This window comes from Melopsittacus undulatus, chromosome 3 (assembly GCF_012275295.1).
Source record: "Melopsittacus undulatus isolate bMelUnd1 chromosome 3, bMelUnd1.mat.Z, whole genome shotgun sequence".
NCBI classification, from domain to species: Eukaryota; Metazoa; Chordata; class Aves; order Psittaciformes; family Psittaculidae; genus Melopsittacus; species Melopsittacus undulatus.
This window is the reverse complement of record NC_047529.1, coordinates 71,927,756-72,069,853: the sequence shown is the minus strand read 5'-3', so window position 1 is coordinate 72,069,853 and position 142,098 is coordinate 71,927,756. Positions and strand designations below refer to the sequence as shown.

At 38.3% G+C, this 142,098-nt stretch overlaps 2 protein-coding genes across 4 annotated transcripts; both read left to right on the top strand.

Annotated features, from left to right (window-relative positions):
• Positions 1 to 45,320: 45,320 nt before the first annotated feature.
• HBS1L (HBS1 like translational GTPase) lies at positions 45,321 to 101,778 on the top strand. Of its 3 annotated transcripts, XM_013130476.3 has the most exons (18): positions 45,322 to 45,671; positions 48,907 to 48,972; positions 50,855 to 50,989; positions 52,402 to 52,596; positions 77,856 to 77,964; positions 84,355 to 84,608; positions 85,060 to 85,225; positions 86,714 to 86,831; positions 89,483 to 89,629; positions 90,271 to 90,345; positions 91,100 to 91,217; positions 91,418 to 91,486; positions 94,641 to 94,745; positions 96,492 to 96,582; positions 98,231 to 98,339; positions 98,949 to 99,049; positions 99,923 to 100,067; positions 101,106 to 101,778. In XM_013130476.3, the coding sequence occupies exons 1-18, from the start codon at positions 45,629 to 45,631 to the stop codon at positions 101,115 to 101,117; spliced, it is 2,058 nt and encodes a 685-aa protein (XP_012985930.3). In that variant the 5' UTR covers positions 45,322 to 45,628; the 3' UTR covers positions 101,118 to 101,778. The 3 variants fall into 3 exon arrangements, with proteins under 3 accessions (XP_030909820.2, XP_012985930.3, XP_030909821.2); XM_031053960.2 differs by lacking the exon at positions 91,418 to 91,486 and having other exon boundaries at positions 45,321 to 45,671; XM_031053961.2 differs by lacking the exons at positions 45,322 to 45,671; positions 48,907 to 48,972; positions 50,855 to 50,989; positions 52,402 to 52,596 and adding an exon at positions 76,684 to 76,830.
• Positions 101,779 to 105,139: 3,361 nt separating this feature from the next.
• On the top strand, positions 105,140 to 114,844 carry ALDH8A1 (aldehyde dehydrogenase 8 family member A1). Its single transcript, XM_005154752.3, has 7 exons — positions 105,140 to 105,277; positions 109,345 to 109,492; positions 109,880 to 110,035; positions 111,634 to 111,783; positions 112,268 to 112,524; positions 112,802 to 112,963; positions 114,382 to 114,844. Exons 1-7 carry the CDS (start codon positions 105,140 to 105,142, stop codon positions 114,832 to 114,834), a joined length of 1,464 nt encoding a protein of 487 aa, XP_005154809.3. The 3' UTR covers positions 114,835 to 114,844.
• The last annotated feature ends 27,254 nt before the right edge of the window (positions 114,845 to 142,098 follow it).

Below are 142,098 nucleotides of genomic sequence, written 5' to 3'. Positions count from 1 at the left end.
TCAAAAGCTGATAATAATCCACAAGAACATATATTTTTTCGGGGGGGGTGGGGGTGTTGTAAGATTACTATGACAGGAACAATACTTATATAGCTCTGTCAGAATGTAATCAGTTATTTAAAAATAAGAAAGACTTCGGAGTGCTGCTGTGCCAGCAAGCATTGCTTATGTGTGTGGGAGGCCTGAACTGGGGCCTGTAGTCAATGCAGCTGTAAGGTTTCGACAGTACTCACTGGATCTGCTGATAAGTACTGTAAGTACAGTACTACTTACCCTGCAACAGAAAATATACCTTCCACTGACATGGTGTGGTCATGTTGCCTATAGTTTTTCCACAGAGGTACAAAAAAACCTGCAAGGTTATCCCCTTGCTTCTGCAGGAAGCCTTTTTCCTTGTTGATTTTTTTTTGCCTATATTTCAGTGTTAACTGAGACAAATCCAACATCTTCCCAATTTGGATGTAAATTTTCTGAATAAATGCAAAGAATGTCTATTATTGCTCTCAGGAGAACTGTTAATATGCACTGAATATGCACTGTTAATTTTCTTCTGAAGGTTTTTTGTGAGACTACATTTCTTCTCCAGTGACTGAATAAATACATCTTTTCTTCCCAGATTGGGAAAAAAAATCCATATTTGGTTTATAATCATTCTTAATATTGCAAATAAAACATATATTTACTGTGTTCAAACCAAATAGAGAAATGACAACTCCAATCCAGGTTTAAAGACCAGTGTTGCCCAACTCTGCATATGTAGACCCCACTAAAACCTGTAAGGTGTGTGCATGGACTCCACCAGTGTTCCTTCATTTGTAATGTCCAAAATGCAGCTAAAACTGAGCCACAACACCACTATTTTGTTTTCTTTCCTGAGCATCTGTAGCCTGAAGCAATTTGGGCTGTGGGGGTTCTTTATAACACATCCGTGCCAAAGCCCTAAAGAAATCACCCTTCTATGCCTGAGCTTAAGAGATCATATGCCCTAGATGTGCAGTAGCAGACTTCTTACATTACCCTTCCAACTTCATTAATTAGTGATGTCTCTCAGCCTATTTATAGTAATTGCATCAACTGCCAGAACAATTGTAAACAGTGTAACTGCATGTTCTGGTGATCTTTTACTTACACAAATTATGTAAGTAAGGTAATAAAAAGTAATTATATAAATGGTAAATACAGGTGGAATTACTTGATTTCCCACACCTCCACTACAAACACAACCTCAAAAATGGAGTTAAAAGCCTGTGGAGAAAGTCTTAAGAATCCTAGTTAAACATCAAATCCAAGACCTACTGTCTTCATCCTTAATGTTTTCCTGTTGTGATCTGCTGCTTAGCTGGCATGACTTGGGCTGAGCATTGCCAACAGTAGTTAACTAGGCATAACCAAATAGAAAAGGAATTGTGAAGAAAATCTAGCTGGGAGAATAAGAGTAAGCCTGAACACCAGGATTTTCTAAATGGATAGGGGATATAAGTTCTTTATAGGCTTTGGAAAAATCCCAGCAGCAGTCTCTACCTTTGTGTTATTCCTAATTCTGAATTGTTACAGAATATGCAAGAAATACTGTGAAATCTGTGTCTAACTACTTACCTGATCACACACACTTTTTTTTTCTATCAATCACAAGTGTTACAAATCATCAACCTGCTTTCCCTCTGGACCAAAGGCATCTTAGAATGTGAGAAGCTTTTTTGCTAAATGCATGTTAATATGTGATTTTTTTTGTTTACTTTCTGCATTTCTTTCAGCTAGTGCAGCAAAAAAAAATGCAACTTTCACTTTTTTAGTTTCACTTTTATACTATAGATAAAGTTTCAAATGCAGTTGTAGTATTTTTATCATTGTAAATCAGATTTTTTTTAAATATATTTTTGCCAGAAATATTTTCAATACTTTGGTGTAGACTTCCTAACCTAAGTTCTTCATAAAAGTTGATAAGAAGGTTGATTAGAAACTCTGGGGAGAGAGGCCACAGACTGGTGTTTAATGCTCCTAGTATCAGATACCAAGCCACTTACAGTCACATATTCAGCCACATTCCCCTACCAGCAAATATAAATTGCGCTACTTCTACACCATCGTACCCATGTTTTCTTGTATGTGGCTGAAAAGCCAAAGGAAGGGTAAGTGAGCTGGTAGGAAACTGTTTCAGTGGCTGGAAACAAGTTCCCCCCTAAGGCTATGCATCCATGTGCTTAGAGAAATGAGGAAGTGCCCTGCTGGCTCCTAGTCCACCTGTATAGATGGCATAGCCTAAATCTTCAGGTCTGCACATCTGGTTTCAGCACATGCAGTTTTAGACCCCACTAGACCACTGTTACCCAGTGATTATACCAGAGCACCTACACTGAAAATCCGCAGTGTGTTCAGGTATAGAACTGGAATAAAACAGCAACAATTCAGACTTACCAGTTGACTGAATTATTTATTTTTGTTTATTTATTATTAAAGTATAGTTGGGCTTGGCCCAGGTCAGATAGCAATAAGAATTCAGTGATAAGCTTAGATTGAATCAATTGAAATTTTATGTGAAAGTGTTTGCTAATGGGATAAGAGATTTATTTCCTTTCTGGTGTAACATCTAGATTTTTCTGATACAAAGTCCTGGATGATCATGATGGTTTGGAAGACAGGGAAAAATCAAGAGAGACCTGTGCTGCTGCTGGGGGAAAACTTTCAGTTATACCTATGTAATGCAGAATGAAAAGAAGTGTACAACTTGATAGAGTAAGGATCTTGAGTGAGGGAGCAGAGGTAAACCTTATACTCTTCAGCAGAGGCTCTTTTCTGTGGTAAACCCTCTTTGTTTGTGTATGGATTGGAAGGAGAGTAATGCCTGAGGCCTTCCAACTGCAAAAATAGTGTAGTATAGGAACTGAACATATGTTGTACAAAAGCTGTTATTTCGTTTGTTCTGAAATAGCATGGTATAGTAGGTGCAAAATGAGTAGCAAGTGTCACCAGTTCCTTCAACACCAGTAGAACCTCACAGCAAGTCTGCTGCCCCAGACCCTTTCTGTGTAAAAACTTCTATCATCACACAGAATGATTTAATTTTTTTTTCTTTTTTTAAAGCACAATACTAACAACAAGAAGCATTTGCTGTATATGCAGCTCCATCTTTTTAATCTGTAGCAGAGCACTGACATTCAAAGCAATAGAAAATTGGCAGTATGCTGGGGTATTGATATTGTATGTTATCAGCATATCTGAAGCAATACATCCTTTGCACCTACTCTCATCACGTCAGACACTATGTAATTTCTTGCTTTTATTCTGTTGCTGGCAGCAAGCATTTCAAAGGCAATTGTGGTGTTTATTCATTTATTTAGAATGCTGTGTGATAAAAATATTAGACAAATTCGATTAATAGCAGTGGAGAGGACAAATGAATGTAAAGTGATTTGTTTAAGCATACTAATATGTCAAGAAATAGCACTATGCCTTTCAAAATGATAAAGTAAACCCTATTCACAAAAGAAATTATTTGCTCTACGTGCATGTTTATCCAGAAGGGTGTGGTTACTATGATGGATGCCCAGCAGAGAGGCTTTTGTTCTGTAGCTGCTTTTAAAAGTGTCCTCTGAGAGAGGTGCACCTTTGCGCTGGTTTAACAGAGAAGCCAGCTGTCTGCTTCTCTCCCATTTTCGCTCTTGTAAACGCAAAGCAACTCCAGTAATGTTTCTTGAGCTACTACTATAGATACATGTGGCTATACATGAAGGCAGAGCTTAATCTATAAATCATAGTAGTGTAGTTGAAGGTAAACATGGATAAATTAGTTTAGCCAGTTTCTTGTGTGGTGTGGAACATAGCAATGCCTGACAGACACTAGCTGCTTATGTTTACTCTTTTTTCATTGTCACACCAATGGGGAGGCCTGGTTAGCCCTTACAGAAGTCTTTCCCCCCTCTTGTTCTACTGACTTGGTACACTGGAAAGAAATACATTTATTTACACTAGTTTAAACAAAAGGATGGGCAGTCTCTCCTTTTGTCAAGCCCATTGTCTGTAAAATTCAGTAATTTCTCTTTGTACTGGAAGATATGTAAAGGAGATGTGTCTCCTTCTGTGGTTCTAACTCACTGGTTGCAATCTTTTCTTGTATGTTTCCTGTTACAGGTTAACTTGATATTAATTCCATAATGTAGATTTGTCATGGACACTTACATTTCACATACAAATCCCTATTCCCCATGTAGTTCATTATCATCTTATTAAGATCTTTCCCTCTCTCAAACCTCCTCCCAGCTTTAAACTAACTGAATATAGTGAAGTGGAATCAATCTCTCCCTTCTTTTTCCACTATCTTTCACAACGTGGTAACCTAATGTAGGCTAGACGGTAAAGCTTTTCATTTCTCACTATATTTGTTTTACATCCTCGGGCGCTATGTCACTCCTTTCTGTATTAGTCAGTAGGAGGTGCCAAACGATTGGCAAGAAAAGTAATTTTTTCAGGCCAAGGCAGAACTAATCACCTCCAGTCTTATACCTTGCAACCCTTGTTCCCTACTGCTGTTCAAGAGCTACTCAGATTATGTTTGCAGTAATGCTGTGTATAGAAACAAGACAGTGCAGACAGTGCTCCTTCCTGTCTTTGTGCCCGTAACTGCTGCCATTTAATTCAATTAAGCTGCTCCTACATCACACCATTAGTTTTGCTTACAAGGATGCTGGAGAGGGACTCTTCATCAGTTACTGTAGTGATAGGACAAGGGATACTGAGTTCAAAATTAAACAGGGGAAGTTCAGATTAGATATAAGGAAGAAGTTCTTTACTGTGAGGGTTGTGAGGCACTGGAACAGACTGCCTAAAGAAGTTGCAAATGCGCCATCCCTGGCAGTGTTCAAGGCCAGGCTGGACAGAGCTTTGGGAGACATGGTCTAGGTTAAGGTGTCCCTGTCCATGGCAGGGGGGTTGAAACTAGATGATCTTAAGGTCCTTTCCAACCCTAACTATTCTGTGATTCTGTGAAAGAAGTTTGCTGGGTCCTAACTAGAAGCAAGACTAAGTGGTTAACTAGATGATGGCTATCACACAACTCTGAAGCAATCACTATGTTATTACTGAGTAAATGTGTCCAAAAAACTTCAGGGATCCTGTTTGAAATGTATTCATCAAGTTGTTTTTTAGCAATAACTTTTTAAATTGCATGCAACATTGTATTCATTTATATACCCTGGTTTTCCAGGGTTGGGAATATATCAGAAACTTGCAAAAATACTTCCAGAGATACCTTGTAAATGTCAATTAACAGCATTTGGGCACTTGTGGTTTGAGAGCTCAATCAGATAGGAAAAGGATAGTCAAAAGCATTGAAAAGGCTTATGCTGAGTTTCCTGAGCAGTGGGCACCTTAGCAGTGGCTGAGTGCTCAGTTTTCTTCAGGGATTCAAGTCTGTATTGGTTTTATATGCCAAGGTCAGCCTGAAAACTAACCTTGGGGGCTAATTATAAAAAGGAGTTGGTCCAGTGGGCTGGTGACCTGAGTGAGCAGAGAACCAGGTCTGCAGCCAGCGTGGCTTCCTGACAGTGCTTGGCTTTGGGAGCCGTGCTGCGCAGGAACTACAAAGCTGCATTGTGAAAATGAAAACAGTTTTAAGAGACAGGTGTCAAAGTGGAATTTTTTGTGCTTTCCTTTACTTCTCCCTTTAGTGAAGGCTGGTGAGTTATATAGAAAATGATACTTGAAGGACTCTTTCATACATTTCTTATTTAGATACCCTGGTCTTTTGCCGTGTACTCTCTCACATGTGTAAAAGAAGCCATTAACTTTTGCACTCACACTACTAGTGCTTTCATTGTCTTCATTACTAATGATTGCACTTTCTGGACATGCTGGTGTTTGTATCCTTATTCTTTAATGTTTTATTACTTCTGTTTTGTGCTTCCCATATGTTTCCGGAGAGAATTCCCTTCTTTCTTTTACTCGTCTTGTTTCTGCTTGCTCTTTCTGTGTATGCCAATTAATAATGAAGGCGATGCCTGTGCTTCCCCTCCCTATGGCACAATGTGGTTTTCTCTAGCTCTCACTTTATGTGAAAAGTAGGCCATCTACTGTTGCTTTCTAGTATGGATTAAAGATTGCCCAGCAAATGGCCATATTATGCATATAGATTCAAAGGTGGACTTCACAGGTGCCTACCCTCCTGTTAACAGGCATTTAGTGTTTTGCAGGCATATTGTGATGCAAAAGTCTCCATAGCAAACTGATTTTTTTTTTCCTTCTTTTGAATAGAAACCAGCATATTTGGGCCATGTGTTCAGCTGCCATAAACTTACAGTTTTTAGTTTTGCAAAACAGATAACATTCCACTTTGTTAATCTAAGAGTTTTCCCCACATTGATGTTTTTCATAGTTGTACATCACCTTTCCCCTCTCCCATCCTCACTGAAGTTAGAGGGCAGGAGATGACCAGCTAATGATTTAAACAACTATTAGTGACAGCCTTTGTCAGTTTAACACATTTTTGTTGTATGGTGGTTGCTGGTTTGTTCTTTGGCTTTTTTTTTAATTTTATTTTTTTATTTTGCAGTGTGGTTAAGAACAGAAAAGTGACCTCAAATATTGAATCTTCATAGCACACATCTAGTCTCCATATGTCTTCTGAGTCATATCTGGATAGCATACTGATGAAAACAAGCTCTAGTACTGTCAGCACCGTAAAACACAAAGATCTGTGAAAAGGGAGCTAGCCCATCATCTGTCTGTTGTGCCACCAGGTCAGCAGCTGGGTTCTGATTCCTCAGTTATTTTTGGAGATGATACAGAAACTGAGCACTGAGAGTGCCTAACTTCTTGTTGGTGGTGAACTTGCTCTAGGGGCAATTGTTTGGACTTTGGTTTGATAGGGATACTTTTGTTAGATTAGAATCAGAGGCAGCCCAAGACAGCTTTTCTGGTCTGTACTTTTAGATAAAAGTTGGATATTCTTCCTCTCCTTCCTGTGAAAACTGGCTGAAGGACTTGTCATGCAACATCATTACTGGAAAAAAAGTTTCCTTCACTTGATCATTTATTAGTTTTGGGTCCCTAATAAAATATTTACTACTTGGTTCATGAAGAATAATGCATGGATATAATGATTTTATTATGCTCTGTCCTTTTGTTTGTTTGTTTACTTGCAATCATTTATACAATTGTGTTATTTCTTAGTACCCTGTCTCTCTTTGTATTTTCACATGGAACTTTTTTTTTTATTATTATTCCAGTTTTAGGTAAATTGCAATTTTCAGGGATCTCAATTAGAAATACAGAAGTTCCTCTAGGAAGTGATTTTTTTTTTTTAAAATACACCTATTTTACACAAGCAAAATCATAGAACAGTTCCATCTTCTTGAGTATCAGAGTCTTTAAATGGGTCAGTATTGATGAGGCATCATTAAATGATGCAGTCTTGCAATGGGTGTGATGGTTGTGGAAAATAATAGGAAAAAGAACGTAGGTAAAGGTACCTTTAGCAGCTCTGGGAATGATAAAATGAGGTGTATCCTTAGTGCTTTGTGGGTAGAAATATAAGACAAGTAGAGGCAACTCACTTTTCTTAAACAGGACAATTAGGGAACCAGCTAAATTGCTGGGGGGTGCTTATGAATAAGTAAAGCATCCATCCTTACTGATCTATCACTTGTCAGATGTTGTTTTAATTTGATGAGGAGGCCAATATCTGCTTATACCTCCACTCTCTGCCCAAATGTAACTGGAGAGCAGGATTCAGCTCTTAGGGTGAGGTACTAGAAGTCAACAGGGGTGATTACACCAGCTAAGTGCCATTATGGAGCTGTGACAAATGACTTCTTGACAGACATGTAGGAGTTATCTGATTACACTGGAAGGGGTATTAAAATTAACCTCAGATGCCCTAAATCTCAATGGAGTAAGCTCACACACACACAAACATACACACACAAACATACGAACAAATTCTCTCTGCTGAGGTGCCAGTGCCTTCTAGAGGTCAGGAATGAAGCTGAAGGCATTTACTCTGTGTTAGAAGAAAAGTAATTCTGGAGGAGTTTGGACAGAACTGAAACTTTTTAATGTTTTTAACATAAATGATGAAGTAGTCAATGGTAATGTCTAAATGGTCCATCTCTATTTTTCAGACTTACCCAAATGAATGCCATGAGCTGATTAGAGGAGCTCCTTCTTCAAGCCACTTTAAACACAGGTATAAATCCTGAAACAGTTCATACTGCACAAGTTCCTTTGACTATGCCACTGCAGGAGATAAAAACATTCAGCTGAAGCAAATATGTATTAAACCTATTTTCACACTACCAGAAGTTGCATTTGTGGCAAACCATGTGGTTTTTTAACTTCGGATACTTCTACTTCTCAGCTTTGCAAGCAATAGTGACAACGTTGCTGTTTCTTTTTAGATGCACAGTTTTAGGTACTCCTGCTGATACTTCAGCGTTTTTCATAGAAAAGTGCTCACATGATTTTGCTGAGACAAATTTTCCTGTGATTTTGCAGTGTTCACTTTCACTCCTCACTTAAATTCACATCTAAATCTAAACGCTTTGGATACAACTGGGCATTGTTATAATATAGTCTGTACACCTCTGCCTTCTGTAAATAGATAAGTAGATAGGTAGATAGAGTTTTTCTAGCATCAGTCGCTGAGATGGCAAGTGCTTCTCTGTGAAGCCTGTTTTATTAAGTTGACATAACAGGAGCTGATCTGTATGTAACTGTGCCCAGGAAGGATCATCTTGCCTGCACATTTCTCCCAGTCTCTGCCTTTGCTTGAGGATACTGAGAGCTGATGATAATGTGAAAAAAATTATATCTTGCCAAAAAAGCTTTGAAACCTTGCCCTATAAACCATGGTCCATTTTTACCCCCCTCCCCAGTAATAGTTCCTCTGGAATTCCCCAGTAAGAAAACATATTCTTAACCTTCCCAGTGACATATTAGTTGTACTTGGCAACCACACAGTTTATAAGTATTTTGGCTAATATTCTAACACAGCTGGCTATTTCTCTCCCTCTAGTGCGCAAAGATTGATATCCACTCTTCTAGTCTTCCTCAGACAAAGCTTGTATTATCAGAAAATCACCCCCTTTTTTTTACGGCCTTACTAAAGTGTCAGAATTCAGAGATTCTCTGTCTTTTACATGCTGTAGGCTACTCCAGAAATAGTGAGGGTTTTTTTAAGCAGTTTTTAAAAGCCTTAGGGCCATCCTGTCTTCTATTTTCAGCTTCCTCTACAGGTTTTAGGGATTACACTAAACCTACAAAAGAATATGCTTTATTTTGCTTGTAGCTAGTGATTCACTATTGTTTGAGAAGGCAGGGGATATTTTGTGACTATTTACTCTGTAAGGCTCTGGTCAGGCAAATGTAGTTTTGCTGGTTTTAACTGTGGCAAAGAGTAGTGACCTGTAGGTTTCTATAACCCTGTGGTGTCTGGGCTTTCTTCCACTGGATAAATATATTAGGATTTTTGCTTCTGCAGCTACACGACAGGTTGGGATATCCACTGCTATCAAAACTTTCTGTAGGACAGTCATTCCTGGCTTTGGAGTAATTTACCCCATTACTGTATTAACAGAAATCTTGTGTAAGAAACTAGTCTTAAAAGCTTCTTGGGTTTTTTTTTGTATCAGAAGAAAGAAAGAGGACTGTTTTATGTTTACAAGGAAAGCTGCAATACCAAGAGTATTCTTCATTTTACAAGAAACATGTTTAGACAATTTGGCACCCTACAGTTTTTTTTATGGGTGTTGGAAAGGCCCTGTCATTCTGTGTTATTTTCTTTTCTGATACAGATAAGCTGACTGCAGAGAATAACTTCAGTGCTACTGTAGACAACAGGGAAACTCACAAAAGATTCATTTGTAGAATAAGTGTCTTCCACTGGTGTAATTTCATAGGAGAACAGCACAAAACACACTATTTACTTCCCTTTGCATGAAGAAGATGCCCTCCACTAGCAGTTATCTATCTCCTGTGTTCTCTGAATTAGTGATGGTGATGTAGGCCCTGATTCAGGGAAACGCTTGTACACTTATGAACCTTAAGGAAATACTCAAACCTTCTTGTCCTTCTTTTTGATTGAGCATTCTGAATACACAACTATGAAAGGCTCAAGCCTTCCTCAATTAGCCCCCGGCATTGGAAGGGGAGAAATATTGCCAGTAGCAAAAGATTAATTTTAAAATTAAAAGCTTTGGCCAAATGGAGAAATCTGAAAATAAGCACTGTTTGCAAAAAGGAAGCTCTGGCCAAGTCCAAGTGAAATACCATATCTTGTGGAAACATACCTGCCTGCCTGATAGCTCTGAGAGAGCAGTTACCAAAACACATTGTTGTCCTACCAAGATTTTGTTGGTTTGGTTTCGGTCTAGACATGTGCTGTGTCTTGTCCTGCAGGATCTGTTACTGGGGCACTTGCATAGCTTGGCCAGATCTCCCAGACCTTGTTGAGAAACTGGATCTGATGCTCTGCATCACTGCTACAAGGGAATTGCCCCTCCAGCTTTTCATCCTTGCCTCACATTTCAAGAGACCCACATTCTTCAGATGCTCCCTTTGAACTCCTCTATCAGCTGCACGGGTATGACACTACAGCTCAGCAGACTGCTAACCTATACCCTTTCTGTATGATGAGTCTTGACAAAGAGCCACAATGTTTTGTCTCCTCTGTAAACTGCCCTTTTAAGTCCAGTTCTCCCACTGGGCTACCAAGGGCAACACCAGTTTTAGTTTGGATTGGTAATGAAGATTGTTGTATACTAGCTCTGACAACAGAAACACCGGGCCTGTTTTAAAGTGAGTGTGCTTACCATGAAGTAGGAAATCCACTTTCCAGGGTTCATCAGACTTACCGACACAAGTAATAGAGCCTGAGAAGAATGGCTCCGTATGCTCCTCCTTGGGTGCCTTTTGTTCAGCACATGACTGAAAAATGACCCTTCCTCTGGCATTTCCTACATTTTGCATTTCTAGCACATCTGTGATCAAGATCAGTCTGTAAACCCATCTACTGTTTTGATTGCTTATGCTTGATATGCTTTTCTTGTCCTCTTATTAGCTGGAAATACTTTCATAATATCTGTCTCAAATACTTTGTTAGATGGCTGACTTTTTATTTCTTAGGGTCATCTTGGTGTTCTTTAGAGAGCCAGTGGTATAGGACTAGAAAACCATTCATCAATCCTTTTCAGAAATAGTAACTACCAGGTTGTCTCAAAATTAATTATTCTCATAGAGTTAAATCTTGGCAAGTACTCTTCAGTCTCCCTTTGGCAGTATTACCAGCGTTATTGGGACATTAAATTATAGTTAAGTTTCCCGAGGCTTTCAAGGCTTTATTTTTTTTTTTTCCTCCTTGATTAGGAAAGCTGTGATTAGGAAACCAATGTTTACCCTATTGGCAATTGAGGGACCTCTCCTCTACCTTTAGGTGTCTTTGCACTAAAACTCTGTAGCTACCCGTGAGAATTCCTTGCATTCTGGCTGTTCTATGACTTTGTCAGCATTTTAGTGTTTCCGAGTATTAAGGCCAGACTTAAGCTTTTGTGTTTACCCAAGTTAAAGTTGTTTAGCTTGAAATCCCACTGGAAAGCAAGTTAGTGCAAAACAGTGCAAAACGTGGTATAAATGATATTATTTTGTTCAGCCTGACTCAATTTAGCTTTACCTATCATCTGGGATAAAATATATATGAAACACACATCTGAATTTATTTTGTTACATGTGATTAACCAAAAGTATAATTTTAAAAGTATATGACTTTTAATACAGACAAACCTCACTGGTGGTATATAAATACTTTTTGTATTCACTTAAACTCCCTAGTTATATACACTTCTCAATGTACTGAGCTAGTAAAACCTACAAGGCAAAGCACTTGGAGAAGTCACTAGATGCTTCTTAGAGGTAAGAAGTGTCTGTCTAAAGGGTTGATTGATTAGTTGCTTCTTTCCTGTATTGAGGTTTGGGCATGAAAACTACAATTTTAAAACCTCTCTTACACTTTAGAGTGGCAGTGATTGTGGGTGAGGGTATGTAACAAATCAGGGAGAACAGGTAAAAAAGTGGTGTAAGAAACAGATTGTTAGATACTGACGGAAAAAGGTGTGTACGTATGTGTATATGTAAGTATATGTTAGTTTAGACCCAGTTCAGACTCAGGTGCATCCCTGAATTTAGTTGTTAGCTTTTGAACAGGCTCCTTGGATGATGTTGTGTACCTGCTTCTATTTATAGCATAGCCAAAATGATTTTCTATCTACCTAAATGAGGGTAAGACAAAGTCCAGAACATAACACACGAAGCTCAGTCCTGGATGTGGCCAAGAGCAACAGCCAACAGCAAATCATGCAGGTACAGCTTTCTCAAGTGCTCAAGTGTGATCTTGGAGTAGCTGAGCTCACTTGTCAGACTAAGAGCTTTAGAGAAGAGGGCTGTCTGCTGCCATTTATCTGTTGCATGGCCCAGAGCATATCATCTAGCTATAACAGCTTAAGGATTGTTACAAGTGATAATAGTATTTCTGTTCCTTAGAGGACATTGCAAAAGTTAATCCAGTTCATAAGAGTCACTGAAACTATCATGATATAAATCAGAAGGAAAGTTATTGAAGCAAAAATCTCTCTGAGAGATTTTTTTTTTTTTAGAACAGTTTCTCCTGCTCCACTTCCTTCTTTCCACACAGTATAGGTCGAGAGGGGCAGAGACAGCCCTATTGATTTTTCTGATCTCTACAGACTTTTACTACATACTATTTAGGCAATTTTATAAAAAGGGAGCTGTATTTATGCTTTTTGTTAAGCCTTCAACATCTCCAGCTGAGCAAGTTCAGCTTGGGTTTTCGTATCAGATATTTGTGTCTCTTTCTTCCTGGAACACAATGCAACATGAAGGACAATGGTTATCAGTGTCACCTATACAAATGAGCCCCGATTAAATAAGGTGGGACTTTTTCTTTCATCTGAATTATTCCAAAGTCCTTTTTCTTTAAAACTTAATCACCGGAAATGCGTAAACTATTTGTGAGAAGAACTTCCTTGTTGATTTTTAATACTCTTATCTTTCTGTTGAGGCTTGAGAGACCTCAAAATGCATGGAGACCTCTAACAAGGGAACATCTGATACATAAGAGCAGCAAAGAAAACAAAGCAAGCAAAATTTTTCATGAAATTGGTGCTCTCTAAAACAGCAGAGAGAAACATGCCATCCCCTATTTGTTTCCTGTTACAAAACATACTATGCAGCAATGCTCAAAGCCTCCGTTACAAATGATAATGGTAATAATATTAATGCAGGTCCTTATCTGAGACCTGCTGAAGTCAGTTAAAGGCCTTCCATTGATTGCAGGGGATATTAGATCAGACCCTTTCAGAACGTATTTTGGTCAGCTCTTGTCCAACCGTTATTTCTTATAGGAGAAATGGGGTTTATCTCACTTCTGCACTCTGGGCTTCTATCAGCAGAATGACATCCAAGTGAGTGATCCAAACATGAGAAAAGCCCAGGCTGTCCCAGTGGTAGAGTACAGAGGGTGTGCCAGTTTTTTAAGAGCCTCAACACAATAACACATAAGAGAGAAAGATGGAGAGAGGGAAAACAAATCATAGAGCAAGACTAGAAGGTAAAGACACAGAGAGGTATAAAGGCAGTTCTTTAGTTTTTCTAAACCAAAAATAGTCTGGTCATGTTAAGACGTGAGCAGGTGGGAAAGTACAGCTTCACAGCTTTGAAACTGTATGTTGTTTTTCAGCTGTAACACAAAAGAGAGATTGAAAAAAGTGAAAAGCGTTCCAGCAGGTTTCAGAGCAGGAAGGAGGCTATGCCAAATTATTGCTGATGTTCAGCCTTTACAGGTGTGCTTTCTCCTTCACCTTGATGGGAAATCCCCTCATTTAATCCCATAAAATGTAGCAGAATGATTGTAAGCAACTTCCTACTCGGTGTCCTTTTCTTCTGCTTGTCAAGCCACAGTGAGGCAATGGGAATTCAGTCCCTGCAGGTCGTGGCACATGGATGAAACTATCAGCTTGCACAGCATCACTGGCAGTGGGTTTCTGAAGGGACACCAGCAGCCCTGTGTGAGGAAACATTTAGGAGAGTAGGGGCCAGCTTAAGCTGGTTGTCGTGGCTTGGTCTTCCTCTGAATACTTTCGCCCATACTTCTCAAGATAACTTGATTTACTCTTAAAGTAAGAACCATGTCACATGGTACCATGTACCATGTTACAGTAGGGAAGTGCTGACTGTAAGTCAGATGGGCACTTGTTTTATTTTACAATAAACATGATTCACAGCGAAAAAGGTCTTTCAAATCACTTCCTATCATATCCTGTCTCCATTACCCTAAAAGAACTAATACTAATTATCTAATTAATACTAATATCCCAGTTGTATATTTTATTGTCCAAAACGCAAAAAAAAAAAAACAACAAAAGACAAACACAACCCAAATGTTAATTTCCTTACAATTGTCATTATCAGATTCTTTCAAAATATTGGAAAATTATCAGGAAATATTACTCTGCAGTCAAAATACAAATATTATACAATATTTTACTTATTTTCTAAATAGTTTGAATATTACTGGCAACATCAGCTTGTATATGTTATTTCAGCTTTCTTGTGCTATCTAATTTTTATTTGATTCATATTTTCATTTTTTTTTAAATCTTTGCATTAGTGCTAATATGATGTCTGTATTCTGTTTAATGTTAGAAAGGAAACTAACACTTTGTATTGCAAAACTGACATTCCAATATTTGGTGTTTCGATATAGTTTTCGTGTTTCCCCAGAAACCTTTTGGAATTAATTTTATAAAGCAAATCTAAATATTTTTACTCTTTACCCCAAATTTGGGAATCCAATTTCTTCTTAACCTAGCATGAAGCTGATAATCAGCACCATTCTCTTCTCAGTTTTCATGAGGTGCATATGAGATCAGACATTCTTCTTGTCTCATTTTCATTCTTCTTACCCTGCTATTCTCATAAACCAGCACTAGTCTTCTTCCCTGTACACTCATCCAACCACCTGGACTAGGGCTGAGACATTTTTCCACTCCTCTAAGAGCTCAGATCCTTGGAGCCTGACAAAAAACCCTAGAAAAATCCTAATTGGGAAAAAAATAGGACCATATCTTATTCCATATAATTTTTGTAAGATACTTTTTTTCACCCATGATTTATTAGTATATAGGACAGAATGGGAGATGAATAATTCAATAAGATCTTGTATTAATTTTGCAAACATACCACAAGAAAATGTATACATTAGAATATTTGGTAGCAATTCACATATATATTGCTACTTCTGCATGTGTATTGAAAAGAGACAGCATATGCCTTTGACACCCCTGTGAATTGTTGAAGAGCTTACTATGAATATAGAGAGAAATGTTCCATTAATTTTAATGTATTTCTAATCATTATTGTTTTTCACTGTTTTTTATACCCAATAAATAATTACAAGTAAAATATTTTACCAAAGTGAACTAAAGTTAGAACAAGCTTTGAGAAAAAATCTATTGATCATATTTGATTAATTTCCATCTCTTTAGATTTTTACTGTGATGAAAGACATAATTATAGATTTTCTCACCAAAGGCCTGATCCAAAGATTGTGAACAGTAATAAGTGCTGTTGCAGTTTCATTAAAACTAATTGGCAAGGCTCCTCCATCAGGAGGAGCGAGATTTTGAGCATGGTAACTTGCCTGTATTTTGAAAAGTCAAGCTTTATGTTTTGAGATTAAAATTTCTATTCATGCAAATACTTTAAAAAGTGGAAATCTTGAAGTGATTGTTCAATTAAATAAAAAAAAATAGAAATCACAGAATTATTTGGGTTGGAAGGGATCTTAAAGATCATCTAGATCCAACCCACCTGCCGTGGGAAGGGACACCTTCCACTAGACAAGGTCACTCAAGGCCCCATCAAAGGAGGATAGTTTTCACATGCAAAGAATCATATGAATGTACTGATTTTTGTAATACTTTTGCAAGAAATTACCAAAATAGTCTATCATGTCAAATTTTGTATGCTATATATTGATGCACTAAATATGCAGGACATTCTATACTTATTACTGTCGCTTTTTCTAACACAGCATTAACTAAAACATCAAGGCCTAATATGGATGTTGTGACTTAATCAAAACAAATACAGCATATTTCCATTTGAAAAATAAGAAATCTTTAAAAGTTGAATTTTCCTGCTGGTTTGGGATAAGACAAGATGTTGGCATCTCAGAGTCTCACAGGGAGTGGCGGTTGTACATCAGTGGCACACCACTTTCTTTAGCGTGACTTGTCAGCCACTTTCTTTAGCATGACTTGTCTTGCTGAAGTCAGTGGCAATTTTGCTGTTGAGTGAAACAGGATGATAGCTAAGAACTTTATTTTCTTCAGAATAAATACGTATCTTTCTTAGCTTTTCCTTTTACCTCATCACCTACTTTCCTCTTGCATCTCCACAACTATCTCTCATTTCATGCTGCCACAGCCATTTCATACTTGATAGACCACTGTTGGCTCTGTGCAGCTTGTTACATACCACATGGACTTCTCTTTTGTAATCAAGTGTTTCCCTTCCATAAAGAGCTGTCTTATTGCAATGCCTCCCAAGGCTCTATCTCTCTGTGATCTGAATATGTTCCTGTTCTGTGAACTTAAGCTGATTCTGACCAATCAGGAGGAAGGAGAAAAGAGGAAGGACACTGTTGTGGTTATGGTGTTAGCCAGAGTCTCTGGGGATGAAGGTGCTTTTCCCTGCTCTGCCACAAATGGCTGTGGTGGCTTCAGGCAAATTACTTAAAGTGCTATACAAGTCAGTAAAATGTTATTTAGGCAGCAAAATAATACTTTAAAAAACACAGTCCTGGAGCCACTGCTGTTCATAGCCTGAAATTCATCAGGCCCCTAAGCCTTTCTGTCTCTCTGTGTAAGAAATGCTTCAGTGTGGACACAACTGAACAGCTCAGTGCCTGAGTTTGCCTGGCCAAAAACCCTTTGGCATTTCTCCACCTGCCTGCTGCCAGGGATGAGACCTGGCCAGCAGGCTCAGCTGCTGCCAGCCCACCCAGCCAGGTCCCAGGTGAGGGGGTGATCAGTGTGTTCACTGTAGATTATGGTCTCACCTTTGAAGTGAACCCCCTGATCATTCTGCCCCACTTGTTCTGCTCCAGTTGGTGTTGGAAGGTAGCTGGGTAGTGCACAGAATGGATTCTCTCTGTCATGGAAGTAAGATGGGAATGCATGGCAAGAACACACTTGGTGCCCTCCTGTGCTAATCAGCTTTCAGCACTTGGTGCCAGGCCACAGCTACTCACAATTAAAACCTCCTGAAACGCCTAGCAGGAGGATACAGGGTCCTCAACATCAACAGTATCATGCAGTGAATCCATGCCTGTTGAGCTGGTCTACTTGCTAATGTAGAAACAGAGTGGGAATTCAGCAAGGAGATGCTCAACTGTGTCCCTTTTGTACCTAATCTTCAATTGCTCTGTAGCTCTGGTCCCCACCCAGAAACAAGGATGTCAATGTTCTTCTACCCATCCTATGTGTAGTTACTGGATTTCACCCTGTGGTTTTTAAGTCAGCTATTATCTTGCTTAAGTAAAAATTTCATTAAAAAAAAATAAATAAAGGAAAATTCTCTCTTACAAAGATAAATGTTAGACCAAAACTGTCTTGTTTTTTCCAACAAGATAGCTGGGGAGCAACAGAAGCTCAACAATATCTTTTCAGTGTCTTACAGATGCTCATCTTTCCCTGTTATTTAAGTGAACTCTTCTCGACACCTACTTTCTCACAGGTGTATTTAACTCATTTAACTACATTTGACTTTCTTTCTCACCTCTGTCTGAATTCTGCCACTGTCATGTGGTTAGTCTAACTTCTCCAAATCTCTCTTTCTGTCTCTATTATTAAAATCTTTTCTTTTTATATCCTGATTCTCCTGGTGATAACTTAAAAAAAGAAAGAAACAAACAACAAACCCAAAACAAACACAACCTTTCTTTTATTAAGAAAAGGGATGCATTTCAAGCCATATTAATTAATCTTAGATAAAATCTTGAGGAACATGAGACAACTGGAGTTTTTGTCTTATTAGCCAGTGAGGGGGAGCTAAGGGTTATAACAGAGCTGTAAACATAAAAAAGTTAAGATGTTTTGAGTTTTTTAATCTTGTGCAATAAGTGTTTGAGCATGATGAAAACTGAGGTAGAATTAGAATACCTGAATGGCTGGTATCCAAGTGACACTGATTTTTCAGATTTGTTTTTAGCTTCAGAAAATCCAAGAAGAATCCAAAAAGTTAGGTACGCTTTCTAAATATGAGTCAAAATTATTATCATAGGTTCCTTGGGCACTCTTTGAATAGCTGAGAAAGATTAAAGATTGTTTTATTCTGGTTTTCATGAATGAACTGGATTAAACACATATTTTTTTTCCCCTTCTCTTTTTTAGAGAACACAAGGCCTATATAGCAAGTATCTAGCCAGGTGCATAGAAAAGCAATATATAGTTTCAATATGAAAATGACCACCTCTCTGCCTCAGAACCTGTAACGTATGCATCATGCTACACAATCTAGTGTATGTTGTGATTGCCATTTCCAAAGACATGAGAGTCATACAAGTCGAGTGTGTCCTTCAGTTAATTTTTGATCAGGCCCTTGCTTGCTGTTTCTGAATTGAGCATTGGGACATTCAAAATCCTTGAACAAGGCACTTCGGAAATCTTTTCTAAAAAGTCCCACATATTTTGGGTTTTTCTTTTTATAGACAGCCTAATTTAGACACCTGCTGGTAAGTGTTTAAAGCCAGACAACCGTAAACAGAGGCATGCAAAGTCAGTGAATACTTTTGAGCCTTTTTAGCCTCACCTCTGTATGGCTGATTAAGTTCTGGTGTGATTTGCGAGGCCCAGATGAGTTAAATCAAGGCTAAATTGTGAAATATAAGTTTTGTCTATAACATTTGTTAAGGTTGTTTTGTTCTGCTTTGGTTTGGTTTGTAATTTGTTTTGTGGGTTTGTTTTGGTTTTGGTTTTCTTGTTTGGTTGGGTTTTTTGTTGTTGGTTTGTTGTTGTTTTTTTTTTTTTTTTTTTCCAGAGAAACTGATCAAGATATTCATACTGTAAGGACTAAAGGTTAGTCCTTAATCTACTTGTTTATCTGTCCATTAAATACAGCTTGCTTTGATGATGTTTTGTATCTCCTGACCAAAGATGAAAATGATGCGTATTTTTCAGCTTCCATAACTTTAGGCACTTAAGACTGACCTGAACTGCTCACTTCAAAGAAATTCTGAATTGAAACTTAGTTCAAAAATACTAAGGAAGACAGGATGAGAAGAAAGCACATTTGGTGGTCACCTTTTTATTACTAAGCTTACCACTGTCACAGGGAATTAAAAGCAAAATCAAGGAACAAAACATTGAAAACAAATCCACAAGAAAAAATGAATCTGACTCATGAAAGCGATGCCCTTACTTTCCCTGTTGGTAAAAATGAATCACTTCTGTGTGTGAGAGCTAAGTGAAAAAAGATCAACTGTAAATACTGCTTTCTTTTTCCTGCTTTTATCCTGTTCTTGCACCTACAGGCTGTGGTTGTTATGAAAAAAACCTGACATTTTATGAAGTGGTGTACACAGAGGCAGAGTCCTTACAATACCCAGCCAGCTAACCTGAAGGTTAATCTAGGTTCCCTTATTTTGTTCAGTTGTCCAGGCTTTAGGCCAAACAACGTGATTCAGTTGATCTGCCCTTGTACTTGAAGCCAGTATCCTGCTGTTTAGGAACCCCTTGTATTCAGCTTAGAGGTTTTGAGGTTTTGCCTGAGCAGGCTTTTGAGTCTTTGATACTGAAACTCTGTGCTTGCCATTTTAGTTCTCTATGTTTGATCAAACCTTCTTGTGCCTTGGTGCCTGTGAATAAGCCCTAGTCCTTCCTCTATGTCTGTGACAGCAAAATAAAGAGATTGAGAAGTAAAGGTGACTTGACTCTGAAGCTAACAAAAAGCACAGTGTCTAAAGGAAGTCCTGCTCTAAGCTTGACTTCAGTGGTTGTTGCCCTATGGTATCAAAGGCCTAAGTATGTGATGTGTACCAATGTTTGGTAAAAAGGTAAAACAAAAATAAACACAATTCTAGATTAATAATTGTAGGGTTTTGGGTTTTTCTATTATTTTTGGCTTGTTGTTTTGGGGGCTTGGGGTTTTTCTTTTGGTGTTTTTTTCTTTTTAATGAAAAATGCCACATAAACCAGAAATGTATATATATTTTTCTTTTTTTTTAAGAGTGCTAAAAAACTCAGAAATACTCCCAAATAAAACAGGATCAATTCATTCACATAATACAGACTGATATACTAACATTTGAATGACTGGGGACAGATTTACAACCTTATATGTATACCAGGAAAATTTACTTTTTCCAAGCAGAGCTATAGCCAGTTTTCCCTCACTGAGCATCTGGACTACTGTTTTTAAATTACTTGAGTGTCAATTAATGACAGAAGTGTGAAACCATCCCCAAAAGACTATCACCACTAAAGTAGCAACAAATATAATCGTCAGATTATTGTCCAACTTCTTCTTTAAATACTTCAGTCACTCTGCTATGGAAGTGAGTAAAGACTTCTAGAATCTGACTTTACCGCCCATCTGCATACCATTATCACTTGTATTAACTGAATCAGTCTTTCAGTCAGATCCATAGATCCATTTATTGACTTCACTGTACAATACACCTCTTTAAAATTCAACAGCACAAGCAATATCCTTCAACCTCTTATTTAACAGGAGAACCAGGATGGCTTCCAGGGTTTGCAAGAGGGTTGAGAAGCAGAATACAACTAGTATGCATTATGGTTGTGACTAAGATACTTTTGGGGGCCCATAGTATCGGCACAGACAGGGAGGCCACCATCACATCCACTTGAGATACTTTGTTGGGTGGGGAATCACTGGTAAGTAGATTTGAAACCGTTTTTTTCAACCAACCTTACCTACCTGATGGTGAATATATCAAGATTCTGTTTCCTTCTGAAAACTCCATGTGGACAATGACAAAGCTTTACTGCAGTTACATACTTACCTTCTGCTTCTTCCTTCTGTGCAACTTCTATTACCTATCAAAGAAATAAATTAGTTTGAAGTGAGCTGCTCTTGACACACCCTTGTTGCTTGCTTTTATCACTTTATTATCTTATAGGCACTTGACATGGATTGTTCAGTAATTTGTTCCAGAATTTTTTATAGACTGATTAGTTTATGACGCTCGGCATCTTTACATCTTCCTTTCTCATTCTTTGTAAGGCTTCCGCCTTTTCTTGTTTTTTGAAGCCTCCTTTGTCCTCCCTAGGTTCCCACAGGCTATCACTAATATTTGGGAAAATATCTTGGTTCCTTCCAAAAATCAGCTAGTTTGGCTCTTTCTAAATTTTGCTAGTTTTGTCTAGAGTAATTTTCATCTAGCTCTGTTGGCTAGACATCACTCACTTAGCTAAATATATTATTTAACAAGACTTTTCTGTGCTTTATCTGGTACTCTTCTATCCTTGTTAAAATATATTTTCTTCCAAGTGGCTGACTACAATTTATCTTTCATGTTTGTGTGTGTGTAGCCATGCTTGCTTGTTTCCTTCACTATGCAATAGATCTATAAATGGTTTTCCTCTTCTTCCTAATACATTCATAGCTACTTTTTTCTCACCTTTTATGCCTCATGATAATTTATATCTATTTTCCACCTGAGGTTTTCTGATTTTTCACCATTTGGTCATGCTTGAAAATAATGTTTATAAAATAATATGCCTTTCAAGAGTGCTTGCTGTAGCAGTGGAAATCCTAACCTAAAGGGCAGGAAATACAAGTTTAAGCACTACGTAACTTACTTACAAAATAAAGTTTCAAAAGAAGTGAGGATTAAAGTGAATGGAAATCAACTGCAATCACTGTTCAAAAATAAAGTGACCTCTTCATCTCACTCAAAGCTGAAAACCAGTAGCTGTATATGTCATTATAAACTAACTCAGAGATAAAATACTCCTATTTTTAGCCTTTGCATTTTAACATAAGGAAATCATAGAAAAAAATATTGACTGATGTTATTAGGAAAATCGTGTTAAGATTACAATATTAAAACGTCTTATTTTTTCTATAGAAAAGCTACTTTTTCTATGTATTATTTTTTTCTGCATATAATTACATATAAAATAGAATAGAAAGCTTTTTCTATTCCTATGTCAAACCTACCCATATTGTAGGTTTGACACAGGAATACTGGAGCTGTATCATGATGTGGGTTGTGCTGATCACATAACTGACCTGAAATGTTTGAAAAGTATCATGTGTACTTCACAAATTGCTTCTGTGAATACTTATTGCCCCTTTTATGATCATGCATCTTTCTGTTTTCTGTTTAGAAGTCTAGGCTTTTCTAAAGAGGCTGTGTTTTCTTTTAAAAGCTGCTGTGATATGCCTTTGAGCATATTTCATTTGCTGTTTTGACTAGCTTGACTTCTCACTTCAACAATGCAGCTGTATTACACGTCTTACATTAATTTTAACTCATCCTTTTGATAATAATAGTAATAATAAAGAAGTCAGTCTTATCAGGGGTGAGGATCAAGGAGGATTAAGAAGCTGCAGCATGTGAGATAAAACAGCGTATGAATCAGGTCTGTCAGATGGAAAATGAAAAGATGAAGGAAGAAGACTAAGGGGTGGTCATGAAATAGAGGAAGAGGATGAAATTAGGGAGCAAGGTGTTACTGTGGAACTTCAGGCTTTGTAGGAATTCAAGAGCTATCAGACTTGTCTTCAATCATCCCAGCCTTTTCTTAAAGGCACTATGAGTATATGTAGTGTAGTTCTGGTATTGATTACAATAGAGAAAGGTGGCTAATGTCATTACTGTACTGCATGAAATTAGGAGCAGTCACATGTGGCTGCTATGGCGAGATCACATGCTAGGGGGCTGTGCTGGGGTTTGAATTGCTAAGTACTCCATGATGCCTAGAGAAAAAAGGAGAGGAGGTTCTGATGTGGGCTGTCTCATGAGCTAGCTCCAAGTGCTTTCCTGCCCATTTCATGGGACAGTAGTGGGACAGCTGGAAGTACAAATACTTCACCTCCCACCTGTCTCCACATACTCCCCCAGGATACCTCTGCCTGTTCTCTGGACATAGGTACTGAGCTTCTTGCCCTTGGCCACATGCAGATTATTTTACATAGCCTGAAGGAGCAGGACAATTGATTGTAATAGACAGGTATCATACAAGAAGGGTCAAAGTCTAGTTATGAATTTCTGGATGCTGATGTGGCCACACTAACTCGAAATAGTGTTATTAGCATTTTACTATTCATGAGGGAATTTTCAAAACACTGAAGGGCAGTTAGTGCCTAGTCTCTAGTGAATGTCAGTGAGGACTAGATACCTGACTCTAGCTAGACCTGAGCTAGAAAATATAACTGGGGAAGAGGAAGACTAAGGAGTATTGCAGGGGTGAGTAGGAATAGAAAGGGGCAGGAGAGGAACAGCAAAGCTTACCCACATCTTGGGTTTAAAGGAGTAGGGATTGATAGTCAGCAATGGAAAGTATGTGAGACAGGAAAACACTTCTGCTTGCATCTGTGGATAAAAGTAATTTTTTAAACAAAAGAGTATTCCATGAAATTGCAGATTTCATGTTAAAATCAATTGTTGCTTCATTAGAGCATTGAATCATAGAAACATAGAATAGTTAGGGTTGGAAAGGACCTTAAGATCATCTAGTTCCAACCCCCTGCCATGGGCAGGGACACCTCACACTAAAGCATGCTACACAAAGCTTTGTCCAACCTGGCCTTGAACACTGCCAGGGATGGAGCATTCACAACTTCCCTGGGCAACCCATTCCAGTGCCTCACCACCCTCACAGTAAAGACTTTCTTCCTTATATCCAATGTAAACTTCCCCTGTTTAAGTTTTAATCCATTACCCCTTGTCCTGTGCAGCATGTGCAGTGTGACTGGTCAATTTGTATATATATATAGATATCCTCTGGAGCTTTTCTCAAACTTCAAGTGTTATGTTTGAAATAGAACAATGGCTGTTACTGTAACACAGCTTTATCATGTGCACCATTTAAAGCTGCCAAAATAAATGGGGATGTAAAGGAAAGAGAGGGACGGTGGCTGACTGAGTAATGTTCAAACTGTCAAATTCCTTACGAACAAATTAGCTGATCCTAATCTAGTTGACATTGGGAAACCATCCAGTTTTGTTTTTTTTTTTGTTTTGTTTTTATATAAGATGACTTTTTATTGGAACTGAGACAACTGCTTCCTTGGCTCTGATTACATCCTTCCTCACCACAGACTGCTTGGTATGGCTAGCAGAGAGAAGTCTGATTCCTTGACTTAGGAATCCTGCCTGTGCACCAATACAAAGGGTTTGGGGAAGAAGGTAAGGAAAATTTCTTCGTTGAAGGCAGCCTGGAGAGGAAAGCCTAGAGCAGACTGATGTAGATGTGAGAATGTTAAAGCATTGCTAGAAGGCTAAGCTAGGGCTGGGCTATTCCACCATGCAACATCAGGCAGGGTTTTGTCACAAATTTTTCTGAAATTGGGCCTTTCCTTTCTCATCTACTTGAAAAAATTATGTTCTTATATTCTGTCCTATTGAACCTGTTGGAATCAAACCTCTGGCAGAAAATACACAGAAGATAACTTCTGCTCTAAAAGGCTTCTGTTATTGAGTTATGTGGGTGAGCTGTGCCAGTTTTCAGTCGTCATGGGAAATCTCTTAGTGTGCGTATGATATGCTTAAATGTAGTGATTAGGAGAGCTCTTCAGAAGTCTGTTCTTCAAGTTTTATTCCAGTTCCAGCAAGCTGGTCCACCAGATCAGCTTTCTGAAGAATGAACAATTTGTTACTTCAGATACCTTTGGGTTATGGATTAAAAGTGAGGTTTGGCTAAGTATCAGTGGATGGTTTCTGGATGCTGGGGAACTAAAAGGCCACAACCAGAGGGAAGAGAAGAAATCTCACATCTTCTGTTCAGAAACAAAGACAGAAAAAAAAATAAAACCCTTGAAAGGGGAAAATTAAGAGTTACAGCAACCACATATTAGAGCTAATTGCCCGGACACTTTATGAAATTTGATTTCAGTGTGGGGGGAACTTAATTTGCTCTTGGCAACAGGGTAGAATGCATAATTCAACTTAACAAAAATACATTTTTAAAAGGGGAAACACGAGTGACAGAATTTTGGCATGTCAACAAAAGACAAGAATACAAAAAGAAAAGGATTAGTGAAAATGAAGATCAAAAAAGGATCAAAAATACATTGGCTATAGTCCAGGAAACATTTGTTACATTTTATAAGCAATGCTATTCTTCCCAAGTGTGTAGAACAGAGGAACTAGCTGATCTTTACCTAAAGCAATATTGGCCACCCTGTGTGCTAATGAACAGATGTCCCCATAGGAATCAGAAGAGCGTTGATCTGCGTACTATAACTGAAATGGCATAAACTGACATGTTTACATGCATTAAAAACAAATGGAAAATTCAGTAAGGACTTGCAGAGTTACATTGATTTATAAGTCAACAACTCCTAATGCATTAAATAGGACATAATAAACTAGTTCTACATTTAGTAAAAGCTTTTCTTGTCTTCTGCTTCTTACAGTATAATGACTTGAGTCACTCCATAACATGACTAGATGGCGGGCTTAAGAGGAGGAGAATGTTTTTTCCATGTGATGCCGAAGTTTAGTGTGGCAAAATACTAAGGATAATACTAAGATCAAAATATAGATTAATTAAAAGAGATAATTCAAACCAACATAGGAAAGATCTATTAGGACATTTCAGATTGAGAGACCCCCTAAACTGCTGATACATACCAGTGTCACTCGGCACCTGGCCTTGTTCTTTATGTCTGTGCCTTAGCATTTTTGCTAGTGGCCAGTGCAGATATCAAATACTGAGCTAGATCAGTCTTAAGCCTCACCCAATATGAATATTTTTACAGTCTACTCCTGCATTTGTATGGCCTGTTTGTATTTATGACACATTTTTCTAACAAATAACTTCAGAAAAATTTACTCTTAGCTGTGATTCCCAGCTGAGACTTGGTAACAAAATATCATAGAATCATAGAATTAACTAGGTTGGAAATGACTCTTAGGATCATCAAGCCCAACAGTTATCCCAGCACTGCCAAGTCCACCACTAAACCATATCACTAAGGGCCTCATCTACACATCCTTTAAACACTTCCAGGGACAGTGATGCCACCACTTCTCTGTGCAGCCTGTTCCAATGCCTGCTTTTGATGAAAAAAAAATTCCTAATATCCAGTCTAAGCCTCCCCTGGTGCAGTTTGAGGCATTTCCTCTTGTCCTGTCACTCACTGCTTGGGAGAAGAGACCAACCACCTCCTTGTTCTGTCCTCCTTTCAGGTAGTTGTAGAAAGCAATAAGGTCCCCCCTGAGCCTTCTCTTCTCCAGGCTAAACAATCCTTCTCTGGGCCCACTCCATCAACTCAGTATCTCTCTTGTAGTGAGGGGCCCAGAACTGAATATGGTATTCAAGGTGCAGCCTCATCAGTGCTGAGTACAGGTGGATGATCACTTCTCTGGTCCTGCTCGCCACACTATTTATGATACAGGACAGGATGCTCTTGGCCTTCTTGGCTTCCCTTTTTGAAGTCAAATGGATTAGCTCAAACCAGGCTCAGAATAGTTTAGTTAGTAGTTAGTCTTTTCGATATTGCACTGAAAATGAACTAGGAATGTACTCAGCATCTACAATGATACAAGTAACAAATAACCCAAGACCAATTGTTTGGGTTTTTTTTTCCATGTGGTTGCAATCACTGATGTATGCCTTGGAGTAGAATACAGATTCAGAGCAGAATTACTGAAGAATTATCTGGCTATTGGTGTTTCCCATCCAAAATTTTCATATTACCTATGTGTAATAAGATGCAGAATGAACAGACTGAAGAAATTCTTCCTGTGGTCTAAACTAGGAAGTGTATAATTTATTTTATTCAAATAATTTATCTGCAAAGCAGATTAAACTTGAATGACTTTCCAAAACTATTTAAAGCTTTTCTAAAACTGTATAACATCAGTTTTCAAAGGTGCTTCTGCAAAATTTGTTTGGATACCTTGAGACTGCTGGGACATTTTTTTACTATGCCTAAATTCAGAAGAAGTGAGGAAAGAAAAGGCTTAGGACAAAAGACTCTGGGAACTGTCAAGAGGACTAGTAATTATAGAGCTAGGTCTTACACTGCTAAACTCTGTCCACATGGGCACTGCTGAATGTGTCAAATTACTTCGATTTAGTTAGACTCAAATAACCCACAACTGTCTCTTTCTTATACGGAAAAAAAAAACAAAACATTTTTTTTTTCAGTTTACATTGTCATTTGGAAAGGGATTCATGCTTGACTGGGAGGAACGTTCTCATACTTGACAGAATGTCCCCTGAACTATTTTTATCTGAGCAATGATACTGGTATAATCATTCCTGCATAATGGCAAGAGGCAAGAGTCACTACTCAGAGGCCATGTTAGTAACCAAGAGATGTGGCATTCCAGTGGTCTACTAGCATGAGCTCTATTCTCTTTGTCCAGTTCCTGGGAGATGACCACCACCAGAATTACAAGTAATTTACAGTCTGAGAACGAGCAGTCAAGATCTTGATGCTCTGCATTAGAAATGGCCTTCCTAGATGTGAGGAGCAAGAAATGTGAGCAATCTTAACCTACTACAGCCCACTAATACAGCTGTTTAGAGGATTAGAAAGAAACTAGATTGCAGGCTTTTGATATGAAAAGTTGCCCAAGTTATTTGTTTGCCAAAAAAAAGGCAAAAAAACAAAGTTTTTGGAAACAACTAGAAATTGTTATCACAGGTTTAAAAAATGGCAGTGAATCATCTGAACTCACTTGCAGTGACTCATACTGTGGTCAGAGTTTTCATACATCAAGCAAGTATTTTTCTCAAAGAATACCTTATGTTTTTTTTTATTATTTTCTGTTATTCAGGATATTACTTTGTATTCAGTCTTTTACAGCAGTCCATACTATAAGTACATACTGTTCAGCCTATCGGACTAGCTAACCATGCAACACTATGTTCCATACCCCTATCAGTTCAGCCATTACACACTTTGATTAGGTAAAACAGAGCTGAACTCACCTTTGAATTACAGTGTTCTGAAAGAGAAATCTATATGTAGGTACACAAGAAGCGCTCTCTGGCTGATTGCTATAGGATGGGTTGTGCAGGCTTCTTCGCTTCCCAGGCCCTGAGTGCAGCTTCTCTGCCTCATGCAATCTGGATGTAATCCAGTGCCCACTGAAGGCCACTCACATTTGATTTCACTGAGCTTTATATCTGGGTTCTCATGTAGAGTGCAGCAGCAATATTATTTGTGGGTATTACCACCTGTAACATTGCTAGGATGGTTTTGGCTGTTTGCTGGAGCAATGCTAAAATTCTTTTAAGTAGAAGGATGCAGTTGTGCTCCAGACTTCCTTCTTAGCTTCTCCTTATTAACCACACTGCAGTGGCAGTTCTTAGAGGTTCAACAGCAGCTAGGTGGGTAGGATTTCATTTTCCTGTAATGCATGATTTAGCGTGGTACCATGCTACTTCCTTCAGGATATAAGCCTAAAAGCACTCCACCCCATTTTCAGTAACACCTGTTAATTATTTGGTAGATATTTTTATTTTGACTGTACTCAGTATCTGGGGAAGAGTCTCGCTGCTGATTTTAAAGATGATTTTCGGTTTGGTTTTTAATCTTCTCCTTTTGTGTATTGTACATGACATGCTTATCTTTGGAATTTTTCATTATTTTAACTATTAGTGAAGAATTGCACCTTATAAATGTGCTCTGCCAATGCTATTCCTTGTACCTGAAGTCACATCTGGAAGATGTGAACATACATAATAAAAGGGACAGAGAGTTTCTTTGAACATTTTTCCAGAAATTAAAATATATTAAAAGAGCATTTTTTTTAAAGTTGCTGTAGGTATTTTTAAAACAATTAATTACTGGCTAGTTTTAAGGTAATGACAAGTGGTGGAATCACTGTCCCTGGGAATGTTCAAAAACTGTGTAGATGAGGCCTTCAGTGATATGGTTTAGTGACAGATTTGGAAGTCCTGGAGTAATGGTTGGACTTGATGATCTTAAAGGTCTTTTCCAACCGAGTTGATTCTGTGATTCTATGATTTTAGAGTAATTAATTGCTGATTTGTTGATCTGAGGAGACATATTCACCACCAGTACAATATGGTCTTTGATGCAGAGGGCCTGATCCTTTATGCAGGTTCAATGTAAAATCAGTGAGATTAAAGCTGTAATGCAGTTTTACATTACAGTGCCCCCACACTTCACCCTCCTTCCATTCTTGAAGTGAAATCCAAGATTTGCTGTAGGTGGAATAAGTACGTCTTGTGGAACAGCTCCTGGGGCACTACAATGTCTCTGCTGGGTAGAGCATCCAGGAGTAGGGGCTAATCTGCAGTAGTGACCAAGTTGACTCCGCACTGCCCTTGTTAATACTAATCTCATTTACAGATACTTTCACCCTTCTGTGTGACTCACCAAGGCCTGCACAGAGTGGCATGTGGCTGGACATGAGGAAGCAGTCATTTTGATTCTCCTCTTCTGACATATAAGAATCAAGCTGTGGAGGCATGTATGAAACTGTGTGGTCGATGGATGTGTTATCTCTTTTCTGTTGTTTGACAGACTTTTGATGCTGCTGACTCATACAAAAAAGAGTTGGCAGAGAAGCCACAATGGACCATGTGCCCCACTGGTGATAGCAATGAAAAAACAATGTCTTGGACAGAAAGTTTGTTTCAGCCTTTGCTTCAGAAGATACCCTTCATTATCAGTCTTTGCTTTGAAACATATATTCTTACAATTAATTATGTTCAATTTTGGTCTTGAACTAACTTTGAAAGTCTTACTTTAGTAAATACATATACATACATACAATATATTAAAATATTTCTAAGACATTCTTTTCTAATTGGACTTGAGATTTTTGTCAGTAGTCTGGAGAAAATTGATAATGCTAATCAAACCAAAATGATAATTGAATTTTCTGGGTGCTTACATTACAAGTCCTCTAATTGTACATTGCATTTGTATATGCAAGTAAGTATTTGAATGTTTAGAATTGATTCATAAACATATCAACGTATTCCTTAGCTATTTTTGTACACATAATTAATTGCATTTAAAAATGTATTTGGGGTACTTCTTCATGCATATGCTTATTGAATAGCCTACTGCACGCTGAATATTTCTGATTGCAGAGAGCTTTTGTATGTATAATGAACAGGTGCTTCCATAAGCACAAGAATTGCTGGCTTTCTACAGATTTGAATCCTTTGTCTCTCAGCCATTTCCATCAAAATAGCCCTTGCTCAACAATAATTCCTTCAACATTTTTAGTGTGAAGGTGTTGATAACATGGTTGACCTGGAGATCTTGATGTGCTTGATGGCCAGCTGCTATGTGCAGGTTCACTGGCCAAAAAATCATGTATGTTTTCTAACTCCTTCCTTTTTCTATACTACAGTATTAATGTGGGATGGTATTCCACCCAGGAGCTGAATTCCAACAAACACAATCATGATTATCATTGAGCTACTTGCCACACTTTGAAATCTATACAAACTTGTCAGTGAAATCAGAAGGCATGGGGCAGGAGACACAGAAGAGAAGAGACAGACAGACCTCTGGACAGATAGCTCAATCAAATCCTCCTTTCCTTAGGAAATCAAAGTAAAAAATAAAGAGAAAATTTATGACATTTGACATATGACTTAAACCACGACACTTATCTACCCTAACTTTTCAACAACTCTAGGACTGAGTTTGCCACAGACCCTATGGTTGCCCTGGAACCCATGTCTTGAAGCTAAGTTTTCACTGAGAAAGCAACAACTCATACAACAAAGTGCTGCATGGCTTGCAAGGCAAACAGAGAATTCCAAGTAAATAGCAGTAAATAAATGTTTTTTCAACTTAGACCAAGAAAATGTCTGATGTACTAGAGCAGGGAAATCTTACAAACACATGAAGATATGGGATATAAATACAACATTCTTGCATAGAGTTTCCTCTGGTCTAGCCAGAATGACCTGTAATTCTGTTGGCTTGGGTTCTTTTTTCTTTTAAAATAATTTTGAAAACTTTGGGTGCTTTTGTACTTCCTTGGCCTAACTTTAGTGTTTCTTTTTTTTTTCTTTTTTCTTGCTTCTAGTATTGAAGGTTTTTTCGCACCTGCTGACTGTCTCATTTCCCACACTTTGTGTCATCATGTGATAATACCAGCTGAAGGGCTTCTTCTAAAACAACAACCACAAAGGCAGACTGTGGTTTTGAGAAAGGCACATCTTGCAGAGGGTGACTATCATGATACCACCTGCATCTATGTTTGAAGTAGTCTCAAACATAACGTGAATCATGTCTGACTTTGTGTGAGTGTCAGAGGTCCAGTGTAGCACCTTGAAAAGTATCTGACTTTGAGGAAGCTAGTTGCTAGCTAGCAAAAAGGAATACATTTTAAGCACTGAAGTCAACTACCTGCATTAAGGTAATGTGAGGTCCTAGACATATCCCTACATGCCAAAGACTACAGCCCCAAATTCTTCACCACATTCCCATCCTACTGTGGGATCCCTGCAGCAGCTGTATCCACAGAAGGTTATCTTGCTTGGAGCTGCCCCTCATTCAGCTACTGTGAATAGCTTCTTTCCTAAGATTTCATTCCTGCCTTCAGAGTGATTGAGCAAAGAAAGCAACATCTCTTGCCTACCTAAGAATAAAGCTCACCACTATCATGATAGAATTACAGTTGGGCAGCAACAGTCAGGAACTCCTTCTGTTAAAAAAAATGGATAGTATCAGTAAAACTAGGATGGTATCAGAAGGTGTCTCTCAATGTTCAAATACCTCAGCTTGAATGGTTAGAACTTCTCACATCACTGCTTTTTACTAGAGGATATGCTTTTTGAAAGAAAGGTACTGCCCAAAAAGACCCTAAACCATGAGAAATATTGAGAAAAATTAAAAGAAGCTTCGACAGCAAAATAAATACTTCAACATTTTCTAATATGCCCCCAGGATGAATGAGAATGGTGGATGGTGCCCTCTGCCCACCTGAACCTGTGGAGAAAATTCAGTGTCATAAAAGTTTACACTATACTCAAGTTCATACTAAAAGGCCATCTTCATAGTAAATCTTGATTTCCTCCCCTCAAAGTTCACAAATAAGTTTTATTTAAAGGCAGCTTCAGAAGACAACTATAGAATTGTGACCAGTTTGTCTCCTTGAGAATCATTCACCTTCCTGTAAATGCTCAGGATTTTCAATTCTCAAAATGCTACTTTGTCATATTATTACATTTTCCACAATCTCACAATTGTAGGCACCAAAGCTGTGACTCTTCCCTCACACATTGTTTTAATTTGGAGTAAAACAACCCTACTGTCAATCAGGGTGGACAACACCTGTCCATTCTCTCACCACATACTATCAGCTCAGCTAGCTGTAGGATAGCTACCACATCACATATTTGGGGAAACAAATGGGACAGAAACCATGTGAGAACTGGGATGCAGATTGAAACCGCAAGACCACGCATCTCGGAGATCCTGAGGGCCCCAGACTACACTACGGTGTACTAGATAAGTTTATTAGACACACAGTAGACAAATAGAAGGAGTGGAGTATGTACACAGGCAGTGCTGCATAAATTACATGGAAGTAAATTGCAGATGGAGAAACCTAACAGAATGACTGCAAGCATAGATAAAGGTCACTGAGCTTTTCTTACACTTGCAAATAAAACAGGGTCAGAGCTCATACTCACGCACCCTTCTGCAGATGCTGATACTTCTATGGTTTTAGCACACTTACAAGCATCACTTTGGTTCTTGCCAATTAGTACTACTACCCTAGAAAATATGTCATGGTCAGCATGTTACATAAAACTTTGCCATTAGGAGATCTGGATAAAATTAATCTATTTGGGATGGGAGGTGGGGACATTTTGACCTAGCTTCAAGCCCTGTCGTGTTTTCTGGGCCAAAGCACAGTCTCCAGTCTGTTTTACTTCAGAGTATAAATGTAGTTCAAAAGACCTCTTGCAGAAAGGGAGGCAGAACAGAGTGGTCAGCAATTTTTGGATGCAGATCTCAACTTTTTTTCATTTCTGGCTTTGAAGCATTCACCCATGAGATCACGATAAAGCAATATATCTAAAAACCATGCGACAATTCAAATGGGAACCAATTCAAATAGCTTATGCAGGAGGCCCGATTATGTGGTAACATTAACCTCTTTATGATTTATAATCTGTAAAATGATAGTATTCCTGGACAAGACAGAAAAGAAAATTTGCAGAAAGGAACAGTAAACTTGAGAAGGAACCATGCACAGGAAAGTTTAATTTGTGTGAAGATGATAGCTGCCTCAAGGTTAAAGGTACTTCCATTAATTCCCAGTGTGGGAGCTAAGTAGAAAATCAGCAGGAACCTGTGTGTGGGTCACAAATGAACCCAAAGTATTGTCTTCCAGCTCTCATTGGCATTACCAGGAAAAGCCTCACAGTCTTCACTGGCTGTTGAATAAAGCATAATGAAGCGTAGCATTTTTAGTTAAACAAATCACACATATTCTTGGTAGATTACCTTTTGTCTTTTGCACACAGACCAGAATTTACATTAATATTTTTGTAGCTGTTTTCCTGCTTTTGTGGAGATCACTGTTTTACATTTTGTGATTTTTTTTTGAGGACACATATTTTGATTTTTCAGAATTAGGTGGGTTGTGAGAGCAGAGATGAAATACTGAAATAATCTCATTTTTGTTTCTTAGTGGGAGGCCCCATAGGAAAGAGCAAAAACAAGTTTCCTCAGCCCAGACAAGTTTAGTGAGATAGTCTGAGGTGAGGGCTGAAACATATTATCTGATCATCTACAGGCCATGTATTTGATGAGCACAGAGCCCTTATTGTTGATGATGTACAAATCCCCCAGGAATTGTCACACTAAAATTACACAATCAACCACTGGGTGCTCAGTAGAACAAATTCACATTAATGAATGGGGACACTCTTTGAGAAATATTGCTATGTGAATTCTCATGTCCATGAATCAAACAAGAAAAAAAAGTGTTCTTGCATATAGCTGATTTGTTTTTTTTTTTTGATTGATGGTGGCTTAGCTATAATCCTTTACCAGAATAGACTGTCGTAAGTCATGATTGCACCATTAAGATGATGGTGCCTGTCGATCATCCGCATTTGTTTCCCCTGCTGTTCACATCTGTCCCCCCACTCACAGACACCTGAAGGCCAGCATCTGACCTTTGCTTCTTCCCTCATTCCAACCTAACTCTTCTGCCAGTGAGTCACAACAACACTGTCATTCTACCTCCAACCACCTTACCACTTGAAAGGCTATGTGCTGGCTTTACTTCCTGGTTTTCTGAGCTAAGTTTAGTTCATGAGAGGCTGCTGAACGACAAACAGGTAACATGGAGCTTGGGCTCACCACAGTTGCTAAGGCTGAAGCCGAGGTCACTGATGAACAGGAAATCATCAGATGAAGGCACAAACTCTGTTAATAGGCGAGTTTTGCAACATTTGAGAATGTACCTGTAGCTTACAGATAACAGATGCATGGATGGATGTACAAGTTCCCCAGAAGGGGCATGGCAGTCAGACTTCCCTTGAAGCTCATGCCTTTCCAGCCCCGGAGGAGGACCCCTAACTGCTACCAGCAGAAAGCCTAATAAAGGGGAATTATAAGCTTATCACTTTGATGACTGAGATCTACATTTTGAAGCACACACTCTTCTCCAGTCATCCACTGAGCTGTGGTTATACAAGTCTCTCTGTACTTCGTTTTTCATTGGACATTTATCCCTCAAGTTAAGAAGGGAAATGGTAAATAGTAAACAGCTACATATGTACTGCATCAAACTGATAGAAGTGATTGATTTTTAAGTAATGATTTAATCGGTTGGCTTTTAAAAGGCAATTATTTAAAGATTTGGAATCTTCATTATTACAAATGTCCCTTTTCCTTGAAGATTCATTCAGTCATGGGGAAAACAGGTATAGAAGAATCCATTATTCCCTCCTTCCCTGGGGCTGCAATTATAATGTTAGGCCAGATAGTACCTATTACCTGCCTGCTTCCTGTTATTTTTGGAATGATCTTAAACAGGGTGAAAGTGCTTATTCAGGGTGTGGGAATAGGAAAGTTTTATTTCACCTCTCCAAATAAAAACTGTATTGAGCCAGTATTTTACATGACAAGCTAAGGACAAAACCCATTGAATTTTATGTGAATCTACAATAATGTCAAACAAATTTGGAAGAGGCCCTGAAATAACAAGAATACACATCCTGTGGGGATCTGGAGGAGATGTTGCATTATCATTCTCAGCAAATGCTGCACACCATGTGACAGTGCAAACAGCACTTTTTTCACTTTTTTACCCTCACAAAGTATTTACTGTTCACATGCTTCAGTGTGTTAGGTTTGTATTACCGTCAAATTACAAATAATCACATTGCTTATAACTTGAACAGATTGTTTGTTTGATCATTCTTATGGAATAAAACTTGTTACATCAAAGGAACATTCATCCATTCAGCAGATAAAAGAGTGTAAGTTTCTCCTCAATGCTGTTCATGCAGAGAGATCACATTTAAACTATACTGAAAGTCTGTCTTACTTTTTGATACTGATATAAAGCATTGTAAGAGAAAACTTTAGCTTCCAATCAGAGAGACAGGATAGCATAAAGATTATTAATCTGTTTGGGTAAAACTGAATGTAGTTTTACAGATTTTGCTCTTACTAAATGAAATATATGAACCATTTTGACTTCCCTTAATTATTATTTTTCCTTCTTCATGTATACATCTTCCTCATGGCTACTTTTTTCCCCTCCATTTTCATTTGTTTGATTTTTCCCTCGATATTTTCAATAGAAAAACATCCCTAAAAGATTTCAAGAGCTCATTTTGTGCCTTGGAAGCAGTGTGACTAATAGCTGCTTCTTTAATGTCCATTGAAAATACAGTTTTCTACTGTTTAGCACGTACCTTGGGATTCTTCTTAGAATGGGTGCAAGATGGAGGTCAGTTCCTCTGGGTCTATACCCAACAGAATTTTCTTTAAAAAGATATGGTAGATGCATCCAGGTTATGAAGTGGAAGTGTTAAATCCACATTAAAGATGTCTGCAGATTCAAGAAATTATTCTGATTTGAACAATGCTAATTTATTCCAGAAGCCTACAGAAGTCATATAACTCACACAAATGCGAAACTGATGTAATATTACAACTGGACTTTCAATACATTGACAATGTTTGGTTGGACATAAATATGAATGTGTTTATGTCCCTCTTTGAGATACCACTGTTTTACTGCTATTACTCTTTGTGTCTGTCCTGGAGAAGAACCATCCTGTACTCAGTAGGGTAAAAATGCAGAAAAAGAATAAAAATAATCCTTTTTCCAAAGACCTTATAACCTGAATTGAGAGTTAGTTGTTTTTTTTTTGTTTGTTTTGTTTTTTCTGATTGAGGAATATTTACTTTTCAACATACAAGAAGTTTTCTTAAAAAATTCAAATCAATGGATCACAAAAAAATTCTTTTTCCTCTTCTTTTGAAAGGTGATCATTTGTCTTGATAGGCACTCAAAGATAATATGTCAAGTCTGCTTTAAAATACTGGAAAGTGTCACGTCTTTATTCCAAGGTGAAGGAAGTCTTATACAAGCACACACTATTTGCTAAGCCCCTATATTCTTGTAAACTGGCAGGCTCCCTCACCGACCAGGGAAAAAAAAATCCGGTACCACACCCAAGCCTCTTTAAGGCCTTTCCCTCAGGCACAGTTTATTATCTGAAATGCAAACTATACCAAGCAACACAACACAGGGTTATTTCCCCTGACTAAAGCTAACTCCAAGGGCCCCTACAACCAGGAATCAACATATCCAGCTGTGTTTCTTGGTGCTTAGCACAAGTCACTTGATGCTTTCTCTTTTGGCCAAATAATGGCTCAGACCAGATGGTTCCAGTGCTTCTCTCCCAACTCCTCAGGCTCAAAGGGGCAGCCTTGGTTATTTTTCTCCACTTTGCTATGTTTTACTTTTTTTTTTTTTTATTTTACTCAATCTTGTGTTTTCACAGATAACATCCATTGACATTTTCTCAGTGCCTGAGAACACAGATAAGAAATTTTCCATACCTATTATTATCTTTTGCTGCTCAGCTCATGGTTCCTCCAGCAGTAATAGGATGTCTCTCTAAAACAATTTACGCTCTGGAACCTATTGTACAATTTTGCTGTTTTGTTCTATCAAAATCCTCTCCTTCATATGTCTTGTTGGTCTGGTTAGCGTCAAATTCATTCATTAAAGCAAATGCAAATGTCTATTTACTTTCATAAGGGTTGGACCAGAACCAAATGAACTTCCATGAAAAGAGGACCAGAATCTTTCAGTTGGAGAGTAACAGTAGATTTCTGCTGTAGCATTGACAGGGAATGAAATGTGGATTTCCATATGAGCACAGCTGAATTAAAATGAAATAGGAATATTTTTTATTCTATTTCAAATAATGCTTTTACTGATCCTGCTTGTACCATTTCAAATCATTCTAAACTTTCTTTTAACAAATTTAAGTGACCAATACAGAGTGCTGGCATTGCACCATAGCTGTAAATTATGATCTCAAAATTTATGAAATCCAGTATAGCGCTGATACATCTGTCTAATGTTCCATCAAAATAAAGTTTCTGAATGGCATGTAGATACTAAAATGTATTGCTATGGGATTAAATTAATTCCTGATTAAATTTCATTGAAGTCACTTTTATGTGCCTTGTCAAATAAATTATACTGACTTAATTCATCCACTTTAAATACTGCTGAGTATTAGATATTAAATGCTGAATATAAGTAATTTTATTAACTCCTGAATATCCTACCATCAGCTTCAGTAATGTGGACAGACCGACTATTTCTATTAAATACTTCAAACTCCAGAAAAAGTTTCCGCTAAATAAACAGCAAAGAGATGAAAGCCAGATTATTCTGCACTGTATCTGTTGTCCCTCAACTACCTTTCATGGCAGTAACCAGAGCTGTCTCTTTATCTTTGTGACACCATCATCAGGCCCATACTATGGCTAATATGAAACTGCATATATGCAGAAGATGTAACAGTTAAATTTTAGACAGATGAAAGTTCTCCAATCAGCAATAAAATCACATAAACCAGTCATAATTTTAAGTATATTAAGCAAAATTTTATGAAGGTAACCTGTCCTCAGAGATAGTCTAGAAAGTGAGACAATAATCTTTTCAGAAGGGGGTATCTTAGAGGTAGCACAAGGTTTATATAGAACAGCTACATCAGTTAAACTTTTGATACCAGTATTAAGATACTGTTTCATAAGGCCTAAGCCATGTTTGTTTTTATAAGCAGTGAAGACATGACAATTGCATACATGAGTAAGATACCTCCAGTTAAACTGAAATCCTGCCATCACCCACAAGGTAGATGCTGCAACACCCTAAGACCAAAAGTCATATAAGTCCATAAGACCAAAAGTCATGACTTTCCTTTGTGTAATACACAGTGTACAGACTAGGAACTTCGGATAGGAACTAGGTTTTTTTAATTGGTGTTTCTCCTTTACACTTTGTGGCTAATGTTTTCCTATTATCAAGGCTTCGCATATTTTCAGCACCCACCCAACTCTGTGGTATTACATGTAATTTTTAAAGGTCTGAGTGACAAGTACATTGATATAAGTGAATCATCATTTTGCAGGCATAAAATTTTATCAGATTGGTTTTTGAGTAGATCTATACATTTAAGACAGCGCATCTGCCATACAAGATTAGCTCATGGAAGATAGGACATTTTTTCTAATAGCGAGTGATAGAATTTTATACTTAAAACATGTGAAGCAAACTAGACAGTAAATTAGCATCTTGTTATGTAGTTCCTGGTTACCAGATAAAGTAAGTAAAACCAAACTAAAGGCATATTATTGTGCAAGATTAGGCCAAGTTTCCATTCCCTGCTAGTGTCAGTGCTTTATGCTGCAGAACTACATTCTACTGTAGGATACACAAAACATAACCAGATGACAAAGCAAGAAAAGTGAAATAAAAGAACATCTGAAGTGTGTTATCTCATCTCTTGCTATGGGATTCTTCAGCCTGCAGTACCTGAGGATTGAGAGAAAAACAGGGATTTGATAGTTTCATAAAGAATTACCCCTTTAAAGTGAAAATTTTCTGGGAAAGAAAACAAAGACTTTAGTCTAAGACAAAAGCATAGTATCAGACTGAATTAAGCCACATTTCTTATACTTCTTATGATGTTCCCTTGCCACACTTAATAATACCATATATCTCTTTCAGCCTGACATATCCTGGTTTTACAGATTCAGTTCTGAGTCTCCTGTGCAAAGGAATGTGATTCAGGAAAACCCTTCAGGTAGCAGATTTCTAAGAAAAGTATAGGGGGTTTCCCTGACTCAGTGGCCATGCTATACCTACCATTAGGATGCCTGTAGTTTCCAGTTCCTGCACCAAAAAGGTAACCAAATCTCAGACTGCCTACAGACCCCAGGCAGCTACAGAGACTTGCAATGTAGACTATGGCAATGCTCCACACTCCATGGCACAGAGGGCAGCACACTCTGCACACCACCTGTACTACAAATGAGCCTAACATCCTAATGTGGATGCCTCATCCATGGCAGTGTCCAAGGCCAGGTTGGATGGAGCTTTGAGCAACATGGTCTAGTAGAAAGTGTCCCTGCTCACGGCAGAAGGGTTGGAACTAGGTAATCTTTAAGGTCCCCTCCAAACCAAACCATTCTGTCCTTCTGTAATTGTAACAAACACCGCCACCTGAGATTTTACTTTCAGGATAACCCATGACTTACCCAGACCCCATGTGTGGGTCTGCACTTCAAATAAAATGGATACATATTCACTGATTTTGCTATAGGCTCAATTAATGTATGAATATCAAATGGTAGTTCTTCTGGATGTCTTCTGGAAGCCTGAACTTACTCTTCTGCTGGAAGCCTTTGTTATGTTTTCCACATGTCAGGCAATTCCCCCCCTGACTCCTCTAGGACAGGGGGCAAAAAATACGCCTCTAAGAGACCAGTCTATGGAGTTTTCTTGACTACATATTCAGTGTGTTCTGCCCAGCATAGAGATGGGTTTGGCAAAGGCAGATCATAACATTTTAAAAGCGCAGAACACAGAAGACAAAATCAGAGTTATTCTAAGATAATGCCTGGAGATTAACAAGCTCCCTTCCCAACAAACCAGCTATAATTATGCCTCCCACAAGCACACGTGTCACTATTTGTTTTTAACTTAAGGTCTATGAAGAGATCAGTAGTGGAAGGTCCCAGTCAGGTTTATATCACAGATTACTTTATCCAGAAAAGTGAGGGACTTTTCAAACTATATTTGCCCTGCTTTGATTTGCACCTGTGGATGCTTGTGTAATGTTTCCTAAAAGATACCTTCCAGAATCTAAGTTCTTTTTTTCTACTGAGGCAACAGAAAAAGATCCCACTGCTGTTACTGGAAGCTTGGCTGCATTCCTATGTTTCATAAATGTACCACACCCCAGAAGTACTAATAAAGACAGTTTATGGTAGCAGCCAGGATCCATGACAAACTTTTTAAGTACTTCCTAAATTAAGGTGTATGATCACATGCTGCCACTATATATATGTGAGTCAGTATAATCTGCTTTAGTGCAGACACATGCACCATATTCTGCCAAGTCATACTGAGAGCCTTTGGTTTTGTCTCTTCCTTATGTCTGCAGCTCCCATTAATTTATCCTGTTAGTCACCTGTAACAATTAAAAGTAGACTGAATCACTAAAATGAAGATTTCCATTACTTTGCAGAACTTTTATATAAACTTGAAACATGTACTGTGATCATGTTTAAGTGTTCTTGTCATCTATTCAAGTATCTAAACTGTTTGAATCCTGCTAAATTTTTTTTGCTGTGAACATTTCTTCTGGCAGCAAATCTTGCAGTCTAATTCTGTGCAGAATGAAAATAGTTTATCTGTTTAAAATTTGCCTTCTTTCAATCTCAAGGAATTTTCTCTTTTACTATGAAAAAAACCTCAATGTCTGTTTCTGAGCCATTCCTTACTATATACTTTGGTCATGTCCCATTTTATACATCTCCTCTGTAAGACACATTCCTAATCTTTTTAGTCTTTCTTCATGTAAGCAATTTCCCATGCCCCTGGTGATTCTCATGACTTACTTCACTGTATCAACAATGTACTTCACAGAGCAACTAAAGTGAATGCCATACTGCTGTAATCGTACCTTATTTTTTGTGTTCAGTGCTAAAAACAATTGAGCAGGGATTTTCAGTGAGTGCTTCACAGTGGCTACAGTACCATGCTCTTGGCAATCACACTTGAATTTGAAGTCATGGTCTCACAGCCATGTGGTTCAATGCTACCCCCTCCTTGCAGAGACTGAACTTCCCTTTCTGGGCTGACTTCTGGGTCAACTGCAGATCAGGAGCAGTCTGAGAGCCAGTAGGGGTGCAGCAGGATGACAGAGGAATTGGGGATTGAGCCCAATGTGTTTTGGGAAGTAGGGACATAGCTAAAGTCACTGAAATATTTTATTCTTTATTGTAACAGTAAGTTTAAATACTTGTGAGGAGCACAAATGTAGTGGACTTGGCAGTGCTAGGTTTATGGTTGGACTCGATAATCTTAAAAGTCTTTTCCAGCCCAAAGGATTCTATAATTCTATGTTAAACCATCCACATTGGCAACATTTCCAGATCCACTTGCCATTATGTTACCATTTGCCATCAGCTGATATATAACTTAGATGCTCTTGAAATTTCATAAGGTGTTGACTAACATAAATCACAAACTTGCATGTGAAACTTGTCAAATATACTTACTATTTCTTTGAGAATGGATCAGTCTGCAGAACAAGCTCATTCATACTGTGGAAAATTGGAGACACTTGCTATTTACCATGTGTACAAAATGATCATTTATTAATGCTCTTTGTTTTCTGACTCCTAAATCAGCTTCTGTTCTAGATGGTGTAATTTTTAAAAAAACAGACATTTATTGGTTACAGTTCTTTTGATCTAGTGAGATAATATATCAGCTGGAGGAGTGCTTAGTGACATTGATGATATCTGTATTTTAAAACCCACACCACATAGTGTGGTATAACATCTGGAATTACATTGTTTTTTTCTTCCCAGAGCACGTCTTGCTTAACTTTGGTTTTAAAGGAAGCAATAGTGAAATAGACTGAATGATATTTAACTAAGGACTTTAGAACTATAAAAAGATAGGTAATTTTAAGAAGAAATAACATAATTCAAAAGACTTTCTGCTTAGCTAGAATAAATTATTAAATATTTTATTAATTTTTACTGTTAAAAAAATTATTAGTAGCCCTGGGGCTGGGAGTGCCCAGGAGACTGCTGAAAAAACCCATGACTACCAGTAATGCTGCCTCCTGGATTGAGACTGGTGGTCTTATTTCTCTTCTTTATGCACACACCTTAAAGTAATATATAATCTCAGTGTGCAGGAAGGAAATGAACACTTGCAGTGTTTACCTGAAGTGACCTGGTTAGTCATTCCCTGGTCAGAAATGCAGAAACCAGATGGACAAGGTTCTCTAATGGTGCTTTAATTGCTGCTGAAGAAATAATGTTTAGTTATAGACTGTTTTGCTATCAGATGAATATCTTTCCTGAGCCTTGCATTCACTTACAAATAGCACTACCTAGGCATAGCTAGGACTTAAGGACTAAGGCTTACTGTTTCTTGCATACCTTTCCCTAAAACATTTACACAGGTCTAAAGAGTTAAGGAGAGGCATGGAATGATCACAGTGTATTTGTGACTCTTTGAAGATACTGCTGTAATATGAAATAATTGTGCTTCTGCAGGAAAATGTTGTTCTTGTGTTTTGTTGTTTGTTTTTTTTTTCTTTCCTCAGGTCTTCATGTGATATAACCTAATAAACTTTAAATGAAGAAAAACAGCAGCCTTCCAAGTTCCCTGTTAATGCTATGGAAAGACTACATAGTGTATCATCTCCTACACTGGCCTTAGATCATCTTCATATTTTTACAACTATTGTGTATTTTATTGTTTTTGAAATCTTTAAAACAATGTTAAATTTTACTATCAAGCAAATAAAATGTGAGCCATATCTGTGGAGGCCACACTCACTGAAAATCTAGAGCAATTACAATAAAAGTGAACATAAAATTCAAGCATGAAAAAATTATTTGTTAAGCAGCTACTGATTTGTGTAAAAAGCACGAATAGGAAAGATAAAAGAAACATCTTTGCAATAGGATGGTCAGGTGTGAAATAAATGACACTACTTGAAGAAAAAAAAGAGTTAAATGTACATGATTGAAGGTTTACTGGAGTTTTTAACATCTGAAAAATGGGATGTAAGTCATTTTGGAAGCTGGAAAGAGTGCTATTTCCAAAGTAAAGCTGCTGTAGGCAGACTGGCAGGAGGGTTGTAGTGCTACGGTCTTAAGTTACTTCATTAAAGGCTCAGGTAGCATGTTCAGAATCAGGTTTTGAATTTAGAAGTGTGTCACACTGGCCATATAATATTAAATCATAATGTATGACAGCAATTCTTCACTTTTGTATCTTTGACCCATATCAAGAGACTGGGACAGATACAGATCAACATGACTTCTGTCAAACCTCTGCTGCAGAGAACATTTGTGTCACTAAAAGTCAGCAGGACACCAATTCTGTATCAATCTTAGCACCATATGAAAGATATTATATAGATCTTGAGTTTGTGCAGCTGCATCTGTTGTTCTGTACAAGTTAGTCAGAAATATGCAAATAACATAAGGAAACAATCTGCACATTTGCATATAATTTGTATATTAATACAACCTTTGGCTTATGTTTAACATACCCTGTCTCTGGTGGTGGCCAGGAAGGATGTGGAGTTACAGATAGTGACAGTTATGGCATGTGGGCTAGGATGAGACAATAGTTAGGTGGCAATCACAAGCCCAGGGTATGTGTGTTTGTAGGGATGTGTGGCTATGTGGTGGGTTATCAGAGGACACCTGGTGCATGCAGGTGGCTAGAGAAGGCCATCAAGACTGGGTAAAAAGATGGTAAATTAAGTATTAAAGGTCTTGAAGATGGAGACATCTGACTTGAGAAATACTGAGTGAGTCTGCCTGTTAGCTCCTGAGAATAAGCTGAATGCAGGTATCTGAGGAACAACTGGGCTGGATGGTGCAGAGGCAGCTGAGTCTGTCAGCAGGGAGCACTGGTAGAGCCTGTGAACTGGGATCTCTCTCCCATCTCTCTCTGCCACCAAAGCTTACAGCCTTCTCTGCTTGACCTTCCCTCCTGACCCAGCAAGAGGAGTGGCTGCAGGGATGTTCCTTGATTACCTGATCCCTTGGCACTGCAACAGCGCTTGTAGGCTGAAACTGTTTTAGATAGTGCCTGCAGTAATGTGCTGATGAAGTCAAATGAAGATCTCCATGAAGCCCACTGGTTTGATGTTTTGCTGATTAACATTGTCAATGGCAATGCCAGTTATTTGTATAGTTTGCATTCATCTACAACCAGCTCATTTAATCCTGGCTACTAGTCAAGTCACTGGATTGTTATGGCTAGTGATCACCAACAAACCACATTGATCTGAGCTGTTTCAGCTCCAGAGTTGAAAAAAAAAAAAACAACAAAACACATCTTTAATTCTAAAGCCTTTCAGACTGCTCCTGCAGTGGTACACAGATACAGAAACAGTATTCTCAGAGTGTCTTTCAACAAGCATATCCTCAGTGAACTTTGGGCCAACCTGGAATGCTGTGCTGACGACATCAACAGTGCAACTGTTTTGAATAATTTTAAATACACCTGCTTACGTATGTGCACATACAGTTGCAGCGGGTCATCACATTTTAAGTTTGACGTGTGAATAATGATGTCGCAATGAAGGCTACACTTTGAATCTCAAGCCTACATCCGACTGCAGGATCAGACCCGCGGCAGGTTTGGTACACGGGTAACCAGGCGCGTCGGCTTCAGCACTGCGAGGGCGGGGCTGTTTCCCTGCCAGGGGGCAGGTGACCCATGCAAGCCTTAAACTGGGCCGGGCCTGAGCACGACGCTACCGGAGGCTGCGCCGCGGCTGCCCTTCCCTCGCGGTATGAGCGGACGCCGCAGGCAGGATACCTGGGCCGCGGTGAGGGACCCATACGCGTCCACCGCCCACCGCTGACGTGAAACCTGCCCAAAGCAGGGACAGACTGCGAACAACCCAAAACAACCGCGCCTCCGGACGATTAGAAGCGGCAGGCACCGCGCATGCGCAAAAGCGCGACGATGTGTTCTGCGCGCCTGCGCAGAGGTGTTCCTCCGGGGCCGGACAACGCGGACATGGCGCCCTAAGTCTGTCGTGCCATCGCCTCCGCGGGCGAGTGAGGTGCTGCTGCAGCTATCATGTCCCGGCACAGGAACGTCCGAGGTTATAACTACGACGAAGGTAGTGGCGAACAAGAGCCGGTGGCAGAGCTGTGGGGGACAGCCCTAGCCGCCGGCCCCTTCGCGCTCCCCCTGTTTCTTTGCCTGCACTCGCTTCTCTAGCGGGCCTTTCCGCCCCACCGGGTGTATGGTACTGCCTGTGGGTGTGGTGGGACCCACACGAATGGAGGGGGAGGGCGCGGGGGGCTGTTAAGGGCGGTGGGAGGGGAGAGGCATCTCCTCCGCGGGGGTTGGATGAGGCCCCGTGCGAGGCCTCGCCCCATCTTTTCTCCCTCCACCCACCATCCCCCCGTCCGGGCCCGTTTCCCGCCTGAGCGGAGCGCTTCCGCTGCCCTTCGGGCCGCATCGTGCTGCCGTGGCTCCAGGAGCTGCCGGGCGGGGAAAGCGCACAGACCGTGCCACGGTGGGGGTTACCTGCGCTGCCTCAAGCTGACGAAGTTGGCCCCTTTTATAGCCGTCAATGTAATTGAACCCACCCTTTTTCAGTCTTGTGAAACTTAAAAGTTTGTATTACCAGTCTAAGAGCAGCAAATTGTTACTGGTGGTCAGCCATAATAATAGATCAGAAGTGGCAGCTGTTACTTGTAGAATAAATGTAGTTGTGAAAAATGGGGTTGAGCATCTCGAGATGAACCTGTTTTTCAGACACTTTAATGCCATTTTATCCTAACTTGCATGGAATGAATGTGGTCTTACGTAAAATCTTGGCTCATACCAGCAGTACTGCAGCTTTCTCTGTGTCTTCTCCATTAACTTCAGCAGACTGTAAACGGCATCCCTTTTTCTCAAAGGTTTTATTTGTGTTGGCTTGGGCTGTGGAAAAATGGACACACTTCCAGTTGATACTGGTATTTTAAAGTACTCTGGTATGGGAGCAGCTGTTTTGTTGCCTCACTTTGTCAGATTATATTAAAAATTGTGATAAACACTTGTGCCTGCCTTTGGTCTATTGCTGTTGAGTGAACAGTTGTAGGTAGCACAAATTGGGTTTTGCATCATGATCGTGGAGTCTTTTGCGAAGTCATGTAAATCCATGTGAGCCATGAGATCTGTGTGGCCTACCTTGCAGGTTTTACTAGTGCAATGTTACCTAATACAGGCAAAATCTTAGACGAGATTGGAGATGTTACTGCTTGATTCTTTCATCCTTTAGATCTTGTTTTAATCACAAATTGGTGAAAATTTTTATTTCAACTGAATCTGTGTCATCTGTGAAGTTGCATGCCCAGTCATTAGAACCTTTTTTAATGAGGTTGCTGAGATACACAGTAATTTGCTGTAGTCAAATGAGGCTTAAGTTGCTATTTGAAAACTTTACTGTTGCATTACATATCAGGTTTAATTGGAAGTGTGTTATAGGTGTGGTCTTTATACATAGACATTATAATACTTTTGTAGTCACATATGATCACTTCTGTCCCAAATGAAGTACACTTTTTTTCTCATCTTTTTTTTAATTTAATATAATGCCTTAAGTTCTTCTTATGCCTCTTACAATTTTGTAATATTTCTTCTGGCCCAATTATTTACCTGCTTTTGAAAATAAATATTTGCAGTATTTTTTTGTCTTCTTTCATAGGAAGCCTTTTAAGGCCTAAGACCTTGTGGCCTTTATTTGACTGTATTCTATTTCTGCCCTCTCCTTTTGAAGTATTGTGATCAGAACTTGAATGTTGATATTCCAGTTGAGAGTATGCTGCGATACAGCTGTTGATACTGTGGAATGCTTCTGCAGCTTCTGGTCTGTTTTCTGTAACTTCTGTCATTTTTTTCGTAATTATTTTTATGATCAGTGCAAGCCAACCCATTTTCATGGAGGTGTGTCTTTTTCTTAGTCTAGAAGTTAAACCAATGTGGGATATACAAATGATGAGATAATACACACTGACAAGACTTCCCTTGATTACACTTACTACTAACTGTGAATGTTAGCCATTCACACAAGTCATCTTGGAATTCCCCTTAACATTCTCCAAGTATTCACCAATCTATAAAAAGTGCTCTTACCTTGAAAAAAATGTATAGCTCTTCTCTAGACTTTATAGATTAATTAGCCCTAGCTTGGAACCAGGAGACAATTGTGTCCTTTTACACATGATTAAAAGATAACAACACTCTTCTTTTTAAGACAATCAAAACAAGCCTTTAATATGTTTTCTTTATCCTGTGATACTTAATTTCCAGAGTAGCTTCCTGTGTCTTTCACCAAACTTTCATACACTTGTGCCAGCCTTTTTAGCTACTGCCTTTGGTTGGCATTTTTTTTGAAAATTAGTTAATTATGGAGTTAAGTTCATTTTGAGATGAATTAATCTTTAATGCCCAAAATGCCAAACCTCTTATAGATGGATATACAGTGTTTGTAATATCCCGGATTTGTAAGTTGGTATGCAGATAATTTTTCTTAGCTGGTAGCTGTTTTTTTTTGTCTGACTTTATTAAACGAACAAGCCATGCATGTTATTTGTGAAACTGGCAAGTGTATACAATAACCTCTTTAAAAATAGTTAATTACTTTTTTCATATATTTTGTTATTACTTGATGGAAATTATAAGTTTCTTGTCGAGATTTATGGAATACTATGATTGTTTGGGGGGGATAGCTTGCTTTTTCTTTGTGTTTCCTGATAACTGATTTCTGATATTTTTTTTTTAATAGAGTATACTAAGTAACTGTATAAAAATCTTGCTTATTAGCTGAAATGGTTTTGCATTATCAAAGGGAATTGTGAATTGCATTTTTGTTTTGCTGAACTTGAGTTGTAAGGTAGATAGCTGCGATTATAGACCAGAGAAGAAAGCTGAGAGTAGAAATGCTGATCTTGAGTTGTTAAAGTAGACTGTAATTGAGTTATATGTGATTCAGACTAACTTGACGGCTTGAGAGGTCAAGCAAAAATGTCAAGAGAAGTGCCATGGGTAAACATGTGTGGAAGTGTAGAAACTTGTTTGAACTGTAAGGGCAGCCTCCCAAGGGAGATGCTGCAGGAGGAGGTGTGAAGTATGGCACCTCTTGAAAATTTTCAGTTTTCCTAATGCATAAAATGTTGAATGTTAAAATTCTATTATTGTAACTTAGAATCTCTTAGCGAGGTAAGTAAACAGTAGTTAATGGCACTTCTGGAATACTGGAGAAACATAATTTTTTAAAACCTTGTGTAAAAACTATGCTTAGAATTATAATATTAAGTATTTAGAAATTGTGCAGACTAACCTTGCTTTTCTGCTTCATATAGATTTTGAAGATGATGATGTGTATGGCCAATCAGTAGAAGATGATTATTGCATTTCTCCTTCAACAGGTTAGTTCAGATGATTACATATAAACATTGTCCATTGATTTTTACTCTGATTTTTATTTCCAGAATAAAACAATATTTAAAAGTTGGTGAAACTTTTGGAAGAGGCTAACTGCCATAATCTTGTTAAAGTAGTTAGTGCTAGGTACTGTGGTAATTTTGGAAGTCACATTAGACAGGTGGGCACATCTTCAACTGTACAGGCGTATTATCTCAAATTATCAGAAGGTAGTTGGTAATGTAAAGACCTGGTTTATTGGAATGCGTTGATAGTCTTGAAACATTTGTATCTTTTAAAATTATTAGTAGAATTTAGCTGTGTTGAAGAGTTATGGTTCTGCACCTGGTAGTTGATGTCTTTTACACAATGGAGTCTCTTTGGTTATTGGATGCAACACTAGCCCTCATGCAAGATCACGTGAAGCTGATAAGCCTTCCAGCATTTGAAGTGGTACAGAATAGGTATAAAAATAGTGATGCTGTGTGCTAAGGTAAGATGTAATTAAAGTGGCTCAACCCAGCTGAATTTTGACTACAATCATTAGGTTGTGTTATGCAGCCAAATCTGTGGCAAGATTATCCCTTAAGAGTTTGTGTAGATTTGGTGGCAGTGTTTATAGATGTCAGTAGGCCCTGAAAATACTATGGCTAGTGATGTGAAGCTGTATTACTGCAGGTAAGTCAGGTGGATCTAAATCCACTGAGACTGTGATGTAGTCTGTGACCAGGCCACAGCTACTTATGTTAATTAGGTCTTCAAAAATCAGTTCTCCTGTCATCCTATTGATTTTAGATAAGCAAATTTAGGTGTGTATTTTTATTATTTGTAGTAACATTCCCCAAAAGATTGTCTTGCATTCAAATTCTATATTTAATTGCTAGAGGTTTTCAGATATTTTCTAAGTATTATGTTAGCCTTGTTTTTGTGATGAAAATGTGCAACGTATTTACTTTTTACTCAAGGATAAACTGCTAAATTGCAAAACTAATTCTTGTTTATGCACAGTAATTTTCCTAAGAATTCTTTTTAGTTATGCTTTATTTATAAATCAATCTGATGCAGATTGTATGGCAATCTTTTAATAGTTTCTTCAGTTATGGAGATTGAATATGAAATTGTATGTGTGTGGGAAACAGTTGCTAAGGCTATACTACTTCCGAATATTCATGTGCTTTCAGTATGTATTTCAGAGCTGGGGAGAATATTACATATCATAAATTTGTTTACATTATAGTTTGTACAGTTCTGAGGGTATGTACTAAATGGGGCTCATGTGCAGCAAGAATTTTACCTATATATGCCTTAATGTGTTGCTAAATCATAATGAAATTATGCATGTGTTTAAAGTTTTGTGTGAATATACATTTTAATTCATGGGCTGCATTTATAATGAAATTCCAAGAAGAGAAGAATGTGTTCAGCTCCATTAAATTATTATTGTAATTTCACAATGCTGTGCTGTAAAAGCAACATTATTTTCAGGTTTGTTTTTTTAGTTGTAACTGAGGTAGAAAAAAATAGTTGTGGAGGAGAGTTCTCAAGATGTTTGGGCACAGGTGCTAATTTGCTATAGAAAATACTGTTTTTCAAACCTGGAGTATTTTAATTTGCTGGAATACTGAACTTTGCAGAATTGTTGCATTACATGCAAGTAAGGATATTGTCTAACCTGTGGTTTCACTGTGATAATGACTTATATTCTGTCATGAACTGCTGTATGCTCTGTGCATTCTGTCAGGTAGTGGTCATACAGTAGTGTCCCTTTCTTCCTCCAAAAACCACTGCAAAAGGTCAGAACCCTAAGTTTTTTTCCTTTTAGATACAATTTGTTTTTAAAGAAAGGTTTGACTTCTTTTATAATACTTTGTTTTTTACCTAATGCAGCAGCTCAGTTTATTTACTCCAGACGAGACAAACCAGCAACATTTGCTGAGCCATTAGAAGAATATGGCTATGAAGGTACAGATGATACTGCTGATTATTATACATCCAGTCGTCAATTGACTGAAGTTGATAGAGGTAATTATAGAAAATAAGTAATTGTCAGAACAATATCTTTTGTGAATTCAGGACTAACTAAAAGTCTTAATTTAGATGTTTGTTACTAGACTGACACTACTCACAATTTTGTAATCTTGTAGAATAGCACTCTTCATGATCATAACTTCAGTGCTGATTATTCAAGTTCATAACTACTTTTTGTACACTCCTTCTAACTAGTTGCATACATTGAAATATGTTCCTAGTTGGAAATAATGAGAATTGATCTGAAAATCGGAGATAAGAACAGCTGTACTAGCTCAGGCCAGGCATTCATGTAGTTCAAGGTCTTGAGTCTGCAAACTGTTGCGTAGGGAAGAGTATTAGAGTATTTGTAGAATAATCAGTTCCTTGTGTTGCGTTCCAAATTATAGTGATTAGCAGTATTTGAGATGTTTTTGAAGTAATGAATTTCTTTGAAACAGTAGCCAATATCTGTATCATCTATAATCTTTTCTTACCCAGTTTTGAATTCATTAGACTTTGATTTCCATTCAGTCCTGCAGCTATAAACTCTATGTAATAAGCAGAGTTCTGATCTGTGGTGTTGAATTCTCTTAGCAAAGTACTTTAAACATAACTATCTTTGAGGAGGTGTTCAAATAAAAAAAATCTGTAGTTGTCTTCCTGCTCTTCAGTTCCTGTTTTCTAAAATCTGAACTGGCAGGAACTGTAATATTCAGGAATATTTTCTTCTCTTTTGTTTGCATGTCTGACCAGCACACTACTTTCAGTGAGTGTCAGCTTGGTGAATTTTCAGTCTCTTGTGCAGAAAGTCAAGATTTACAAAACTTACCTTATGCAAGGCTCATACTAGTTGCAGAAATATGCTCTGTAGAAAATTGATTTTATCAGCCAAAAATGTATTACAGTTATTGGAAAGGAAAAGATTGTAGATGGTTCCAGACCTGGTGTGTTGTTCCGTAGTTTTTAGTTGTTGAGGCCTGGGGCCCGTAAAAATGCTGTTTTACTTTAGGTGTTTATTATAGCATCTGTAAACCCTTAAAATGTTCTGTGTTCATTGGAATTCTGTGTTGACTTCCTGAATTACTTTGGGTAATTTTAAGGTGATTGTTTGTATTTGTGTAGTTAAAATAGCTAATTTTACAACATCAAAGTATGTCAATATTGAGACTTCATATACTAACAAATAGTAGTCAGTGAAATGTTCCATATAGCAATATCTGAAATTAGTCAGATATTCTGCAGGGCTGGGGGGCAAAGTTTATTATGACAGTAAATGAGATTGAAATTAATTTCTAAAGGCTTTATCTTTTACTGTGATAATTTTCTCCCATTTTTGTTTATCAGAATGTGGTGCTAGTGGTTAGGCCACTTAAGACTTTTTTTTTTTTTCTGTGCAGCTTATAACAGTAATATGTTTCTTTTAGCCCGTCTTAATTCATGTCTTGATCAAATGAGAGAAGTTTTGGCAGAGTCTGTACCAGAGCAAACAATGGTGCAAGCTGTACTGGATAGTAAATTTGATGTACAGAAGGCTTTGGATCTTGTGCTTTCACAAGGCAGTAAGCAACATGTGAAGACCAAGAATGAGGACGCTTTGATTGTAGGAAAGAAGACAAAAGGTATACTTCTATTTAATTGTTTACATTCAAGATGATTCATTTCTATGTACAGTTTAATTTTGGGTTACAAGCTCTGAGGATGTATGTTACTGTATCAGTCATTTATTGGAAAAATTAGAAAGATCAATTTACTCTCCTGTTCCTGTCTTCTAAAAACATGCAAAAGAAACAGTATCTCTTCTTGAGTTAGAAGGCAAAATTAAACCTTAGCATGAGCTTAAATTCAAACTGCAACCATCTGTAGTTCACAGTGAATTTCTGATTTATAGTATGTGACTTAACTGCATTAATACATGTCTTGCATGTTGGACAATGTCTTCAAGATTTATGTACTTCTGTTACTTGTTTGTGAGCTGACATACCCAATACCTTCCTTTTTTTGCTAGTGTTTATGCAGTAACTTATTTTGGTTTATGCTTAAACCTTTGTCATCTTTACTGTCATTGTTTGCTGATTCTTAAATTTTCTTAGATACCTGTATTCATTTCAGTAGATACCTGTAGTTTAATTGCAGAATATCACATATATTTGGGTAACACTTAGTAATTAAATGCCTTTTCATGTTTCTTCTTGATTTCTTTTTTGTTGCTGCTGTCAACGGTAAAAACAATGGATATTTCATTGTGACTGCATTTCCATCTGAAAATTATTGGCTATTGTAAGGTAAGGAGACTTACTTTGCTGTCCAGAAATGTGTATGGATACAGACAGTTTCTTTTGTGCAGTAGAAAATGTTGCCAACAACACCAACAAACCTGGTTTTGGAAACTTGGCAGCCAGAAGTGGTTCAGCTTGTTACTCTTTAATTACAAATGACAAAATGCTGCTTAATGCTGCTAAATCCAATATAACTTCACCTGAAAAGAAAGGATTGAAATCCTCTTCACTTGTTCTTTCGTCTTCTTTCAGTGATGATTTGTGTAAAGGATCATTTTGTGAACCTGTGAATAAACAGGCAGAGAATCAACTACCAGAAAGTGTTAGTGCATTAAGTTTGATTCCTGACAGTGAATATGTTTACTTTAGCATAGGAAGTGACATATCTGGAAATTCTTCCTTTAAGAAGTTGGAATGCAAAGAAACACAGGACTTGAAATCCTTGCTGATGCAGAATGTGGCTTGTGATTCTATGAGTCCACTTGTTTCCTCAAATACTTCTGATTGTAAAAGCAGTGCAAGTTTTTACAGTCACCCATGTTTAACAAGTACTTTAGGAAAATTGGTTCTTGATAATGAAGTTAGTGATAGTGAAAATACAAAGAATGAACCTTTTGAAAATTTTTCTTCAGTTGTGCAAAGTAGAAAACAAGAAGGCTCCTCGTCAGACATGGCTGCTTTGCCAGTGTTAAGGTCTGGAAATACATCATTGGCTGACTTACTTCAGGAGCACCAGGAAAGCAGTGCTAGCCACTGTTATTCTTTGGCTGACCTTTATACCCAGTCAACAGCAAATCTCACTGATAGGAAATTGGGAACCTCACCATTATCACAGCTAGTAAGTCAACCCCAGACTTCGGGTGGGATGCCAGAGTTAACAGGATCTTTGTCTTCTTTAACCCTCTGTCAAGATTCTCCGCTAAAGGAGGTTGCGAATTTGTCACTTTCGGATTTAATAGCAGAGACTATTGAAGTAGATAAAACTCAACAAAGGACGGACTTCTCCATGCTCAATGTTACTGAATTAAGGCCCTCTAAAAGAACCAACATTGATTTAAGTGTCCTTGTAAAAAATGCAGAAGTATCTGCAGAACAAAATGTGGTAGCACAGTCAAATGTCTTAAGCCCTGAAATAAAACTTTTAAGAGAAAACCAAGGAAAATGTTCTGGCTTTGCCAAAACAAATAAAAAACCCAAAAGAGCAGTTACTCCTGAGGGGCAGGATTTGTCACTTTCCTGGGTGAAGGCACTACGTGCAAGACCTTCAGCTTTTGCTTTAACCTTGTGTCTCCGTTACCCTCCAAAAGGTTATAAGCGGCGCACAATTGGTGTACATAAAGCTTTCCTATACAGTAGACAAGTACAAGATGTAAAACCCAAGGAAACTGGTCCTTTAATTGCCATAACACCATTTGACTTCAAATCAGCATCTCCTGATGATATTGTGAAAGCTCACCAAAAAAGAGCTTTTACAAGAGAATACTAAAAAGACCCAACAAACCAAAATCAGTGTTTATATCTTGGCATATTAAAAAAATAATAATTTATAATCCACAATGGAGGTTTTTTATTTTTTTAATTGACATACTATAGTTTTCACTGTTTGGTAGCCAATTTGTGTGTAAACTTTGTTGCACTGATTATTTATCCAGTTTTTAACTGACAGTGTTTTTAACTTTGGCAAAATCTTGAATTTTAGTATATACATATTGCATGTACAAAATTCTATAAACATTGTAAGACTTCTTGAAACATCTTTCTAGGTGTTGATGATGCAGTTCATTGGCAAGAACACTGAATTATTATTTTGTAAAGTAATTTAGTTTTGCTGCATGGTGTATAGTTTGGGGAGTGGGAACCTCGTTTTATATTACAACTTTTAGTAAATGTTCTTAAAGTTAGATTTTCTGATAAGGTATGTAACTAAATTGCCAGTGTTTGTAATTGATATTTCCAGTCAATGTAATTATTCTCTTCTATCTGTATTCTGATTACAATATTACAACAGAAACGTGTTTAGTTTTTGAGACTCACTAACCTCAGGTTTTGACAGTTTTAATTGTGGTAGGACATGTACAGCTCTTGATAGGACCAAACTCGTAGGGAAGCAAGCAATTAAAATTGTGTGCCCCTCCCATCAGATGTCAAACTGTGATATTCAGAATTTTGAACCAGCTGTTTTTTAGGTATATACATGCTGCATGTATTTAATTGGAAGTTTTGCTAGGATTCCATGGTTTATTCTCAGTCTTTCAGGAAGGTATTGGAATAAAAATGCTTTCAACTCTAGCATGAGAGTCTTTACTCAGTGGAAAAAAAAAAAAAAGAAAGGCAAACCATAAGTGCTGTTTGTGTCTGTAACTTGTCTGTTTTGGAGAAAGCTTTCTTCAGTAATGGAAATATATTTTTTTCCTACTGCTTGCACCCATTACTGTTACTTTGAATCTTTAGGTGGAAGATCAGAATCAGGACATTCTGCACTTACTTTTTTTTTACGTGGTAATTACCAGATTCTTGTGCCCTTGTTTGTCAAATTAGTACCTGCGTGTATATTTCAAGTTTGCTTTTAGTACACATTGCTACTTTTGATATATTTCCAGTGTGTCATTATTTTAGATTCTGAACAGCAATAAGTGCAATGAATGTACTGCTGCAACTGGAAAAATATGTTTGTTCATATACTGCCATATCCTTATTCATGCTAAACTTGGCAGCTAGTATGGAACAGTAGATAAAATTTTCATCTAGTTTAATTTTTGTCAAGTGTGTTATGTCAAAAAGAAGACAACAACTTTAGGTTTATTCCTGACTTCAGGTTGCACTACAGTTTAGTTTTTAAATAAAAATAAAACATGTTCCAGTGCTCTCAGGTACATATTTTATATTCTGTATATTTTGCTTGTTTGTCTGGTTGATGTTGTCATTTAATACTATGAACAGTGTGGCCTCTGACCTCTTGAATGAAATTGTTTCTTACTCTTGCTAATAAAAGTTTTATATAATGACATTGCTGCAATGTTTATGTTCTAGTAGACATGTTAATCTAATAATTTATCTATTTTGAGTGCCTTAAATCATTGAATTGTAAATAACACAATTCTGTGTATGTACTATGATAAGTTCATAAGCAGGAGCACAATTGATTTATTTCCTCAGAAAATTTCCTATACAAGTCTGACATACTTTTTTTTATTAATTAGTTTTAATAATAAATCCTGGTTTTCAAACAACATGAAAGGCAATCACTTTCTCTGTAGTTAGTCCAGATACTAACTTTCCGCTGCTTGGAAATCCAGGTCTGTTTTTCCCACTGAGGTAAAATGTCCTATTTGGAGAGTTTATTAAAGTTCAGGTTTTCCAAAATTTCTTAGAGAAATTCTAATTTTTAGAAGTAATTATTAATGCAGAGTTTGGCATCGTCATTCCTGGTTTATTTTTAGGTAGTTTTGTTTTCTGATGTTACAGATACTCTTTTAAGTCCCTAATTAATTGTAGGTAGAGATTTTTAATACATGCAGGGTTTTTCCCTCTTAATCTTTTCTTTTACGCTTGTTGAACTTCCCTTTGGTTTGGTCTGTTTTCTCATTCTCCTGGCTGCTCTTCTTTGCATAAAACCTATTAGCATTTTTAATAATTTTAGAGCCTGAACTGGACAAACACATGCATATATGTCCTATGGGTTCCATTGCAACGTATGTACAGGTAGTAGGTGGCAATGTGTAGTACTTGGACCTCAGTTTTGGTATAGGTTTCATGCAGATTGAAGTTCAAACAAATGACTGAAACCAAAGTGCATCAACATTATGTATTTATCGTGGATCTTACTGTGGGATTGATACCTTAGTAAACAACTTTGGATCTTGTTAGGTGGCTAGATTTTAATATTAAAATACTTTTTCATTTGCATTTGTTTCTCTGTTTTTGGTAATGAAGAAGCAATATATACTGTTTGGTGTAAAAGCAGTAGGGGAGGGATTTTTCTTCTGTTTATAACCCTTAATCCTTCAATTAGTACAAACCCGCAGGCTGAATGCTGCAGAAGATGCCTAAGTGGTGAATAAACCTGAATTCCAGTTAACTTTCAGTGGAGATTATTTATTTCCATGCTTGGAAAATGTTGCAGTTCTGTTTTTATACACAAAACTTAGTATGTCCCTTTATTTGCTTTTTAACTAAAACTGGTATTTTAATAATTTCCTTAGTTATTCCTTACTTTCCTTACTGAGAACCAGGTTTCTGTCATCACAGGTGTAATTGTCTAAGAATACTGTATAATATTATGTTACACGGCATTTTTTGTGTATCAAGTCTGGCCTTTGCACTGAAATGTTTCTGCCTAATGGATGTTAGAATTCTTGTTTACTAAATCTGCTTATTTTATGGTTAACACAGTAAACTTATTTTATTGATGTGTAAGTTTCCCCACAATTTTGCAGCTACTGTGTATCTTTTTGTAATACCGGTTGTGTTATTTGTTTTGGAATTCACACATTAACATTGCAAAGTGCTTGTGTCGGTGTTTGCATATAGACATCAAAAAGATGTTAAACTACATAGACATACTAAATCTGGTATTCAGACTGTATACGCTTAAGGTATTTGGTACATTTATTTTGTACGTAATTTTTAAGTGGCTTCTGAGTATCTTTAATACAGAATTGACTTCTGGACATTGCTTTATGTGCTGAAATAAAAGATATATTCTTAAAGGACTGACTTAGTTATAATTTCATGTTAACTTACCTGATCGAAATAGAATTGTTACTGAATGTTCTATAAGGATTGTATCTACTGTGGAAAAAGGCTCCAGTTCTTGTCTAGGTTTGCACAGGTATACTTCTTTCCTGGGAAGATTCCTTTGGAAAAATGAAGGAAAAGTGGCATCTACTCGTGTGTCTTCAGATACCATATTAAGGTTCCAGTTTGCTCTTGGTTAGAAGTGGGTTTCTCAGAATTTTTTTAGATTATTTTGATAGCAGGTTTTTGAACCTAATTTGGATCATAAAAAGAAAAGGACATTAGTGAAAATGGCAACTGTCTAAAGTTAGTTCTCAAGCCTTGTGTTACAGCAGAAATTAGAGCTACTGGAACTGATTTCTTAAAATCAGCATTCTTAAAATGTCTGTAAATACCTGTTCCATTTTTCTTTCTTAGATTTCCTTTTTCTAGCTAATTTCTATATGAGCTTGTTTTAGAAAACCAGGGCAAATTGAAAGTCGAACTATGAGAAGAGCAGGAAAATAACAACTCCCGTTGGGATATCAAAAATGGCTGATGCTTTGTACCCTTTGGGATGTGACTAAACGTAATTACACTTTGTGTTTTTTTAATTACAATAGAAAATGTCTTGAGAAAAGTGTAGAATGTTAGGAGCATGAGCTTCAAGTTTAAAAAACCCAGTGACGTTAAAACTTCATATACCTGCTTTTTGCATTTTAGTTAGTTAAAAAAAAGAGTAATCTCTCCTTGAATTATTCAGACAATTTTCAGGATCTTAAGCTTAGAGGTAGGTAGCTACATGAATTTCTGGAACTGTTGAGAAATAATATTTAAAGATCTTATTTCTAGGAGACTAACTGGTACAGTAAGATAATCTTAGCAATTCTGTGCTTTGCCCTGTTTCCTCTGTGTCCTTCAGATTTTTCAGTCAGCAATTTCTGAAAATTTAAGTGCACATAGAAAGTTACAGAATCGAATAGCTATACAAACTCAAAAATGAATATGCAAAAGATTTGTGTGAAGGTAGGATATAGATTGTCTTTAAAAAATATATGTAGTTTATTGCAGTGCCTTTATTCAAGGGCAGCAGTTTATAATTATGCACACAACCATTTGCATCCCTTTCAAATCGAACGTGCTCAGCTTTTCAAAGTTGTTAAAATGTTTTTTATATTGAACATTGATTATGAATTGTGATTGGGTGAAAAAAACAAATCAAAATTTCCAGCACACTGTAGTTTATGCAGTAAAAATAAACTTCATAAAGTGCTGAAAGGAGATGCTTCTCTGCTTTTTGATTCCTGTGGAAATTGAATTTTTATGAATAACATATCTTTTTGGTGTGTGTGTGAAGTGTAAACAGCTGATAAACTCTTAAGCAGATTTTGTGTTGAGTTCACTGTGTCCATACTACTGGGTAGATGACGAGGAAATGTCGTTAGTCCAAGTTATCTAAACTTTTTTTTGAATACTAGTGTGTTGAGTCTGCACTAGAAAACAATATGATGAAACAAAAATCAAAGCCAGTGGTGATTGATTGATTGATTTATTTCTTGAAGAAAGCTCTCTTCCCAGATTATCTTCAAGCAGTTCTATGGGAATAGGTCTCTCTTCTAGTATTGCTGTATCCTACAGCCAGTTGGTCCTTTCTGCAGACTGTTGAAGTATGAATTTTTACTAAAGTAAAAGCCAATCACAGTTTGTGATTTCAGCTGATTTTTGAGATAGTTATGACATGGTTCATAGGTTTCTGCGTCTATGTCGTTATGTACGAAGAGAGGCTGAGAAAGTTGGGGCTGTTCAGCCTGGAGAAGAGAAGACTGTGTGGAGACCTCATAGCAGCCTTCCAGTATCCAAAGGCGGCCTACAGTGATGCTGGGGAGGGACTGTTCATTAGGGACTGTAGTGATAGGACAAGAGGTAACGGGCTAAAACTTAAACAGGGAGGTTTAGATTGGATATAAGGAAGAAATTCTTTACTGTAAGGGTGGTGAGGTACTGGGATAGGTTGCCCAGGGAGGTTGTGAATGCTCCATCCCTGGCAGTGTTCCAGGCCAGGCTGGATGAAGCCTTGGGTGATATGGTTTAGTGTGAGGTGTCCCTGCCCATGGCAGGGGGGTTGGAACTAGATGATCTTAAGGTCCTTTCCAACCCTAACTATTCCGTGATTCTATGAAAGTGTTCTTTATCTGTTTTGTGGACATGTGGCTTAAAAATGGTCCATTGAAATAAATTGTCACTGACTCCTGAGTTGTATCTCTGGTTTGTTGGCCAGTTAATTGATTTGGATGCTTACTGTTGGTAGGGTTCCTCAGAAAATAGCACGTTGCCCTTCTCTACAGCTTTCTGGTGATAAAATGACCGGAGGTGACTAGAACCATAAAACAGTTGTCTGCAGAGTTGAAAATGATACATTTTGAAAGAGAGTTAATGAACCATTTGTTAAGAATTACAGACTTATAAAAGCATAGTGAAACTTGCATTACTCATTATAATGAAAATATGGAGATTTTTGAGAAGAGTTGCCTGTGAAGTATCTACTCATCATCATGTCAATGTATGAGGTTATAACTAATGAAGACTGTCATTATTTTCATATTTCGTTTGGCTGTTTTGAGTCTTTTTGTCCATAAAGTCAAAGAATATATTTATGTATGTATATTGTATATATATATATATAAACTTTTATTTTTTTAATTTTTTCTTTTCAGCTGGTGGCAGAAGTTCTTGGCATATGTAGTGCGTCTTAGGCATCCTTTGCTTCTGTCTCAGCAGTGGGTATTAGTGATGTTCAAAGATTGCAGTTTGAAATAACAGTATTGTAATAAGTTTGCTTTCATTATAGTCAAGAGGAGTAAGGATTTTTATTTGATGAAAATTAGATAATAGTTATAGGTTCTCTCAGAAAACTTTCTTAAAGTTCAAATTTCTAAAAAATTAAATTTCTGAAAAATGTTTATGTAAAAATGGTACCCTCTTTGTCAAAAGGATCTGCGTTCTGTGCATATTCATTTCATTTCTGCTTGCTTTTTTCTGGCTAAACTACATTTTAATTTTTTTTTTGCCCCTGTTAGTGTTGAAGAACAAATACAGATACTGCTGAGTGAGAGATTCTGTTCCATTTCAGGCACCATTAAAGGAATTGTTAACCACTTTATGACACTTAGATTTTTGATTTTAGTGAAGCATGAGTGAGAAGAAGGTCAGATGTCTGTAAATGTGCAGTCCTTGCAGGAAATAAAAACTGCTGTGAACTGAGCATATTTGATTGTTGTTGGGGTAGGAAGGAATCTATATTTTTTTTAAATTAAATAATTCCTGTATTTGAGCTATTTTTGCTTTTTTGTTATATGGTAACTTCTCAGGAGTAGCATCAAGAACAGGACCCTTTTTAGGGCTATATATATATATATATATATGTTTAGTAAGAAACAAGCTTCACAGCAGAGTCGAAATAAAGGCACAGGGAGTTGAAAAGCCTTACTCATGATGTAGCTATTGAGACAATGTGGGCAGTTTCATGAATACAAGCCACAGATAAAATTAGTAGATGCTTAGCTAGCATTTTGCTCATGCTGTTTATATTTCAAGTTTCTAGAATTCTTCTTTTGCCTCTCCTGTATAAATGTCTTCATTTTTGCTTTACATCAGTGACAGATAAGCAAAAGTCACACAAACATCACCACAATGTTACTTAATGTAATTAGGGTTTTCCTTTCATTCAGCTGAATGCAGCAAGGTTTGGTTTTTGTTCAGAATGCCTGTGCTAACTTTTCTTTAGTGTATCATTTTGTAAATACTTGCTAATAATGGTGAGAACTCCTTGTACTTAATAGAGCTCAGATATGGCATGTATTCAGTCTGTGACAGTGTGTTCTTTACTGAATGGAAACGTTTGAAATCTTACATGACAGATGATATAGTTATATCTGAAATCATGGAAAGTAATGAATTTAAGACTTCTGTGTTTTATGTAAGAAAAATATATACACAGACCTTGAGAAGTTACTGAATCTTGGCACTGAGGTACTGTGTGGGTTTTAGAAAGGAAGTGGCTTATTTCAGGGAAAAATGTGTCACCAGCAATGAAAAGCTTTCTAAAATCCTTTGAGATAACCTTTTTTGAAGATTCTCCTCATACATACTGTACACCTACACTGGAAAAAGTGACACTCCAGATTTTTTCTGAGTTTTCTTTTATGGACTTTTAACATAGTTTGATTTACTTTTTTTTTTTTTTCTGACAAAGTGTAAATCAATACAAAGTCCATAATTTTCATAGTTGACTATATAATGTATGAAAGTTAGATGTTTAGAAGCTAAGAGAGCTTAGATCAAACTAAAAATGATTGTGTCCTTAGAACTTTGGGATTTCAGAAGAACAAGAAATCCTTGGGAAACGTAGATGCACTTGTTCTTACAATGGCATTCTATCTCAGTCCCTTAAAGTCATGGTAAAGATCAACCATCAGTTGATCAGACCTCTTTAGAAGGTAAAGTGAAGAATTTACTAAGTTCTTAGATGTGATTGCTGGAGTGCCAGGAGTGTGTGACTGGAGTCGCTTTTAGTTAAAATCCTGTTGAGTTTTAAGGATCAATGATTACTGCTTTAGTGCTGTTATATATCAGTTTAAACATTGTAAGTTCTACCTGAAGTTTGCACTTGAGTACTTAAAGCAAGGATGCCAACAAGGTTAAGAGAATAGTATTTTGCAGTTGTAAACCAATGCATTTCATCTCTAGAAACTTGCAAGGCATCTAAACATTAGCAGTTAAGCATGTCAGATCCAAAATTGTGGGTGTAAAAGAAACCATTTAAAATATAGCAGTTACTGATGAAAAGGAGCTTGAATGCAAACAGGAAACACATGTAAAAATTCAGAAATTAAGTTAAAAGGTAATTACTATGATTATACTAGGTGTCTTTCACTGCAAATACTGTTGTTTGTTCCCTGTAAAATTTCTGTTATTAATACCTACTTTATCTCTGTACAGTCTTCTGGATGTTTTTTTGCAATATCATATTTTGGGTTTTTAGCCTATGGTTCAGTATTGTTATAAAACACCTTAGTTGTGCAGTCTACATGCCAACAGAAATGCCAAGCACCCACTTCTGTTTGCACCTGAACTGGTTTGTTCTTGGGTGATTTTTTTCATCGTTTTGGCTTCTGTATTCTTTCATAAAGCTTTACATTTTGGTCTTCAGGGTGAACAATTTAACAAATGTTTAAAATACATATATACATACAAATGCTTAAAATCATCCCTCCTGTTATACTTCTGACACTTGAAATCGCCATTAAACTCAAAACTCCCTCTACTGTCAGAATCCCTCTTAGAAATTAATGCTTAAAATGTGAAAAGTTTGGAAAATTTGGTAGATTCCACATGGCAGATACGTGTGCCTGCAGAAGCTGTGATGCCCAATTGGCAGAGATGTGGAAGAGCTTTGAGTGTTGCTGTGGTTCTTCCTTATTTTTACTGCATATAAAAGCTCAGCCTAGATGGAAATTTTATATCTAATTAATTCCAAAATATGAATTGAAGTTGTTTTAGGTACTCCCCAAAACTTCCTATTTGAGTCCTTGTTACCCCTTTCTGTGGTTTTAGCATCATACTTTCCTATTTTTGATGTTCATGTCTTCCCTATTGCTGACCCACATCAGCAGGAAAATTAACCATCTTTGCTTGTCAGCTGGGCAAGATAGTGAAGCTGCGTATACACCAAGTACTATGCTCAAGTTGAAAAAAAGTAAAGTGCTGATTTTAAATAATTTTTCAAGGCAAAATTATTATTTGAATTGTATGGGTTTTTTTCTCTGATAAAATATGTATACAAACAAATAATTGTAAGGTTGTGGATGCTGTCTGTGTGCTTCCAGGTACTACTGTAAATGTGGAGTGTCTGCTCTTTCATTGCATTAAGAGGAAAACTTTAGGTAGTGAACTTGAGTCAATGCACGTTCTTCTCTGAAGTCACAACAGTGTGAAATGCACTGGTTCAGACTGCCAAATGAAATTCTTCTGGCATTCATAAATCTTAGAAAGCTTATTTAAAAGTACAGGTTATATTTTACTATAGTAATTTCTTCTTCTAAATTAGAAGATATGCAGCTTTTTCTTAATTAGTTTGTACCTCCGATTTTGGTAATGAACAAACAGAGCATCCAGTGCTATGTTTCACATCACAGCTATACATAGATTATTTTCCAAATATAGGTCTCCCTTACTTAGATTATGGCAGTGCTCAGCCTCCTTTTTTTTCTAGACTTAATTAAACAGGTTGATCTTCGATAATTCTAGAATTCAGGTATGTTTGGCTGGCACCAGAGGAGTTCATAGGAAAATGTGGAATAAGGAAATTTTCAGAGTAATTATAAATAACTAATGCAAGTGCAGAATAAGTGATGCAGGTAATATAAAACATTCTGCAGTTAGAAAGGGAAAGTGAATGCATTTCTTATACTGCATGGTGGGGCAGTTTTTATAAACTTTTCCTGAACTTTAATGTGGAACAGTTTGGTGTTTTTTTTTTAATGTATTTTATGCTTATCCGAATGTCTGCTGTGTGTGTCAAGCAGCTTATATTTACCTTTCTTGCTGCAGCTTGGCCAGTATCTGCAGTCTTGCAACAGTTTCCCTGATTAAATGCAATTAGATCTTATTTCTAGGATTTTATATTGCTTAAGCTGTTGAAAGCTCTCCTGCTAGCTTAATCATCTGATTAATGTTAGATTCACTAAATCAATAATAATGTCCATTGTTACTGGTGGCATCCATAATGTGTTTCTTACAGAATGATGCCTTTCTGATGTATAATCAGTTCTAGCCAAGTTAGTACAAATAGTATGGTGTATAGTGATGGTCCATGAAAATTGCCTTAATGGCTTTTCAGATAGCTTAAAATTTGTCTCTAGAATTTTAGGAGCAAGTATGTGAACTTGTTTGCTTTATTTATCTGGTAATACATTTTTTATACTGCTGAAGTGCTGGACTGCAGATAATTAAGTATGCTTGATCAGCCTACTGCATTGATGCAGCTGGAGTTTGTTTTGCAAGTTAGATTCAGAGATCTTTAGCAGTTTCACACCTAGGTTTGAAAGATTCTTTGTAAATGTGTTGCCACTAACACATTTGAGCAACAAAGAATGCTAAAGTTTTTCTTTATGTTCTTCCTATTTCTTAATAACCTTTTCTTCCTCTGCATTTTTGCCCTTAAATGTACTCCTTACATGAACAGGGCAAGGTAGCAGTGTGCAAACTAATTGTATTTATTTAGGGAATGAGCAGGGTGTCTTTGATTAGAATTAAAGGAAGCAGCAAAAGTAGGTGTTGGAGCTTGTTGATATTACAGAGAAGACAAAGAATTTTACAGAAACAAATTAGAAGAAAATTATGTGTCAGTAAAATATGCGTTAGTAGTTTCAAACTGCTTTATCTTACAGCCTGCATTTCAAGCCATGTTTTCAGAATGTGGTAATCTTTTCCTATGGATGTGTTTAGTTATTACCTTTTTTTTTTTTTTTTTGTGAAGACAGCTGCTGTTGAGTAGATCTGTGTATGAATCTATTTAACTTCTCTCTGTGTAGCAGTGAGGACAAAACTGAGATTGTGCTCTTTTTTTTTTCTCCCTTCAGATGGCAGGAATTGCTGGAGTTTAGGCGGTACATACAGAAAAGAGACGTTAACAGCACATGAGTGTCTGGAAAGTGTGCTAGATGCTAGTGGTGCTGTAGCTAGCTATATCAGAAAAGCTGAGCTTTGAATCCCAGTAGTAAGGTAGAATAAAATGCTGGTTCTCTAGAAAATTATGTCCAGTGAAGGTCTTTTCCAGTAGAGAGCAGTCATTGGTGGAATAACAGATCTTCATATACCCCATTGTTACAGACATGGTACCAAAACCAGATAGATAAGAATGTAACCGGACTTTAAACCTTACTTCCCTTTGTTTCCCTTCTGATTTTCCACCATGAGTGGAAAATAGCAGTAAGGAGAGGAGTAAGACTATGGATGAAGATGAGAAGATGTTCAGATTTTAAGTGGCATCTAATATAAAAAAATAGTGAGATTACACTGCTATGTAGCAGCACATGGTAAAGTTGGTAGGTTGTGAGCATGTTTTAGAAGTGCCTTGTTTGATGGTGTACCTACAGCCTTTGGTTTCATGATGTAAAAACACACAGAAAGCAAAATACAGCTAGAAGGAGGAAATCTTAAATGTTTTTCCCTGGTGTTACATTTTAAAATGGATGTTGAATATCTACAGAATACTTAGACTGTCTCATCTACGTCAAAATAATTTCAAAATCTTATTTCTTTTTTATTATGTCAGGCTGAATCAAATATAAGGAAAACTTAAAACTTTGGGTAGTGTTTCTGAAATTTCTATTGAAGAACTGTGATCCTGCAATTTTTTTATTTTTTTTTAAAGCTACATAATATTTTGTAGCTAATGACATAATACACAAGCCCATAATCTGAAATCATGAAACAGTTAAGGAGGAGAAGAGCAGGTAGTTCATCAGTATTAGTCTCTAATTTGGAGAAGTTAAAAAAAAAAAAAGTAAAACCAGCACCTTGTTAATTATTTTGCTTGGTTTTTTTTTTGATAAGTGTGTGTATTCTGCTTCATTATTTTACATTTAGTCCTATTAAAATGAGTACTGTGAAAGGTGTATGTTCACTCAGCAAATTTTCTTTGAACACATTGTGTGAAATGTTTAACTTAAAGTAATTTATATGTGCAAAGGAGAACAATGCATTTTAATGCCTTTTGTTTCCAAGTTCTTCTTTCTTAACATTTGTCCTTTTTGATACATTAAAAATGCTAAAATTCAGATCATGTTTAATATTTTGTTTTCTTTTCAAAGTAATTGTTTAGATGCCCTTAAATACTTTCAAGCTATGCTGTTTTCTAAAGCCTTTTAAAGTATTTCCTAGTCTATCCTCTGTCTTGTAATACAGCTCTTTTATTAAGGGTTTATCAGGTGTTGGGTATGAAGTTCTGTATTTTGGGCTCATGAGCTATTGGAGCTACCTTTCACATTGTTCCATCAGTGGTATTATTAATTCATGTGAGCAGACATGGTGTTTTTTTTCTTTTAAAGTTTTATTTACAGTAGTTAGCTACATAAGTAAAGGCGTTCATGTACACAGTTACAAATACTTGCTCTGAAAAAAATTCTCATTGTCTTGGGGACACATGGGCAGACACTGTTCTACTGGACAAAAAGTGAGAGCACTTACTACATGTAGCGTGCTAGTTCCTATCTCACTGCTTATACTTGTTCCTTTGGAAGATTTTTTACTTTTTTTTTTTTTTTATTCAGAGGCCTTGCATGGTCATTGGTCTGGAGGCCTGGCACAGAACATAAATCATTTCTGCAAAACAGGCAAGCCTGTAGAACATCAGTCTTGTGTTTTACTGGTTTCATCTTCATTGGAGCTTGCCTTCCAGAATCATTATTTCCATTATGGTGAATACTGTCAGCTTTTTCCTTGTCAGTTTCCTCAATTTGTTAAAGTTGTTCATGTTCAAGAAACACAAAACACTAAGTGTTGTTCTTGACAATTCGGAAAATGTGTCTAATTTCTTTGGTCAAAATAGTGTATTTTAATGATTTTTATTTTGGATTTATAATACCACATTATTTTGTCATGATACTGTTTGTTAGCAATAACTTTTTGTTTGTGTTCTTGTATCTAATTGGAGTTTTCAATACAGAGAGTCGGAGTGCTCTTTGGTACATTGTTTTTTCATAAGAATATGGTTCATGTAGCGAAAGTTGTGTAACTTGTCTTTGTACCTTATTATCTTTTTTTTCAGTAGCAATTTTCTGTCTTCATGGAAGCAGAGCAATGAACTGAAATGCTTTTGTTGAGCTCAAGTCTCCACAATGGTTATGGATTAAGAATTTAAATAGCATTTAAATATTTGTATCAAAAATAAAGGCTTGGTTGGTAATAGGACTTTTATGTAAGGACTTTTACAAGATCCCAGAGAACTGCCCTAACTACTTAGTTTGGAAAGATGTCTCTGCCTCTGTTGAGTAGGAGGTGATGGGCATGGCAAGGATGATCAAGAAGTCAGTTTTGTCATAATGCAAAGTAAAACACTGAAATACGAACTGTTTCACATAATGTACATCCATTTTTTTCAATCTCATTTCTATTGGCAGTCTCATACCACCATTCCTACCATCTTTAATGAAATTCTAATGCATACTGTCATTTCCCTTCATCTTTGTTGTAGGTAAAGCTTTCAAAATTGGAGTCTTTGGCCGACTTTTTGTAATATATTGAGGTAGAGTATGTCTGTCTTTTCTCTTTCTAAGGGAAAAAACCCACAAACTAAACAGGGACATTTCTGAGGATTTGCGGTTTAATTACCGTGACCTTGTAAACAGAATTACAAAGTCAGTGTTAATCAGTGAGTCTGTCTCCCTTGACTCATGAACAATTCCTGTTTTTTTGTTATTAAATGCATTTGTGTTTCAATTTACAGTAAGTATGTGTGTACATAGTGTTTTCAGTAATTGCTTTACTGCTGGGCCTTGATTTCTACTACCACCCCCCCACTCTCCCCCACACCCCCCCCCCTTTTAAACCATACTCAATCTGTTGAACATTTTTGATTCTTTGAAATCATGTCATACTTAAGTCCCTAAACTGCTTTTTTCAATAGCTGATAAATTCTTGATAAATGATTAGGTTATTGTTTTGGTCACAAATTATCCACTCTGAAATGTGCTTTATGCTGTAACACTGTGATCTGCTCTGCCATCTTTGAAATCATGGAGGCGCATTGAGTGAATGTATTTTTCTTACACATGGCTAACTTTTCAGAGAAATAAAAAAGTGAATGTGTGGACTGCCAGGTTTTTGGTATGCTTTTCTTATTCACTATTCTTATATTTGAACTTCTGTTTCATACTGAAGTAATTTTGGTGTATAAATAGAAGTTGTGGATCAGGAAAGCTTCCTTTTGTAAAATGCCTTGCAGTCCTGCAGTAGATAACATCAAAGGCATGATGTTTCTGAATTACCTGGATGATATGCAGGGAAATAGCACCATCCTCTGGCATTATAGTATTAGTTAAGAATTAAACATGAAATTGCTGTCTGTTATTTTTGGACATCCATTATAATTGCAATAGAATGTACATATTGTACTTTCAGTTTTACATACTCATTTTGGGCTAAGGTTTTAACAGAAATTCTGTAATTTGCATGGACTCTGCGTATTCTGTTCAATTAAGTGGCTGGCTAAAAGGGCTGTCTTTATACTGTTACCTTGTCCATAATGCTGACTCTGGTCTTTACATGACTATTTACGGCAGGAAGTTGCACTTCAGAAATACCAGACCGAGCTTTTTCTGAATCTCAGTGAAAGACAATTCACAGTCATTTAAGAAGAATTCGTTGAATTAGAGAATACCACCAACGACTTACATGTGTGGGAGAGTAAAGATGCTGTTACAGGACAACTGCAAATGTCTAATAAATTATTTTTACAGCAGATTGTATCTTCAGTTATGGATTGAGAAGGGGCATCACTGGCATTGCTAGAGTGCAAAGCGGTGCGTCTCCCACGAATAAACTTTCATTAGCTGCAGGGTGGGTTATGCTAAGTTACGATTATGTGAAGGGCTGGATTTTAGTCCATTTAAACATAAGCAATAGGCATGAGAAATACTGTGGGGACATTCTTTAAAAAGAACTTGGCAGATGAGAAGGTCACTGTTTTGATTGTTGTGAATTTCTATTGGACCTTTACCTGTTTACGTATCAGAAACATCAAAAGAAGGCAGCTGATGTTTGTGTAATCTCTAGAATAAGACAGACACCCTCTCCAGTCCGCCTTTCCGCTACAGTAGATCTTCGTTCTTTTACATAGGAGGTGTTGGCTTAGTGAAACTGGAAATCTTAAGAGTTTTACCTCAGTGACAGTGCCTTTCTTTCCCCTGGTGTGAATGTAAACTAGATCGATTATCTGTCTTTCTGGAAAGACCATATTAGTGATCTGCGTACGTAGCTGAACATCTATTGTGCTTTGCTGGCTGCTGTATTGTGTATCCTTTAGCTTCAATTGCGGAGGAAATGTTGACAGGAAGAGAAATGGTGAGAGTCCAGAAATTTTTGCTAAGTTTCAGGCAGGGAAGAAAATGTGTTATTGCCCTGTTATAATGCATTCCACTCCATCCACTTAAACCTCATCTAATGTTAATGTCTGTGTCCTTCTCATCCTCTATTTAGTCATGTTAAATTTTTTATTTAATTCCTGGTTTTGCCATAAACACATTTCCTTCTATATCACTCTTGAGTTTTCATTGCAGTTTATTTTTTTCCACTTATCATTCCAAATCCCTGATCTAGCCATTCCCAGTTTCCTACCGATTTACTGTGATTATTTTCCATGTTCACTTTTTTTCCCACCCATAATTTGTGTTCAGTTCTGATCTTCTTCCCTTGTTTGTGTTTAGCTCCGCGTGTACCTGGTCACTGATTATCCAGCCTCTTACTTTCTCCCTCTCCTTACACACAGTTTTTCTCCAAGTTAGGTTGTTAACAATATTGTCAGTATTTTCGTGGTCACTGTAACTTTTATTTTGTCCTCTCGGTTTTATTGATTTTCATTCCTCTAGTCCTTGTCTGTCCTTGATAATCTGCTTGTCTTATTAATTGCCAATGCTCACTATACCTGCTGGTTTTGTTACTTTTAATGATTATCCAAGGTAGATTCATGCCTCCAGTTAGTAAACTGTGGTAGAAAACTATGGAGACCACAGGGGAGGTGGAATTTGCTTTAAGGTGACACAGCTGAGTCCAGCCTAGTAAAAAATAGTGACAGCAGCTACGTACTAAGCGTTGATGAAGTATGTTGGGGATTTATTTGTTAAAACTTAAGTCACAAGAGCATGTGCACACTGTTCTCGAATGTCAAATTAGTGGATTTTCAGAAAGTAAAAAGATCACTTGAAGGATTTAATTTATGCAAATAGTATTTTCTTCAGGTGTCATTTATGAAAATAAATAATTTTGTGTGATCTTTTTTCTTCCGTTTTCCTTGTTCTGCCTGTAAAAAGTTAACCCCAGGCAGGTACCTCACTTGAACAAATTAACTTTTGAACAGAGGATTTTAATGAACTGAAAGTTGGAAGCATTGAAAGTGCAGCCTGAGCAGCGAGAAGTGCCAGTTGACTAACAGGGATGGCTGCCAGCCCTTCTGACTGTGCCTACTATACCCATCCAGTTGTTGCAGCTGCATGTAGAGAAACAAACTGTTTCTGGAACTTCAGTCTTGAGGGTAGCAAGTTTATTGTGCTGTTTGTGAGTTGTGAGCCACAAAAAATTGGCCTGTGTAGACAGGCCAAGAAAGTTGGAGCTGTTCAGCCTGGAGAAGAGAAGGCTTAGTGGAGACCTCGTAACAGCCTTCCAGTATCTGAAGGGGGTCTGCAATGATGCTGGAGAGGGACTGTTCATTAGGAACTGTAGTGTTAGGACAAGGGGTAATGTTAAGTTTAAACTTAAACATGGGAAGTTCAGATTAGGTATAAGTAAGAAGTTCTTTACTGGTAGAGTGGTGAGGCACTGAACAGGTTGCCCAAAGACATGGTAAATGCTCCATCTCTGGCAATGTTCAAGGCCAGGTTGGACAGAGCCTTCGATGACATGGTCTGGTGGGATGTGTCCCTGCCTATGGTGGTGGGGCTGGAACTAGATAATCTTATGGTGCTTTCTAACCCTAACCATTCTGTGCTTCTGTGTTGGAGATCACTCAACAGTCTGCTGTATCCCTCCTCCCTCCTGTTGTTTCAAACCTTAAAAACAAAACAAAATTCTTGCAGTCAGGTGCAAATAGACATTCTTATTTTCAGCCTTTTTCAGTGAAAATGCTGACTGCCAGTTCTGTGGGGGAAAAAGATAAAAAGTCGTATTTACCACCTGAAACTTTGCAGAGAAGGTAATACTTATGACAACAAGGCAAAGTTACTTGGAAAGCCCCTGACTTTGGTTTCTGTTAGGAAATAACCTTTCTTTTAAAAAGAAAAAGTTCAGAGTTCTTGTTTGGAGAAATGCTTTTCAGCAGTGTCTTTAAAATGGCTGTGTCTTAGTACTGGGGGTGACTTAGCAAGTTGCCTTTTCTTTTTTGGACTGTTACACTATTGTCATAATTTCTTTGGGTGTTGTGGAGTACCCAGTTGTGTATTGCAATTCATAATAATATAATGGCATGCATTTCCCAAAATGGGTATTTTGAACTGGTATAATATAAATAATGAAGTAACATTTTATTTTAACCTTTTTCACATCACGTTTTTGTTAGAACTAGGTGGTGTTTGTGCTGTCAGAGGTGCTCCTTGGAGTGCTGTTTTCTATGACCAGAGAAGTTTGGGAGAGACTTTTCTAAATAATTTAATTTTCCCTTTCCCAAGCACCCCATACTGCTTTATATATTTGCATAATAAAGGATTTTTTTTGTATGTTGAGCTTACTTCTCAGGCATGCAGCAGACTTTGTCACTGATCTGTTACATCCAAAGAAATTTAAGTGGTGAGCTATAGGAATGAGTGCATAGCAAATTACATGCAGGTGAAATGGCTTAAAGATTAGCAAACTGTAAACTTAGGAAACCTGGGATCTTCTAAGTTTAGTAGTTGTCTTATGTACTGGTGGGACATGGTTGAGAATTCTGGACTTCTGATATTGTTCCCAGCACTATCATATGTTTGTGATACTAATACTCAGTCTCACTAAAGATCCATTGTTCCCTGTGGCAAACTTCATTAAACTTCACTGCAGGTTGATGCCATGTCCTGTACCATTTTGTAGAATTTATGAGTGTCAAATAATTCAGTTGAATACATACATTTTTAATAATCTCTTTAGTTTGACAAACTTTTATATTTCCTTGTCTTACTGGGTTTTTTTTCCTACATGATATGAAATTTGGTGGGAGTAAAATACATTACTGGTTTTAAGGCAAGTGAAAAGTTTTAGTGAAAGGCTAGAAGCTTTAGTTTTAAATCACAGCATAGCTTATATTAAGGAAAATGTTACCTTGAAAGAGGCCTCAGTTATTAAATCTTTTCAGACAGAACTCTTTTGTGCTTCTGTTGTCACTAATACACTTAATAGCTGCACTGCCAGTAGTGTATGCAAAAAAAATAATTACTCTTTTATTAGTGTGTCACAAAACATACTTGGAACAAGCTCATCAGATGGTGCACAAAACCAGTGCACTGTCTTTTTCATGCAATTGGTGGCTGTTGCTGTGTGATTGTTAGACAGAGGTGCAAGTGGCTTGCTTGTGGTTATATAGAAAGTCTGTAGCAGAGTAAAGGATGCAAATTTCATCTGCTAGCTCAGAAAGCGTGGTGTTAGATGCATATTTTTCCATGGCAGTGCTAGTTTAGACAGTGCAAGGAAGGACCTGCTTAACTAAATTAATTCTTTCTATTTAGTGTCAGTAACATCTAGGCTCTCTAGCCTCATTCGAAATTGAAATAGTATGCAGCTTTAAGTGCCTGTACCATTTTTAAAATAGAAGAATCCATATAAAGCAAGTAAAAATTTCAAAAGCATGTAAATGACTTAAAGTTTTCAAGAAAAGAAATTGCAGTCTGATTAGTAAATTAATATATAATTCCCGTGGAGTTGACTTCCTTGCCAGTGCTGTTAACACCACTAGTAGTTGTTTCATGTGAGATTGCCATCTGAAAAAACATGGACTCAAGACATGCTTAACATTCACATTCTTCCTTCCTTGTTTCTCAAGCTGAATTCAGGCATATTAAAAATTCTGGTTCATCTTATCAGAAGTAGGCTACTCTGTGCAGTGTTGTAGCTGAGCTTTTCATTTCAGTGCCATTATACTTTACTTACTATTCTTCTTTGACAGGAAGACAAACTGGGAGGAAAAGCTTCTGTGTATAGGAATTGAAAATGCTGGAATTTTATTACTATCATTAAAAAGTGGCCATCTGAATAAAGCCAGTGTGGATTTAAATACTCATTGCTAGTATGCATTTATTCAAATATACCAATATCCCTGTTTTACTCTGTGCCAACATTTCTTTTTTTTGAGATGGTGATTGTTTAACAGACTCCAGTTGTTTTTATGTATCTCCGAACTATCTGGGAACAGAGTAGATGGACAGTCAACTCTTCCAAGTACTGAAACATAACTTTCATCTCTCCTACAGAATTAAACCCCAATTTTTCTCTTCCTGTCCTTTCAATGTAAGTATATAAATGAAGGAAAACTGAAGAAAGAACTTCAAGCCTGTTATGTATGATAAAGAAGCCAAAATACTTTGATTTGTTTATTTAAATCTTTTACAGGTACTCTTTACAATTACTTTTACCAAGGAAATCTAGGGAGTTTCTTACAGTAAAGGAAGATTGCTGACTATATCCATACAGTTACTCCAGGTTGAGCACCCAGGGAAACTTTAAATTTAAAAAAAACTGTCATTATGTTTTACTTGCTTCCTGCATATATATGTGTCTGTGTCCTGCTTATCAGTCTGCAAATCCTTTATTATTACGAGATTTTGGGATTGTACCCCTAATAACCTTGAAGAAGAATAATGAAGGGAAAAGAGCTTTGAATGTCACATTGCCATAGTTGTACTGGAGTAGTGGCAGCACAGATCTGTTTGTTCCCTTTGTTGTTAGCCTCCTAATTGAATACTGAGACAAAGTGCATGAGGCATGTTTTGTTTTTTAATAGTGTTTCAGTTCTTGCTAGAGTACATGTTAATCTAGGTATTCTGATGTCAGTGCAGTCTAAATCCCAAATATGTTTCTGAAAACTACTTCACTTAAAATAGGCTAGAAGTTGTGTTCTTTAAATAGTCTGAATTGCAAGAATTATCATGCTGATGAGCCTTTACATTTTTGTAATTAATGCCTGTATACTGTTTTCACGGAAGGAACATTTATTTACTTTTCCTAGTGTTAAGTTAGTGAATTTCCAGAATTTTTAGTGTCCTCTTCAGTAAAATCTCTTGCTCTGCAGTTGGCCAGTCGGTGCATTTACTTGCATGTGATCCATCCACTCTTATTTTTACTTTTTGCAATACTAGAATAGTGAAATGTAGCAAGGAGGCATTGGGACTTCTTTAGGAGTTTATAAAAGATGCATCTGTCTTTGTTTCTATATGTATTCTTGATTTAGGAAATTGTCATTATTTGAGTATGTGTTAAGAACATCCAAATGGCAGTAGGCATGAAGAGCTCTGTGAATCTGTTCTTGGCAAAAAATTGTGTATCCTTTATATCCTTTCTTCAGAGGTTAATTTTCCTCAGAGCTACTCTTCAGTTACACAACTTCAGTTACTACAACTTCAGTTGCCATAGGATACTCTGTTTGTTTATTAAGGAGCCTTTTACAAATCGTATCAGCATTGTGCATTGACTTCCTTTTAGTTCCAAGGTGCAGTTCAAGGATTTGCATATGATCTGTTAAGTGCTGAATAGCTTTTGCTTTGCCTGCTGAAGGAGATAAGAATTTATCATAGTTTTCTCCCATGCCCTATAGATTAGATAGTAAGTATGCTCCTTTCCCAGCCCTGTGTCCTTTGTCATGAAGCCCATGATTATTAATCTTTAATGGTGCCTGCAGTGCACAAAAGACAGACTTGGTCTTTATCTCAGATGTGCTGCTTGATTTTATTGTCCATTGAAGTCAGAAAAAGAAATTTGATGCCTCTGTCCATAGTGTTACTAATAAAAATTCGCATGTATTTGAATGCCACCATAACACAATTATTTTCCATGGTTTGGTTTGCCTTTATATGATCCTGGTCTGCTTCCTCACTTCACCTATGCTGATGTATTAGTGCTTTATAAAAATAAATAAAAAAACCCACCCAGAATGTCAGTGCTGTTGATGGACAATTATTTTACTTTCTCTTGCTTTTTATTAATGTACTTTTGTATCTTCTTTCAACTTTTAGTGTCTCCTAATGTCTAGTTTAAAACTTCTGTGTTTTCTATGTCAGATACTTGGTTTGTCGAATGTATTTTGTGTCCTTGTGCATTTAACTTTGGATCAGTATCAAACACTCCAGTGTATTTGTACAGAGTAAATCTTGATTTCTAAATTGATTAAAGAAGATGTATTTTGTAAAACCTTTTGACACTTGATTTTGGATCATACATAGCAAATATTGAAAACTGTTTTCAGGTTACGTCATATGAATTGTTATCTTAGTTTCTTCCAAATAATCTCATTTCAATTTCAGTTTTTTGTATTTATTCGTTATTAGCAACCTGATTTCAAACATGGTATTTTCTGAGAGTTAATGTAATTTGTTTTTCAAATTACATGTAAAGCATTCGTGTTTAACTGGCAGTTACAAGTGGTGGCTGCTTGAAAATTGTTAAAGTGGAAAAAGACGTACCAAGTTGGTAACAAAAGTAATGTAATTTTTACAGTAACTCAAGTGGTTAATTACTTACTACGAAAAATGCTGTAGGTGATCTCTGTAGGAGCTTGAAGATGAAACAAAAATCTTTGTGCTTAACTATAGTCCTTGTCCAGTGATCTGGGAATTTTTATTTGGAATCTTTACTATTTGTTTGTCAGTTACATAATTTGTGATTATTGTAAACCATGATTTGTACTGTTGCATTTATTTCTCTTACTGTTTTTCTTACTTACAGTGCACATGGTATGCAGTTATTTGTAATGCATATACAGACTATTTGTCCCAGAGATCTCCAGGTGGTATATAAATAAAATGAGTATCAGCAGATAAGGCAAATGAGGGAGATGAAGTTGGAGTCTAACATTAAATAAGAATCTCCGTAGCATCATTGTTTACAAAAACTTGCACAACAGCTTTTCTGGTATGCTGTCTGTTATAGATATGTCTGTTTCCTTACCTGAAATCTTTGGCAGCTTTGACCACAGCTTTATATATAAAGCAATATGATTCTGTGGTTTAAAAGGTGTAGCTGTCATACTTCAGAACACAATAAAGAGTTAACCTAAATGAATAGGACCAAAATGACTCCAACAGTTTATCTTACAGTAGTAATCTAAAAAACTTAAAAGATTAAATTGTCCTTCAAAATAAGTGTTCACTTGACTTGTGATTAGCCAAACTGGTCTATTACTGGAAGAGAAGGGGCATTTTTCCACATTTCTGATACATCTGTAGGTAAAGATTGTTTAAAATTTTCAGCTTAATTCTGAAATCTGGTTATTGTTTTGCTTTCCTGGGTGTATAATATCCTTCATAGCACAAGGTAAAGTGCTATTAGTTTTGAAACTAGTTTCACAAAGGTAAGAATTAACCTTATTGTAATTGTGGTTTCAATTAAGTTATGGGAAAAATTGATATATTTAAAATAATTAGGTTACTCAGCTCTGGTAAGTATTTCTAAATAACCTTTAAATTAGCTAGCTTTTGGGTATTGCTCGGCTTCTTCGGTGTAATTCAGTACAAGAGAACTCTATTTCCATGTTTCGGTGAAGGCCTGCTAATAGCATGTGCTGCTGCTAGCAGTACTTGAGGTAGATATTTTTTTACAATAGACGTGAAGCTCAAAAATATTAAGGCAGAATTAAAACTAAGTAAGAATTAATCAGCTAGTGAGCAGCTGCAAAGTGTTTCTTCATCCTCATACTGCATGAAATGCTTCTGGCATTCTGTAGAACTGGGAGTAAAGCTCTTGAATGGTGTAGGTGTCATGTGGATACTTGGCGATGCAGATGAGGTTTTCAGTGTAAATATTGTTGGTAGGTTATTTTGAATAATCATGTAATACATGCAAGTAGTATATCTGTGAGTTGAAGATAAGTAATGTAACCTGTTTAACACCTGTTAGTCACAACCTTTAGTTCAAATTTACTTTTTGTCTATTACTAGGTAAAACAAAGGATTCCCAGTCAGCCAAAATGGAATCTGAAATTGTGCCAAAAATTACCAAAATGACAGTGTCTGGAAAGAAACAATCTATGGGATTTGAAGTTCCATGGTAAGCCAAGCCCTCCCCTCGTACATCAAGGTACATCAGTAGCTCTTCTTTCAGACTGGTGCACCTGTAGAAGTTTTCTTCTTTTTTTTTTCTATTTTTTACAGCAGTTTTAGTGTCACTCACCAGAACTCACCATCTCAGCTTCTTGTTTGACTCAGAATTACTTTCAGAAGATGGTGCCTCACGTTTTGAGTTTAACAAATCCTTTCACTATGAATAGTGCAGACAGATATCAGCTAGTCAGATTATTTAAACATCCGCTTCATAGAATACTGAACTTTCTTGGGGTTCGTTTATTTTAAATTTAGTTCTCTAAGTGGAATTATGAAATCAATAAATCTTAACTGTAATTGCTTGTTCTTCAAAGGAAGTAATACATTTAAGAATAATTTATGAGCAAAACAATTACTTATAGCTAAACTTTTTCTTCCTCTGCAGCTTTTATTAACAGGTGTCCAGGATGCAACTGTTGTAGAGAAGAAATTGGTCCTCCTTATGTGCCATAGCTAAATTAGAGTGGTTGAGAAGTATTTCTAATTTTCTTCTCACTTGGAACTGTTGAGGGGATGTCTTGTGAGACCGTGGAAACTGGCATATGAGTCTACCTGCAACAGTAGCCAGCAGTGAATACTTAAAGATGAATATGAGGATAGAGCTTATGTGTTCAGAATACAGTCCATGAAATATCATTACATGTAGCATCCTGTGCCTCCCCACCACATTAGGCTGTTTCTATAAGGAATGATTAACGGATTTTTCTTTCTCTGATGTGCTTATTCTGGTTTTGAAGCCAGATCTTGCCACCTAATCCATGCAAGAAATTTCATAGTTCATCCTCAGGAAAAAATTCACAAGTGTAAGCAGTGCCAACATCCCCACATCATCCTGCAGTGCCTGTAGTTCTGATCTGGAAAGCATTTTTGGGAGTAAGAGGGCAGGATGATCTTTATTTTACAGTATGTTGTGCATATTTGACAATTGAGTGAAAACAAGCTGTTGAATCTTCTTAGTCTCTTAAGCTTTAGTACAAGGTGTGAAGCTGATGTCATTATTCCCTTTAATACTGCTAAATGTCATTGCTAAGAGACTTTACTTTCATTCAGCTACTTAGCTGCAGTAAGCTCCAAATGAAAAGTTTCTGGACCTTCCAAAATCTGTCTGTGCTATTTGAGATTTGCAATATATAAGAGGGAACTTTATTTTCTTTTTTCACCATTACCTCTACTAATCAATGAGTCTGGATGTGACAACTGGACTTGAAGGTGCTGTGATGTTGATAGGAATTTCACAGTCATCTCTGATGTTTCTACCATACTACTTAAAAATGGGAGTTTTTCGTGGGGACTTTTGTGTATTAAATTAACTTGGGTAGAAGCTTATAAGAAGAAAGGAATCTTAAATGAGTGAAAAAGATATGCCAGGTAGTCCTGGATAGTAGTTATTGAATTTTTTGGCTATAAAAATTACTATTTAAAATGTTTGTTTATAAAACAGGGAGAATACAGAATTATGTATCTCTGATACTTAGTAGTTGTCACACCTTGTATAAAATGTGTGCCTTCTCCATAGGGAAGGAAGAGATAAGAAAGAATAAATTCCTTATCTTTGGAATGGAGTAATTCCTGAACAGGATAATGATGACGTTGGTCTCTGAGGAAAGATAGTTGGCACTAACATGGTTCTCAGCCACTGTTTCTCTTCAGGGAACCTGAAATACTTTGTGTCATGTTTGCTTCCAGTTAAGTGACGTAATATATTTTTTAAATGTGGCAGAAAAAATGAAGCCTTCAGGACCTGCTGGTAATCCCTTTAGGTAAATCCTCAGTATTGCAAAGATGAGGTTTTTGGTTTTTTAGTTTTTTGGTTTTAATTCACCTCACTTACTTAGTGATACTGTTGAAACACTGATGAAGAGCAAGCCTGTGTTGTAAAAATTGGATATGTATTGAGCATTTAGCTTTAAGTGGGAGGAATAGGTAAGAAGTGGAATGATTTGGAAAAGAGCATGAAATCTAGAGCATAGCCAATCAGTGAAAATGGAAGAAAGCACAATTTAAATAGTAAAGTTATTGGGCATGTCTGAAGATCCCTGGTTCAAGGAGTCTGTGATGGCCTCCTTTATTCTTTTGTCCTACAGGCCACCGTGGAAGCACCACCAAGGCACTAGGACCTTGACATGAAGAATGGGGGAGGAGGTCTTGACCATACTTGCATCATACTTTTCCTTTTCTGTAGAATAGTGGCATTTGCTTTCCTGATTCCACTTGAAGCTTGACTAGCTCTTTTGCTTAAAGACTGTGCTAAATATATTGTGGTTAGTTGAAGCACTAGCACTGTCTTCCAAGCTTATAATGACTTTGTATGCATTTGTTTCTAAACTTGAAAAAACAAAGCAAAGCATTAACCTCTGCCTCAACAACATGATTATCAGAGTTGGGAATTTATTTCTGCAGTTACCTTGTGGAATATTGACAGCATAAGGATGAGTTGTCAGGGAACAGGATAAATCTGTGTTTATTAACACCTAAGAAAGGCTGTTCTTTTGATTCTTTTCATATCCTTTTATGTTGCTGTTGCATTGATAAATGTACTGCAAAGAGTTTATAATAATATAGATTTCTAAGTACATAGTTTATATCACTGACCAAAAGCACAGTGTTGTAAATGATTCATAGCAGTTTGGGTTTTAAAACACCTATAACTGGCCCTTAATGTCACCCCCAAATACTTGTATGGCATTGGAACAGGCACCATTAGAAAGCGATTGTGCAGTACGTATGATTTGGCTTTTGTTGTCATCTTTATGGGATCTTAAAGATAATTCATGGACCATGTTTTTAAAACTAGTGGCCTAGAATTAACAAAAATAACCAACCATTCTTTGACTAGCTATTCAGTCTTTATGATTCAGTCTTGTTATGAGGTGTGACCTCATAATAAATGAATCTTATTTAAAATGAATGCATGATTAGAAGTAATGAATTGCTTCCAACATTGATTGCCTTTGTTGCTGAGTATTTGTAGTCTACCAGTTGTGTACAGAAAATGGAGTTTACTCACTTCTGGCAAACTGATGCTGTAGCAAAACTACTTACAAGGCTTTTTCTTAAATGAAGGATGCCAGAAGAAGTCGTGAGCAGAAAAGGATGATTATTTTAACCAGCCTGATCAATATTACATAAGAAGGATTTCAAAATGGTGTCAACTGTGGATTTACTTTGGTACATACTTGATTTACTATCTGATTTAGTTGAGGATGTCCGTGCCCATGGCAGGGTTTTGGACTAAATGACCTTTGAAGGTCCCTTGCAACCCAAACTATTCTATGATTCTAATTAATAATTTTGAAAGGGGAAATAAATGTAGACATTTCTGTAATGACTGTAAGTACTCTGAAAGAGTCGGTTGCATAAAAATAATTCACTAAACATCCAGACTACAAGACTGAAAACAGTGTTTAAAAGCTAAATTATGCAGAGTTAATCTTCAGCAGATAAGCTTCCAGGTTCCTCTTTGAATGCATGGTAGTGTGAACTTTTCAATAATTGTGTGAGATTGAGTGTCTTCTAACATATTTTATGACAACATGTGTTGTATTTCTTATTTTTTCCCGAAAAAACAGTGATGTAACCATAGCTTTTACTCAGTTTACTTATATGGTCCTTGCTGACAAGACAATATAGAATGCTTCTGGCCTGGCGGTTTTAATTTTGACTACATATTTGTCCTTGCCAGCCTTGCCAGGTTTTTGTATGTCTGCTGATTTCCTAACAAAAAGCTGTGGTAAGCTCTTTTTGACATTTGTGTCTGAGTTGCTGTCTTGATTACGTCAGTGTACATACAAGGTACGTAGTGGTTCTGTCATTTCAGAGAAGTCAAGAGCTGCTTAATCAAATAGCTTCACGTTAGCGGCTAGCAGTCATGTGGCAGACAGACACAGATGTCAGCAAACAGAGACAACTCTTGGAAGTTCCATCAAGTTCTCATACAAAGACACAAGGAATTGGTTAGGAAGTGCTCTTCCTTCAAATAAAATTTTTTCTTGGTATGGTGATAGAACATAGTCAAACCAAGTTGGAACTTTGCTACCAAAGATGCTTGCCAATGCAAATGACTTGTTTATAGTCTCAACTACCTGCACTAGTGACATACTGGGTACTAATATGGTATTCTGTCTTCTGACAGAAATTTTCAATTCAATAATTTTGAAAAATCTCAGTGGGAAAGGCTTACTGAGAAGCACTTTCAATGTAATTCATTTTCTCATTGACTGTTAGAGAAGAAGCTGTTTTGTAATTTTCTGAGCTGTTACCAAGCTTTCAAAAAACTACTCATCTGGTTGCCATAAGGAATAACTAACTGTCAGGGTCCTGCTGCTGCATCTCGCTTTATGTACTTTTGTGAGACTGGAATTGTACATTTCATCTGCTCATTTTCCATTAGGTGCATAGCAGTAAAGTTACTCTCCCTTCCCTAACACCGATCAGCAAAAAGCTGAATTACCTCATCAGAGATGCTCTGTAAGTAGATCATACACTTAATCCGTTTTGATGTTTCTCCTCTGAAATTGCAAGTTTTAATTTATCATGACAGAGGTGGTTTTCAGATTTCCAAAACATGGTAATATCTGAAACCTGTAAAATTCTAAATGGAGCAGTGTACAGACTGTTCAAATATTCCACTGTTGAAAAATGGAATTTCAGATATTGGAAAAGTAGGGAGGCCTAATGTTATGTTGGCTAGAATCATGTTTACTCATTATTTCATTTATATCTGGTACTTTTGCTTTGCACCACCCAAATTATAAACTATTTGAGAACCTTAAGCAGTGATACATGAACCACTAGAGACTGAAAAACTCACCCTGAATGTCAAGACAGTTGATTCTGAGAGCCTGCATGAATCTGTTCCATAAGAAAGCAGCCCATAGCGTGGTGGTACTGCATTGGAAAGGTTTTCCAGTTTTCCATGGGAAGAAGGCTCTTCTTGGATGAAATTCTAAATACAGTATTTTGTAGGTATTTCCACATACTGCGATGAATAGTAGTTTGTATATTGAAGTTTGCTGTGCTACAGTTTTGTCACACCTGCAATAACTGCTTCTGTTCCTGTCTTGCTGTTTGCATTAGTGCCTCACCATGAAGCTCTGTCAGGCAGCAAGAAAGCTTTTGCTCTGTTAAAGATGTTACGTAGTGTATATTTTTAGTGATAATCTTTGTCATAACAGGTGAAGAATCATGTTTTATATTCTCGGAGTACTTGTGTAAGTGTTCAAGGCCAGGTTGGACAGAGGCTTGGGCAGCATGGTTTAGTGTGAGGTGTCCCTGCCCATGGCAGGGGGGTTGGAACTAGATGATCTTAAGGTCCTTTCCAACCCTAACTATTCTATGATTCTAAGTTAGGAAATTATTCCCATTTACAAGTCAGTGTAAGAGAATAATATATTTAGGATTATTTACTGTTAGGATTAGTACGGTGAACGGTGAGCTATGGGAGAATAGGGTGTTAGAGAAGGGGAGATGGGGAGTCCAAATTTCCTTAGTCATAGAATCAGAATCCTAGAATGATTAGGGTTGGAAAGGACCTTAAGGTAATCTAGTTCCAACACCCCTGCCATTGGCAGAGATGCCTCACACTAGATCATGTTGCCTAAGGCTCTGTCCAGCCTGGCCTTGAACACTGCCAGGGATTTCCTTGGGCAACCTGTTCCAGTGTCTTATCACCCTCACAGTAAAGAATTTCTTCCTTGTATCTAACCTGAACCTCAGCATTTAAATTTAAACCCATTAATTCTTGTCCTATTGCTATAGTCCCTGATTCTAGATGCCTCTAAGTTTTTACCGATTTTGACTTTTCTAAGTAATGATAAATGTAACTCTATATAAGCATTGCACCTTAAATTGTATCTCAGGTATGCTTAGTATCTACATTTTATGCTGTATTGCTCTTCTCACAATAGCATATAGCTACATTCAGCTGCAGTACTTGTAGTGTATATGGAATCTGTTTTAGTATCAATGCTTCAAGGTTGACTTGGGCTCTTAGTTCAGACAACCAGCTTTTTGTAGTTCTTCTGCACAGCTGTCTTTTCCCTCTCTAAAAAAAAAAAGTGGCTTGTGGGAAGCTTTTGTTTATCTGTTTCATGTATTTTACAAAGTTATTTCTTATCTTGGTTTTGTACACAGTCCTTTTCAGACAAGATGTTCAGAGCTGGTATCTGTGCAGTTTGTATCCAGCTGCTTATCGCTTCCACCTTAATGGGCTTATCACATACTCTTTGTCTGGGGCTTATATGATAGTGAAGGGAAAACTCAATTTCTCTCCTGCATTTCTATAGCTTCTTTGTCATTCCTCATGTTTTGTTTTTTTGTTTGTTTGTTTTTTCCCTAGTGTGATTGCTGAAGAAAATGGTCATGCTAATACACCTCAGAAAGGACTGTCAGATGAAGATGCCAGTGTAACTTCTGGGGTACCTGAGGCAGTCTCAAAATCTACTCTTTCACAAGTAGTGCAGGCTTCAGAAGAGCAGAATACAGTGCCTACTCCAGTAAAAAAGTCAGGCAAGACAAAACCACAAATAGATGTAAAAGCAGAGTTGGAGAAGAGGCAAGGAGGAAAGCAACTGCTTAATTTGGTGGTAATAGGTAATACTGTTAAATTACATTTTAACACACATAGACATTAAAAATTTTCTTAAGTGAATCTGGAAGTGATACAGAAGCAAAACTATCCTCTCTACAGGGAAGGGAAATCTCATACTAGTTTTAGTTGCATCTGCTTGACTTGTTGTTGTCTTTGGAAAAAATGCATTCAGATGTCCTTGACTAGGACAATATAGTAAGATGTTATTTAGTTTGGTTTCATTTTGTCAATGTGTTCTTTTTAGTATGAATTTGGAGGTGCTATATAAGTGTCATGCTGACAGTTTCAATAAAAACTCTCTGTATCTCTGTTTTACAGGATTGTGAGACTCTATGGATTGCATGAGGATTATTAGTGAATGTGATTTTCATGTTATAGTATATTTCTTCTTGTACTATGTTTAAAATGCCTAAATTAATAAAATTACTGTAATATTTATTTCCCTCCCTATAGGACATGTTGATGCAGGTAAAAGTACTTTAATGGGTCATCTGCTCTACCTATTGGGAAATGTGAATAAAAGAACAATGCACAAATATGAGCAAGAGTCTAAGAAGGCTGGCAAAGCTTCGTTTGCCTATGCATGGGTCTTGGATGAAACGGGTGAAGAAAGAGAAAGGTAGAAATATCTTTCAATGGAAATTAGCCTTTTTTTTTTCTTTTTTCCTGAAAGAGCTGCATTTATCAGGAAATACAGATCTAGCAGTAATGCTTTGGTAGAAATATCCTAAATGTTTGAAGATATTTACTCAGTACTTATTAGCAAATATTTTTCCTTGCATGGGTACATGTTACCAGAAGAAAAAAGTGATATCTTTGTTGGGTTATAAGAAATGTGAATAAGGAGTTGAGTATTTCTTTACTTATTTCTATGCTGTGGAGTGTAGTGGAAAACTATAATGTAGAATGCTTCTAGTAGCCAAGTTAGTTCATTTAAAGCTGCCTTACTGGTTTATTGGTGCCAAATTTCTCTCAGTTTGCTTATCATTTTATATGAAACATTCTAGGTTTAATATTTCTATGAAAGGGTGTCAGAATTATAATCTAAGTACTGAAATGTCAGTTCATCATGTGACTTACATTGAATATAAAATTATATTCTTCATAAATTGCTTGTAATAGATTGAAATACAAAATTTAAGAGTTAATTTTATCCTGTTGAAAAAGTATTTCATGAGGAAGCAGTAAAGCAAATTAAAAAAATCTAAGAGCTTCTAAGAACATTATAAAGCTAAATACATTATATTCTGTGTTCAGAAAATAATAAAGCATTTTCTTATGTGTTTATATTTTTACAATCACTTGTCATGTGACGTTTCATAGCATGTAAGCTATGAATAGATAGCTTTAGATAGAATAGAATAGAAAAGATAACTTTCACAGTGAAAACTGATGCTGAAGAACATGGAGTAAGGCATTAAGGGAGGTTTATTTTGTTAGTTTATATTGTCACTGGAAGTAGCATATTTTAAGTATCTAGGCTAACATGAGAAGTTTTGTCCCTTGAAAATACTGGCTGTCATCATCTGTGAAGGGAGATGCAGATGGCTTACTAAGATACATACATGTGTGTGATAGGATTCATCTAATCTAATCCTGTGCAGAACATGTGATTGTTAGTGAGAAGTGGAACTGAGTCAAAGTGCTGTAATCCTTCCTTGATAATCGGTAGTTCTGCATGTACATCTTTGCAAATGTATCACTGTATTGCTATAGTCACATACTTTTTATTTTTTTATTCTTGGCTATGTTCCCATTATCCTATGTCGCCTTTTTCTGAAGAACTAAATGTTAAAAGTGGAATTAGCACCAATTTAAATACAGAGTACAATTTTCATACTCTCACTAAGCTTGTTGGGACATAGTAAATGGTGCATGGAGTTAGTACTATGAATTCTGGGTGTTTGTTTCTTCGTGACTGGAGTTACTGAAAGGCAGCTCTAGAGGTCTGCTTTTCCAGCAAGCAGGTTTCTTTCAATTTGTTTGTGCAGGCTAAATCAGATGAAAGCTATGAAGCATATAAGTTCAGGATTGAGTTTTTTATAGCTTACTTGATAAAACTTTTGAAGCAGTCTTAATGGTGTGTTATATGTATGCTTTGTTTAAGGGGAGTGACAATGGATGTGGGTATGACCAAATTTGAGACAAAGACTAAAGTAATTACACTGATGGATGCTCCAGGCCACAAAGACTTCATTCCAAATATGATCACAGGAGCCGCACAGGTAGCGATGGTCTAAAACTCTTTGCAATAGCATTATTATTTAAAACTTTTTCTTATTTTTTTTTAAATCGTAAGGTGAAATTAAATCATTGATGGTGCAAAGATACCTTTGAGGTTTTCATGAGTTTTCTAAACTTAAAAAGAATGTGCTTGTTTAAAGCCAGAGTGGGACATTAACATTTTGGAGGAGAGTTTTATTAGGGAAGTAATTTGAATACTAAGTTACAGTTTGATAACATCAGAGTTGAGCTTTGAAAGCTATTCAGATGTGCCATATGTCTACTCAGCAAGAAGTTCTGTGAAAGTGGATTTGTAGGTAAAGACTAAGTGGTTTCGAGCTTAAAGGAAAAAGGATCTGGAAAGGTCAAACAAGAGGCATCTGTTTAACAATATATTTTATATGAACATGAAAGCATAATGTAGATAATAGTTTATGCAGAGTCTATCTGTGTTGTCAATAGGACATTTGCAGAGACTACTGCATCTTGATTTAGGAACAGTAGGTAAAGACAGAAGTATTTGACATTTCCCATTCTCATATAGGTTAGTTATTTAATTTATGGAAATAACAAATCAGAAGGGGGGAAGAATAACGGTTACTTGACAGAAAAAGTGTGAAAATTTTCCACTTAAAGGCACCCTTTTTTAGATAGTAGAATTGATGCTCCACGGTAGAGCTGTAATCAAAGGTTTTGCGGTTTGGTTTGGTTGGTTTTGTTTTTTTATTTTCTGAAGCTAAGCTACTGTGTAGAGTTTCTTACTTCATGCATGTCCTTACAATCTGAAATGTGAGTTTATCTTGAGATCTCAGTAAGGATGGATCATACTGTTAGTATGATTTTACAGATAAAGAACTATACCGTAGGAAGACTGACTTGCCCCAGGTTCTGCTCTAGCTCTGAAGCAGAGCCTGGGTAAGAATTCAGAACTTGTGACCCAGTGGTTAGGCTGCAGAATAGTCAGAAGTTTGCAAATTACGGTGCAGAGCTTGTACAGTCATCTGTACTGTGGAGCTATCTTGTAGGAAGTTTAGGAGTTTTAAAATTAGAAGTTACTTCAGTTTCAGAGCAATGGAAAATGTTGGCTCAACCAAGTCATTTTCTTTACAACTTCAATTTAAATTAGTTGGTCTTTTGGGGAAAAACACTAGAGGCAGAAGTGTTAAGACTTGCAGATCCACCAGCAATTTTATCAATTCAGCAGAAGATGGGGCCGTCCCAGTATCTCTGTGTTCCTTCAGCTCTCAGAATGGTGAAGGGCTGGTCTGTTCTGAAGCCTATTTATGGAATCACTGGAACTTTGCAAGTTTCTGTTGCCTGGTAGAGTAGCTACACTCAGCACTGAAGCAATGCATGGAAGAAAGCAAATATGGAAATAGCTCTGATGCCTGAATTCTGTTAGGAGGTGAATCCCCAGCTGCTGTTACGCAGAATGCAAATCAGCCTTATCAGGGTCAGGATCTAGCCTTTGATACATATGGTTAATTCACGTAAGTCCCGAGGCACAGTTTTATAATTTAGAAAATACAGGATGTCCTTTTTTGAGGGAGAAGTTCACTGCAATGCACTTCAGAGGCTGAGAGCTGTGGGGAAATTCATCCCTCATCCTTTTCCCGTTCTCACGGTTGTGCTGTCTCTGTCTGACTTGTGGGGATTTCATGCCTCGGATTAAGTGAGGGGAATTCTGGGCCAGGACAGTGTGCTGTCTCTGTTCCTTCTGTTGATATCCTGAAGCATAAGTGTATAAGGAAAGAAAGTACCACTTTTTCTTCTCTTTTCATAATGTCCATCTCATCAGTCCTATCAAATTGTCTTATACCTGCCTCTTGTCAGCAGTACCTCTATTCATGTGTGTTGCCATTGCTTTTTATGTGATGGTGGTCTGCCTGGCTGTTACTTGCTAAAGCAGGAAAAGTAGAAGGAATATTAGCAGCATTTAAGGTGAACAGCTAAGGGTGTTTTTTTCCCCTGTGCTTATATGCTGGCTTTTATGCAGTGCTGTAGACTCTGTGTACCTTTTTTCTCTTAATGCTGCAGCAGTTTGCCTAGATTATAGAATAGGCTACTTTTTCTTTTCTGCCTTGTGATTTTTGCATGCTCCAGTGTCTTGAGTGGACTGTGAAACATCCACATCCAACATGCAGTTGACCGCTTGTCCCAGTTGTATAGTGAGGTGATCTAGCTGTAATTTTCCCAGCTGCTTACTGTGAAGGTGTCCAGACTGAAACAGGGAGGACTGGACATTGTGCTCATATCTGTTCTTAAGGTTCCAGAGTATGATCGTAATATCGTTATATTGTAATATCGTTAATATCGTAATGCTGCTTCTGTTCAGTTGAAGTCTGTGCAGCGTGTCCATAGTGGGCAGTTTGAAGGAGACAGTTTCCCAAAATCATGAGCTGGCTTGTGTTTAACAGAAAATGATGTTTATGACATGAGGTGGCATAATGCCATAATATCTCACCAAAGTGGGCATGGGGCAGATAGGATTGAGCAGCCTAAGTTACATTTGAAGCATATCAGGATTTCTCCTGTTCAGAGTATGTTTTATGTGAAATATTGCTGATTGACATACTTACCCAGGTTACTTCCACCTCTTCACCACTTTTGATTGTTTGATTGATTGATTGTTTTTGCTTCTTTTTTAATCTAGGCTGATGTGGCTATTTTGGTTGTGGATGCTAGCAGAGGAGAGTTTGAAGCAGGGTTTGAGACTGGAGGACAAACTCGAGAACATGGATTATTAGTGCGCTCTCTTGGAGTGACACAACTAGCTGTTGCAGTCAATAAAATGGACCAGGTACATGCTTAATTTTTTCATGCAATTGCAGGGTTTCCATCTAGGATTGTGGACCGTAAGTTTAAGGATTAATATTGTGTCTTTCTTTGATTCTCAGCTCTGTTTCTTGTGCTTAGACTTTACAATTTTTTTATTGATGGGTGTATTTTCAAAGCAGACAGAATAGTTTTGGTGCTAAAATGAGTAGGGGTCCTTCTTGTTATGTCAGATTTTCACAAGTACTAGTTAACCCATCTTTAAGGGCACCTTGCTGGTCATTCAGGCCAAGACCCCAAGAGCTTTATTTAAACCTGTAAGGTGTGTTAGGTATTACTAGTTTGTATTTTAGATTATTACTGTGTATATATTTTATGTATTCTTGCTGAACCTGAATTTTGAGTGAACTTAAGAAAAAAAGCTGTTCAAGGACAAATCAATGTTTGCAAGGTAAGTAGTGGTGTGTTATTTGCTATCAGTAATTGTTAATATGCTCTCATATGTCCAACTATGAAACCACCTGGAAATCTCATGTTTATAAATTCATTGGCTGCTCTGTGTGAAGAAGACCTACTGGTACTACAGTGTTGATGACATGCAGCGGTATGTTAGAGTCATAGTTAAAAATCTAAAATTTTATTATCATAATACATTTTCTATTTTAGGTCAACTGGCAACAGGAAAGATTTCAGGAAATTACAAGTAAACTTGGCCAATTTCTGAAACAAGCTGGCTTTAAGGTAATGTAAATTTCTGAGATCTTTGTTGCTTTGCTCAGGCATTTGAGTAGAACAAGCTTTTCTTACAGTCAGGCTATTTTGTGTCACTTTCTTGCTCTGCTATGTGCACACATTACAGCAGATTCCTTTTCTTTCTGGTCAGATGTATGTTGAGCCCGGGTCAATACTCTTTCTGTCATCATCATCACCTTTGTTTAGGTCTGTTGTATCTTTGGAGCACTCGCCTCATTTGTAGTTTATTGGGATTGTTTTCTATAAAGCAGAACAGACCAAGGATCATCTGCCTTAATGTTCAGGATTGCATGAATAACGGTAGGGAATTTTATATCAAAGCAGGTGTCAGTTTGGATTATGAACTCATAAGAAAACTCTCCATTAGCCATTTTTGAATGTTCTCACATTTCTTCATTTGGACTGGTTATGGCCTTCCTGAAATCCCTATGCATAAACCAGCATTTCAAACAGAAGTTTTGTCTGTCAGATATAAAATTGGATTTTGTTACCTGAAATCAGTTTCTAGTTGTTAATGTTGCTATCATTGTGTTCAAATAACTCCAACCCTTTGCTGGAGCACTGTGATCAGACAAGAAGTAAACTGAAAGGAAATGGATCAACTGAGAAATCTGCCTCCTCATGGGGAAATACGAATGTGCAAACTCTTCTTTTATAGCTTAGTTGCATAATATTTAAAAAATGCACCTCTTACTTCTGCTTGAAGATCCTGTCAATGTATGTTTAACTTCCTTTTAATTAGGAATCAGATGTGGCTTATATCCCAACAAGTGGCCTTGGTGGTGAAAATCTGGTCACGAGGGGTCAGATAGGTGATCTCACACAGTGGTATAAAGGAAAATGTTTGTTAGAGCAAATCGGTGAGTGCAATTTTTCCTCATATAAAAAATGATGTACCTGGGTCAAATCTCTGTAAAACTTTATGTTAAAACTTTTATTGTGGGGAAATGTGGGACAAAGTCTGTGGAATGCAATATAGTTGATTTATCCCTAGGTGAGAAGTTGTTGAGATAGTTACTGAATACAGGGATTCTAAAAGATCTTATCAATTTATTCACAGATTCTTTCAAGCCACCGCAGAGATCAGTGGATAAACCATTTAGATTGTGTGTTGCTGATGTTTTTAAAGGTTGGTTGTTTTTAAATATTTTCACCAATATTTAATACAAGTGTTGAAAAATGAAGTAAGAATAAGACTTAAAGTGGATCCTTTATGTGTATCGTTAGTCTTGAATAGTGAGTTTTCAAGCACTGTTCTTTGTCAAATTTTAGATAGTACTGCTGAAAGAAAAACACACTGGAAAAGAATTTGAGGAAGAAAATCTGCATGACCAGCTAATTGGCTATGTAATGACTTGATGGTTCTCTGAGACAGAATTTGGGGGTTGCTCTTTCCAAAACTGGTTCTTGTTGTCTACATGAGTGTTTCGCAAACTTTGTATGCATGTGACTCCAGGCCCGTTTACCTTCTACTCGTGGATTTTAAGAAAGTTTGACTTGTTCATTTTATGTTCGTTGTTGTAGCTGATAATAATGATAAATTCCTTATTTTTTGTATAAAAATCTGGGGGGTGAGGTGGAACAAAAGGGTAGTGGTGGTGAGACCACTATAGCCAGCCAAGGATTTAATGAAAGGCAGGTGGCAATTCTCTAGCACTAATAGAGAAATGGACAGCAAGTACCTACAACCAGTTCTTATTCCCATTGTCTGGATAAACCAGACTGCCTTGAGCCCTTAAGGTCTTAATGGCAAACTGGGTATTATTTTCAGTTAAATACACTGACATTTACAGGTAAGTTAGAAGAAATAACGTTTGTAATGCTCATCCCCATTGAAACTTTCCATAGGTCCCTTGACAAATGTTGCAAACTAAATGACAGTGTGATTTGAAATGTCATAAAGAAAAATGTTACTAAATATTATTATTGAATTTCATATTTTAAAATAAACTGTACTTTATATATGGGGTGCTTATAGCGGAAGTACAAGCCAACCAAGATACTGATTGTAACTGGAAAAATCAGTTTTCTGCATTTTTCATGTGGGTTTTTTAGAAAACACTAGATGCTGTACATGCCCTATGTTGACTGACTTAAGGTACTGACACCATAACATTAAGTATTGAAACTTTGCCTGAGAATTTACCCTAGTGTTTTAACACTAGTTTTGTCATCTAAGCAGTTACTGTAAATTTTTTAAATTTTATTTTTATTTATCTTTTTATTTTGTGAGCTGTGGCAAAGTGTGTTGAGATTATTGATTGAGATATTTCAAAATATTCTCACAACTTTTTGTTGCAATAATCACTTTTGTGTTGAGCTAAGTTTCACAAAATGAGCAATTTTGATTAAATGTTTTGATAAAGATATACAAAATATAATGGCTTTGGGAGGAACTCAATTTTCATAATACAAGGTTTTTCACTAAATGTGGCCTTTTAGGTGTTTTTTTTTTTTTTTACTTGTGATTTCAAAACTTAATTAACTTGGATGCCACCAGAGGAAGTAGCTGCAGGCACAAGTACATGAAGCAACAGTTATTCTCAGCTCTGTTCCAGTGCCTTTGCATGCTGTCCATAGAAATGTATAAAAAGTGAGAGTGCTGAGTATGCTCTTACGTAGTTTGGAAAACCCCTTTCTCTATTAAGGTTACCCACATATGTGATTCATCTACCTCAGCCTGAATTCAGCTGTTGTCCTCCATAGCCCTCCTAATATTCTCTCCAGGCAAACTATCTCCTGATGCAGGAGGTCCCTGTAATTTCCTTCAGTATACACTTAATCTGTTATAATGCTGTCTAAGGTATGACTTCACCTGACATTTGAAAAGCTTTGTCCAGCATCCAAATCCTGAGGACAAAGAACATGGCCTCACAGAACCTGAGTACCATGATACAAAGATAAGAGGCCATTTATACACCCTGATTCTGTCTACCACTGTCTGTTTTGTGCTTGCATTGATTTCATGGGGAGCTGAAGAAACTTGACACTTTGCAAGAAAGAATCAGCGTGGGAGAGAGGGCAAAGCTTCAAACACCACACTAGTGTACTAAGCCAGAGCTGATGATGTTCTGGGGAAAAAGAGAAATGGTTCTTGATTGTGGTTGGGAACCTGGAACCTGTTCATGGTTCTGGTTGCCTTCAAGTGCTTGCAGAGCCAGCTTCAGGGTTTCTTGTGTACCATATTGTATTGATATTTATACCATAACTCGAGGATTCTTTTTCTAGCACATACCTGCTTCTCCAGGTTTCTGTTCTATTGAGGGCCAGTGTCATCTGTTAATTGACTGCAATCATCTCAGTTGCTAGAACAGAGGAAAATTAGTTTGCAGGCACTAATAGTATTTTTACAGCCAGATAAATGGAAGCATTCATCAATAATGGTGTTGAATGCAAAAGAGCAAGTTGGTAGTATGTGACCTGAAATCTTGAGCTTGCTCCTTTTAATTCAGCTTTAAATGAATCTTTTAAAATAATGTGACACACAGAATACTAAGATGCTTGCTTCTGACTAATGTTCAGCAAAAGTTATATTTGATTTTTGTATGGGTACTGAAAATATCATTGTAGAGTCAATTCAGAGGATTCTTTTTAAATACACCTGCAAACATGTTAGGAAGATGAGGCATTTCTTAAGGTGTACATGCATCAATGTGCATGTATGAAAATAACTGACATAATTCAAATAATGAACAGAGTATTAGGACATGGAAGAAGAAAAACTTTGCAGCTCTTTTATTCAGAAATACTTAAATACAATAATAATAACTCCTTATATATAATAGGACTGAATCAATCTTTGACTTCCCAGGAATAAAAGTAAACATGCAGAAGAACATGTAAGATTCTGACTCAGTTAAACAGTGAATATAATAGGAATTTGCACCTGTATGCATGAGAATTTTAATGAAAGGTCTGTGGTATACTCTTTATCTGTAATTGTCGTAAGAGTGTGCTGAATTAAATAAAATTGATATACATTAAGGGGCTTAATCTAATATTGAAAAACTAGAAAATACTTCTTCATGTGTCTACATTTGTTTAAAGAAGGATATTTCTTGCTTAGTTCTGAAAAACATGAGATCTAAAGGTTTTGAATTTAATGTTTCATTTTCATTATGATGCACAGCTGGCTAACTTGCAAGTACAGAACACTGGTGGGGGGAAAAAAACTCATCTTCATTATATTAAAAACTTACCTATGCATTGCTGCAGGGCTAACTTGTGATGGGAAATTAACCTTGTTACGGAGTGTTGTGAAATTATTACTGTGTTTATTACAGACCAAGGATCAGGATTTTGTGTGACTGGTAAAATAGAAGCAGGCTACATTCAGGTTGGAGAACGACTTCTGGCAATGCCTCCCAATGAAACTTGCACTGCAAAAGGTACAGTCTTCAGAAGTGTGTTTACTTTCAGGTCAATACTGGGCTAGAAGCAGTTACTGAAATGGTAACGGTCTGTCAAACTGATACTAACTGTCAAACAAAATGTGAAAGCATAAAACGGATTCTTTAGATGTGACTGTCTGTATAGATGTGTCTATCAAGAGTATGTGAAATCTTGCATTATTATTTTTTACCTTTTTTTTTTTTAACTGTATCAGATATTCTAAATGTTACAGCCTCATGACTTTTGGCATTGCTTTATGAAGACCCTGTAGAAAATGTCTGAGTTCCAGCAATGTCTATAAAAATATGCAGTTCAGGAATCATTAATATTCAGCTTTGCTGTGGAGCATTACTGCTGTTAGGAAGTGTGAAGATGTTAAACAATCTTTAGAAATTAATCTTATGAATTAGATGTGGAAAAGCTTGAGAATTAAGTCTCTGTTCTTTGATGTTCGTGAGATTTGTCACTGATCCTTTCATAATACGCAGACATTTGGGATATAATTGTCCTGAGAAACAACAAAAGAGTAGAAATTTTGATTTAAATTTCAGTACGTTTGATTTCTGGAAAGAGGAATAACTAAGTCAAGACATTAAATGTTTAGCTGTGTCCTAATTAAGCTTGCTTTCTTTATACTGCAGAGTTGTCTTTATTTCATGTGCAAACAAAAAGACAAAATTATTGTTTTCCTACTTTGACCAATGAATAAAAAAATAAGTCCTCAAAGGAAATGAGCAGGTTTCTGTATCTAACTATTTATCCTGAATTAAGCTGTGTGCAGGTTTGACTATCCTGCTCAGTTCCAGACCCAGCTTGTTCAGTGCTCATGGAAGCTCTTCATTCTTCCTGTTTTATGCAGTTGTATGCACATTGTTCATGTGTGCAGGAATGTTACAGTAATGCAGATAAATATCAATATCACACCACTGTAGCCATTCCTGTTTTGCAGTAGAAGAAGTAGCATTGAAAAGATGTATTTTCTAAAAACCAGTACTGAACATAATTGATACTTTCCGGCATGTGGTTTTGGGAACAGGTTTGCAGATCAATCTGTAGTAAAATAGAACTAGATCCTATTAATGTATTCAGGATTCATAAAAAGTGTGTTTTTTTTTAAATTACCTTCTTGGTGTCTACAAGAAACCTCAGAATGTTAGTTCAAGAGCATTTAGTTTTGTCCATACCCACCATCCAGGTTTTCTTATAAACCAGGTTAAAAAACATCAAAATCGGAACATAGTAACTTTTAAAGGTGCTTTTGAATAGACACAGCATTGTGAATGGTAGGCATCGGTTACGCTTTTTCTTTTTTATGAAAGAGTCAGCAAACCCACTTAAGGTAAATGAAAGTTGACACAGTACCATTAAAGTACATGAAAGATGCGGTCTAGGGTGTGCGTGTGCCTCAAAGGATGGGTGGGGCAGATATGGAGATATTTAGTACTACAGCATTTTCGGGACTGCGTCATTTGCACTCTGTGACAAGTGCCAGGTCCCCTCCTCTGGCTTAAATAAAGCCATGTTATTGTGCAGGGTGGGGTGAGAGAATAAATGAGTCCTCACTAAGGGGGAAAAAAGGCTTCCTCCGTCTTCTCAGTTAAAAAGCTTTTACTCTCAACCCATTCATACTGAAATTTGATGAGTAATGGTTGATGAAGCACAAATGGCCCAAACAGAGCTGTTTGTTTGTAGCTCAGAACCTAGGTACTTCACTGTGAGGTTCTGTTCTTACTCATTTCCAGGAATCACGCTGCATGATGAACCAGTTGATTGGGCTGCAGCAGGAGATCACGTTACTCTCACTTTGACCGGCATGGATATCATCAAAATCAAGTGAGCAGAACTGGGTTTCAGTCTAAGTAACGGTTTGTTTTTAATGAAAAGCTGTATAACTATTGCACTTAGCAATCAGCGGTTTACTTGAAGAATGATGTGGCTACCAGGATATTTAAAACCAAAGTGATGCCTATCACCTGGCTTGCGTGTACAAACGTTGGAAACATCTGCTACATGTACAACGGCTACCTCAGAATACTGTTAGTGTTCATACTTTGCCCTAGTGCTGACACTGGTAATCTTCAAAGTCTTGGTGACCTTAAGACTTGCCCTTGGACATTTTAATTGCTGAATTTTAATTGCTGAATTAAGTATACTTGTTGCTAAATGAAACAAAAGATTTTTGAAGAGCTTATCAAATCATAAACCATTCTAACAAAACATGTCAATGACTGCTATTGCATACCAATAAGTAAATCTGGACAAGTGGAATTGATGGAAACTGTTTGTCCAACACATTTAGATGCTTGTAACATTTGTTTTTGGTACATGTTTTGCTGTCTCCTTTTTGGGGGATCACATGCAGTGAGACACAGCAAATCTCTTAGTGTTTGTTTCAGTCTATAGGTTTCATGCTAAGCATTAGCCTCAAGCTTTTAGTTAAGTGTCAGTTTTTTCAGGTTAGAAACTTGGACCCATAATTCATTCACCATTTTTACAATCATTTGGACTTCAGAGAGTAAACTTTCAAACTACTGTTTGAAAAAATCCTTGCATTAGTAGTTTTGCCAAGTTACGCTCTGCGTTTAAGGGAAAAGTTTGGGCTTTTCTATATTGCCATCTTGTAATGAAGCATGATTCTCTGTGGTAAATAGGGGGAGGAAGAGAAGTCTTCTTCTGCTTGTTGAATGAAGGCTTTGTTAGCTTGATGTCATCTTTTGGACATGTTAGAGTTGTCAAGAACAGGTGCAAAGTTTTAAGTCTTCTTGATACATATGAAGTTTGATTGCATGTGAAATTCAATACATTTAATTGTGCAGTTTATTCTCTTCGTTCATGTTTTTCAGGGTGGGATTAATTTTCCTTTTGTTTTAGATGGCTAAAACTAGCTGCTGTGAAAAAGCTATGTCTAGTCTACCTGACAGACTTGTAAAGAGCAGCAGCTTTTTGTGACTCCATGTAGAGTATTTTGGAAATACTCCATGTAGAGTATTTTGAAAAAGCTGCTGATAGATTAAGTTTTGAGAGTCCTGATCACAGTGTCTCTTTATCCACAAAATAAGTGAGTTGTAGGCAACAGAACTACAACGTTGGGCACCCTGCAGTAATTTATGTTGTTGCTCTGGAACAATCAATCTCTGAATGAAAGTCTAATTCTTCAAAGTACCTAAGCACAGGAAACGCATTTTTAGAAACTGATTGACAATGGACGTAATTGTTCACTGAACTAGACAGACCTCCTCATGCATACCCACAAAGTACCGTAGACATTGTCTAGGAATTAATTTCGTTATAGGCTTTAATATGGTGTTCCTGATTGGTGGTTTGTTTTTGGTGTGGTTTTTTTTTCCACCCTTAGGTTATATTAAAGTGGTGTTGTCTTTGCTTTACTTGTCTTAAATGTTTGTCTTTTTCCAGTGCAGTGATTAACATTTGTATGTCAACATATATATATATCAGTTTCTTTTGTTCACCTCTCTTGTAGTGTTGGCTGTGTATATTGTGATCCCAAGGAACCCATTAAAGTTTGCACTCGTTTCAGAGCTCGGGTTCTCATCTTCAATATTGAGGTTCCAATCACTAAAGGATTTCCTGTAAGTGTCTGTGAAAGTTCCTATGTTCATTACAGCTTGCTCAGGACTTTTCCTCTCCATGTTCAACCCCCCAAATAGGGGAGGCATTTAGCATCCAGAAGCAGTTCCATCTGTCCGGATGAAACGGATTCTTCTGTGTTTTGAAGAGGATTTAAGGGGCTATTGTGGCTGCTTATGTATATTCTTAATAGCTCTTAATGCATAGCTTTGCCATTTCAGAGAACATGATTTCCACCAGTCACGTTAGGCAGTCCTTTAGAAAGCTTATGCCTTGTAAGAGTATAATGATGAACTTAGTTGTAAGATGATTTTAAAATAAATAAAGTACCAGTTCGTGCTATGGTACTATACTGAAGTGGCAAAAGCAAAACACTTAAGAATGAACAATGTGTTTATGATGAATTAATAAATAATCTTTCTGTCATAACTATACACATCACAAAGTTTAGGAACAAAAACAGTTACTGATTGTTGGGCGGAGACTCCTATGAGAGAAGTTTTATAAGCATTTGTTCAAAAAATGAGTCTTAAAAGAAGTTGAGGTTTTCAAGTATTAACACCTGGGATTTCTGACTGTGCAATGTTTAATAACAGAAAAAATATTTTTAGGTGCTTTTACACTATCAAACCGTGAGCGAACCTGCTACTATTAGAAGACTGTTGAGTGTCCTGCACAAAAGCACTGGTGAAGTGACAAAGAGTAAACCTAAGTAAGTGGTTTTTTTGAATAGTTAATATTTAAGAAATGGCTCTTTTGATTAGTATATGTATTTATGCACTGAGCATTTTCTATTATGAAACAATGATGTGTTTAAAGAATAGGCTTTCATTGTTTTAGCTGGTTTCATGTTTAGATTTCAGAATGCTTTACAGACTGAAAAATCTCGTACCAAACATGATAAATGCAAAGCACCTGAGAAGTAAAATGACTTGCCCAAGGTCATTTGCAGAATCTGTAGTAAATCCTACATCACCATTCCTGTACTTAAAGGATTTTTTTTTTGTTTGTTTTGGTTTGGTTTTTGTTTGTTTGCTTTTCTTCATGTAATTCTGGAGAGGGGTTACTCTCTAAAGCTCAGCTAGACAATGGGTCAGAGGAAATCAGATTTAGGGAGTCTTCACATACAAGTTAAACTATGGGAACTTCCTTCTAGTTACTCAAAGCCATTTGGGTAGAAATGTTATCAGAATAATCCTTTTGCATGGCTGAAACTGTTGCTTGAAAGGTAATGGGAAGAAAAATCGTGACTACAGAGCAAAGAATTGGCTCTTGATTTTGAAACAGGGCTTGATTTCTACTGGACATGAAAAAAAATGGGTATTAAATGAGATGATTAACTTTAAAATGATTTGCTAAATGTTGATGCCCTTCTCTAGAAGCTTTTGAAGAAAACTTGACTGTCTTTCTAAAAGGTATGCTCCAGGCAAATGAGTTTTCAATCTGGTGTCTTGGGTTATACTTGAAATCAAGCTTGATCATTATACTTTTGCCTTTTTAATTTATTTTTTCTTCATTTATTCACTGTTCTCTTTTCAATTCATGCATATATTTATAATGGAGTTTTCTGCTTATCTATCTGTAGGTTCTTGTCTAAAGGACAGAATGCTCTAATAGAACTACAGACTCAAAGACCTGTTGCCCTAGAGTTGTATAAAGATTTTAAAGAACTTGGGAGGTTTATGTTACGCTACAGTGGTTCCACTATTGCTGCAGGAGTTGTCACAGAGGTATGGCATTTTTGCAGCAGACTCTCTGTTCTATAAAAGAACGGTGTTAACTTCCACATAACATTTTTATGGTTAAGACCTGTTTTACAACCTTTGGTCTAAAAAATTATTTTATTCTGCTGAAAAAGAGACAGTGCTTCTGCAAGATGTGCGGAAAACTTGCCACAGTTCTCTCCAATTTATTTGGAGCAAAGATGACTTGGTTTAAATTGTTGAATGTTGTGCATTTTCCCTCCTCTCTGGAATTTAAAGCTAAGGTTTATTTAAGTATTTTAACATACATCAGTCTTTCCAAAACCTGATTGTCTGTATAAATATACCTGAAGTAGTTTGTAAATAAGAAGTGTTGGTCAGTTTACTGTGGCTAGTTTGGGTCCCAGATCTTTTCTGTTAGCATTAAAAACAGTTGTACATTTGAGTCTTACTGATGCCTGTATGAGAGGAAGCAAAGGCTGTGGGGCTAAATAGACATGTTTTACCTGCAATTAGGATCAAAAAATATGAATGTCCTCTATCACATTAACAAAATCTTCCTATGATCTTTGGTTTAGAATATAACTTCTAATTCTAGGCCTGAGGGAGAGCAACTTAGTCAGATTAACCTAGTTCTGGTACTGGGACTTAAAGATGAATCATTCAATGTCAGAAAATTGGAAAGAATTTCTGTCTTGTTGCTGTGTGCATAGGTATGCTGTGCTCTGGCCTTTATGGAGCTTTAATGCTCTTAATAATCTGCCTTATTTTAAATAGGATACAAAATTACGGCTTTAATCTTGTACCCATTTTTCAATAAGTTTAACTCTAAGTGAACGGGGCCTTATTTAGGTCTGTGATGCCCTGTATCTGTAGAATTGGAGACTAAACCCTCAGCTATTTGGGGATTACTATTTTATATATCTTGTTCAAGAGAATTTCAGGACAAAATGAATTATTTTTTGCACAGCTAACTAGAGTATATTGAAAAAAAAACTGCGATCATTTTACATTTGGTACTTCATTTTTCACCATAGGGTTTTTTCCATCTGCTTGTATTTTTAGATTAAAGAATGACAGTGGTGCGGGAACTTTCACTGTCCAACCAAAATGCATTCAGATGCTCAAACTTCTGTTTAAGAATCCAGTTACTTCAGTTGAAGGAACAAGTGCAATTAATTGGGGATAAGATGATGATGACAAAAGTCAGATTGTGTGAGACGTCTGGGGAGCCCTTCATCAGTCTCTCCCATTGCAGAACAAGATGCCAAGTGACAAGGAACTGCTAATGTTGCACTTCCCAATCTCAAGAATCTCATGTGTTTCTCCATGTGGAATTTAGCCCTTAGAAAGCTTCATGGAAAAATTTTAGGAAGTTGAATTAGAGAACAAGGTGATGAATCATCATGAAATAAACTCCTTACTTCCAGACATAAATTGTTTACATATTTTCTTTGATTTGCTTTTTTTTTTCCCCTGCACATTAATTCAGTAAAATAACTTTATTGGTCTAATATATTTTTAGGTTTGATTTGAATGCATATTCAGAGGGAAAGAAGCTGTTTACTTTGATTTCAAGAGAAAGGACGGTAGTATTATCTTGGGATTGTTTGCCCTGTCCCAGAATTTATTTAAAAAGCATAAATTTTCTTTTGCTGTGTAGTGGAACTTGTGCCAACATTGGCTAATTTTATTTTTTAAACTGTAGGAATAATAAAATAACTTTGTCTGAGCATAATTCTTGGCTCCTTCATCTTTTGTTATTTAAACACTGCTAAATCGTGTTAAATCAGTCTTTAATTTCCATTACTCAGAAGTTTCAGAGTGAAGATGTTTTGTTCAGTATCTTTGTCGCTGACATGGACAGTGGGAGTGCGCCCTCGGCAAGTCTGCTGATGTGTGGTTTGGTTAATACACTGGAGGGAAGGAATGCCATCCAGAGGGATCTTGACACGCTTGTGAGGTGGGCTGATGCCAACCTCATGAAGTTTAATCATGACAAGTGCAAGGTCCTACACCTGGGTCAGAGCAATCCCAGGCACAGCTACAGGTTGGGCAGAGAAGAGATTCAGAGCAGCCCTGTGGAGAAGGACTTGGGGCTGTTGGTCAATGAGAAAATGAACATGAACTGGCTGCAGTGTGCACTCCCAGCCCAGAAAGCCAACCGTATCCTGGGCTGCATCAGAAGAAGGGTGACCAGCAGGTCAAAGGAGGTGATCCTGCCCCTCTGCTCTGCTCTTGTGAGACCTCACTTGGAGTATTGTGTGCAGTTCTGGTGTCCTCAACATAAAAAGGACATGGAACTGTTGGAACAAGTCCAGAGGAGGGCCATGAGGATGATCAGGGGACTGGAGCACCTCCCATATGAAGACAGGCTGAGAAAGTTGGGGCTGTTCAGCCTGGAGAAGAGAAGGCTGCGTGGAGACCTCATAGCAGCCTTCCAGTATCTGAAGTGGGCCTATACAGATGCTGGTGAGGGACTATTCATTAGGGACGGTAGTGATAGGACAAGGGGTAATGCGTTAAAACTTAAACAGGGAAAGTTTAGATTGGATATAAGGAAGAAATTCTTTACTGTAAGGGTGGTGAGGTACTGGAATGGGTTGCCCAGGGAGGTTGTGAATGCTCCATCCCTGGCAGTGTTCCAGGCCAGGCTGGATGAGGCCTTGGGTGATATGGTTTAGTGTGAGGTGCCCCTGCCCATGGCAGGGTGGTTGGAAGTCTATCATCTTAAGGTCCTTTCCAACTCTCTATGAAACTGATGAGCTAAAATGTGAAAATGGCATGTGCTTTGTCTTTCTGTGGAAACAACTTCAGTTTTTCTCATACTCTGCAGCTACTGCACATACACATCTCTTTCATTCAGCCTTGGTGCGCTTTTAAACAAAAGCTGGCAGTTTATTTTTGGGATGTATGCTAAAGCCAAATTGTTGTGTTTACTTGAGCCTGTAACTCCCTCTTGCTTTTCAGTAATAGGGCAAGCAAAACCTCCCAGCTGAAAAGAGTCCTGCCACTGCCTCCAGCATAATAAGCTCAGGACAAGCACACTTTACTACAGCTCAGATGACTTTTTCTGTAGGAAGTGTGGGAGTAGCTCAGGTATTTCAGAACCTGTACACAGGTCCTCTTTGACCACAGTTAGTAGTGTGGGGAAGGAGTGGTCGTTCCAGAACATCAGTCACTGGGGTTGACTGAAGTAAAGCTGTGCCCTCTGTAGTGAAGAACACAAAAAGCCTATGATGGTTGTTCAGTTCAAAGTCACGTTCAGTCCATATCAACTCTTCCCACATGCCTTTTTTGGTAGGGACTGTTTTTTCACTTACATGTTTTAGCTCCAGTTCAGCAGATACCTGCACTTGATAGTGTAGATAGATAAATTGTACTGTTGACTACATGCACATTATAGAAGTATCAGTAATGCTTTATGTGGAAATGACTTTTGTAAAATCTTACGAATCTGAAATATCTGAAAACTATTATGGCCAAAACTGAAGCTTATGAATGAACACCATTTGTTATGACTTTTTATAATCAAGACACACTACATTTAAATATTTAACTAGTTTCAGCATGCAAGCTGTTAAGGTTCAGTGAGCTTGTTGAATTCCAGAGATTTTGTATTGCCAATCTCCTTTGTTGAAACTGATCCACTTGAACTTGCCTTAAATCCTTGAAAATGTTTAGGTTGCCTTAAATGTCAGGGAACAGTAGAAGTGCTACAGGCAGAAGAAATATGTCTTCAGTTTTAAGACTTTAGTAAATTCCTTGCTGTTTGTGGATAAGGAAGTGTGATACAGAACAAACTTCTGATAACACTTCCTACATTGAGTTTTGAGACTCTGTATTCCGTGACAAGGGAAAAGCTACTTCATGCTTTCCTGGTCTGTAACTTTGGAGAGCAGGAGATACTACCTAATCCAATTTCAATATGACTGCACCACCTTTCAGCACTGATTTGAACTCTGCCCAGAAGCACCAGCTGTTTGATGCATAAATGATGTGTTGTGCAACAAAAGGGTATCGCTGTTGTTCAATCCAAACAATTTGCACATTGATCCACAAGAAATAGGATGGCTTGGCAGTGGTATAGGATGTAAGAACTTTATAAACTGCTGATTGAAGTATTCACAATTTCCTGGTGATGGGCACACTGCTGTCTAATATGTATGTAGAATATCTCTGGAATGCAAGAAGTTGGCATGCAATCTTAGAGCAGTTTGATACTCTTAAGCATGCTCTATTGGAGGAGAGTATCTTTTATACAGCTCTTACCAGGCAGGTTATTGGGAAGTTAAAGGGAAACCTAATTATATGTAACAGGCTTCTCTATAGTAAGGTAACTTCCACTGGAATATATATGGAAGAGAAAGCAGTAAAGCTGTTGTCTTGCTTCTTTTTTAAAAATCGTGTTTCTTGACAGCATACAACAGAGTGTACCAGGTAGGATTGTGCTTCTCAACTCTTGAATTGAAGGGCCATTCAGCTGCTTGTATTGTTTGATGTTTGGGGATACTGGTGGGAAAAAAGAGCATTTCTTATGTTTAAAATATTTTGGTTTGGCAGAAGCATTGTTTTGGGGGTTACAAGGAAATGTATTGATGATGACAAGCAGTGAACATTAGCCACAGATGTGGTAGTCTAGATGTCTCTTCTCTGTCTCTGCTGGTGATAAGGAGCAGGTCCTTGGCTTGGTGTTTGCGTGTTAAATTATTTTGTATAGTTGAGGCAAAATGGCTTCAGACTGTAGCTTGAAGAACTGACACAAGGAGAAATTTCCTGTCAAATTATTCTTTTTCTTCCCTTCTTTAGTACTTCATTTCCTGTAGACAGGAGCTGTTGCTAACAACTAAGCTGGTCCTGCCTCCCTGCTTCAACTCCTAGAAAAGAGGCAAGTGTCACAGAAACAGTAATTTCCACCCCCCTCCCTTTCCTCTTTTCTGCTGTTATTGCCAGGATTTTTTCCCCTTGTGAGCAAGTGGTGCAGGGAAAACGGAGAGAGGGGGAGGAGTTCAGACTTGCTGTGCAAATATGCATACAGAGCTACTAATCCTACCTGATGCTTTGCAAAAAAAAGTCACAGATTAAGCAAGCGGCTAATGATGGCTCACTCAAAGGATCTCTTGGTGCTGGAAAACTTTATAGGTGGCAAATTTGTTTCTTGTTCCTCCTACATAGACTCCTATAATCCGTCCACTGGAGATGTCTATTGCAGGGTGCCAGACAGTGGAGAAGAAGAGGTGAGTACTATCCAGATGTGCAAAGAACTGAAAATGTTTAAAGCGCATAACATTAATATTTTGAGTGGGAAACACTGAAGGTGAGAGAACAAAAAAATGCTTAAGGCTTAAATGCTTATATAAGTTCTTGATTATGTTGTAGCACTGTGTAATCCATTGCTGCAGCAGCAGCAAATACTGTTCTTTTTCTTATATTTTGCTGTTAGAAAGTTACAGGCTGGATCCCAGGCTGGTGTAAATCAGCACAGTTTCAGTGAAGCTCCTTCAGCTCACATAGGAGATGGCTTGTACAAAAGTTAACCATAACACTTAGACAAGCTGTAAGTATAAACAATCTGTGTGAGAGAAAAGGGTTTATTGATCTCTTCTGTAAAATATCTTGGAGGCATTGTATACAACTGTGTTCTTCTTAGTGTCTTGATGATTTGCAGTGGTCATTTAAAAGGATTTTTGGCTTGCTGACTCTTCCCTGAAGATGGTAAACAGCTTCCAAATCTCTCTGGTTTTGTATTAGCAGTTTGATATTAAGTGAGGTGATGAAGTGGCTGTGATGAGTGTATGTTTCCTTATAATGCAGTCTGTCCCCCACATCAATGTAGTGTTTCCTAGCCATGTGCTCTCCAGTGGGATGTATGTTTCCTGGTACCTTATATGTCTTCAGGTGTGGATGGGCAATGTGACATTCATCTGGGGACCCGCACTTTCATTGATACTACTTTATAAGGGACCTACAAGTGTGTCCAGCATAGTGTTTCAGATTTACTGAAGAGAGAAATGAATGGAAAAGCTTGGATAAGGCAAAGGGATTGGAAGATTTTGACAAGTATTTTCAGAACATTTTGTTTTTTAAAACAAACTGCTGTTGTGTGTAGCTGTTCCCTTCACTTGGATTTCAGTCCTGTTGATGTATTTTGTGTTTGCTTCTCTCAGCAGAAAACTTTGCACTGTGATTTCAACTGGGTAAATATTTGCTAGATGATGATGACCAAGGGTTAAAGAGTAACAGGCTGGATTTGCTAAAATCCATTGGTGCAAGCTCATTCCAACCTTAATTATGCTTGAAGAGACTTCTCTTTGATCTGCAGGTGCAAATCTTCCTGTTCATTCATTTGAAAAATCATTAAAACTAGAGAGATGTGAGAATGCCAGAACAGCCTAGCAGAAGTAGGCTGCTGGCCATCCTGGAGATATGTTTCAGGTATACTAAAGAGCAATGGCTCTTTCAGCTTTCTGAGTTAGCGATGATGTGTAGCAGCAGGAACCTGGTTTAAACACCTGTAAAGCTGCCAAATGTTTTAATCCTGCCTTTAGACAACTGTCCATGAAGGCTGGGCTTTGCAGGGCTGTTGTCCACTGGTGACTGATGGAATATGCTTCATGGGAAAATGCAATCATGTACTACATAGAGGGCATCTAGAGACGACAAATTAACCATCTGGACCCAGGTTCAACTGAGAACTTGGGATGCTGGTTTCTAAAGAAAGTAGAACAGAGGCAGACAGCAAATCTGTTGCTGGCCCTGGAATTTAACACCAGTTAACCAGTTGGCCATTTCAGCCAGTTTCTGCAAATCCATTAAATGTTTGGGGTTGTTTTTTTTTTTTCCAGGGGTTAATTTTCCCTGCAGCTAGATGTGTTAGATTCCAAATAGCAGCACTGGAAGCAAGCTGAACAGGTGTCCTGTGTCTCCAATGACAGGCTGTGAGGGCTAATCAGTCCTGGCAAGCATCTCCTTAAAAAAGTTTCTTTAAAGAACCTTGCTCCTGTGCATCATCTCCTGGGAAAGCAAACGTCATGTCCTGAAGACAGGTTGGGATATTTCAGTATCAACCTTTTACGATAGGCCTGGGTTGTGTGTTCTTTCTCTGTGTGTTTTGTGCAGAAGAGGAAAGCAGAAGGAAGTGTTTCAGACACACAAGTTTATAGTTGAATTCTTACATGTGTTTTGTGGCTCGACTGTCTGCTGCTTTTTGCTAGGCAAACTAAGTAACTGATTAACCTTTGTATGCTCTTTTCTTCTGTACCAATCTCCCTCCTTTTTAACTCTTGCTTTTTTTCTTTTTAAGATCAGTCTACTGCCACTTCATTCCTTCCTTTGCTAATTTTCTGCTGTCTGTGAAAATGCAACATCATCTTCCTTCCCCTAAACCTACTGGCTTAACAGTGCAGATAGCCTTAACTTCTTATCAGCCCCCTCTTGAAGCACAAAAAGCCAGAGGACAGGGCAGATGAGAAGCAGCACCACAATGGCACCTAATGACGGGAGGGTGGAAGAACACCTTACTTAGTAAAGGTGGTGTGTGGTTTCACAGAGGGTGAACCTTTTCAGGGTGTACTGTGCTATCCACACCTGACTCATTCAGGAAGCTGCAGTTCCCCTTTCCCAGGCCTGCTTTGGCCCTGCTCCAGCTGTTCAGTGGTTGACAGCCCACCGCTGGTCGGCACCTGAGCAGTAGGTTGTCCAGCTACAGTTGAAAGAGTACAGTTCTGAGCTTGGCCAGTGATCTGTGCGACCTTGTGCGAGTTGGTTTGTTTCCCACCTTGGCCTTCATACCAATGTCATTCTGGCCCTCAGACTCTGTTCCTTATTTCTAGGGAGATCATAAGGTCTCATATGCATGGGGAGGAAGGGGTTTTCACTCACTTTTGTGCCCTTCTGGGTAAAACACCATTGTTGTGTCTGTTAGTTATTTTGTGGTGTTTTTTTGATAACTCACATCACAATATGAAGGAGTGAATTCGGAGCTCAGTTTTATGGAATTGGTTGAAAAGAGCCCTTGGTGACTACACAGGAACCAGCAACATGGCAAAATTAGGAGAGGTCAGAATGATCTGATTAATATTACACCAGCATCCCCCTGATTATTGACTTGGCAAGATTTCCAAAAGCTGAAGAATATCTGGAGCAAAAATGATGGGTAAGCAGCTAAAACACCTCTGGCTAAAAGCCCACCTTGGTGCTTATATTAGACATTAGAAGCAATAAGAAGTGATATATATGAAGCAAAAGCTGGGAAATAGGGTAGTTAATTAAAATATGGAAGGATGTTGGAGCCATCTTTAGTAATCTGAGAGACTGGTAAACATAAAAAATGAGCTGCTTATAAACCAATAGATGCAGGTAACTTCCATTTAAGAGCCTAGAGGAAATGACAGATGAGAGAGATACCTTTCTGGTGAATTTTAATCCTTTGAAGCCTAGTCTGCTTCTCAAAAAAGTGCTGGTAATCTGCCACTATTCATCGAGGTCAGGCTGAATGAGCATGCAACAGTTATGGACATCTCAGCCAAAATACTTAGGAGACTGATATGCATCTATATAGAGGCATATAATAATATTAATAATATCTGTAGACTTCATTGGGTATCTGATGAGGGAACTGACCAAACTGCAAGCATTTAGAAAGGAACCATTTCTTTTATTCATTTTTTTTTTGGTGAAGTTGTTAACGGGTTTCCAGCTGTGATCAGGTGAGATGGAAATATTTTGTTTGAGTGCTGTTCTGTAAGTATATTCTTAGCCTTTGCTTGAACCAGACATGGAAAAGGAATTGGAAATCGAAAGCTAGCAGGACATACAGTTGGTTCCTTCCCCAACCCCTTATTTTCATCATTGCCTGGTGTGGCTGAAGTCTTGTGTTGCAAGGATGGTGGACATTTAGATTGAGGCTGCATTTGCTTTAGGAGATTCTTTCACTTTCCCCATGAGAAACAAGATTCTGCATGGGTCTTTGGTCAGTGGCACTTGCCTGGTGATAACTAATTAGTCTGGCATTTCCTCCAGGCCTGGAGGATTGGCCACTAGTTGTTGGAATTTAGACAAAAGCAAGAGTTACAGTGGCAGTTTCTTTTCTAGATGCTCTATTTCAGTAATGCTTCTTGAGTTATGGGGTAGTATCCCAAGAAAGTGAAAATGGGGAAGCTGTCAATAGTCATAACTCCAAAGAGATGCAGTCTTTCCAACAATGTGATCTGGATTATGAGCCTCCCAAATGTGAATTCATCTGCTGTTTGATTCTTTCTAAGGCCTTTCATTAGTATTCACCATCCATGTTTTGCTTCTTTAGGTGGAAGCTGCTGTCAAAGCTGCCCAAGATGCCTTCCCAGATTGGTCCTCAAAAAGTCCATTGGAAAGATCTCAGATCTTGAACAAATTGGCAGACCTAATTGAACAGGACCTGGAAGCTTTTGCAAAAGCAGAGTCAAAGGACCAGGGTAAAAATTTGAACTGTTGATCTCAAATATAATGTGTTTTGTTCGATACTGAAATGGAGGGTATGGTCCAGATTTCTAGTATGGTATGAACTATCGGAGCAAACTGGAGTTGATAGTGCATGAACTTATCAGAAGTCACTGATTTTGGATTCCTGGGCCAGTCTTGCTTTTCAGGATTACTGACTTTGACTTCAGCTGTTGGATGTTTGGAATGCAGTACATCAGGGAAGCTGTTGTCATTGACTATGCTTGCATTGTGCTGGGGATTACTTGGTCACAGGACAAAAGACATTTCCTAAAAACCGTGCAAATGGGTTTTCAGGGCAGAGTTTAAAGCCCTGTTTATGCCCATGATAACACAGCAGTGTGCTTTTTTTATTGTTTCAGGAAAAACTATTACATTTGCTAGAACAGTGGACATCCCTCGGGCAGTGTACAACTTCCGATTCTTTGCCTCTTCCATCCTTCACCATGTGACAGAGTGCACCGAGATGGCAACCATGGGCTGTGTGCATTACACCTCGAGAGCCCCTGTGGGAGTTGGTATGGTGCTCCTGAAATGCTGAAAAGCTTGGCAGAGTGTCTGCCTCAGCAGTGGGGTCAGCAAAGAAAGAGGATTTTTAAAGAGCATTTATTGTCTCTGGATTGTGTGCTAAGAACGACTAGGCTGCTAAGCAGGAGCAACTTTGTGTAAAACCAATTTTTCTACTTCATGTTAAAAAGAATGCTTAGATGCCTCAAAAAGCACCTGGCTCAATCTGGTAGCTCTCAAAATCACTCTTATGTTTTGTACATGGGGCAACAGGGAGTAAGTAGGTATTCCTGCTGTGGATCAGTGAGGCATTCAGAAGCTCCTGCAAGGAGAGCTTGATCCTCCTCACGTTTGGGGAAGCAGTAGTAGTTTACAATGTGACATTTCAGCCTGTTACTGGAGTGCATACGTGGATAAACCACTCTTACCTAGGGAATTGCTGAACTCGGCCACTAGATGCTGCTAATGCGTTAGAAATACAGTGACTGTGCTGAGCTGACCAGTAATGGAGTGGTAATGATTCCATGATCAGGTGTTTTATCTAAATGACCGAATAGTTTGGGTTGGAGGGGGCCGTAAATATCATCCAGTTCCAACCCCCTGCCAAACGCAGGGACACCTTCCACTAGACCAGGTTGCGCAAAGCCCCGTCCAACCTGGCCTTGAACACTACCAAGAGTCAGGAGATCCACAGCTTCTGTGGGCAACCTGTTCCAGTGCCACACCAGCCTCACAGTAAAGATCTCCTTCCTAATATGTCATGTATATGAATGTTCTACATTCACACTTGAATTATTTAAAATATAAAATTGGCTAACATGGAGAGGACCCATTTGCAAGTTTTTTGATCAGTGGAGGACATAAGTACTGTTGAATTACTCTCACAAGGAAAAGTCACTCACTACATCTACTCCATCAAATAGCACGAAATCCTGTGGTGTTTGTGAACAGTCATACCTAGCAATTACAGATGTCTTTTTCACCATTTCCTATAAATATATATAAGGTAAAAGTATTCTCAAAGGCAATTATTGAAAACATTCTGGTCATCCAGCAATTTGTGGAAACAGTTTGTACACTGATAAACCTTTGGAACTCTGAAGTTAGGTTAAATTTTATCAGGAAAATATGCATTACATGTTATGCATGCCCTATTTAATGTCAAAACTGGGGGATAGGGGGTAAAGGGGAGGCTCTCTAGAGCAACAGAAAGCAAGTGATCTGAGCTAACACCTTACGGCTACTTAACTTACTGTTTGCTAACACAGAATATTACTGCAGAGCAGCTGATGTAAATTATTGTTATGGTTAGCCTTGCATTAATGTTCCTAGAAAACATTGAAAAACTGCCTGGGAATGGCAGATTCTGGCCTGAAGCAGTAAAACCTATTCAGAGAGTTTGGCTGATGGACTTCAGGATCATTTGCACAAATATTTTAAAGTTATCTGCCTATGGGAAATGCTTCTAGCTGCAAATTTGTTGTACAATTGTTTGGAAATAAAAGCCATGGCCAAATGCGCTTCATAAATCTGAATTGGTTGAGGTCAGAGAAACAAGTTTTGTATCCCAGGAGACTGAACTCCTGTCTTTTATGGTTTTTCTTTGTAGCTGGTTTAATTAGTCCTTGGAATTTGCCACTATATTTGTTGACCTGGAAAATAGCTCCTGCCATTGCATGTGGAAATACTGTGGTTGCCAAGCCAAGCGAGATGACGTCTGTCACAGCTTGGATGATGTGTAAGCTCTTGGACAAAGCAGGTACGTCCCATAGCATGCTGCGGAGGGGGAGTTGAAATGGAGTTGAAATGCTTGTCTGTGCACCATTTTTTGGTTGCAGAAATCAGAAAGTGCTCAAAGACTTTGGGAAAGACTGTTTGCTGTAGCTGAGTGTTGCACTGAAGAACAAAAAGCTCTCACTGTCCTCACACAATTCCATCTCTCCACCCCAGTTATTGCCCGTTTTTTTCAACTATCTTCTCATGAAAAATCTTCATGTTCTTCCTTTCCCCCTCCTACGCTCCACTTAAGGGTATCCTAAGTCTGTGGTGACAGCAGAGGAACCATGAGAGCATAAGAAAGTGAGAATCAGCTCTCGATGGCTGTGTTTTGGCTGTATTTGATGCACCATTAAGCAAAACTAGGAGAACTGCTTCTTCCCTCAGTGACTTAAAACTGGATCTCTGATGATGGATATCAGGCAAGCTTGACTGATCAGAGGAATTGGTGCCTTTCTTCCCACTAGGGGTACCACACGGGGTGGTGAATGTGGTGTTTGGAACAGGCGCCAAGGCAGGAGAAGCCCTTGTCTGCCACCCCAATGTGCCTCTGATCTCTTTCACGGGGAGTACGCTGACTGCCCAGAGGATCATGGAGAAAAGTGCTCCACACTGCAAAAGGCTTTCACTGGAACTGGGAGGCAAAAACCCTGCCATCATCTTCGATGATGCTGACTTAAGCCAATGCATCCCCACAACCCTGAAGTCCAGCTTTGCCAACCAGGTGACTTCCACCTCTGTAGCATATAAACCCACTCTGCAGCAGGTGGGGTGTGTGTGTATCTTTAAGTGTGTGTGTGTATGCAGAAACCTTTGAACTGAATCCGAAACTGTTAGGGTGAAAAAAACTGCTTTGCAATGTTGGTGAGTGTAGTTTGCACTCCTGAGGATGCAGGGAAACAAATCTTATTCTGGGATCTGACTTCTGGTACTCATTGATAGTACAGTATAATATGAACTAATATTGTTGGTTTTCTTGTTTGTTTATTTCTTTTTGGTAGGGTGAGATCTGTCTCTGCACTTCCAGGATCTTTGTTCAGAGAGGCATATACAGTGAGTTTTTGAAGTGGTTTGTGGCAGAGGCAAAGAAGTGGAAGGCTGGGAACCCCTCAGATCCTACAGTCAGTGTGGGAGCACTAATAAGTAAAGAACACCTAGAAAAGGTGATGATGTTACATTCAGCTTGTGATCTTACCTCATTTTTTAGAGGGTTACAAAAGGTGATTTCGGAGGTAATGGGAAGGACCATGTCCTCTCCAAGGTTAGCTGTGAGAGATGATGATTCAAAGTCATTCAGACGTACATTTCTGATAGGGTTTCTGTTGCCTGTGGCCTGGGATCATGTGATTACTTTGGAAAAATCAATTCTATGGGGGAAATAATTTAAAATGACAAGAAAATATTTCTTCCTGCTTAAACAAAATAATTCAAAATGGTGAATTCTGAATCTGGAATTTATACTAACCAACCTTAGAGCTCAGCAATAGTTTCATGGATTTTAATATTGCATTTGCTAAGATCACTTATGTGCCTAGTAAGATTGTTGCCAAGGTAAAAGTCAATTGTATATCACTGACAAATTCTGGGCAGTACAATGCAGTTTCCCAGGACAGCTTTCAGTAATTTGGAATCACATATGTGTGGAGGGTAGCTGAAGATGGTGCACAGTTAGACATAGTCTGTTTTAGTGGCTTATATGAAATTAATTTTTATGGTGTCAGACAGTGTTCAGGAGAGCAGATGCTCATATCCCAAAGCTATCTGACACCATCAGCATAAGCAAGAAGCAGACTGAAAACCGCAGAGTGAGAGAGAAAGCTAGACCTTCGTCATGCTTCCTGATGCCTCAGCAGGTTCTCCAGGCCAGTTCTGAAGCAGAGTGGTAGAAACACCCACTTCCCGAGGTCCTCGGTCTGTGGCACCACAGAGGACTTCCGAGTCTAACCTACCAAGGTGGTTAAAAGGCAAAAAAGACGCCCTGTGGTATCTCTGTGGTGTTTCTATAGCGAGAGAAACCAGGCAATGATTTCAGAACAGCAGAAGCAGATCAACAGCATGTTGATGTGTTCAAGGTAACAATGACAGCAGCCATGGAAACAGCTTTAATTATTTATTGGTGAGATTTTCTATAGCATTTGTGACTTCATCATCCTAGTGGCATGTAAACATTTAACAAGTCTGCCTGTGAGGTAGGAAAATGTTACTGATCCCTTGAATGAACTGTGGTATGGCATACATAGCAAACTGCTCAAGCAAAAGGGAGGGAGGCTCCGGGACCACTTATGTTTTCACCAAGGGTCCTACCCTTTTGAAAATACTTAGCTAGAAGGGCCAGCAATGTTTCCTGCTAGTGTTTGGGGAGGGAAAACAATTGTTTTACAGCAAGAAATACCCAGCCTTACTTTTCCAGCCACATAACAACAAAAGCTAGGGAATGACCCTCTGTTGTTCAGAGGAAAGTAAAGGCAACATGATCCAGCTGGCGATACTCAGAGGCTCCTGCTGTTCTGTCCAGACTGGAGAGCTGGACCCTTAGGATTCAGTGTCCTTTAGCAATGATGTTTTCTTGCTGCTTTCACAGGTGAGAAGCTATGTGAAGAGAGCCCAGGCTGAAGGAGCCAGAGTGCTCTGTGGAGAGGGAGTGGATTCCTTAGATCTCCCAGCTGGCAACAAGAAAGGCTATTTCATGTTGCCCACAGTTATTGCTGAAGTGCAGGATGAATCTTGCTGCATGCAAGAAGAGATCTTTGGTCCTGTGACATGTGTGGTAGCATTTGATACAGAAGAAGAAGTGATCAAAAGGGCCAACAGTGTGAAGTATGGCTTGGCAGCCACCGTGTGGTCCAGCAATGTGGGACGTGTTCATCGGGTGGCACGAAGACTACAGTCTGGATTGGTGTGGACCAATTGCTGGCTTATTAGAGATCTGAACTTGCCATTTGGTGGGATGAAAGCTTCGGGCATAGGAAGGGAGGGAGCAAAGGATTCCTACGAGTTCTTCACTGAGGTGAAAACCATCACAATAAAGCACTAACATATGTCAATGAGAGTATTTTAGCGTAAAATAAATTATAGTAATTTGTGTTACCAAAAATGGCTTTCTAGAACACAGGCTGCTATTGTGGCCATCTTTTTCTTGAACTTTGGGCAAGTAATATCTGTAACAGCTGAAAAAAGTCATTCCAAATGCTAATGTTAAATGCAGCCTTGTGTTGGATGAGAAGTTCAGCATGGACTCCACAGTCAATCCATCCCAAGACAGACAACTTGCTTATCTTACCGATCCTAAAGCTTTCTGAATATTCTTGTCTCAAACATCTCTTCCTCTAAGGAAGATGGAGAAAGGATGGTATATGACTGTACCTATGGTTTGTGAATTACCTAGAGGGACAAAGTGGCAAGCACACTGTGAGGCTGATATTGTAATGGGAGTCAGCCAGTTTCCACTATAAACAGTATGGTCCATGTACCAACCCATACTGCACTTCATTGGTATCAGACAAGGAATTATGCAACAGCACCCTAAAGGCCTGAGGCGGTACCTTTAATCTACTAAGTGGTATTAAACCATGAGGTTGTGAAATTCTCGTGATTCACAAACATTTTAATTATAACCTGTTTCGTGGTATGCAGACTGAATCATCCAAAGACTTGTTCTCTAACTATTTTGAAGTTGAAATTACAGCCTAAGCTTCAGCGATGGTGTTTTTCACATCCCTGCACAAAGATTTGGCTGCATCCCAGACAGTGTCATTCTTCATTAATAAAGACTGAAAGTGACTCCCAAGAGAACTAACTGTTGGGAAGTATTTGTCACCAAAATATAAAGCATGGCAACTTTTCTTCATTCATTTGGTCTAGTGGAAGGTGTTCCTGCCCATAGCAGGGAATTGGAGCTCATTGATCTGTAAGGTCCACCCCAAACTGATCTGTGATTCTATGTTTTGCAGAGGGTTTTTTGTTTGTTTGTTTGGTTTTTAAAATAATAATATTAATAACAATTAAGAAATCAGGTGTCTCACAAACTTGTTCTCATTCCACAAAAGGAGAAATAAAGTTGGATGCACATCACCCCCACCATGAGATGGCTACAATGCTATTGAATTTTTTACAGCAGCCCTTCGTGATTTGTTTTTTGAGTTTTGAGCTGAATATCACAGTTTCATAAATGCCTGTATTTTGGGAATAGGTAATGAGTCATTGGAATATTTTGACAGGGCTGTTGGGGGGGAGGGTGGGGGGTGAACGCACCTCCTGAAATACAAAAACAGCTGATGAAAACCGAATGCTGATGAGATGTGAAAGACTGAATTGCTGTGCTGCAGAGCACAACGACGACAAGAGATTTGGGGTTAATAAAATATGCTATCTTAGTTTTTGTACAATTTATAACATGCTGGGACCTTGGGCATCAGATGGATTTGGAACAAGTACCCCCAGATGGAGGTGATTTAAGGAAATACATAAAAATGACAGGCTTACTGAATTGATGTATTCTGAAGCGCAAATATTTTGTATTGTAAAACTCTGCCTTAGGTGTAGTCATGACCATATGGTGGCAGCAGAACACCTGCTTTTGTGTTTTTAATCACCCAGTCACACATTTTGCTGGGAGCTCTGTCAGTGCATGTTTCATTCTGCCAATTTTCTTTTTCTTTTTTAACAAATCCTGTTTGGAAGAGCAAAACAACCCAAAAGCTGTGAAGCGCTTCATTAGTTTGGGGGCAGGCGTTTTCTGCAACAGCAGATGGGCTATTACATGATTAGTACATTTGGAAGGATTCCTTCCCCCACCTGGTTCTGGTCTAGGTTCAGTTTTAATGAGCTGAATTTTCTTTCAGGTGGTGATTTTGACCCTGCATTAGAGGCAATGGGAGATTTCTGTATATATTTCATGTACAGGAGACAAAGGCCTGTTTGTCATCTCTGTGTTTGTGTTTACAGCCCAAGATATCTGAGGTATTCTATAGAGATGGAGTAGTAGGTGGGGAGGGGACAGAGCTCTGCAGGACCCCAGGTGAAGGGTATGGAGATGGCAGCTGTACGTGCAGCAGAGGTGAATTCCTGGGGTGCCTCATTCCATTGTGCTGTATCCAGCACCTCAGAGAGGTAAAGGAGATCTGTGGGTGCTAATGATGATGCTTACTTTTGAGCAGGAAGGAAAACCATTGTGAAGATATAAAATAATGTTCCTTTCTGCTTTTTCTGTCTGTAATGGATTCTTTCTTTCTACAGTTAACGTGAAGTTCAAGTGCCTTGCTTATTCTACTATTTCTTGCCCTTTAGATGAGTAGCAGCAACTCACATATGTATATATATGTACATGTGTGGCTTGGTAGGTGTTACTTGGTGGTGAGATTTTTTTTCTGCCTGTAATACTGGGTAATTCTTGCATTTCACATGACTACCTCCAACCTCAAGTGCCAGCCCACAAGAGAGCCGATGGTGCTTGTGACTGAAGCAGGTGATGTATTTTGATGCAGCCCAGTATCCTGTGCTGCATCAAAAGAAGGGTGACCAGCAGGTCAAAGGAGGTGATCCTGCCCCTCTACTCTGCTCTTGTGAGACCTCACTTGGAGTATTGTGTGCAGTTCTGGTGTCCTCAACATGAAAAGGACATGGAACTGTTGGAACAGGTCCAGAGGAGGGCCATGAGGATGATCAGGAGACTCAAGCACCTCCCATATGAAGACAGGCTGAGAAAGTTGGGGCTGTTCAGCCTGGAGAAGAGAAGGCTGCGTGGAGACCTCATAGCAGCCTTCCAGTATCTGAAGGGGGCCTGTAAGGATGCTGGGGAGGGACTCTTCACTAGGGACTGTAGTGACAGGACAAGGGGTAACGGGTTAAAACTTAAACAGGGGAAGTTTAGATTGGATATAAGGAAGGAATTCTTTACTGTAAGGGTGGTGAGGCACCGGAATGGGTTGCTCAGGGAAGTAGTGAATGCTCCATCCCTGGCAGTGTTCAAGGACAGGTTGGAAAGAGCCTTGGGTGACACGGTTTAGTGTGAGGTGCCCCTGCCCATGGCAGGGGGGTTGGAACTAGATGATCTTAAGGTCCTTTCCAACCCTAACTATTCTATGATTCTATGTGAGAGAGGTTACCTGCCTGTACCAGGGCCTATGTGGACACCAAATTCTCCTACATACCAAATGCTATGAACTTTCCTATATTTTCTTAATTCAGACTGACTTCAGCATAGCAATGTATGGATAACTGTCTCTCATCTTACAGACAAAGTAATCCAAGAACTTCCTGCGGAAGCTGAAGGTGCTTGTTGCAGCTTCTTTGTTTCTGGATTTTCTGCTCTTGGACCCAGGGGCAAAGAGGTTATCCTTGAGCATAGGATCCAAGGCATCAGGCTGACTGCTCTTGCTGAGCTCTCTGGGTTTACACAGCCTGGAATTTTCCAACTCAGCAGCAAAGCTCTTTACCTTTTTTTGTAGGCTGCCCTGGCTTGTGCATGAAATCATGTGGCCATTGTGAGGATTTGTTTAATTACCGTTACGTAAAGCCTGAAGAGTTCCTCCATCTGTTAATTCTTACAGATGGAGCGAGTGCAGTTCTGTTTAACACCAGAAGATTATCTCACTCGTGTGAGATGATTGCTTTACATGGGTAGGTAGTACATTTGCCATGCTTTACAGCTCTCAATTAGCATAAGGTTATTTTTGTTCTACTTCTGATTTTTTTCTCAGCATGTTTATATCTGTATATGTTGTGTAATGCTTGAAAGCAGCTTTACTTAGGGGGACTATAGTCATACTTTGGAGGGGAGACACATTAGTTTTAATGTTTACATTCAAATCAAGCTACATCCCTGTTCCCAGAGTGTTTGTAACTTAGGCAAAACATGAAGTACTTGTAAAACTCCCAGGGCTGAACACAGGGTTGACTTTTTGGGATCAAAGAGAGTTTCATGCCTAGCTTAAATGTGCAGAACTAGAATGTAAGCTAGGCTAGGTTTAAAAACTTAGCTTTGAATTTCCAAACTTTCCTGCCAGGGTTGTCCTCAGGACTGAGGTATAAGATTTTGTTCAGTCTGGAAGGATGCTTGTCAGCACCTGTCTCACCTCTAAAAGTGATGCCATCTGAAGTGTCCATGTACTTGACTTCAAGCTTCTGATTATACGTATGGATTTTACGTGTGGTGAGGGTGAAAAAACTGAATTATGTCTTCCTAGGGAGGGGGAACACTTGAGTCCCGCTTCCATCCTAGTTAGTAGTTAAGTATGCTGTAGAAAGCTAAATGTAATGAATAGAGGAGACCCAGGACAGTTGCAGGAAATCCTGGTGATTGGGACATTTTCTTCATTGAATTCTGTTCCACTCCTTTCCAAGCGTTTGTTTTTGTACCTGGAGGCTGATACTTGTACTTAGGGAGCCTCAATGCACTACCTTTGTTGTTCTAAAATATATAAAATCCCTATGGCTAACACCTGTGCTCTATGTGAAGGATGGTAAGTATAAGAAGTCAGTATAATGAGAAAAAGAGGGAAGTCCTGTAGTTATTGTAACTGGGTAAACTGGATCATTTTATTGCATCTGAAAGCTAGCTGTGCATCCAGAAACTGTATGCCTATGGTGCTGCCTTCTGAAAAGGAGCAGCTGAAAAAGATTTGGAGATCAGGAGGGAGAGCACAAGAAGTATCAGCATATCAGCTCAGCTGAACCAGCCCAACAGTGTGTAACTCAGCATGAGTTTCACTACATCATTGCAGTTAATGGGGGAGCCAGCATTATCCCAGAGTAAATAAGCAGAAGTGTACTGAATCTGGAAATAATCTTTACCTTTATATGTAGTATTATTGTCAAATTTTGCATCTATTTCTGACCTCTTTTAAGGGATGTGGAGGGACAAAAATTGTTCCCAATTTTGAAGGAAGTCCTAGTGTGAGACTTAAACCTTGGACCATGTGTTGTGACATCCTTTGCCTTCAGAAACACTTCCTTTACTAAGACAGATGGTGGGTGTGTGTTCAGATGCAGGGAAGAAATTACAGGGATCAGTGATGAGTCCAGAGAAGCAGATGCACACTACTGAGCTGGAGTTTTGAAGAGCAAGTTTTGCCTTCTAAAACACAGGCAGTATTGGAGCACACTTGACAAATGTCCTCTCTGTTATGTCCTCTCTGTTAAGTGACCATGGCACAGCTTAGCTTATGGTGCTTCTCTCTGGCACCATGCGTCCTTAATCATTTCCTAGAAAATGCAAATGCTCCCAAAGATGTGAGTATGAGTGTCCTGAATGGTTACAGCCTGGGGTTTAAAGCTTGCTATTTATGGAAAGGGAGAGATAGGAAGTTGTGACCTGCCAGGTGGATCAAGCCAAGGTTTCGCATGTGGTTGTGACCACTTGGCCTTTGTCTTTGGGAAGATGTGCTGGACCTCACAGCTTGGCTTAGGTGAGGATAGGGATGTCTGGTCCAAGGAGCCTGCTGGGATATGAGTACGTGAGAGACAGATGCTAAACTGTGCTTGAAACTGAGGCATAAGTACTCATGGAACTTCACGATAGCCATGTGGGGCCTTGGTGCACTTATGTGCAAGATAAAATAAAAACATTTCCCTGTGCATGAGATACTGTGGGGTGCTCAGATATGATTATGATGAGGCCTATAAAAGTCCCCAGAAGAATAAAAGGCTTCTTTTATGTAATGCTACTGAGAGCTATCTCCTGGTTTCACAGAAATAGAAATTATTATAGCCCATTTATTGTGGAAAAGTAGGGACATGTTCAGTCACAGGGTGCTAAACTTGTCCAATTAACTCTGAGCTCCTGAAATAATAATGAAAAGATTATGCTACCATTTTATTAACGGAATTTTCTCCTCCTTTGGGAACAGTGCATATTTAAAGTGAGGGTTTACCCTGGGTTACAGAGAGATTTCTTGGTTTTCAAGTTTGGCTGACCTAACACAAAAGGCACGCAAAAGTCACATTTTCTACAGCTGTAAAATAGCATTTTCAAGGGTTGATTTTAAAAAAAGAAAAAGGAAATAGAAGAAACATTTCCTAATCTTGCCTTAATTTTTTTAAATGGATTTGTTTAGACTTACTTGGCTTGAGTGAATTAACTGCGTTTACCTGCTGAAAATAAAAGGTTTTGTCCTCAGGAGGATTGCAGAAATGTTTGCTGGTGGAAATAGCATTTCAGTCTGGTATTCTCTTCAGCATTCTTGTGCTGAAATACCCATGCTTTCACAAACATACTTGTTAGCTGAAAATAGATAATTTCAGTCCTGCTGTATTTTACTCATCCTTTTTCAAGCAGACACTGGAGCCAGTTTTCCATGCAGAAGACATTGAGTAGCTATGATAAGATAGTCTAAGAAGTTTAATTAGGAAATTACCTCCTTCCTGTGGTGTTCTGCTCCCAGAACTACACTGAGCTTTTAGAGGATGGGAGTGATGCTTTTGTAGCTCATAAGTATATTAATAATGTATTTTCAGAGCTGTCAGTTTTGCCGCTTCAAATGTGTAGTGTGGAGGGGCGGTTTGATCATCAGATGTGTCTCCTGACTTAGAATCATTGAATAGTTAGGGTTGGAAAGGACCTTAAGATCATCTAGTTCCAACCCCCCTGCCATGGGTAAGGACACCTCACACTAAACCATATCACCCAAGGCTTCATCCAACCTGACCTTGAACACCACCAGGGATGGAGCATTCACAACCTCCCTGGTCAACCCATTCCAGTACCTCACCACCCTTACAGTAAAGAATTTCTTCCTTATATCCAATCTAAACTTCCCCTGTTTAAGTTTTAACCCGTTACCCCTTGTCCTGTCACTACAGTCCCTAGTGAAGAGTCCCTCCCCAGCATCCTTACAGGCCCCCTTCAGATACTGGAAGGCTGCTATGAGGTCTCCACGCAGCCTTCTCTTCTCCAGGCTGAACAGCCCCAACTTTCTCAGCCTGTCTTCATATGGGAGGTGCTTGAGTCTCCTGATCATCCTCATGGCCCTCCTCTGGACCTGTTCCAACAGTTCCATGTCCTTTTCATGTTGAGGACACCAGAACTGCACACAATACTCCAAGTGAGGTCTCACAAGAGCAGAGTAGAGGGGCAGGATCACCTCCTTTGACCTGCTGGTCACCCTTCTTTTGATGCAGCCCAGGATACGGTTGGCTTTCTGGGCTGCAAGCGCACACTGCAGCCAGTTCATGTTCATTTTCTCATTGACCAACAGCCCCAAGTCCTTCTCTGCAGGGCTGCTCTGAATCCCTTCTCTGCCCAACCTGTAGCTGTGCCTGGGATTGCTCTGACCCAGGTGTAGGACCTTGCACTTGTCATGGTTAAACTTCATAAGGTTGGCATCAGCCCACCTCACAAGCCTGTCAAGATCCCTCTGGATGGCATTCCTTCCCTCCAGCATACCAACTGAACCACACAGCTTGGTGTCATCGGCAAACTTGCTGAGGGTGCACTCAATCCCATTGTCCATGTCACTGACAAAGATGTTGAACAACATCGGTCCCAACACCGATCCCTGAGGGACACCACTCATTACAGGTTTCCAGCTGGACATTGAGCCATTGATCACAACTCCTTGTGTGCACCCATCCAGTCAGTTCTTTATCCACCGAGTGGTCCATCTATCAAATTGATGTCTCTCCAATTTAGAGACAAGGATGTCATGTGGGACAGTGTCAAAAGCTTTGCACAAGTCCAGGTAGATGACATCAACTGCTCCACCCCTGTTCATAATTTCCGTAGCCCCATCATAGAAGGCTACCAAATTGATCAGGCAGGATTTCCCCCTAGTGAAGCCATGCTGGCTGTCACCAAGCACCTTGCTCTTTTTCTTGTGCCCTAGCATGCCTTCCAAGAGAATCTGCTCCCAGATTTTGCCAGGCACAGAGGTGAGACTGACTGGTCTGTAATTCCCCAGGTCATCCATTTTCCCCTTCTTGAAAATGGGGGTTATATTTCCCTTTTTCCAGTCATCAGGAACTTCACCTGACTGCCATGATTTTTCAAATATGATGGCCAGTGGCTTTGCAACTTCATTCACCACCTCCTTCAGGACCCGCGGATGGATTTCATCAGGTCCCATGAATGCTCAGGTTCTTAAGGTGATCTTGAACCAGAACATCTCCTACAGTGGGCCCAAGGTCTTCATTCTCACTGTCCCTGCGTCCGCCTTCCAAGAGTTGGGTGGTGCGATCAGAGCCTTTGCCAGTGAAGACCGAGGCAAAGAAGCCATTCAGAACCTCAGCCTTCTCCAAGTCCTGTGTAGCCAGTTGTCATGGTAGCTTCCGGAGGGGGCCTACATTGTCCTTAGTCTGTTTTTTATTCTCAATGTACCTATAGAATCCCTTCCAGTTATCCTTAACATCCCTAGCCAAGTTTAATTCTAACTGGGCCTTAGCTTTCCTAACTTGGTCCCTAACTTCCCGGACAACATCCCTGTGTTCATCCCAGGCCACCTGTCCTTGTTTCCACCTTTTATAAGCCTCTTTTTTCCTGTGAATTTTTCTCAGCAGCTCCTTATCCATCCAAGGAGGTCTCCTGGCCCTCCTGCTGTACTTCCTTCTAGTCGGGATGCAACACTCCTGAGCTTGTAGCACGTGATCCTTGAATGTTAACCAAGAGTCTTGGGCCCCCTTGCCCTCTAGGGCTATATCCCATGGAACCTTGCTAAGCAGGTTCCTGAAGAGCCCAAAGTCTGCTCTCTTGAAGTCCAGGGCAGTGAGCTTGCTGCATGCTCTTCTCAATGTCCTGAGGATCTCAAATTCGACCATCTCATGATGGCTGCAACCAAGGCTACCCTGGAGCATCACATCTCCTACTAGCCCTTCCCTGTTGGTGAGCACAAGGTCAAGCAGGGCACCTCTCCTTTTCGGCTCCTCTATTACTTGCAGAAGGAAGTTGTCTTCCACACAAATTGAGAAATCTCCTGGATTGCCTGTGCCGGGCCATACCATTGCTTTAACAGATATCAGGGTGGTTGAAATCTCCCATGAGGACAAGGGCCTGTGAGTGTGAGGCTGTTCCTATCTGTCTATACAGTGCTTCATCTGCAGATTCCTCTTGACCAGGTGGTCTGTAACAGATCCCCACAGTAATGTCCCCCATAGCTGTTCTTTCTTTAACCCTGACCCACAAACTCTCTTTTGACTGCTCGCCTGTCCCCACACAGAGACTTTGTGGATTTGAGTCAAATGGGACAGGGGTGAAAACTGTAATCCTGGAACAGCCATGTGCCTAAGAGTGTGTTGGTGATTCGAGGAGAAATTTGCTGTTACAGGGCTGTGAAACTCCTCTAATCAGTTGACCCCTGCAAGGAGCTTCAGGCTGTTTCATCTGTTGGTGATGTGCTTTGAAACCTTTGTGTTGTGTTTAAAAATTAAATATGTATATAACTATTCAGATATGCAGTTTCCATGGTGTGGTGCTGCAGTAAAGAGAGCAAGCTGAGCTATTGATCCATGTGCTTCCAAAAAGAATCTCAGTGACCTTGCCTTCCTGTTCAGTTTATTTCTATGAGCAGCCTAAAAAAAAAGCAGTTTTTCAGACTACTGAGCTCTTTAACAGAACGTGATATGTATTTGTAGTGTTTAACACAATACATTTTTTAAACAATAAAAATACCTTATTGTAAGAACGGGAGTCCAGGGGAGGTCATGTTCCTCTCAGCTGATACAAATCAGTGTCTAATTTTGATCATCAGCTGATATTTTGGTCCTGTTTTGACTGTCATCTGGGCTAGAACTCACTTTTCCTCCCAGAGCCTGATGAATGCCACTTTTCCTTGTGCTTCTTTGCCTAGGATATGAGGTTATTCACCACTGGGGAGGAAAGTCATTCCTCCAGTTATTCTTTCTGAGGTTTGGCCAGGTTATTCCAGTTTATGTCTTTTGGACATGAAGAAAAGGCATTTATGTTCTGTCCAAGGACAAAATTCATCAAAAGCTGCATTTTTGTCTGCCTTTTAAATATGCTTAATCTTTTTTTGCCTCCTAATTAATATTTAGAAATTAGTTTTCATGCACTTAGATTCACTTGCTGTTGTTTTGCTCCTAGATTCCATTTCTCACTAGTTATATGAATTATTTAATGGGCATATTGTGCTTCAGAAACAGCATTTTCAGCTGAGCTGCTATGTACTTGGACACACACACACACAAATAAAAAAGATTACTTTTTGAGAAAGCTGTCAGAGATCTCCTGTATTTTAAACATCAAATCTGTGAGTCCTGAATTGAAGACATTGAAGAAAATGTCACAGTGTTTTAGCAATATTTACTCCAGTGTCCCCTTTGAGCTGCCTGTCAAAAATAGGTGCATAACTGACTGAGATACAGCTTGAAAATACGGGGTTTTAAACAATCCCTGAGGCTCCAAGTAAAACTTTAATGAATAATCCTATGATTGGACTATTTTTCTGGCATACATTTTCTGTGCAACATCAATCTGCTTTTTATGGGTCTTTTTTTATACTAGAAAAGATGGTTTCCGGTTATCTCTTCTTAGCACTTCATTCAGAGGTCTTCCCATCTTCAAAGCAGTGTATGAACTTTAGCTAATTAAGCCTCTGCACATCTTACATCTGGAAGTGTGAAGCATTTTCCATCTGTCTGATGCGGGAATTTATGGGCAGACTAATACCTTCAAGATATTTTCTTCAAAGAGAACTGAGGGTTTTTTTCCCTCTTTCAGTCATATCCTGAAGGTTTGAATGACCTCGCTAGAGAAGAAAGTAGCTTCAGAGGAGGAAAAGCAGTAGGTTCATGACTGTAATTTTCTTGATTATTCTTTTCTTTGGTTGTAATGTGGTTTATGTGATCTCCAAGCATCATGGAAAATTCTTACTCCTGGAACTGAAGTAGAAGTTGTCAGTTGGTGTGTGCTCTGGCTGCTGGGTATGTGGTAGGATGAGCTGGAGCAGAGCTCCAGAGGTAGAGAGAGTGAAAGCTTTCAGTGTTCATTACTGGGAGGTCAGACTTCTTTAAATCAGGCAGTCTTGGTAGTTCTTATTTCACTGTAGGTGAATCTTGTAAATCCATTTATATACCTCTAAATCATAAAGAAACCTCAAAGTAACTGCAAATGGTATTTATACCACAAGAGAATTCAAAGATGCAAAGAAATGAGAATATAAGTGAGAACTAGACTCAGGTAAAAGGAAACTATATAAAAAAGATTTTAGAAGTGTTTTGGCTTTGGCTTTTGAAAGCACTCAAATCATGTATACAGAGAAAAAGGTGACTGCTGACAGGAAGATAACAGATATACAGGAATATTCTGAGCAATACTCTTTTATTTTGATTTCACTGCCATGAAGTAGTGTAGGAACTTATTTTGGTTTAAGGAAATAGCCATTAAAGGCTGGACTTGTCCTTTACACACCTGCCATTGGGATGCTGTCACATTTGTATAGTCCTTGACAGAGCTCTGTTCCTTGAGGCTAAACCAGATCATTTCTGTGATTAATTCACAGCATTATTCCTCTTTCCATGTGGAGGCTGCATAACTATTCTCTAAATTAAATTAATTCTTAAATTTAAGAAATGTGGTCACTGAAGCAGTAATCATTCATGGACCAAATCCTTCATGGTCAAAGCAGCAGGAACATTAGGCATGACAAACCAGGGGTTTGCTGTCGCAAATAAACTGGAAGTTGCCCAGGGTTTCACAAACCTCATGTGAAATCTCTTTTCTTTTTCCGTGTGGTCCCAAACAGTTTACCATACTTAGAATAGGTCTAATTTCTGAGCCTGCAGATCTCCATACAAAACATTTGACTCCTGAAACAGCAATAATGGGAGTGACTCTTATTTCTCTGTTAGGGAGACTGATCCATGCTTTGTTAATGGAAATGTGTGAATGAGAAAAGTGCCCTATAGTCCTAGGAAGTACATTGAATGCAGCATTTTGTTCTTCCAGCATAAATGGATGTGTCTGTACTGTTGCGGGCAGCTTTGGGTGAGTGTGGTTGTGAAGCTTTGACCAGTCCTGGAGAGCTGGGAGGACTCAGCCTGTTCTTACAATTTTTCTTCTGCTCACCATGATAGGAAGTTTGGCTAAGCACAGTTTAAATCTGCAGCTCCAGCTCTTAACTTTTCACTTAGTGCAACAATTCTCCTGTGGTGGTAGGGGGCAAAGGTAAAGAGACAATCATTAGACTGTATGACCAAAGTATTGTTTAAACGTGACCAGGATATATTTTGTTCAAAGTATATCCCAGGATCAGCAGTTGTCTCATTTTCCCTCTTTCCCTCCACGCGCCCTCCAGAAGGTTAATACAGTTTGTGTTCTTAGTGGTCATGCAGAGCGACACTGCACCCTTTCCTCAGGATGTGTCCCATGCAGTCTAATCTTTATACAAACTGTGTCCTGAACTGAGAGGTGAGGGTCATGTTGCCACACATGGAAATCAAAAACTTTTCCTTAGGCTTCTCGTAAACGTCAAGACTAAGTGATGAACCCTGTGAAAGGAATCTCCACACCCTATCCATGGACCTTTTGGCACTGCATTGTGCGGCATGAAATCCGCTCCACTTTGGGTGATAAGAGAAGTGCTGCTCTTTCTGCCTTTTGGCACCACTGACTCCCTGCCACAGGTTCACAGTGATAAACGGCCCGTGAGCTGCTCATACAGGGTGGCCATGGTGGTGGCTGCACTTTGCCCCTTGGTGGCAAGGCAGAGAATGGCGTGCGGGAATGAGGAGTGGCTACTCCTGACATCCCCACCTACTCTGGAGAAGAAATATGGGCAGGGTCACACGCACTTTCCTTAACAAACATGCTCATTACCTTGAAATTACAGTTTCCAAAGGGGCACTGCTCTTGGTCTGTGTAATTTTAAATGATGGCTCTGTGCTATTTTTAGGGTGGTGCTTTCTTTCCACTGTATGTTTGCATGGTGGTTATTTAGAGTTGTTTCCTTCACCACCCCTAATTCTGAGGAAACTGTAGAGAAGTTATGAAGAAATGGTGGTAGAATTAACAGATAAAGAGACCTAAATTTGCTCCTCCACAAATGGAAGCAGATCAGGCAATAACTTCTGCAGAGGGGCATCAGCTCTGCCCTGCTAGAACTGCGAAGAAGAAACTCATTCTCAGTGAGCACAGAAACTGCCAGCAAAGGTGCCAACAGCCATGTTGTTGCCAAGGGTTGGATTGAACTCATTCATTTTGTGCTGCTTATCAAAAAGGCTTTGAGCAGCATCAGCTTTTGAGCTACAGCACTATCTTGGTTCAGGTTTGAACCAATAGCCTGGCTAAGAAAGGGCCCTGCAAGTTATGTCTGTGTCTCGAGGTTTTTGGGAAAGTGCAATAAAACTGTTGCTGTGAAGAGAAGCAGGTTGTACACACTCCCCTCTGCCCTGTCCTGCAAAGCAGGATTGCACTAGGGTATTTGTAGTCTCCCTTCTGTTAATGAATCTGTTTTAACCCCTGAAGTGGCAGCATATCTTTTGCTTGATACAGTGGTTAACCACTGAAGGGTGTATATAAACACATGTACTCTTCCTTAAATCCCATTATTTGGCAATTCTCCACAGTAGCCTGGACCTCGTTTCATGCTGCTTTTGCTCCTATTAGAGGTTAAAGAGAGCAACCAAGCATGTAAATAAAATTCCCAATTTTTTTCCACACTGCTGAGGAGCTCCCTGAGAGCACAAGCTTGCCATACAAACACTCTTTCCTTGTGAGACAACTGGAAAGCTGTAAATATCCCAGTTACCTCTATATAAACTCATAATATTTTTTTACTATTCTGTCCTTGTACACTACCAGTCACTTTAGGATGATAAGGGTTTGATCTGCACTTGGTACATCTGAACGGAGCTTCATTGGCTTACCCTGGTTACCAGTTTGACCCAGTTCCTTGGGGTAGTTCAGAAGGGATTCTACCAGGACTAAAACAAATTTTGGTCTTTTTTAATGCCCTTGCACAGACACTTGTGTCTGCAAGCACCTACAGAGCTAAGTAGAATTACAGAAGGCTTTAGAAGGACAAGGCAAGACTTTCAGTGCTATTTAGGCAATGACTTCTCATGCTGCAATTTCTCAAGCCCCTGGTTAGCCACCACATAAATGTGCCATTCTCTCTGTATTTAGCATCAAAATGTTCTAGGCTTCTCAATTATTTCGCATGTGTGTCTAAAGGCATCAGTACTTCCTCGTGCCAACCTGACCAGCAGCTGGGTGGGAAGGAGCATGAAAGCCCTCGATAAAGCTTTATTTTTCATGTGTTCCCTAACAATAAATTATGACGGAGTGAGAAAGCTAGGTACATGAATCTCCTTTTTTCTTGCTTCCAGGACAGTCTGTCCAATTGCTCTAATGGAAACTAAACCAGTTTTTAATAGAGATGCCTGCAGTCATTGGAGTAGGAACATAGACTGGCTTTTCCCTGGAGCTTAGTGTTAATGTTCACTTTCTCTGGCCTATTTATTCACATCCAGCACTACAGGTTTTGCTTTGCATTTAAAAGTTTGGAGTTATTAACTGTAGACTGCATGGGACTGTGGTTTTCACATGGCTTCTTGAATGTTTTGAAAGGTTAAAGCTGATGGGAGAAAATGGTGTCATTATCAAGGGAAAGGAAGGTCACACTTTTCCTATCACTCTGTATCTGATTGTCTGCTCTCTCCTTCCTCTGCCCTACTCCAACACAAATAGGGAGTTTGGAGGTGTTTCCTGCAGGACAGCTGCAGTATCGTTGCTGGAAAGTCTCAGTTACAAGTGAAGAATACAGGCTGGATCAAAAGTGATGACTTACTGGTGGCTGATCTCAGCTGATGGGGGAAATAATGACTCCTTCGTGAACTGGGATAGTTCCCAAAAAAAGAATCCATCCCTTTGCAAAAGAGATTAATGGAGTACATCCAGCAGCTCTGCTGGCCAGTGGACAGCAGTTTGCACTGCAACCACCGGATGAGGCATTGCGTTGTGTCATTGTGTGATTATTTATATCTTCCGTTGACTAGCACATTTGTTTCCCCAAAGCAGAGTGGGTGTATGATTCACTATTTTTTATTCTTTATTAAGTACTAAATATAAACCAGGACTGAAGGGTGTGTGGAGCTGTATTGCTGATTGATTTGGATGGGATGGGAGGAGGGTGAGGAACTCCCCCTGCCCGCAGCGGTCTTCTAAGCGGTCACAAGCTTCTGAGGAAAGCAATGAATTTTCCTTTGAGAAACAGTTTGACTTAGTCTGCAGAATTCAGATTGTTTCATGTCTCTTTTCTCAAGCACCACAAAGAATTTTACAAATAAAATTACTTGCAGTGTTATGTGTTCATGACTTTTGCTACAGCACCCATCTATTCTGATATCTGTGGTGATACATGGCAAGGAGGAGTAAGTTTATGGGGTGTTTTAGTAGTGTTGAACTACAAAGTGAAATCTTGAACCAAATCTGTTAATAGCTGAAGAAAACTTATCTGACTGATCATTTATATTAGGAAAGTTTTTCTCTTCTTTTGATAAGGTTTTTTTGGGGTGGGTTTTTTTTCCAGTCTTGTAGTAATTTAAGTTTTAGAAGTATAAAATTATTGGTTGTGTATTTCTAAATCTAATGTTTAGATAAATAAAAAAGAAAATGAATAAAACAATTCCGCTACTTCTGCAGCTTCTCATACTGGGTCTCATAAAACCATTTAAAAGTCTGCAGCATGTATGGCTGGAAGACCTCCTAGTTTTAAGCAGGAGACCCAGGGTTTGTGACAAATGCTCTTCTGAGACTTCCCTACATGCCTGTCAAAGCTGATTTCCCAGCAAATAATTCTCTAGCATTCCTTTGAACAAGAAGATACCAGTTTCCACCTCAGAGCCTACTGATCTTTACCACAGGGGTCTGAGTACAGTGTTATAAGTAGTGAAAGACTTTAAAATGTTTTAAAAACATAAATAAGAATTTAAAAGAAGCAGTTACCTGAAGCTCACCAACTTCTTGAAGCAGATTTTGTTCTGATATTCAAAACATTTGCTCTGGGCTTTTACCATGAAGTTATTCCTGTCTGGTTTGCCTTTGACTTTGCAAGTATGGAATACCAAACAGCAAAGGACAAAGCACTGAAAAGCTGTCAGGCAAGTTGCTTCTATGAGGGACTCTAAGGTTTTAGATTTGTATTAGATCATATCCAGTTGTGACATACTTTGAAACATCAAGTCTTTGGAAATTTACCTGAAATTGATGGGAACCTGTGCCTGTCAAAATGTTCAGGCACTTCTAGTGGTAACTATAATTCTATTATGCTCCTTTTTGTCAGCTTCCCCTGGCTATGCAGAGGCTTAAACTATTGTTTGTGGAAGGGTATATGATATTTACAGTTGTATATGACCTGACTCACACTATGGATTGGACCATAGACATTAGACCTTTCAAATGACAATTTGGTTGAATTAAGGCAACCTTGTTGCATGAAGAAGCACAGCAGTATGAACAAAGTATATGGGAAAAAGCAATAAACGTTTTATCAGCTGAAAATAGGAAAAATCTAGGTGATAGATTTTATGAGAAACTGTTTCTGACAAGTCCAAAAATAGGTAGCAGAGCCAAAGGAATTTTCCACCCATGTGTTCCTGTTTCAGAACCAGCTTAGTTAAGTAGAGTTAAAGTGGCTTTTTGTATCCATTGTGAAGAAGCACTTATGAACACTGTTCAGTCTTTTTAACTATTTTCTTTTATCAACAAGTGATCATTGTTTTACTTGAAATCTGTCAGAATAAACACAGATTTCTTTAGGAATATGCTATGGGACGTACCTGCCACTTTTTTTCACCTGTACTCTGGGAGACTTAGCATATGCCTCTTACTGTCATAGATGTGTTTTAACTGGATTTCAGGGATTTTGTTTGTGCTTTACTTTTGAAGCAGAGCATTGGAGCATGCTGAATGATACCTTGGGATCTCCCTCTTTCTGTTGATGTTTTCTTTGGTAGTAGTCTGTATTCAGATTGCATATAAATGCCATATGCCTTTGTGGTAGGTGACAGCAAGATGCTGAGTCCTTGATTATCCTAGCATGATGTCAAGAAGAGGTGTCTGACATTTTTCTATCAGGCATGGTCACTGCAAGGGCAGAGGGGAAAGCTGGACACTGCAAAAGCCTAACTGAGTTATGTGGACTCTGCTGGGGAGCTGAGTTTTCTTCCTAAAATTCCCAAACAGTGGTTCAGGCTGGCCTTAACAGCATCTCTTTAAAGCAAGCAGTTTTGAAGATCTGAGGTTTTTGAGCACAGCAAATTTGTGCAAACTTGTCTGTGACCTTCAAGCCAAACAGTAATTTCTCCCTTCCTGTTCTGTGTTCATTGATATTTTTTGATTTATTCTTCCCCACCTATCTATTTTTTCTTCTGGCTGCTTGGGGATATTTCTCTGCTTTCAGTTGACAAGTTGATCGTGTTCTTTGCTCTCTAAGGTTCTGATAGAGATCGAATGCATATTAGGCACACACAATGAAACTTACATATTTATGATCATGATTTGGATAACCTTTTTATACTTGCTTTGATTGTGTTTAGTATTTACATAATGGTCTATCATTCATCAGGGATTGTAGCAATAGGACAAGGGGTAATGGGTTTAAAATGTTAACGGGGACAGTTTAAGTTAGATATAAGGAAGAAAATCTTTACTGCGTGGGTGGTGAGGCACTGTAACAGGTTTCCCAAAGAAGTGGTGAAAGCTCCATCCCTGGCAGCATTCAAGGCCAGGTTGAACAGAGCCTTGGGCGACATCGTCCTGTGTGAGGCATCCCTGCTCATGGCAGGTGGGTTGGAACTAGATGATCTTAAGGTCCTTTCCAACCCTAACTATTCTATGATTCTATGAGTTTTGAGGGAGTGAACAAAAAGATTTCCTTACCAAGACAAATATGGTTTCCTTGTAGGTTAAATATCTGTTCTGTAGTGTCATCTTTGGGGTGATGTACAGGGAGAAAATGCCTTATTTATTCTTCAATACTAAGTGGTCTTTCAGAGCATATTGTACAGTCGTCTTGATGCTGCTTATCAGAAATGAAGACTTATTTCAGTCTGTTGTGCCAACAGGAAGGACATTGGCTGTTAGTAAAACAATTTAATTCTGAAGGTTTGAATCTTCATTTAATTATAAAAACACACTGTGTTTCACCACCAGTGCTATGCTACTGGTTGTTTCCATAGCAGCTATATTATACTGGGGAAAAAAAGTCTGTATACTGCGTTAACCATAGATTTATTTTTAAACAAAACTCTGACCTCAGAGAACAACTTGCATGCTTAAGTTTAAGTATAGCTTAAATATCTTCTTAGAGTTTAACAGTTCCCAAGGATATTATTATGCTTAAAGACAAAAATCTTAAATTTAGCTGAGCAGAGGTTGCCTCTTTAGTAGTCTGTTGTGGCAATAAACAATGGAAACGATAATCTGACATTCCAAGTTAATAACCTGAAGTTAATGCTTGCTTATTTCAGAATTATATTATATTTAGAAACAGTGGAAAATAAGGAGCTTTGCTAGAGCAGAGATAAAGGACACAATTGGCAAATAATGTGAGAAATAGCAAAGCTATTTCACTATTCAAGCAAGAGCATTATTGTAGTGTTCAGTGGAAGTTGTCCTTGCTTGGTAGCCTCTCAGCTATGCACATCTGAATAGCTTTGACCATGATAAGTCCTGAGTTAAAGACACTGACAGCTGAAAATGATGAAACTTTGTCCCAGATACCTTGGTGAATTAGTGGCCAAAGCCTCACACTTTCAAATACCTGTTTCCTAGGGTTCAGGCCACTGGTGTGTCTGTTTTTTTGGTGATGAATGAAGGTGATCTGTTCATGGCTGGTGCCTGGGCTTTTGATATCCATAACTTCAGATGTGTCTCACTTTGTCTTGGCCTTGTCTTCATGCTGAGCCTGATAAACTTTCCTTTATTAGCTATTAGCATGTGAGTGTCTTCTTCCTGCTTAGTTTACTCACATTGAACATTTATCTTCAGAAGTGGGTTAAACAGGAAAATGCTCTTGTTATTAATAGGATAAGAGAAAGTTATCTTTCACACAGAAAGTTATCACACACAGAAAGTTAGATATAATTGCTACTACATGTGGTGCTCTGTGGCATTCATGCAGCTAGGCAGACTGTGCACCCCTTTTACCCCAAAGACAGCTGATTTCTACCCAGCAGTAGATGGTATTAGACTGGTCCTTTCAATAAGTAAGCTTTTGGAAGATGCTCGTTGTGTCAGTAGCAGTCAGGCATTTGAAGACAAAGTGGGGAGGTGTGAGCTGATCCCATTCCACCCAGGCTGCTGGGAAACTTGCTTACTGATCTCTCCAAGAGCCATCATGCTGGCTGACTGTATTTTGGAAGGAAAACAAATCTCCCAGTAATTTTCTGAGTTCCGTCAGAAGTCCAATAAATAGGAAATAATTTCTGAAATAGTGGGTGGAATATCTGCTATAATCTAATTTAGTAACTTGGGAATATGCAAAGCACTGTACAAATCTTAATGAACTAATCATCCAGCATATCTCTGGGGTGAGAAAAATACTTTCTCTGTGTTACAGACAGGGGAAGCTGGGGCACAGAGATCAAAGATTTAGCTAGGCCCTTTGGTTCTGCTTTTAATTAATACTTACCATGCACAAAATTAGCCAGTTAAAGAAAAAAGAAAGTTGTGTGAAACTGTAAGCTGCAGAAATCAGAGAAATTGGTTTGTTAAGTGGAGTTAGATGAAGAATCTACTGATCTCCAAACATCAAACAGGGTGCAGGGACATCAGCTGATTTTTATCCTGGCCAATATTTTTTTCCACCTTGCTACACTACTCAGGTGCCACCTTGCTACTCACTACTTTCCATCTTGCTGCTCACTACTTTCCATCTTGCTGCTCACTACTTTACATCTTGCTACACTAGTGCTGACAGTACCATTATTGCTATAAAGCCCAGAATAAAACAGAACCAAGAGACTAGTGTGGGTACGGAAAATACCTTGAAATTGCCTTGTGCTATATTAAAATCCATGATCTTGAATACCATCTTTTTGGGGCTTTACAGCAGCATAATTCCACTGCTCTTAGCCTAGTACCTCCTGGTTTACACTACTGTGTGTGAAATCAGGCTGTACTTGTAATTTGATTCTGTGTTTGCAGTTAGAAAGAAGCTCATTTTTTACAGGCTAGAATTTTAATATCAGAGGCTCATGGAACAATAGGGCTTGAAGAACCTCATGAACTTGTCTAAGCTTTGCTTCTGCTGCAGGCCAGAGTAATTATACTTAAATGTTTATTAAATTTGTCCTTAAAGACCTCTCATGGTAGAGAGTCCACACGTCTCGTTTACCCTATTCCAGTATCACTATCTGTACAGCTAAAATGCTTTTTGCTAGCATCAAACCTGAATTCTCCTAACTACAAATGAAGGTTATTACCTCTTCCTCCCATCCACGCTGGACAGGAAGATCTTATTACTTTTTTTATCTTTTCAGCTTTTTATATATTGCTAGGTGATTTTAACCTATGCAAGTCTTTGTTGTATGTCACACTCTATGGATCCCTCTCGTTATTCACTACTCCACTTGATTTCTTCAAACACTCCATGAAGGCGACATCAAATCCTGGCTATGGTATCCAAGCGGGAACTTGCCAGAACAGAACAGGGTAAAAGACTGCTTCCTGTATCTCATGTAATTTGAGATTACATGTTAGTGCTGCACAAAGATCAGCTTTGAAATATTAAAGCCTTCAGGATCTGCTCCTCTACTGTTTGAGAATCCCTTTCCCCATATTTTTTCAATAGACCTTCTCAGATTCTGTGTGACCATGATCTTACTATAGCGCAACATGCAGACTGGATTTTTTCAGGAAAGTTTTTCCAGTTGAAGGAAAAAGACGTCAAAAATGGAAAAAGTTAAATTTTTCATCAGTGAGGAAAAACCACCTCAATCACAAATGTGCTCAAGTTCATATTTGGTTCTGCATCATGAATTTGATTCCTGCTGGGATATATTGCTGTTTCTGACTGATTAGCAAGTAGGTAGAAAAGCCCTGATTAAAGGTACATACTTTACCTTAAGCTATTGATTTATGTATATTAGATATATCTAGTATATCAGGTAAGTTACATGTCAGGTAACTACACTGGATTTGACAGCGGAACCACTCATTTGCCACAGGAGGCACAGCTGTCTGCCAGCCTTTGAAATTGCTTAGGACTTTGAGGTCCTGGTTGCTGTTTGGTTACTTTATTCCCTAGGGTGCCTGGCTTTTAATTCTGGTACTTATTTTCCTCATCTGCCAAATAAGACAGTATTATTAAATTCCCACATCCCAGGCTGGTTGCCTAGACTTCCTCTCACTCACCTTCCTCTCAGGTAGCAATAAAGATGAAACATAGATCTGCTGGTGAAGGAAAGGTAGTTGTCCCATGTCAGCCCTCCCTAATGCAGCAGAAACACATGGTGGTCACAAGCCAAAATTGAGACTGTGCAACTGCACCTCAGTTCCCACCTGTATGTGCAGCAATACAGAGGATGGGTTTCTTCAGGCTGGATGGAAGGGGAAACAAATATGTGGAATTCCCTAGCACCCAGCCTGGTGCTTAGATAATGGCAATGTGTGAGTTCTGGAAGGCACCATCACCCAAACCCCACTTTACAAGAACAGGGATGTATCTGGTTTTGAGTGATTGCAGCATCCAGAGATCATTGTATGTTTGTGAAGTCTTGTGTATTGAGAAATTTTGGTTTTACTTTTTTTTTTATTAAAGTTTCCTTTTTATTTTCATGGTTTTTCACACCTGTGAAATGTCTTTTGGATGCAGCTGTATTTAGCTGTATGTAGTTGAGACAAGTAAGCTCCAGCATTGCAAAGCTCATGGCAAAGCTGAGGATAGTTGGCAATATTTGATATTTTTCTCCTGGAGTTCGGAGCAATGTCTTAGTCACTGCTTTTATTACATTTTAAAACAGAAAAATAAAAGAGTGAGCAAACTTGTTCTTATGATGGGTAAGAAAAAACCTGAGATCATGAACAAACTGAACACCAAGGGACCAGGAAATCGGAGTGAGAGCTTGGACACCACTCACTGAAAAGTTTTCATTTTCAACCCCAGCTGACAGCCTGAGGGGCAGAGGATGGCAGTGGGAGGGCTGGAAAGAGCATCCTCTGAAGTGCTTTGGGGTGGCCATCCCGCCTCTGACACCAAGCTGCAGCTTTACTACAGCCTCACTCAAACACCACCTTGTAGCAGGTCGATGTGTCACTGCCTCCTTGGAGCTGTTACTTAGCACAGCAGCAGCTAATTAAACCCTGGGAAGCAAAGCACTGGTTAAGTGAACCTCAGCTACATCTGCCGAGGCTGTGCTGCCTATCACGAGGATGCTGGAGGCCCCTTAATACCAGAATGCCATTACCTGCTGGCTTGCCTGAAGCTGGGGAGCTGGTGGAGAGACTACCTGCCTCCCAGCCTGCCTGGGGCCAGGAACTGAGGTGATATCTCCAGACCCCATGGTTCTTGTCCCGGCAGAGGGTGGTGGAGGTAGCGGTGGCTTTCCGGCAGCTACTGCCTCTGACAGGGAAGCCACCAGCACCCTATCATGGGAACAGGCTGTTTGTCAGACTCCATCCCATATCCTGAGCTGTCATTTAGCGGTATTTTAACCTGGAGATGTAATTTAGTGGGTTTTTCTTGTTTCCTTGAGGAAAGGAATCACTAGATGGCACTGCATCACCGCAGGAGAAGCCACCTCCTTCTATCTCTAGGGTGAATGAAAGACGTTGCCTACGTTTATTTTCAGCTCTCTGCTTTCAACCTTTACCAGCGAAGAAAAACCAAAGCTGGGTCTGTATTAATAAAATTGTTTTAGCACGGTTTCCCTCTCTAGCTTCAGGAGTGCTAGCCCTGAATCATATGCCTATGGGACTTCTGGATAGAATAATACACCTTATACGGCTTGATAATTGTACATTGTTTTTATCTTGTTTCTCTCTCCCTGCTCTCACCAGTGCAACAGACTCAGAAGGCTCAGTGGAAAAAAAAAAAAAAAAAGGGGATTGGATTTTTAATTTAAGATTAAACTCCCCAAACTGTGTATGATGTCTGGGGATGCTGATCCCAGCCAGGATTCTAAGTTCTTATAGCAAAGGAAAATAATAAATGTACGTGATTAGCTACATGCACATAAATGGCTAATCAAGAACCATACATTGACACATGAGTGTAGACAGCATTGTTCACTGTGCTGTAGTTTCAAGAAATTATTGCTATTATGTGCAACAAATAGCTTTAATCAGAGGTTGACTTAAATTTCCTTCAGCCACCAAGCTTGCAAAATTGGGTTATCTCATGACTACAGAGTTGATTGCAATAGTTTAACATTTCTATAACTATTTGGGATCCATCAATGCAGTTTGGCAGAAAACAATAATAAACTGATGAAAAAAGCTTTAAAATGCATAAAATGTTTACTTTGGTCTGAAGCCCAAATGAAAGGTTTTGGTAATTTCCTATTGTCTCAATGAACCTTAATATACTGTATTTCTTTCTCATTTCTCCAAGAAACCTTGCCAAGTAGTAGCACTTGTAAGAAGGGTGTGTATGAGCTCTTTACAATCTCAGAGCATCAGTCTTACCACTGTGCTGCTCTCATTAATAGCTGCTGTACATGGAGCACAATTACAGAAAGCAGAAATCTCATTCTTTGGATGGAGAAAAACCTACTTACAAAATTTGCAATAAATTGCACTGTACATGAAACTGTGATTCTTGGCTTAGTGCTGCTGTAGTCCATTTTGTATTGCAAGACCATTAAAATGAAAAGTGTTTGAATTTTTAAAGTGAAAGTCTTGAAATGTGCCATAACTGTGCCCAGTTCCTCCCTTTTCTCATTAAGGGGGTTTGTTATGTTAGAGGTGCAGCCTACTAATAATGAATGATGATAGATTAGCTTTGTGAAATAATTCATGTTTGCTAGTAGTCAATGGACATAGATCTTCATAATTATTTTATTGCATTTCCCCTTTAAATTCACAAATAGTTATTTATTTCTGTGAGATCTCATTGCAGTTGGGGGATGTGATACTTCTGTATGCTTCAGTCTCTCCATGGCAACTGTAAATGGGTCAAGCACCAGTGCAGCCTGGCACACAGCAGCTATATGGAAGGCAGCTGCAGGAGTCTGCCCTCTCTGTGCCCTACCTTATCTTCACCTGGAAGTCCCCTGGATGGTGCTTCCTAGGACAGTATTGAGTGCTGCAGTGAAAGGTATCATGGAACAATTTTGTTGGTGCTCACTAAACCTTGAGCATCCCATGGATCTGATATAGGTTCCATTAGGGGCTGTATGTTCAGAGAAGACCTGATGTTGCACAGACCCATGCTTCAGGTTCATGTGATTATTGCAGATACATTACAATGCTTTGCCACATTGGAGCAGAGCTTGTTTCAAGCTGTGTTCCAGACCCATGACCAAGAAAGAGAGCTTTGGGCTAAGGCAGTCTGAGGGAAGGGCTTGGAGGAAAGAGAGGATGAGGGTGAGACTGTTCTGTTGTGTGCAGGAGAGGAGGGAAAGCTACAGGCACAATAAATGCAGGCTCTGCTCAGCTGCAAAGTAACCTAATTTTCAGCACATTGGGATCAGGGAGAACTCACTGAGGATACACATACAGAGAAGCAGCAGCAAGAAGGAGCGTCATGGTACCTTGGCATTAGGCAACCACATTTGGATCCTACATTACGTGCCTTGTGAGGCTACTTACCTTTCATGCGGATAAGCAATTACATAGTCTGAAGTTAACATGATTCAGTGCTGCAACTAAAATAGACAAGATGAAACAAGAATTAGAAAAGACCCTACCTTGCGATATTGTGAGAGTATTTTTGGACTGACTGTGGATGGAGAAAACCCAGACATGTATAGCTATAAAAGTACAGAAGTACTAGACAGATGGAATGGAAACATGCATTAGGGTTTTGTAATAGGGACACTGAGGGTTATTCGCAAGGCCAAATGCAATCTGCCTATGGAAACTTGGGTGTGGAGTTCTAAACTTAATGTCTGGTGCCTGTAAGACTTGCAACAGGACCTTTTCATTCCCACAGCAGTCTCAATCATTCAGTGGCAGGAATCTTCTCTGCTGATCTGTGACATGAGGTGTTATATTTTCTGAAGAGTATCTATCATGCAATAGGATCATAAAATGCAAATAAATTCTTCTGAACAACCATTTCAGTTGCTGGAGTAAGAAGCAGAAGCAGCCTTGTCATTCTGCTGTGTTAGTAGTGGTGTCTGCTAGGAAAACTTACACCCAGTTGGTAGTCCACATTATTAAATGTGTCCATTTGTGTTGATAGTCCACATTATTCAATTATTATTGAATCTTGGTCAGGTATATGTCTGCTAGGAAGAAGAGACACTGATTATCACTTCATTGAGGGAGAGTTGAGTTTCTACTCACCATGGGGAAAAAACCCAAACCCAAATTAATGGCAGTTGCAGATCTGATGGAGCTACTAGCACACAACCTTCACCTTCAGAAATGATGGTTTTGTCTCTGTGGCCATGTTTAAGTAAGTAAGTAATTCTGTGCACAAGAAGCAGATCAGTAGACTGGGGCAGATGGATTGCCATCTAATGTGTCAAAATTGTTAATGCTATCAGCATTTTAATATGGACTAGTTTTAATCTGGTCTCTTGATATGCCCATTTCACATGTGGTTTGAGGCTGTCTGAAGGACAAATCATTGATTTAGCCACTTACTGTCTCTGTTACGGACTGGAGTGAGTTTGTTGCATAGGCGGATGGAAGAGAGCTTTTGTGAGTTTTCTCCTCAGAGAATCTAGTTTGAATGGGCTAAGATGACTCCGCAAACCTAGCTGGCAGATGGTAAATTGGGACACTCAGAGTTTCACTTCAACACTGAACCAGAAGGGCAGTATGGACACAAACTAGTGAACACAGCAAGAGCAGGCTGTTGGGGTCAAGTGCTTCTGGTGTCTAAGTGGAGACTGTTTTGTTCTCAAGTCATTAAAAACTCAGCAGGGAACTAGTTCCTTTGTCTGCAATGTTGTTTAAATGATCACTTAGCTCACCATGGCAGTTAATCTTTTTTGCTTTCTAAAATACATGTCATGACACAATTGTTAGATCATTTGCCCTCAGGATGTTCTTCATACTGTTTTTCTAACCTGTTAGCACAAAACCCCTTCTCTTTTGAGTCTCTAAACACATAGGTGAACTTATCTGAGTCATACATGCTCTCTTGTTCTTCAGCATTGTGTGGTAGTTACAGTTATTCTTTAATTTAAGGACAACTATTACCATTTTTAAAAATGTATACATTCCTTTTGGTTGCAGAATCTGAGATACATGGAAGCTGATTTTGAAGGGGTGTGGAGCAGTAGCAAAGCCATTCAAATCACTGGGTCTGTACTGCTTTACCCCTTCTCAATATTATTGACTATGCTAAATTGAGAATCTTTATTTTTTAAAAATTTAGATCTACAAATGAAGAAATATCTCTTGATTTTATTCATCAAATCTCATCATCACACAGTCTATGAATGGCTCAATTTAATTAAATTAACTCATGTCATTGTTAGTGGTGGAAAAGGAAGAAAAAAAGAAAAGAAAAGAACAGCTGACAAGGAGATCAATATTAGTATTTTAAGCTCAGGGTGCTCACCTTAGCCTAAGAACTTCTCATACCACTCCTTCACATAAACAGCTATTATAGCTGAGATTTGCCTTAAGATAGCAATTATTTCACTATTTCCTCTTAACTACCATGACCTCTCTCAGTGTAGGATCAAACAACCTGGAACTTGGAGCATTTTACCCTTTCTATATTTAGTCTTATTTCCAGTATAATTCGGAACATCTCAGAGAAGGCCTCTGTGATGTGGGCCAGGGCAGCATGTGAAGTAGAGACCTCATACAGACCACCATGTTGCAGTCATTTTCACAGGCTGTTCAGCCTTAATCTGATTCTTCAGTATCTCACTTGGTCTGATGGTGAGATACCTTCCGTTTTTCAGATTCAGTTTATTCAAAGCCATTTGCTCTTTTGCAACACAATTCATTAGTTTATTTTTTTCCCTAGCCTTTATTTTGCTAGGTTAAAATAAGCTAAGTTCTCCTTATGTCCTTTCATGAAGAAGGTTTTTCCATTCACCTATTGCCCTCCCCCAAAATATGCAAAGTGGATTTTGTTGAATGTAGGTTTGTGGAATTGTATACAGCATTGTATTGTCTTTTGCAGTGGCAACAGTATTAGTACAGCTCTATCTTTTTTTGGGGGGAGGGGGAGTGTAAAGAGTATTTTGTTGCTCATGACTGCTTGTTCGGGGGGTTTTG

Bases quoted from the DNA above. Each gene is read 5' to 3' on its own strand.
- HBS1L (XM_013130476.3), top strand. From the start codon at position 45,629: ATGTCCCGGCACAGGAACGTCCGAGGTTATAACTACGACGAAG. The intron at 89,630-90,270 runs GTACATGCTTAA...TTTCTATTTTAG, and splicing joins CAGTCAATAAAATGGACCAG to GTCAACTGGCAACAGGAAAG. The intron at 90,346-91,099 runs GTAATGTAAATT...CCTTTTAATTAG, and splicing joins TGAAACAAGCTGGCTTTAAG to GAATCAGATGTGGCTTATAT.
- ALDH8A1 (XM_005154752.3), top strand. From the start codon at position 105,140: ATGGCTCACTCAAAGGATCTCTTGGTGCTGGAAAACTTTATAGGTGGC. The intron at 109,493-109,879 runs GTAAAAATTTGA...TTATTGTTTCAG, and splicing joins AGCAGAGTCAAAGGACCAGG to GAAAAACTATTACATTTGCT. The intron at 111,784-112,267 runs GTACGTCCCATA...TCTTCCCACTAG, and splicing joins TAAGCTCTTGGACAAAGCAG to GGGTACCACACGGGGTGGTG.